The 139,937-nt window shown below is 47.6% G+C and overlaps 5 protein-coding genes across 10 annotated transcripts; 4 read left to right on the forward strand and 1 right to left on the reverse strand.

Moving 5' to 3' along the window:
• The first annotated feature begins 2,393 nt into the window (after positions 1-2,393).
• ATP13A3 (ATPase 13A3) lies at positions 2,394-57,496 on the forward strand. 6 transcript variants are annotated; one of them, XM_059855449.1, is made up of 34 exons: positions 2,394-2,540; positions 3,703-3,756; positions 22,063-22,156; positions 23,931-24,104; positions 24,645-24,815; positions 25,125-25,195; positions 28,722-28,802; positions 29,520-29,589; positions 30,441-30,575; positions 31,366-31,438; positions 32,206-32,337; positions 33,347-33,526; positions 34,822-34,979; positions 35,620-35,808; positions 36,705-36,766; positions 37,362-37,512; positions 37,601-37,717; positions 38,737-38,754; positions 38,846-38,999; positions 39,084-39,204; positions 40,372-40,496; positions 41,407-41,585; positions 42,035-42,157; positions 42,241-42,320; positions 43,000-43,042; positions 43,140-43,249; positions 44,006-44,102; positions 44,990-45,062; positions 45,857-46,034; positions 46,697-46,884; positions 47,341-47,429; positions 47,626-47,706; positions 51,394-51,483; positions 52,927-57,496. In XM_059855449.1, the coding sequence occupies exons 2-34, from the start codon at positions 3,719-3,721 to the stop codon at positions 53,122-53,124; spliced, it is 3,843 nt and encodes a 1,280-aa protein (XP_059711432.1). In that variant the 5' UTR covers positions 2,394-2,540; positions 3,703-3,718; the 3' UTR covers positions 53,125-57,496. The 6 variants fall into 6 exon arrangements, with proteins under 6 accessions (XP_059711432.1, XP_059711437.1, XP_059711433.1 ...); XM_059855450.1 differs by having other exon boundaries at positions 2,468-2,580; XM_059855451.1 differs by lacking the exon at positions 2,394-2,540 and adding an exon at positions 3,137-3,289.
• A 154-nt stretch (positions 57,497-57,650) lies between these two features.
• Positions 57,651-63,908, forward strand: GP5 (glycoprotein V platelet). Its single transcript, XM_059855455.1, has 2 exons — positions 57,651-58,209; positions 61,229-63,908. The coding sequence occupies exon 2, from the start codon at positions 61,255-61,257 to the stop codon at positions 63,175-63,177; it is 1,923 nt and encodes a 640-aa protein (XP_059711438.1). The 5' UTR covers positions 57,651-58,209; positions 61,229-61,254; the 3' UTR covers positions 63,178-63,908.
• A 7,273-nt stretch (positions 63,909-71,181) lies between these two features.
• Positions 71,182-80,071, forward strand: LRRC15 (leucine rich repeat containing 15). Its single transcript, XM_059855989.1, has 5 exons — positions 71,182-71,372; positions 72,942-74,683; positions 76,030-76,075; positions 77,227-77,369; positions 78,237-80,071. Exons 2-5 carry the CDS (start codon positions 72,947-72,949, stop codon positions 79,860-79,862), a joined length of 3,552 nt encoding a protein of 1,183 aa, XP_059711972.1. The 5' UTR covers positions 71,182-71,372; positions 72,942-72,946; the 3' UTR covers positions 79,863-80,071.
• Positions 80,072-80,133: 62 nt separating this feature from the next.
• Positions 80,134-86,494, forward strand: LOC132331730 (uncharacterized). The gene is made up of 2 exons (XM_059855456.1): positions 80,134-81,866; positions 83,354-86,494. The coding sequence occupies exons 1-2, from the start codon at positions 81,817-81,819 to the stop codon at positions 85,944-85,946; spliced, it is 2,643 nt and encodes an 880-aa protein (XP_059711439.1). The 5' UTR covers positions 80,134-81,816; the 3' UTR covers positions 85,947-86,494.
• A 26,664-nt stretch (positions 86,495-113,158) lies between these two features.
• Positions 113,159-117,449, reverse strand: HES1 (hes family bHLH transcription factor 1). Its single transcript, XM_059855457.1, has 4 exons — positions 117,226-117,449; positions 117,046-117,141; positions 116,877-116,964; positions 113,159-116,154 (listed from the first exon to the last, which is right to left on the reverse strand). The coding sequence occupies exons 1-4, from the start codon at positions 117,331-117,333 to the stop codon at positions 115,670-115,672; spliced, it is 777 nt and encodes a 258-aa protein (XP_059711440.1). The 5' UTR covers positions 117,334-117,449; the 3' UTR covers positions 113,159-115,669.
• Positions 117,450-139,937: the final 22,488 nt, after the last annotated feature.

The raw sequence follows: 139,937 nt of genomic DNA on the forward strand, positions 1-139,937 counted from the left end.
GAATGCTGTGATTTCTGCCTAGAAATAACTTGTGATGGCCTATGAGCCCTCTCTTCCCTAGGGAAGCTGCAGCCAGGAATGCTGCAGGAGAGTTGAGGTTGCCAGGCACTTCCAGCAGTACAAACCAGAGTGATGCCAAGAGAGCTGGAAAGCCGGGAGTGTGCCAACCACAAAATTAATCTCTGAGTTAATAAAAGCCTGCATGGTTTGAGGTTTGTGAAGCAATAAACGAGTTCAAATTTGCCAGTGACTGAAAAAGAAAAGCAATTAGGTGTTAAGGGAAACCTTCTAATGGGGATAAAGATATTACATTAGAATATACAATGGGTTGAAAAATGTGATGAGAAATTAATCTTTAATTGAAAATTACTAAAGGAATTTTGATGAAGAACATAGAAATGTATATATCAAAGCAAACCTTTTAACTCCTTTTACTAATAGGGAATGATAGAATAAGAGCTTCTGTTTAATAGCACTAATAATTTCATAATATTTTTCCTCTGAGTCATATGATAGGCTCTTCTTACCAGTCAGTACTTCATAAAAAAAAAAAAAAAATCCTTGGCTTCTCCTCATCATAGTAGTTTCTAGGTCTGTATGACCTATAAAGCTATTTCTACTAATGTGTTTTACCTCTGTGTTTCCAACACCCAGGCAGAAGGGTACCCATTCCAATCTCCCCACATTCCTATGACTCTGCTGGAGACACTGCTAGCAAGTTTGCAAGGCTAAAAGAGGTTATGAGAAAAAGTGAGCCTGAGGAAATATCTCAGTGTGGTCCAAATGGAACCTGGAGGAGTCCTTCATCAAGGTGTTGTTAGGTGACTCAAATGTGCATAATTTCAATGGCATCAAAGGAGGCTTTTCTGGTTTTAAAACAAAACATCTTGCTCAAAAGGAAAGAATAGGCAACAATAAAAACATATATAGATGGAAATTTTGCAAGCTGATAGCAATGGGTAGTTTAGCAGTTTGAAAAAGGGGTAACTAGCTAGGGAAATCCAATAAAATATATTAGCCATTGATCACCAGTGGCATTTCCTTGAGGCACAAACAAAACCCTAGCAATGATTTAGGTTGGATGTTGGACAACAAAAATTGCAGTTCAATGAAAAGATCCTGAAATTACTCAGTAAATTTTCTGTTCTGTGTTTAAAAAATTGACAGATTAGTGTCACCATTTTGGAAGTATTTCACATGGTCTTTCACGTGTAACCAGAGTGAATGAAAACCACTGGTTCGTACCCATCTTTAAAACTTTCATGCAAAAGTATTTTAAGAATTGCCTGAGAGGATCACCAAACTCTTAGTACTGATTTCTCAGTGAATACTGTATCACTGAATTTCCAGAGAACCAGGGGAAGTAACTGCTGAGTTACACAAAACCCAGTCACTGGTGTGTCCCGGGTGAGCAGGGACAGAAGCTTGGCCAGGCTGACCCCAGCCTTGGCAGGAGCAGCGAGGTGTGCAGTCAGCAGAGAATCAGTGACAGTAGAGTCGGCACATTAACAGAAAATAGATGTTTTTAGGGTTCTTTCGAGTAGAGGAAGGCGTCCATCTGATTTGAGTCAGAGCAGCTCAGTGTTATGTGTGGGTGGCTGCCAGAAGGGGCAGTTTTCTCATTTTGTTTTCCTCTCATTCCCTTAAACAGTGGTCACATGAGTGAATCAACTCACCGGGCCAACAAAAAACTGTCTTTTCTTTCCATCACTGTCAGAATTCCCTGCTGGATTCCCATGCTGGGCTGACTCAGCCCAGAGCTGTGGGGTCACTGGAGCTGTCACAGGAAGCCCAGAGCGGTGCTGGGGTGATGTGATGTTCTGCCAGATGGATGTAACCCCTGTTCAGTCACTGCTGGGGTTGCATGCAATGAAATTAACAGTCAATGTCTCCCTTCATCTGCAATGGAGAAGAACTACTGGAAAAAATTGCATGTGAAAAGAAAAAAAGATTCTATTGTGGCTTACAAATCATCTAGTTTGCAGTGCCCTTCAAATTGAGCAGTTGACAGAAGCAGGGATGGGTTATTAAAAGCAGGTGTGCACAGGACAACAGGAAAGATCCCTGATCACTTCTGTCAGGCTGAGAGGAGGACCCACTTTGTCCTGCCCCACACAGCCCCTCATAGCCATGTCCCCCCACAGTCATGTCCCCTCACAGTCATGTCCCCCCATCCATGTCCCCCACCCATCTCCCCACGTGCTGCCCCGCCCAGCCCCGCCCCTGCCCCGCCCAGCCCCGCCCCTGCCCCGCCCTGCCCCTCCCGTCGAAGCCCCGCCCCTCCGGCCCCGCCCCCGGCCCCGCGCGACACCCGCTCTTCCGGCGCCGAGCGGCGCTGGCGCGTGCCGCGCCGCCGTCACTTCCGCGCCCTCCCCGCCCCGCCCCGCTTAGCGCGCCCGGCGCGTGCAGCCGGTTGGCGGCCGATCCGCTCGCGCCTCGCGAGGCAGCCGCGCGCGGCGGGCGGGGTGGGGGGGGGAGCGCCGGTCCCGCGCCGGTCCCGCGCCCGCCCCGCCGGCGATGGGGCTGCGCTGAGGCCGCCGGTGAGTGGGGCCGCGGGCACGGCACGGCCCGGCCCGGCAGGTGAGGGAGGGTCCGCGGGCCTCCGGTAGCGCTCGCAATCTCCGCAGCGCCGTGCGCGGCACGGCCGCCGGCAGCGCCCTTCAGCCGCGCCGGCCGCTCCTCCGCCCGCGGCAGCCCCCGCGGGGCGGCCCGGCGCGGGCGCGGGGGTTGTGGCGGGGCCGGTGCCGTGGAGCGGGTCCCGGGGCTGGGGCGCGCGTGGCCGGGAGCGCGGACGCCCGGCGTGTCGCGGCCGCCGGTGTCCGGACACGTGCTGCGGCGGCCCAGAGGCCAGGCCGCCCCCCGCCTTGCCCAGGGGCCAACCCGGGCTGTCGGGGCCCCCTCGGCAGCTCGGACAGCTCTCCCGTGCCGCTTCCTCCGTCCTCTCAGCCCGGGCCGCAGTTGTGCCGGCGGTCCCGGTTACCGAAGAGCGCGCGTTCCGCCGCCTGGGCACACGTCAGCGTGTTCTGCAGTGGCGGGGTCGGTGGGGAGTGCTGATGATCGTGTACCAAAGAGAAACTTTCGCAGCCCGGGATGAGGACTCAGTGCGTCTCATCCTTTTTCCAGCACATGAGTCAGTGCGATCTGCTGCTGCTGACAAAGGTTACGGAGCGCTTTTCCATCAGCGGAGCCATGGAGCCGGGGATCTCGCACAGCGAGCACCTCTGACAGCCACTGCGTCATCCCTAAGAGGAGGCCTGTTTATGCCTGTTCAGGGGTAAACAGCTACTAGGTGAATTAAGCACTGAGAACCTTAACAGAATTGATGTTGAAGGTGAAGATAAACTTGAGTATCTACAGTACTGGCTCTAAAAGCTTGCTCTGGCTTACCTGCTGGGATCAGTGTATCCCTGCAGGTGCTGTAGTTGGAAGAGACTTTTGGAGCCCTTCAGGAAGCTGAGATAGCATAGCCTCCAGCAGTGGGAGATGGTTGACTCTCAACTGTTCTAACATGAGTGCTGATATTGTCTGGCCACGCTGTCTGCTTCCTCCTCTGAGGTTGCTGAGTTAGAATTCGTTAATGTGTTTTCTTTGCGGTATGCACTCACTGCAATTGCATGGTGTTTTCTTTGCAGGGGCAATCAAGATTATGTTTCATTTAATCTATTCATTATTCTGACTGTTTTTTTGTTTTTTTTGTTGTAGGTGACTCAGCTGTTGTATGTATGAGATTTGTCCACCCACTGGCTCTTCAGACAGGTTAGCAATATTTTTCAGCCATCAGTTCCATCATGTTTGAAAGATTTCCTACTTTTACCTTTTCTTAACATTTTGTACACTGTTACATCCTGTAGAATATTGATTTTCTTGTGAGAAATAGTTTTTTTGTCATTATTTAAATTTACTCTGTGTTGTAAGTGTGGTCCTCATAAACTTAATGTCCCTGTGTCAGTGTCATGAGTGACAGCAGTGGATCTTTATTACACCTGTACTGAAGAAATGTTTGTCTCGGTATTTGGCATGACACTGATGGCTACGTTCTGCTGCTTTTGTTAGCTGCTTTTTCTTGTTGGCTAGTTACAAGTACAGTTTCACAAAGTTTAAAGAAAATATACTGTGTAAACTTTGAACTGAAAAATTGACTTGGAAATTGATTGGTACTGATCTAACCCTCCTGACTTCTAAGAAGCGTATCATTAGCATGATTTAGTGAAATAAAAATGTCATCTCTTGTTGGTGTAGTCACCTGTGGGAAAGAACACTGGCTTCTGGCTACATCGAGTGTTCCAGTGTGAGCACCTAGGTCAGCTGTGAAAAACTGATATGCTCCAAAGTTATCAGTTTTTAAAGTGCTTCAGAAAATGAGCAAGAGAGATCTTTTTGTTAACTGGTTTTGGCCAAGGCTGACTGTCTATGAAACCAGGAGGTATAAGCAGTGAAAGGGGTCTGAGCAGTTCTGCAGACTGTAGCAGAGCTGCTGGACAGCAGCTGCTGCTTTCCCAAATACCTCCCAGGAGCAGTGGGGCTGTTCCAAGCTCTGCTTGGTGTCTTCCTGTAGTGCTGTCTAGACTTTGAGCTTGTTTTGCTCTCCCCACCTAATTTTTTGTTAGTTATCTTCTAGGATCAGGCATCTGTTCCTGTATTTGTTTTTCATTTCTTGCTAGTCTGTGGAGGACCTCATGGCATTGGTAGGCAGTAATTCATCCCTAACCTGAGAGAAGGGAGTGAAAAGTCCCAGCTGCCTGGTCAGGAAGCTTGCAGTGCCTCCAGGGGAGCGTGGGGGCTGCCTAGCAGGAAGGGAAGTTGCATCATGATGTCTGAGTGATTGAGAAACTTTGTGATTCAGTCCTCTTCTGCTCCTTTGCCATGTGACAGGCATGGCACATTAGACAAGCTATTTTGCTGTGTTCATAAGAAATTATTTAAAAAGAAGGAAATAAATGTCTTTGTTGATGTAGAACCCTAAGATTATATTTTCTCATTTGCCTTGAGGTGGTACTGTCCTACTGTTTTCTGTGGGGAGTATAAAACAGCCAACAGGATGTGGATTTTTGGTGGGATGAAGACAAATTCCATTTATTCTGTGGAAGTAAAATACCTTTGTATTGTTAAAGCCAGGTCCTAGTGGAGTGTCCAGGTCATAGAGGAAATCAGTAGTAGAACTGGGAACTGACATGGAAAGGTCAGGTTTTCATCAAGCATTTTGACTATTGCACCCTTGTTCCTTTTTCTGGAAACATTCAGATAGCGTTTGCTTTATTTTTGTAAACAACAGAAATCTGCAGCAGGGGGTAATGCTAAAATGTTTCCCTTTCACTGTTATACAATGAGCTAAAAATAGTTTTCATTCATAAAAAAGCTGCTTCCTCTGTTAAATAATCTGCATAGCAGAGAACAAAAGTTCATTTTACAGTAAACTGTAGCTGTATTATAGCTCCAAGTCTCACACCTTTATTCCTGATTGAAATAAAATGGTAAACTTTAATTTTTAGTTGCTGAAAAGCAGTCTTAAATAAAAAAGGATGGGTGATTCACAATTTCTGATCAGGAGCTATGGATGTGATTTGCACAAAGAGCTGAAGTTCTGAGTCTTGCAGCTCCTTTTCTAAAATGTGTAGTTTCTGCACCATCTTCATGGAGCGCTGTGCAGGGGTTGGGATTGGGAAGGGGTCTCCCTGGCTGTGGAATCTTGCTGATTGCTCTGAAGTGGTGCAGTGTCAATCACATTCATAATTCTATCAAACTTAGCAGAATTAGCTGCATTTGCATTTTTTCATTGTGTGTTTTTAGTTTGATAGAATTTGGCCCTTTTTTTTCATAGTTCTGCTTTATTAGAATTGTGGCATTGCATTGTTCATCTTGAAACAGCTCTTTGGATGTGGTAGTAGAACTTGTAGCAAGTCCATTACTTTTTAGTTGGATTGAGATTTTTTATGTGGTATTTAGGACTAAAAGATCATCCTTCAAAATCAAAATACACAACTCTCTTTTTTTGACCTTTAGCAAATTTATATGGCAGTGATATTTTCAGTTTAGAGGGTGCATGCAGTAACAAAAATGGCAGCTCCTTCAGATTTTATTCTAGCTAGAAGATGTCAAAATTAAAGGTGATAAATGTCAATGGCTGTGAAATTACAGCTGATTCTTTTAAAGGATAGGAGAACAGTGTAATGAGAAGGCTTTTGAGAAACAGTAGTAAGAGCAGCTTAACTGGCTTGGGATGCAAGAAGAAAATACATGTAAAGTGTGAAATTGACAGATATCAAAAAGGCTGCAGTGCAAATGGAATGACAAGTAGCAAGAGACAAAAGTCTGAAGCTACCTGTAAAAGTATCTTGGTAGTAGTAGGAAGATTGGGAAATGCTAACTTGATTTGGTGGGGAGAGCACGTCTGCAGGGGATGCAGAACATCTGAAGGTCTTAGTGCCTATTTTGCTTCTCTTTCACATAGTGTCATGCAGGTGCTTAATCTTATGAATATTTTTGACAAGGTAATGCTTTATACTTCAGCATACTTCCACTAGATGTTTATGTGTCAACTGGCCCTGATAAGTTGCACTGTACAATTCTTAAAACTGCTCAAAAATATTATCTAGAACTACTCAGAAGTACTAGGAGGCTGGCAAAGGATGAGTCTCCAGACAGTTACAGAGGAGAAGAGCTGAGGAAGATGAGTTACAGTCTGACAGTTCAGTTTGTCCCAGTTTTACCCATCAGTTGAGATTAATAAACAAACATTCTGTTTTCAAGTACTTGGAAGATACAGCAGCATGAACTGATTTGTGGGAAAAGTAATTGTGTCTGAAGTCTTGATACCTTTTTACTGCAGAGCAGAGGCTCAGTGGCTATAGCAGGAGCAGTGGAGGTTTAGTCTCCTGAATTGATTGATTTAAAAAGGTTTTCCTCATTTTAATGGCCTCATAAGTAAATGGAGGCATGATCTGGGGGTAGATGATCCTATCTGGAGAACTGTAATTAACAACTTGGTGTTCAAATAAGAAGTTATGTTGAAGGATTCTGTCCTGAGTCCTGGCCTTTAATGAAAATATTAGTCAGCTGGCTGATTAAATGTGCTTATTAAATTCTCAGGGATTGTGTTGGAGGACATGATGAGAGTTCAAAATAACCTGAAAAAATCACACAACATTCGACAGGGACAAATGCAGGTACTGCTCTTAGGCAGGAATTGCCAGCTGTTGAAATGGAGGGTGAAGAATAACTGGTTAGCTACTAGAAAAAGGACCTGGGGGTGTACTGGATCACAAGTTGAACATGAGTCAGTGTCATGCTGTTTTGCAGAAAAGGCAAATATCTTACTGGGATGTTTAAACAGGAGTATTGTCTGAGAGTCATAAAGTTTGAATCCATTGGCTTTATTTGCTGTTGATGTACAGTCTGTGCAGACAGCATCTGTTTTGGGTGCCAAGATTCAAGAAGAATTTGGACCACTTGGAAGGAGTTCAAAGTAGAGAAATGAGAGTAATCAGAGTTTGAGGAAACAACTTCATAAACGTGGAAGAAAATCCAAGTTATTTTGGCAAGAGATGAGGAGTTTAGGGGGAATGTAAGAGATTTGAAGTATTTAAAAGATTTGTAAGAAGGAAATGCTATTTTCAGTGGCCATGATGGGCAGGTTGAAGTGGGATTAACTTTCATCACAGAAAACACCAATTAAGTTTTCAACATTTCTCACAGTTAACGTAGAACTTTAAAACGTCTTACTTGTGGCCATGAAGAACAAGTTTGTATGTTTAGAAGGAATGGTATATGGTTTAGGTTGGAGAATAGACTAAACTCACAGTTAATGTCTCTTTCATCTCATTTTATAAGATTCTAGTTTTAGTTAATGTTGAGTTTGAGCCAGTGAGGGAGAAATAGACAAGATTCCTTTTGTCAATCTCTTGGTCGTATCATGTGGGTGTAGATCTTGTACAGGTTCAAATGGTTAGAGCTGTGCTGCTTGTATTGGTTTGGAAACATAGGGTGTTTGGGATTACTTTCTTCCCTTGGATGCTGCCTCCTGTGAATGGAGTGGGATTTCTTGTGCTGTCAGGATGTTCTAGACCTCCGTGGTGGAGCTGCTGCATGTTAGCAAAGTCTGTGTGAGTTAACCCTAGCAGAGCACTGATGAATTTCCATTCATTTTAGTAGTCTTGGTAGCTTTCAGATTACTGCTTCATCTTCAGGTGATAGTATTATAATGTTTCTCATCCATAGTTACATCTTATAATGTTTCTCATCCATAGTTACAAAGGTCCTCCTTTGGCTTTGAGGATCTTTTTGCAGTTCCCATACTGTGGTAAATCCACCACTGCAGGGATCCTCACTAAGTGAGGATGGACCTATTGCAAATGGGAAGGTCCAACTGGGAGTATAGCCATGCTATTTTATATATCATTGTTTTTATGCACTGTTATCATTGCTTTTGATTGTCTGCAGTAGACTGCGTGGCGAAACAAAGGATCCAGTTAATCCTTCATTTCAGCAATTGATTGTAATGTAACTGCAATGAGTGAAAACACTTCAGTTAATCCTGTGCATTTTGCTGCCATAGCACGTCTCCAAATCATTGAAGAAAAGTACAGTTACCCTCAAGAACTCTGTAGTTAAGATCTGCTATGGTGTTTCACATCAACAATAAAAAGAGCTTACTTTCTGGAGGCTGCATTTAGTGCAGCAGCAGACAGATAGCAGTAGCTGAAAGGTCAATAACAGGGATAATGGTTGGCCTCTGGTGGGGAGATTGTACAGTTGAGTTGCATTACCCGCCTGACTTTACCTTTACCCTGTAATATACCCTGTAATAATATTTATTGAACTGTTTAACTTTTGGGTGCAGGTTAATTTCCTAAAAAGTCCTACTACTGTTGGCTGGAGATTTTTTTTTCTCTGAGCAGAGGGATAATTTTTCTTACCTCCGTTTCTCAAACAGGGGATCTATTTTTATCATACAGGCATGGAAGGTTCTTAACATATCTGCTCTTGTCACTAAGTTGTGAAAGCTGGATCCAACGTCCAGTGAATTCAAAGGGTTGTTCCACTGGCTTGAGTGGTCTTTGGCTGAGGGTGCTGCTGTCTGAAAGTGGTGCCTCTGTCACTAGAGCAGTACTCCAGATCTGACAAGCCAGCAAAAAGTTCTTTTCAGACCAACTGGTAATTCAAATGGAAACATAAAAGGGCTGTCAAATGTGCAGTCTTGCAGACTGCATTCTTTAGATTAACCCTATCTTCAGTTCATCCATTTGGTGAGGACCACAAAACCTTAAGTAGTGCTTTGAGAGAGAGTCTTGACATTATTTTCCTGCATCATACCCATGCTTTATTGCTAGAGGCAGCCTACTGAGCCTTAATACTGGCAATATTGAAGGCTTGTGTTGGGGGTAATGGTGTTGAGTCCAATTCAGACAGCCAGACTTTAAATGCCAGCAGTGTATGGATGAAACACAGCTTCTGCTGTCTTACAGTTGTACTGTTGTGATGGCCTTCAACTGCTTGGGTGAGATCAACCTGTGGTGAAGGGCATGTGTCTGGAGCAGAGGCAGATGTAATGTGTCTGAGTGAACTGGAGCACTTGGAAAACCATTGTTGTGCAGTCTAAATTGGTTGAAAGTCTACTTGTGCTCCTAACTTCTTAATTTTCCTTAGTTCATCTACCAATTTTAATTTTTGTTAGAAATATAATTTGCATTTTTTATGAACTCGTCTTCTCCAGCAGAAATAACTTTAGTAATGAACAGGCAAAAAAAAGAACACACAAATTTCCCCACACAAATTGCATGCCTTTGTAGGGTGAGAGCACAATGGAAAATAACTTATGGTCTTGTCAGCCTGACAGAGTCCATACTCAGTAGTGTGCAGATGGAGTTATCCTCATAGCACTCTTCATTCTGCCACCCTTTCCATTACCCAGCAAAATCCCTTCCCCAGAACAATACAGGTTTTTTTAAGTAGGGAGACTGTTGGCATGATTGCATTCTGAGCATGTATTATGGAGGGCTTTTCTGCCCTAAGCTGGTACTGGTATGCTGGTAGTATTTGTAACCCCAGTTCTTATCCTGTGGTCATTTCAGGAGTGACTATCTGGTGTGTAAGTAGTGGCTGTCTCTGCTGGAGATGCTGTTCCACATAAGTTCATGGCTGGACCAGGTCATAGAAGCCCTTGGCTCTCTGTTTTCAGAGCAGAGTATTTTGAATTAGTGCAGTCTGCACCTTGCATTTGGAACAAAAGTATAGTCTCAGTTTCCTGCTTGCTGTCATCCTCTGCTGGCATAAATGTCTGTGAAGAAATAGTATCTGAAATGGCAGAATTGTCTGTGTAGCTGAAGTCTGATAACACTTGTATGTACCATTGGTGGGTGTGGTGGCAGAACTCATGCATCCTTATAGTCAAGTCAGTATTGCTGGTTGATGAGGTACTGTCAACAGAACAATGTATTGGGTTGAGAATATTTTGGTGTGCACTCTCAGAAAATACTTTTTTTGGCCTAGCTTAATGGAAGTAGTTAACTTTTTGTAAAGCTAGTTTATTTTGGAGGCTAATTTTTGGTAGTGCAGACATTGTGCTATATGCAGACGGTTTGCTAAGTTTGGTGGGCAGTATTTTATGGTGAATCATCTGTGTGGTGTTTTGCTCTATCCTCCCATCTTACCTTTGCTGGATTTCTGAAGAGTGTGTTTTATATCTGTGTGTCCCTTTATCAGAGAACATCCTCATTCTTTGGTTACTAATTTTGATTTTAGCTAGGTTAGTGTTTTTCCATTTTGAAAGTGTGGTAGTATATACAGCTATGAAAAAGAGCTTGGTACCTATAACATCAGCCTGAAAGAAAGTAAAAACATAGTAACTGGTGGTTGATTCCTTTCCTAATGTCCCATAGAAAGGAGGTATGTTCAGAGCTTCAGTCTTTTTCAAACATTTTTGATTATTTTGCTTATATTCAGATGAAATAGTTTGGCAATTTACTTTTCTGAATGCTGTAGGCAAAGAGAAACCAGAGTGCGTGTTCATAAAGCTAATAGATTGAGGGTCAAAATAAGGGCAAAATGAATCCTCTGTGAATTCAGGAGTTCTTTGCAGGATGATGGCAAGCTTAAAATGTGCCACAAAATAATTTTTAAAACCCAGGAAAATTCCACTTAGTAATAAATAAGATGATAGGGTATTTGGCTCATGAAACTCTTGAACTACAAGTTCCTGGGACTGGAGATTGTGCACTGGGGAGCATCATTATGTCACTGTCTCATTGGCTGCAGGGGAAATGCACATTTGATCTGACCTTTCTGGCCCATTGTTTTGTTGCTCTATTAGCCCTTCTGTTCTTCCATGCTGCTGATACAAAGAGTATGGAGTTAAAGCTACTTGGGCATTTAGTATAAGTGAAATTGTGGCAGTCCTCAGTGGTACTTCAGTAAGCTGACCTCAGTTTTCACCTAACATTTATGAAAAAGCAAGGCTGAAGGGGGAAAGCTGGGTCGAGCATCTGAACTAGAGCTATCTGGGAAGAGGCTACTTCTGAATGTTTGGCTAGACAGTGGTGATATTTCAGTTAGTGAGGTCAGTGCTTGAGGAAAAAGCACTCCTTGATACACTTCACATACTTGAAACATTTCAGTCTTGCTTTTAAGGCAACTTTCCTCCTCAGGGGGGAGAAGATGGATACAGTTACACCTCTTAATACTGTTATAAAATTTTTCATAGCTAGGAAAGAAAGAAAAGTTCTAAAAAAGGTATTTCCATCAGAGATAAAAATGTTGCTCTAGACAAGATATGTTAAGGCAGAATTTCTCCTTTAAGGTAGGTGCGCAGGATAAAAGTTAACTATAAATGGACTGATAAGCAAAAGCTATTACTTATGGGAGAAGCAAGAGTCAAGACATTTACTGATGATCATTAGGACTGAGAAGATTGCAGCAGTTGAAGGGATATCCCTTGTCAGATTTTTGCAGTCTGTTGCCATTACACAGGAGGTGTCTCCCGCTGCCGATGCTGTGGAAGTCATTCCCAAGGGGCACAGAAGTGCTGAATAGTGTCATTTAAACAGAGCTGTTTAAGGCAATGAGGAAATGTAGTAGGATGTGGGGAGTTAATTTAATTTCATGGATTGTAGAAGCCCTTCTCTGAAATACAACTGTTTACTAAATCTCTGAAGCTCTTCTGGGTTTGTAGGACTGTTGTGAATGACTGGGACATAGTAGCTAGGTGGATGTGGGCCAGGGTTTACAATACAGGCATGGAGGCATGGAGTTAAATGTTAAAGTCCTGCACATCTGTTCTCTTCTTGTCTTTGTCAAACTTCTTTTCACGGAAACAGAGACTGCAACTTTTCCCCCTTGATTTTTTTGTCTTGCCTCATATGGTAGTCCTGAGCGTAAATTAATCAATTTCAGGAGTTAAGCTGTCAGGTTCTATAAATTTCTATGCATAAAAAATTGTCCTGTAATGCAGTTCAATCTTGGAATGGAACTTGTTTGGAGATTTTTGTGTTAATTATTTCAGTTACTGTAATTTGAGATCAAAACAAATTGTCATATGTGACATCTTAAATTGAATCTGTACAGTCTTTTAACATTAATATTTGATGTTGTTATATGATATTTAGAGTTTTAACAGTTTCTGTCATGCACAGTATTTCTATTAATTGACAAGATTGCACACAAGAGTTTTTTCCTTGAAGTGTTTCTGATCTAAGTAAAGTGAATGTACTTCATACATACTTCAAACTTTGTGTCAATTTATTATGACTATTTTAAACAATTGTGCATTCAGTAATCAGTAGAACCCCCTGGTTTAATGTATAGATTTTCTTATAGAATACATTTTTAGAAATTAGTACAATTTGGTGTATAATTAGTACAGTCTGTTATTCAGGAATACACTCTTGTGTTGTGTACTTTTAGTAGTTACATAGTTGAACTTTAGAATATCTGAGTTTTGCATTTTGACTTCAGGAAACTGAAGAAATACTGCTGCTTTGTCTGAGAATGCTTTGCTGAAAGCAGTGAAAGGTATTAAGTCATGATTAGGATGGGAAAGGAAGATGTGAAAGCCAATTGCTTGCTTACGATGAGTGTGACTGCTGTAGTCTTAGCTGTATGCCACAATATGTGCTGCTGAGGAAATAAAAGTTTAAATGTCTAAACTTTAGAGGAAAGTTCATCTCTTGTGATTAGTCTAGTTGTGCTTGATGATCTCCTTGCAGACAAAGAGAAATTTGATTCAAATGTTCTTATGTTAACCTCAGAAATATTTTCCAAGAATTTAAAAGGAAGAGGAAAAAAAGTCATTGCCTCCTTTTATTGAGCATCCATACTACAAAAGCAAATATATCCCAGGAAGCAGATACTCTACATTGCACAATAAGGCGGCAGCCACACAGGAAAGGTTGGGCTCTTGGCACAGCCCCTAAGGGGAAATGCTTCCTTGAAAGGACCCATTGTTGCTGGGTCTGGGTCTTCAGACTCCCAGTTCTTCACTAGAATGGCTGCAGGTCTCTTGGTGCTGGGATGGGGTATCTTTGCCATCCCCATTATCCAGCCAGAATAGTCTTGGTTATTTAATCACATAGAAGGGCTGAGCGAAGTTCACACCTCATGTGAGAAAAAAAACGTTTCTTTGGAAGCAGCCTCAGTGCTCAGCTTGAGAGCTCATGCTGGGTGTAATGGCGCCATGCCTTACCCAAGATATTTGGAACAGTTTAACTTTCTCTTCCAAGAACAAACAAAACATAGTCTGTGAATTCTAACCCAAATGTCTGGTATACTCTTCCAAGAGACAAATGAGCTAATAAGCATCCAAAATAAATGGATGCTCTGTTGGATTCCCTGACTGTGGGACTGGTCTTCTTTCTCTCATGTCAGTTAGGTAAGAGATCCAGAAGTCTGAAAATAAATGGGTAAAGACTGTCTCTGTGAGCCTGAGAGTGGGAACAAGCTTTGGGTGATTGTGATTTTTGGTGCTTGGTTTCCAGTTGAAAATTTTCATTAATATGAATTGCTGCTGCTTGAAGTAAGATAAATGAGATGGCGGGAAGGTTAGGTGGTAAAATGCTTGACTAATTGTCCTTGAGATGACCAACAGCTTTCCTAAATTCTCTTCCAACATATCTTCAACTTCTTCATTGCTGCTGTATTAATAACAAATTTCTAAGTGGTCTGAAAATAATGATCTGAAGACTAGTTAGAAAGTAAGTTTTGAGTGTAGTATTGGCTATAGTACTTCATTATCATAATGGATTGACATACTGAATTTATTGTTAGATGTAGAATTATCTTTCCTTAATGTAGCCTGTACTCTATTATAAACATTGCAATTGCTCTTACAGCCTGCAAAAAGTATACTTTACAAAGAATACACTCTACAAATGTAAATACAATTTTGGTTTGGTGATTGTTGGATACAATGGTCTTCCTTAAGCCTAAACACAGAAACAAAAGCTTGTATTATAACAGAAAGCCTAAGATGGGAAGTGATAAAATAGGTATTGAGTGGAGGGCTTTGTTAAAATTTAGCTCGTGTACTTGTAAAATTTCCATGTATTCATTAAACTATTATGTCATTCTTATTGTTAGAGCTTGGTTAGTTGACTGAAGTGTTAAGCTTTGTTTGTAGTACAAATTATAACCTTAACTCCTTTCAAAATGCAGTTGAAGGATTTTTGATCCTCCACAGTTATTTTAGTTTGTGTGTCTTACCCGAGCATCTGTTGTACATTATGTGGATAAGTTAGTGTTTAAGGGTTCAGCTGCAAGGTACTGGAGAGCTGTAAATACATCAGCTCCCATTTCTGTAAGGTGCATTTCTTCTGTGAGGCTGCCTCTCAAGTAGAGATCTTTTGTGTTTGTAAACCTCATGTTTGTAAAAATACAGATATGTTCAAATAATACTGAAAGCTTTACAAGTGCATTATGTGTGTAAGCTCATGGTAATGCATGTTGAAGCAAAAGTCACAACCTTTTGGTTTTTAAAGTCACAAAAATGTAATAGCCCCAGGCCTTTGAGTGACATGGATTTTATGTTTTAGGGACAGGCAAAGAGGCTCTCTCATGTGGGGTCAGGCTTGCCAGGTGGTGTGGGACGTCTCTGGCATTGTGCTGCTGCTCAGACATGGATCCTTCCAAGTCCAGGGTGTAGCAAAATCCATCTGGCACACACCATGGCTCTGGTCCTGGCTACCTGCTACAGTGAGGCAGAATCAGAGGAGCAAGAATCCAAAGTGCAGGCATACCTGTGTACAGAAGCTCCTTGGAGACTGAGAATCCAAAAAGAACAACTGAGAAACCCTTTCCTAAAGGGTGTACAGAGACTAATGATGAATCCTGATTACAGACTGTTTGGTGATAAGAGGCCATGGGGTGCATTTTAGCAGAACTTTCTTATAGTTGTTTGAGTAGATTTCAAGATTTTAAATTGCAAATGTATTAAAGTGGTCCTTCTTTCATTCTCAGTGGCTGCAGATTCTGCCTGTCTTGTTTCAAAAGCTGCCAGTCGAGAAATTTTAGGAAATAATACATTATTTTTATAGATGCTAAAGTAGGATATCTTATGTAAAAGACAAGGACTGGAAAGTAAATACAGGACTTATGTCCAAGACACTGTGGGCAGAAATGTTGATTCCATCCCTTGCAAGCTGGAAATATTGTGTCCAAATTTGCTTTTTGGGGGATTGATTTTTAGCATGTGCAGCATATTATGAAATATGTTTTGAGAAGAACGTGCTTGTAAGCATTTTATAATCTTTTTTCTTAGCCTTGTGTCAAGGAAAATATTTCCTCGTGTCAAGGAAAATGAACTGCCATCCCTTTCTCATAATGATCAGCTGTTGCCCGGGCTGAGTTTTCACCTTTCCTAAGAAGTCAGATGTATTTTCAAGTGGAATATTTTCTAAGAAGATACATTCATTCCTCTTCCTGGTCCATTACAGCTCTTCCAGTTTGAGTGTTTATTCAGTTTTAATTTCATTGCTGCCAGTATGGCAGAGATTGAGCATTAGCTGATGTTTTGTGTATGTGTAGCAATTCTTTTACCTTCATTTTGGGCCCATTGCATGAATCCTAAAAACTTTCACTATAAAGTTTGGAAAAAATGGACTGTTTGGTAAATAATCTCAGTGTGTGTGAATCTCATGGTACCGTTACATGAATAAGCCCTGGTGGTAGACATTGCCTTTGTAAGGTCTATTCCCTTGTAGGGTTGATTTCTTCTTGGGGTAAAGAAGAAATCTTCTTTTCCCCAAGAAAGAGGTTGATTTCTTTCTTGGGGTAAATTGTTGAAAGTATGGCTCTAAAGTGTAGAAATTCTGAATTTCTGAGTGACTAATAAATGTTTGGCTTTCAAGTTGTTAAAAAACCCCCTTTTTCCCTGTGTTTTGGCAGCTAGTTGGGCTACAGTTGAAGATGATGACTTTCAAGGTGTTTTTTATTCAGAAATATGAAAAGCTTTTCATGACATTGAGCTATTTAGAAACTTAATTTTTAATAACAGAGGTGTAAGGTGGCTCTTAGTGGAAGATGTACTTGTTGTAAATAAGTTCTGTAAGAGGAGTTTTAGTCCTTTAGTAGCCTGTTTGGACCCAGGAGAGCCCGGTGAGTCACTAGGCCAGTAGCTCAGATGTCAGGAATAGGAATTGTGTTCAATTGTTTTCTAGACAGGTCAGTCAGGTTTTTTTGTTATTAATTTTCTTCCTATATTAGTTTACTTTGTTTGATTTATTTATTGAGAGTAATTACATAGGGTGCTGAGGAAGATTTACTTGTATTAATCTTTGCACAGAGGTGAATTGGAAGTTTGGCCTCTCTTATATGTCTCTTGTTTTTCTGTCTGCCTTGCTACGTCTCTTGGTTTGCCTTTTGTGTTGTTACCAAAGCAGAGCTGGTTGAGCCTTGCCTTGTACAGAAAAGTACCTTGTTTCTGTGATGTTCAGGTAATGACAAAGTTCAGTTTCTTAGCTTTACAGCACTCGGTCTCTAAAGGTGGTCTGATCTGGTGTGTGTGATTGCTTCATTATGCTGTGTGATAAACTGCAAAATGCTGAGAGTGAGAAATGCGTGCATTTCTGACCTGCTGCCTTTAGCTCCTCTAAATGAATGTTGTTGTCTTCACTCATAAGCGCTGTAAATACAAGGAAGGGTTTGGTCAGAAGCATAGATGCTTTTAGCTGGGCAGATAGTATCAGGGCTTGTGCATAGCCCTTCGAGTGTCTGCAGGCTCCCGGGGAGGCATTTGTTGTTTGAATAGAAGGAGCTGGACCGGGCGGCTGATGCCTGGAAGCGCAGCCTCCGCGCCAGCCCGGCCGCAGTCTTGCAATTGTTCGGCCACTCTGGAGGGAAGAGGGAAAAAAAAAAGGCATTCCAAGCAGTGCCAAATTTTCTTTGATATGTTAATCTTTTGATAACAGTTTGAAAAGCCCTTGGAGACTTTTTTTAGATTTTAGACAAAATAGTTCATTTGTCAGGACTTCCCTTGTAGATAGGGTCTCCGTTATTAAGAACTGCCTTCCTAACTCATGGTAACAAAAGCAAGTGCAGAGGACAGCTGCTGGACTGCTCGTTGGTAAGAGAAACTATTAGTTATCACAGGACTTTATACAAAAATCTGAGAAGAATAAAGTAGGGAGTCTTTAAGATACAAATGTGTAAATTTACTCACATATTTTAAGCAGACAGATGATGAGAGCACAAGCAAAATTAATAACTCGATAATTTTTTATGTGTGTCCATACATGGGTTTTATTAAAAACTTCAGCTTTAAAAATGTTTTTTAATCTGAGAAATCTGGGGTTTAAATTACTTCATGGTTGCAGGAGATATCAAAAGTTTCTTCTTTTGGAGCTGTAATTTGTCCAGACTTTAAAAATTTTCTCTTGAAGCTATGAAACTGCCACTTATATTGAAAAACTGGAAGAATAAACAGATGGCAACAACGTGTGTATTATTTAGTTTTTAAGGATTGTGGAAATGGGACAAATGTTGAAGGCAACAGAGGGAAGATTTTCTTTACTTCCCACTCCAAAAATCAAACTCGAAGGGTAAAATTTGCACTGAAGTAGTTTACTAATTATGCCAGCTGTTAGAAAACTGACTTGAGATAAGCCTGTAGTCCTTTGAAAGTGTGGCTTGCAGAAATCTTCAGGTGTATTGATGGAGACTTGCTCTGGTGCTTTTAGAACAATTTCCTTAATAAATACTCCATAACTTCACTTGCACCTCTTACACTGTTGCTACAAATGTTTGTTGCTTTCAAATATTTTGGTGCAATTGCTTGGTGTCCTGGTTTAGTCAGGATAGATGAACAAATATGGAGTGGTGTAGTAATTGAGAAAAAGTGCAGCATTTTCTTCATTGTGAGGGATGCATGTAGTTTTAAGCTCTGTACACTGCTGTAATTTCTTTAGTGATCCAATTTGTGATTTATTTTAGCTCCAAAATAAGTATCTTATTCAGACTTAAGTATCAGCTTAAGTCTAAGGCTGCAGGTGCTGCTGTCCTGCTCACAGCTGCACACTCTTCAGGACAGAAACACATTGGAAATGCTGTTCAACTTAATTTTTATATACTGTGTTTTGCAGAGTTGCAGATTTACTGTTTAAACTTGTGACTCAGATGTGTGCTTTTAGAAGCCCTTAGCGTTCAGACACTGTTCAGCTGATCTCTAGACCATTTGTTAAATTTATACCTACATTGTTACAAAATGTTGCAAGAGATTTCATTCTCTTAATCTCAGTGGCAAGCTGCCTTTTCTTTTACTGGCCTTTTTGATATTTCCTACTACTCTGACTCTAGAATATGCTTAGCTATACAATAGCAATGCAAAAAGTAAAAATTATGAGTGGAGTGATAGTAACTTTCAGCATTTCCATTGGTTATAAGTCTTCTTCTTGAAAAGGTTGCTATTTTTAATTTGTTAAAAGGGGCAGAGGATTTCTCTGGCTATTCACTCCTAGGCCAGAGAGAGGCTGAGTGGCAGCCTGTAATGTGCATCAGAGGCACATTATATTTGGATATTCCCATGTTCATATTGCTTATTGCAAGTGGATTTCTACTTCACTTCAAGTACTAGTAAAATGTCATTCTTTCTTACTTGGTCTGGAAAGACCAAGGTTTGTATTTAAATCTTTAATTAAAGGTTTAAAGTAGTGAAATGTTTAATTTCCGGTCATATTATAGAAGGAAGGAAATAAAACTCAAATGCAGATTGCTAAAGTCTCTTCTGAATTGGTAAGGTTTTTTCAGTCTGACCCAGCAGCCTGAAGTCACCCAAAGAGGCAGCACCATGTGGTGGTGTTCAGCCCCAGCTTTCAGCGGGGCAGTGGGACACAAACAAAGAACTTACCCATTTGAACTCGTGGTGACATGCTTGGGCTGATGGTGTGCCAGAAGAGATATGATAGGAGGGAGAGTGCATTTCTTTTTTGTGGAATAGGAATCATTTTCATCACCCATCAATGAAGAAAATAGTTCTATAATGCTTTTTAAGTTTAGAGATTTGAATTGGACTTAAATATGGAAAGTTACCAGTGGTATGTGCCATGTTGAGAATGTCTGTTAGTTGAAGGTTGTTCAGTAAACGATTCTGTATAAAATAATGCAGATGGAGCTAATGATGTGAGTCAGAAATAGCCTTCTAATTCTCCTCATGTATTCCCTGTCTCATTCTACCCAGCTGTTCAAAGAGCTTACTGAATCACAGGAATTATTGCTAGTGCTGAGATTTCCTTTCATACTTCTTCAGACCCACAACTTGATGTTCCTTCCCATTGCCTAAATGAAGGCAATTGCACTTCTCTCTCACACTCCCATGGTGTCCCGTAAGGTCCCATATTGGCCTAATGGAAATCTCAGTTGAGATCTGGAAGCTATTTGCATTTAATTTTCTGCCTGGTGCTTTCCTGTATCAAGCTCCTTCTTGATATGTCCATCAAGGTTGGAGAGTTGCCTACAGGACCCTTTTTGATCTTACTGTACATCATAGTGGGGAAGTGTGTGTTTGTTTAAGAGCAGACTAGCTCAAGTATGATTAATCTAATAATTCTTTCCTGGACCTGTGAACTTTATTAGGAGTATAATTCTGTAAATATACAGAATATTTCATGACTTCTTGGTTGAAAATGTGATTTGTATGGTGTACATAAAGTTGTTTGATGTAATTAATTCAGAGATTATCCCCAGGAGCTTTCTTAGTAGTCCTGTGTAGATTTAGGACAGATTTTAACTGGTTCTATGTGTTATCTATGTCTTTCACAGGATAGAAAGCTCCTTAGTAAGAAAAGTGGCAATTTAAATGAAAGTGTGGTTTAGAACTTTAATGACTTGTGTGGCTTAATTTCCAAATAAATCTGCAGTAAAATTATTGTATAGCAATAAAAAATTGTCAGCTTAACATGTCAAGGGAAGTGTGAGCTGATGTTCCAATCAAAGGAGGCAGTTGTTGGCAAGTTTCCTCCATTCAGAGCAAAATGCCAACTGTATCAATTTATGAAGTACTGAGCTTCTTCTCACCTGAGACTCAGCTTTGTGCTGTGATGCAGTTCTCTCCTTTGAGTGTGTGTTTCTTCTACTAGGACCTTATTCAGCAGTGGAATAGATTTCTGAGGAGGTCCAATTTTGGGTAGCAAAAGAAATCTTTCCTGTTGGGTTCCTGCTTCATTTATTGGGTTAAGGAGATGGTAGGTGGCAGAAAACACGTGTGGATATGATGCTGTAGATAAGCTGCAGGAGATGGGAGGAGGGACCCTTTGAAGCTGGCATTGCTGGTGAATGTAAGTGCATGGATCCAGGAGCTGGCTTTGAGAAGATCTGACTTGTAGTCTGGTGATTTGGTTTGTGAAAATGTTGGGGCAGAGAAGTTGGTAGTGATTGTACTTACTAACGTTACTTATTAATAATAACATGTACTTATTAATAATAACAGCCTGGAAAAGGACAATTAGAGTAGCTGCTTGTGCTGTGACTTAATACTTGAGGAGTGGTTATAAGCTGTGGTAGAAGTGGTGTATTCTGGGAGATTTATGTATGTGCAGTAAATAAAATTGAAAGCTGTACCATGTCAGTGCAGAGAATTATAGTTAATCTGTGTCTTGGCAGGTGAGCACTGGTTATTTAGTGATTTTAATTGTGGTAGTTTTTTGTTCCTGTGCATTAATTATAAATTGTATACAATTAACATGTACAGGGGTGCCCAAATAAAGGTTAGATGCAGTTTTAATTTCAAAAAATTTGGCAGTTTGACATGGTACTTTTGATTTTTCTTGTTAATGCAATGAGGAAAATTCTGATAAGCCTCACTGTATTTAGCCTTAGTTTGTAGCTCTCCCCTTTTGGAGTTGGGATCTGTGTGCACTACCTTCACCTTGTACACAGTGCCATATTTTTTCCATGCCTTTTCTTATTCAGGAAAATTGTGATCATAATCTGTCCTCAAAGCACCTCTCAAGATTAGCAACTGTGAGAGATTTTGATGCAAATTGAATAGAAGAGGAATTGGAAAGAAGGGGAAAGACTGACCAAAAAGCATGTCTTGATTTAGAAATAATGAACTGGGGACTAAATGTTTTTGAGCAAGTATTTGTTCTGCTCAGATGAGAAGTGTAGATCTCAGGGGTACTGTGTGTTTCCTCTTGAAGGACAGCCTGACTTTGAAAGCATCTGATTTGAGCTATTACATACAGAGGGATACAAATGTGTAATATTAACCTACTTCTTTTAATCTTTTGGTTTTTTACAGGATTAATTTACATTTCCAGCATGAAGCTTGTAGAACATACTAAAATCTGCTTGCTGCATGTAAAATGTAGCCAAGCTAAATTGGTACAAGCTTCTTCCTCTTTTAAAGCCTGGTGTTTATGCAGGATTTCACTTGTATTCATCTGATGTTCAGTCATAAAACTTTTATAGACCTTCTTGGATAGTTACTTCTAGAAACTAGTAACAGTGCAAATTGAAGTTAAATATTAATATTTGGTCGGTGTTGTGCTTTATATATGTACTTACCGAAAGTAACTTGAAACAACGGTAAACTTAGATATAAAATCAGTAATGTTGTTTCCATTTTTAATTCTTGTCTTGTTGAAGGTCTTCCATATCTCAAGTCGAGAAGTTCCATATCATACTAAACATGGAGAAAGAAGAAAAGAAATATGTCAATAAAGCAGAGGAAGATGAGATGGTAATGAATTATGTTAATATTTTTTTTTATACAATGGAAGAAACACATTTTCAGGGTTTTCTGCTTAAAGGGGGCAGTACATTGGGAAGTGGATTGTCTCTGTTTAAATCAATTTAGCAATTTTATAAGATTATCCTTGGCAATATTATTTGGTATTAAGAAATTAGTCTTGGGAGAGGAAAGGTTTTTGTTAGGGTCAGTAGTCCAATAGATAATACATTTTGGTGCTTAACATTTCTACTTTTACACATGAAAATGGAAACCAGGTGAGTTGTGTTTTGGTTTTTCTGCTATTACTAATATTTTATTGTTCTTTGGTTGTTCTTTGGTTTGGTTTGAAGAAACTTTGGAGTTTCTTCTCTCCAAATCTTGGAGATTTTTTGTTGTATTTTAAAACAGGTTAATGCTTTATAATGTGATTCAAAGCAGTAAGCTTTGATGGGAAAGTACTAGCAGCTAGTCTTTCAATTTCTAGCCCACTTGGGGTTCATAGAGATTTTTCTAGTCCATTTGGTATATATAGGGATTTTTGTTTCCAAAAATAATAGGTTTCTGTGAACTGAAGTTCTTGTTCTGTCCTTGTCCACCCTGCTAGGAAAAGTAGTTCTTCACTAAACAGCTCTAATATAGAAAGTAAGCAAATGCATCTTAGAACAGGAGGTTCTTATGGCCTGATCACTGAAGTTAATATTTTTTGAGGAAATAATTTTATTTTCTCTTAAAAAGAAGCATTAATTTCTCTCACCATCTTTCACTCTCCTATTTTTATTGCTGAAGAGTGTTTTTGAACTAAGAGAGAATGGGCTTTATATTTCTGCTTTTTGTCATCAGCAAAGGTGGCAAACCAAACTTTTGAAAAGCCTTTTCTTAGGAAAGGAGTTTAAACAATTCCTAACGCTGTTTAATGAAAAGTAAAAAAAAAAAAAATCCAAGAAGTTCATGTCAGTATGAACAATGGGTGGGACTCAATGAGAAACTTCATTACCCTTTTACAGCAGGAAATATAACCTAATGATGTAATGTGAAACTCAGGAATGTAACACAGTGTCCAGTAAATCACTAAATTATTTTCTGTTCCTGGCTGTCATCAAGTTAACTTGGTGCTTGCACACTGAAAACATGGGGTTTTTTCATGGGAGAAGGATTTTTCTAACTGATGCAAGTTACAGAACCTTAGAGTGTGGAGTTTGTAAAGTAGCATTTCTTGTTAAATGGCAGGCAAACTAAGCAAAATTCTCTACTAGAAAGTGATGTTTGATATATTTAGGGACTTTTTTAGAGTGTATAAAATTCAGCCTGCAGTAGTAATTCAAAACTGTGAATGCTAGCTAATTAAATGCTATGTCATAAAATCAGCATTTGACAAAACCACACACTTTTGCTCTTAAGTGTTCAGCTGACTTGTGCTGTGTCATGGTCAAAAATGTTGTTGTTCACTGAGAGTTAAGGCAGGTTGTGTTGCCACCTCAGTCCTTAGGGAGTAGTGCAGAGAGGAGACAGTTGTGCAACAAAATGTTTTACACAGTGTGGATGATCTGCCTCTGTCAGGCTTCTATTGATGTTTATATTTCTGACTAAGCAGAACAGTTCCTTTTTGCTTCCACTCCACCATGTATTAAGTGTTCCAAATCTTTCCTTCCCCCACAAAAGAAAAAAGAGGAAATGGCTTTGAAATTTGATTTGCTTTAAATACTGCACATTATGAAAAATTAATGTTGGCATCCTAGGCACAGTAATTAAGAGAGTCATCGTTACTTGTTTTACTGCCATGCAGGAGATCTATGGCTATGATCTGTGTCGCTGGAAGTTGGTGCTAGTTACTGTGGGAGTGATCTGTTCTGGTGGCTTTCTTCTCCTCCTCCTCTACTGGATGCCCCAGTGGCGTGTGAAAGCAACGTGCAGAAGGACTTCTCTGAAGGACTGTCAGGTGGTTCTGCTGAGAACGACTGTAAGTGTGCAGGGGATGTGCTTCTCCCTGTTTGCAGTTCCTTCTGTGTGCTGGAGTACACCAGTCCCTGCCTTGCAGTGTAGACATGACTGTGCTTTACAGCAGTGCAGAACGGTGCTCCTGGGCACTGGCTGTGTGTAGCTGTGTGCCTCTGTGGGAAGGCTGACAGCTGTTTGCAGTGGGCAGAGTGAGTAATCTGTCTTTCAGTTTAAGAATCAAATACAGGAATGCTGTTGCCATCAGCAGTTACAGGACAAATACCTTGCTCCTATAAGCTGAAACATGGTTTCCCCTCCCTCATTCAGCAAAGATGTTTTTTTGTTGAAGTGAGGTGTAACTGCTGACCCAAGTGCAAAAATGTGCTTTTAGAATTGGGGAAAGAAAATTATTCTTAAGGTAGCTGTTATTAGCATGGAGATATGTTCTGTAGTTCTGTATGGGCTCTACTAATCTATGATCTGTGACTTTGCTACAGCTGTTGTAGTAAAATGCTGTTCAAATGCTCTTTCAGCTAACTCATTTTCCCCCCCTCTTTCTAAGGATGAATTCAAGATATGGTTTTGTGCAAAGGTTCGCATTATGCCTTCCTTGGGAGCCAATCCTTTACAGAATCCTAACCCTATCGTGCACAAGGTTTCAAATGGCCATGCTGTTCATTTCTCTGAATCTGCTGCAGAAGAGAATAAAAACGATTCGAGAAAACATTTGCCTGTAAGTAAACTTGCAATTCTATGCTGGCTGATTCTCAGGTACTACTGAGAATAAACACACACAGTACAGTACAGTACATGTGAGCTGCTACTTTTGTTTGAAAGGCTAACTCGGTTTTGAACAAACATCTCCTCAATAACCTGTTACTGAAAATTGTGGAAAGTTTGAAAGATTATGTTGAAAGAAAAGTACTCATTTCTCAGTGAAGCTTTTCTAAATTCAGTTTCTATCACCTCTCAGAATAAAGTCAGTCAGAAGAGAGGTGTTAAGTGGTACCAGTTTGACATCTATGTTTTCTTGCCCTTACAGATTCGTTACTTCACACATCACAGTGTGAAGTATTTTTGGAATGATTCAGTTCAAAGTTTTGATGTTGTACGGTAAGAATACTTTTTCTTATGTGTTGTGCTTCAAACTGTGTTTAAGAAAAAATAAAATAGCATGCCTAAGAACATGCTGAAAATTTGTGTTATTTTCTGTCCAGCTGTTTTAGCTCATAGAGTGTTTGTTTGAACCATAGTGAGGGCAGGGAGATTTTAACTCAGTGCGAATTTGGAAGGAAGGTGTTTGTTTAATCTGCCTTTATCAAGTGTGATTTGTGTAGGGTGACAGGCTGCATGCTTCTGCAGGCTTTTTTGCCTGTTCTTGGAGTGTTACTTCAGAACCAAAGCACCTGTTCATAGACAGTAGTACTTCTATAAACACGAAAAGGCTTTTCTTATGATGAAATAACTTAGGTTTTTTGTGTTGCTGAGCTAGACCCAAAAGGAGTATCTAGGAAGAAGAGGAATTCACCAAATACCTTTTTTGCTCATGTTTATGTGTGTCTATTTCTACGTTTTAGTGCAGTTGAGCTGGATCTGATGCATCTTTTGTTACTCTTTAGTAACAAAACCAGGTCTATTGCACTGATAAAAAAATGTCTTTTAGTGGGCAGTACTAGCTTGTGATGCACTGTATTTTCTTTTATCCAGCAACACTGTTGCATGATGTTAGGGTTGAAGAAGAAAGTTTTTCTTTCTGCGATAAGGCTGTCTCATAGTGCCACAAGTTAAATGAGCACAGGCTTCTCCATTTTTGGCAACTACCCATTAAAACAATAAATTCAGATCACAAATAAAATCTATTTTAAGCTTGAATTAGTAGTGTTCACTGCATTGGACCATCATGTGGAGATGGTTTTTTTTACCAAAAAGGTGCGTGCAAATAATATGGAAAGTTATCGGCAATGAAAACAGTTTTAAGAAATTGCTGTAACACAAGCAATTGCAGAACTGAGCAGTCCTCATCTGGGAGGGTAGAAATGTTTCAGTTCTCAGGAGTAAGTAATTAAAAGTTTTGTATGTGTTTTTTTGTGTTAAGTCTCCCATGACATAGAGTTGTGCCGGTAGTGACACTCATCATTTTGCATTTCAGGCTCCTGTTTTCATGCCTATAGTGCTCCTAATTTAAACTGTTCAAAGGGAATAGTTCCCACAGATGAGATTAAGAAACTGTACTTGTATGTTAAGAACAGGTATTGGAAAAAAAATCATATGATTCCATGTGTTTAGGAAAAAATGTTGTTCCTTAGCATTAAAGCAGTGACTTGAAACTTGGCATTTGTGGCTATTTGACTGTGCCTTTTGATGTTCTTGTGATAACTCAGCCAATTTATAAGCACTGGAAAAATCTCAGATATGCCTGTGAAGTTATGGGAGCATTTATTCAATCACATTCTTGCTGATAAGCCAAACTTTCCTTTGTTTGATGTATCAGCCATGACTGAGCCTGGCCACTTGTTTAGTCCGGTACAGTAGCTGAGCTGGACATGATCATTTAGCTATTGAATAATAAAGAGGAGAAAGAAGTGGATCTGAGACATACTGGATACTGTTAGAGCATTAAGTCACTTTTCCACAAGGTCAGATAAAAATGCCAGTTTGTTACAACTTTCCTCCAAAGGGTATGGTTGTCTAGTGAAGTAACTAGATACCATGTGCAAAACAATATCTGAGCTTGTGAATGATAAATATTCTGAAAAGAAGTCTTGAAAAATTTGTCCTTCTCTAAGATACGTCTTCTTATTCTGCTCTTCAGTTTATACCTATAAACCAAACATTGATATTATTATGGTAGAGAATCAAATTAATATTGATAGAGACAGTCTGTGAGACAGAGGTCTTTATAGTAAAACCCTTAAAGCAGGCAGCACGTTTGTTGCTGTGATCTGAGCACAAGCCTGCATCATGAAGAGCATTCTCCTTGGGCTGCCAGTTGCACCAGCACTCAGAACAGTTTGATCACATCACAGCACAACACAGAAGGGCGGCAAATTAAGATTTGTGGGGCAACTAATTCAGTTATGAGAGCTTGAGTTTCATATCATTGTTCTCTTTATATTACCATAATATTAGGATCACTGTTTTAAACACAGGAAATGCAAGTGTAATTGTTCTTGGACTAAGTCAGACTTGGTCACATAGCCAAAGAGGATGCAACTCTGACCTTGGATGTCTGTTTTGTTTTAGCTACTGTCAACTGAATTTCTGAGTGGGTTGATGAGTGCTTTATATAATAAACTCTGCACACAGGGATTTTAATGCCCTGGGAATTCAGTCTGTAGCAGTAGTGTAAAAAGCAGAGAACATTGTGCTAGAAGCTCTGTCCTTGCATGGACATAGCACATATAGGTATGCATATTTGCATATAGAGCACTTACCTTTAAGGACCCTCCTTAAATCCACTGTTACATTTCTTTTCCTACAGGAAAAGAAAAGTTGTTCATGGTAGAGTGGGAGGAAAAACACAGCTATTAACAGAGTTTTGTGTATTTTTAAATTTAAAATAGTATTTTTAAAATCCTTGGACTTAAAAAGGTTTAGAGAAACCTGGTAAACCTAGGGCCAGGTCAACACATAATTTTCATCTTCTGTTCATGTACAAGCAGTTGGTGGAAACGTGATCCTAGGCTTTGCAGTAGTGAGGATATTTAAAGCTTTCCCTGTGTTCTAGAGAATGGAAGTAATTGTTATAAAATATGCACAATAAAGAGTTGAATTTTTTCTTTTTTTCTACTGGGACAACTCTGAATCCTTTTTGACAGATAACAGATATCCAGTATAAAAAACATGTGTGTGGAATAATGCTGGTTTGGTCATGATGTCTGTGAAGGCCTTTTGGAAGGTGATGATATTTTCCTGTGTATCCAAAGTGTGTCCATGAGAAAATGCCTGGCTGTTGGGCAGCATGCATCTGATTTACTGCATTTGGTAGTCAACACAATCTCATAGCTGTAAACATAACAGTGTTTTAGATGTTTCTGCATATCTGTCGATTTCCTAAAGCACAGCAATGGCTTTCACAGCATATGGAAAAGTCCTGTGAAAATGAATATTTCGTTGATAAGAAAGAACTGGAAATGTAGGATGCATTTTTCCTAGTAATGGATAACTCTGTGATAGTAAGATGCTGTAAAATAGCTGTGGTATAGATTTATTTAATAAATTGATTATTAATTATTTCTGAAAAACTTCCATTACTACTTAGAGTCAAACAAAGATAATTTGAAGAAATGTTAATTCACATTGATTTCGTATAACATTTTATAAAATTGCTCACTTTTTAGGAGCCTTTGAATACTGGTTATGCTAGTATTCTGCTTCATTTTTTAAGTGCCTCCATTTTGATTGGAATAGGAATTACTATCCTACAGAGTAACATATGTCAACAAGGAGATTCCTTTTAATGTGTCACTGGTATCTGCAGTTGTGACAAAACCATCTAAGAACACATTTGTCCATAGATTTTGTTGTTTTATAAAATGGTGTATACCTCTTGGCAAAGACCAAGCTCTTTTGAGTCACTGAAGACTTAATTTTAAATATCAGATTTCTTAAATAATTCATTGACTTTTCCTTTATTTAGAGGTCTAGATGAATCTACCTTCTGCTCTGCAATTCATAATGAACACAGCACAGGACTGACAAAGGGAATGCATGATTACAGGTAATATTGCAGTGCTATTTAAAGGAAGAGTTGTTGATGTTTCATTACCTGTGCTCAGAGTGTTAAAAAGCCCAGAAGACAACTGAGTGATCTGTGTCTGATTTTTTTTTAAAGTGAGACCTTCATACAAGTTGAAATATGGAAGCATCTGCTTGCTTATCAATTCATCTTCTGGCAGTCTGTGTCTAAAAGAAAAGCCTTTCCCCTCAGATGATTTTAAGGGCTTTTTCATGTCACTGTCATTTAATCAGCTCTGATCCCATCAGAGCTTGGTTTCTTGCTCCCTCTTTCATGATTTGCCTTTTTTTTCATCCTGAGAATAACACTAAGATACAGGACCTTGAAAACGTTGTTTTACTGCAGGGTAAGAGTTAACACTGGTTTAATCTTAAGCTAATGAGAATCACATACTGGATTTCAGAATGACATATTTAATAACATTGGGCTCATACACAGTTCACAGAGAAATCTTGTTATGAAAGAATCTAAAAAATATGCTACAGTTTAAATTGAAGTATAAAATAATTATCTTCGTATTGGAACATCTCACTAGGTAACTGTTTTCTGAAAAGCACTTTTTGAAACTATGATAAATAAGAAGAGAGTCACAGATTTGGGGACATGTTATAGTTTATCAGATTAGTGGGATTACTTTGACATCAATAAGACTCCTAAAAAAAATCTTAACTTTTTTTGTATTTTTCTTTTTTAATGCAGAAAAGCATTCTATGGAGTAAATGAAATTGCTGTGAAAGTGCCTTCCATTTTTAAGCTTCTGGTTAAGGAGGTAAAATTTTTTCTTTAACAAATTAAAGAAAAAAGGTATATAATTGAAAGTTGTTTCAAGTGCAATGACTATTGACTGTTGGAAACCTTCCCTTAGAGCCCAACATTCGAAAACAAAATGGCATAGACAATTTTTTTCAGCTCTCCAGCTCTCCTTAGAGCTAAAGATCAAAGAGGCCTCAGCTATAAGCTCTCCAGAGTTCACAGCCTGATGCCTTAGTAAGGACATTAGAAAACATATTAGAATTCTTTGAAAGGGTCAGCATCTTACTTATTTTTTGTAGTTAATTTAAAGCATAAAATGACTTCTGTTCTCCATGAGGAGGCCAGGGATTATATATTACAACATATTTATTTTAACGAACAAATGAAATGTAGTATTGTTGGATTTGTTCTGTTTTCCTTGTATCATGTGGATTTGGATAACTGGTTTGTTATCTTGTGTTATAATAATGTGCAGTAGAACTTGTGAACAAAGAAACTCTCCAGCCTGATCTAACAGAGTAAGAACTTGAGGTATCAGGGCATTTATTAAGAATAAATAGGAAATAACATCCAAATTTGTTTAAGAATTACAACTTAAGGTGCATCAAATATTGCCATTACCTTGTTTTGAGGTGTAGGGGAAAATGCATGCAGTCTTTGAATTCTGTATTTGTTATTATTTGAGTGAGAACTGTGCTTTTGAGGGGCTGGGAAGGTAGTGAAAAAAAGGATCATTTTGGCAAATCAGAAAGTACGTATAAAGAACTGAAATTGTCTTTTCCCTGGAGGAGGATGATTTCAGCTTTGTTCTGATGAAGAACCCATGTGACCTTTTGGTGTAACTTGAATGTTCTGTCACTCTTCTAGGTTCTCAACCCTTTTTACATTTTCCAGTTGTTCAGTGTGATATTGTGGATCACTGATGAGTATCACTACTATGCATTAGCAATTGTGATTATGTCTGTAATATCCATTGTTAGCTCACTCTACACCATTAGAAAGGTAAGTTCAAAGAAAATGGATGCATCTTTTTTGGTTTTTTACTCATTGCCTTATTTTGTTATGAAATTGCCTACAAATCTTTAAGAATTTTTCAGAGTTAGACAGATAGAATATTGTTATGCATTTTCCCTCTCTGAGCTGAAAGAATTTGGATTTATAGTTTTCTTTGAGACCTTTGCAGCCTTTCTACGCTGATGAATCAATAGGTTGGCCTCAGGCAGCAGAAACACTCCCTTGCTTAAATAAAACCCGGACACAAGTTTATGTACCTAGTTTTATTGACAGTAGTGATTCCATCTTGCGTTGTTTCCTTGTTTGAAAAGGCCCTGCTGAACTGAGCACCACTGAAGCATGTGGATTGTTAAACTGGTGATTCAGTTTGCTCTGTAGACTTAGCTGATGGGAATCAAAGTAGTAGTTATCCTTAAATTGCAATCTTTGAATTCAGACCAGAGACAAAAAACCTCCAGACAACTTCTACCTTAATTCAAGTTCATACAACTACTGCAGCTGTTACTTTTGTATGTTAATGACCAAATGATTTTATAAGGTTTTACAGGACAGTGTATGCTTGCTTTCAGAATGCTGTTAAAATAGGAGCCTGTAGGGTTTGATGCACTCAAACTTTATTTGCCCATAAGTTTTCTAAACTATGCTCAAGAGAATGTTTTGAGTAGGGTTTTGTTGTTAAAAAATGTTAGTTGAGAATCTCATCACTTGTTCTGTAGAATGTGCATTTAAAAGAAGACAAGCTGTGCTTTTGAATAATGAATTTTTCTCCTCTTTGCAGCAATATGTTATGTTACATGACATGGTAGCAGCTCACAGCATTGTAAGGGTTTCTGTCTGCAGAGGAAACCAAGGTAAATTTCACAGGTGGCTTGGAAGGTTTAAGTTGCTCATGAAGTGTGAGTGTAAAGTGGGTCTGCATCTGTTCTTTCTTTAATCAGCTTGAAATGCTTGCATTCCTTAGCAAAATTGCCTGGGAAAAGAAGTTCAAAGTGGAATTTAGATAGTGTAATGTGTTCAGGGTTAACCTTCTAGATGGAATTTTCAGTGAGTATCAGGTTTGTTCTAGATTAGGTGCTTGTTCTATTGCTGTTTCTCATTTTCTACCATTCCACTCTGTAACTGTCGTTCTGGTTTCTTTCCTGACTTAAAGATGTGCATGTGTTGGGTCTTCATTACAATTTATTACCCAACAAGGGCTGCAGGATGATTTCTGAACTTCCCCTCATTTGGATATCACAGCAGTTAAAGGTGTGGTATCCAAAAGGTGTGATGCATGATACTGTTTTTAAGACATACATTGGTGTTGGGTTCATGTCTTTATACTGAAGTTACACTGCAGCTAATCATTAATATCTTTTGTATAATCTCAATTCCTTTCATTTGTCGTGATGCACTCTATCCATGTGCTCTGGAGTTTAATCTGTGGTGGAATTGGGGTTTATCAATGGCCTTTTCTTTATATTTTTAAAATCTCTTCATGCTATTAATGAAATGAAGTACACCTTCTTTTGTTAATTGTCATACTTGTCACCACCTGGATCTTGAGTGTGAGGATCTTTATCAGGTTTTATAGGTGGTGGCTATTTTCAAGTAAACTTGTTTGTGTTCTAAAATTCAGAAATAGAAGAAATCCTTTCCACCGACCTCGTGCCTGGAGATACCATGTTGATTCCATCCAATGGGACAATTATGCCGTGTGATGCAGTGCTGCTCAGTGGTACTTGCATTGTAAATGAAAGTATGCTAACAGGTAAAGTAAATTTGATACACAGTGCTGCAGGGCTAAAAGTATCAGCTTATACCTGTGTGCATGGTTACTTGCAGTATGTTTTAGCAGAAGTGGATATATTTGTTTTGTTTGAAATGTGGATGTTCTTACAATTAGGCATGTTCTGAAGTACTTAGGTACTCGTGTCCTGCTTATCTGCAACAGCCACCTAATACTGCTTGGAAACTCCAAAAATGAGTGATTGTTTCTTGTTAAAAAAATTTCTTCTTGATAGTTTGTCTTCCTGCCTCTTAGCTTGATGTTCTCAGTGCAGATGGAGTTCAGAAGCTTGTTTCTTCAGAAAATTTGTGCCCAAACTTTTTAGCTTCTTCCAGAAAGGAAGGTAGTGAGTAGAATGTTCTACTGTATTTAAAACCACAAATTATTATCTCAAGTTGTACCTGCATATGGTGAAATGAGGTGTCTGATGTATTTAAAGGACAGCTCCAGTGACTAGGATGGACTTTCTGTTATTCCTAAGATAATCTGTCCAAATTGACAGCCTTTAGAAAATTTTAGTTCAGAGATTGTGTGTTCTATCATGTTCAGTTTTTCTGAATATATTTGATCCTATTGCTACTGGTAGCAACTGATAAAAATTGATTGTTCCCCTAGCTTGAGTGCACTTGGTCACCAAAGGAGCTGAGAAGAATTTTCTTCAGCTCCTAGTTTTTCTGAGTAAAGATGGGGATGATGCTTTTCAGCAAGAGAAGGAAGCTTGTCCTGTTTTTTATTTTAATGAACTGTATTTTATATCACAAACTGTGATTTGAAGTAAGGGTTACAGAAGCTCTATAAGGAAGTTAAAGGAGTATAACGACTTAAATAGCATTTGGGTAAGGTGAGAGACTACCTAATATGCTGAAAGGAAGATGACTTCCATGTCTGCCTGTGCTGGTGAAGTGAGATTATATTATTCTACTTGTAGTTGTGAATGAAAAAAAATGTCTGTTCTTCTCTGATCTTGCTTAGAGACTTTCTTTCCTTTAAGGTGAAAGTGTTCCTGTCACAAAGATTAATCTGCCAAACCCTTCAGAATATCCAAAAGCAGTGGGAGATGAGATCTACAGTCCCGAGGTGCACAAGCGGCACACGCTGTTCTGTGGGACCAATGTCATCCAGACCCGCTTCTACACGGGGGAGTTGGTCAAAGCTCTGGTAGTGAGGACAGGTATTGATTGTTACATATATCCCTTGTTAATGTACTACTCCTTCTTGTTGGTTTGTGTCAACTAGCTGATACTGCTAAACTTGGTAAAGGAATGTACCCCAAATAGCCTGATAAAAGTCTTAAAACAACGATAAAACTAGATGATGGTCTGAAGATTAGTAGTTGGCAAGGAAAAAAGTCTTCAGCATCAATTTAAAACTTATTTGAATGTGTTTTCATGTCTTTTAGAGGTTTTTTTGCAGTGTGTTGGTTGAGCTGCATGTGCCTCTTGGAAAAGGATTGAGTGGATAATGGGGAACAGCTGATTTTAGCAGAGTCATTCACAATGCCAAATGTTTTTCTTTACCTATAGTTATTTCAAATGTTACAGAACATTTACTTAAAAAATTAGTTTGATCTAGTGACAGAAATGCTAATTCGTATGTTAGAGATCTGGTGTTAAATAATAATCTATGAAAACCAATTGCATATACAGCAGGGTGAGCCCAAACAGCAACAGAAATGAACTGCTGAAGGCAAGGCCCTGAGCAAGGGCTCAGCCTTTGCTGTGGTGGCTTGCACACTGAAAAGCTGACAGGGAACTGTCACTAATTCCAGAAGACCTGGCATTGACATTGAGGTTGTAGTAATAGACTTTGAAATCTAAGCAGATGAAAAATGTTTTGGGCACACACAATTGGGCAATGATGTTGGCCTATTTTAAATGTCGAGGCAAAAGTTCAAGGAGGGCCTTGGGATATCTGTTGGTTGTTCAAGTGTAAGACCTTTAGAAGGATAGTGTTCTAGTATAATTGTCAAAATGCCATCAGGAGGTGCCTTTCTCAGAAGATGACTCCCCACACTGCAGTTTTTTCTGAACCTTTCATTCTGGCTCTCAAGGGAACTTAAGCAGACCTGCCATTTAAGTATTTGATGTTGGACTCGGAATATCTTAATTTTCTTTCTGCAAGGACATGCTTAATTAGACAATAAATATACCCACTAGCTCTGCACTGTGAGGGACAAAATGCAGTACAACAAACTCTGCCAGGCCAAACCATGTGAGGATTTGCTGCTGCTGCAGAGGAGGGGTTTGTTTGCATCAGCTGCAGGTCCTTGCCATAGGAGAGAAGCCCTTAGTATGATGTGCACATGTAAGCACCTTAATTACAGTATTGCAAAACATCTGCTGTGGATATTGAGAAACAGTTGTTAATGAAATTAGTAGCTTAAGGGTTTTATTGAGGTTTTTAATGTATTTTAATAGCTTTGTTCTTGTTTGTATTTTTAATAACTTACTCCTTTTTTCTTTCTAGGCTTTAGTACTGCTAAAGGACAGCTTGTTCGTTCCATACTGTATCCAAAGCCAACTGATTTTAAGCTCTACAGAGATGCCTATTTGTTTCTCCTGTCTCTGGTGGTGGTAGCAGGCCTTGGATTTTTTTACACAATTGTCAATAGCATCTTAAATGAGGTATGTTTTCATTTCTGGTCCAGAACTGCCTTACTTTAGAAAAAGGGTGGCCATGACTTCCATCACACTTCAGATGATGTGAAACTATTTGATTTAAAGTGAAAATTTTTTGCTGTATTTTATATCAATGAAATGAGACAAGGTTACTGAGACTAAAATTCAGCACAGAAGCAGAATTTGAATATCTTACAGAGAAATTTGAGTTTACCTTGGTTTCTCTTGATCCAATTACTAGATTTTTATCTTTGTTATATGTAAGATTACCATCTGACTTATAGTTGGAAGAAATAGGATACAGCCCATCTAAACATGCTGCAGGCAAAAAAATCCTTATCAAGGAATTTAAATTTTTTTGTTTGGTTTTTTTGTTCCCCCCTCTCAAAAATTTTGCATTATTCAGCTAATGTTTTAAAGTAATACATAGCCTGGGAGAAAAAAGCACATTTGAAGTTATGATTTGTGGATAATTTAGGACTGGATTATTGTGGTTGCTGATGGTGGGTGAAGATTGTGCTAAAATTCTGGGCAATCCAGAACACACTGTACTGGGGAAAACAATGTGTGGGTTTTGCTCTTGGTAGCACATCAGTGAATCTGTAGGCAGTGAGTTCTTGCTCATTGACTCTGACCTCTCTTGCAGGTTCCAGCTCGTACCATCATCATCGAGTCTCTTGACATTATCACTATCACGGTGCCTCCAGCACTCCCTGCTGCTATGACTGCTGGCATCGTTTATGCACAAAGAAGGTTGAAAAAAATTGGCATCTTCTGCATCAGCCCACAAAGGATAAATATTTGTGGCCAGCTGAATCTTGTGTGTTTTGATAAGGTTAGGTGAATTTTGAAACCTTGCTACCTGAAGGAGCATTGTCTTAGAAAAGGGAGTTTGTTTGAGATAAAAAGGGAAAACTCATTATTTCATGTACGTTAGATGATTTGTGATCTGTTAGCTTCCAGGTATTCAGTGTTTACCATCTGTCAATTCTCCTAATTTAATCTGCTCTAAAAAGTAGTTGTAATTGAGCTGCTTTCTTATCTGAAGACTCCCAAGTCCCACCTTACTACTGGCCCCTCAGAAATGTGAGAGTTGAGGGATTACTAAGAACTTTATTTAGCACATAAGCTTCTGAAAAGCTCAGGTGTGAAGTCAGCCTTTTTCTCATTTTCATTCATTTCAATGAAAAGCTGAGTGAGTGCATTTTGTTATTATTTGTTAACCAAACATGAATGAAAGACAGTAATGCTGCTAGCCAGATTTCTTTGCATTTGGCTGTTTTCCAAATAAGATTTATTTTCCTCCTTAGATTTTATCTCAATTAATAAGTATAATACTAACTGTATTATTTCAACTGTAAGTACATTTCAGTTATTGCTTTAACTATATAAGATAGTACTAATGGTTTAGTACCCATTTTCCATTGTCCCCAGTCCCTGAATATTGAGATGGTGTGCTATCATCTTTGGATTGTAAGGGTCTGTTTCATTTGTCCTGTCTCCAGTGAGGAGCATGACTGCTTTGAACGTTTTTGAAAGTTATTTAACAGGTTTGGAACTTAATTACTAGCAAAAAGCAAGGGAGATAGTGTATTTTCTGTCCTGAAGTCTTGATTTGTATGTGAAAATAAAAGAAAATTTGCTTAAATAGCTGTTTATTTTTGCTTTGCTGGAATATGATTTGTTTCTGGAGGCTTTTTCTTCATGCCATGCCCTTGGTCTCTTTTGCAGACTGGCACACTTACTGAGGATGGCTTGGATCTTTGGGGAATTCAGCGGGTGGAAAATGCTCGGTAAGGATGAGCTCGGGGCTGATAGCAAGCAGGATACTCATGTTGTACTGTAACAGCTTCAGCAGAAGAGAATAGAAAATTCAGTGTGAGCTCATATATGTTTACATTTCTGTAATGCACTGTAGGAATGCCACTTAAACTGTGGTTTAGGTCTAGTGGAAGTTACAACTCCACAGTGAAGCTGAAGCAGAATTTTATTTGTTAGAGTCTGAGACCTCATCACAGTCATACTGCAGAACTGTTGCAGGTACTGTTGCATATTTCTTTAATCCTGTCCTCCTAAGCGATGATGTTTCAGGCTGCTAAAAGGAATTAGCTCAGCTAATTAAGGTAAGTACAAAGTGATAGGAGGGCTTTGTATGAGAGATCAAACTAGGCAAGGAAGGAATGAACACTGAGTGTTTGAAGGAAGAAAAAGTTGTGATAGTTTCTGAAGATTCCAGCCCAGACTCTTAATTTGTTTTCTGTGATGTGTGAAAACACAAGTGAAGGGACTTGTGCAGTTAATTTTCTTCTGTTAATCTAAACAAACCTTTTGAAGTGGCTCATAATAAATAATTATAGTGCTAAGTATATTATTACTTCATTGTTTCAGTTTCCTTTTGCCGGAAGAGAGGGCTTGCAGTGAGAGCTTGCTGAAGTCAGAGTTTGTTGCTTGCATGGCAACTTGTCATTCCCTTACAAAAATTGAAGGGGTACTTTCTGGGGATCCACTTGATTTAAAGATGTTTGAAGCAATAGGATGGGTAAGTGCCTTTTCTCCCTGAATATTGCATTATGAGCAAGTCAAAGTTAATGAATGTATAAATTAGTTGATTTTTTTTTTTAACACAGATTTTAGAAGAAGCAACTGAAGAGGAAACAGCCCTTCATAATCGAATCATGCCAACAGTGGTTCGACCTTCAAAACAACTTTCCCCAGAATCCAAGCAAGCAACCGATCAAGAAATGGTATAAAAACTCTAAACAATTGATAGGAATTAAAGAAACACATTTTACTGTATTGTAAAATTGAAATTGGATCGGAACTGTGAGGGCTTTGATGGCAAAAAATACAACTAACATGTTTAAACCATTGTTGAAGGTAGTGATTCAGTATGTGCACTTTTCAAGGTGAGCAAAGTCAGTGTCAGCATTATTGCCTTTACTGGTTGGTTAAGAAGTACAGTAATGCTTTTTGAGCTTATGTCTTTTACTATTGGTATGTTACCAAATTCTTATGTTTTAATGAAATGTTTAGGTGTGCTCACCTTGCAGTTTCAGTTGAAACAATAATTTGTTAATGTCACTGTGTGGCATGGAATTCTTGCCACTCTGGTACCTTACAGATAATATTAAGTGCTGAGTATAAAAACAAAATGTATTTGGCACATGGAAAAGTTTCTTCTAGCTGTATTTTGAAGTATTTTTAAATATTTCACAAAGGGAAATTTTAAGCATGTGAGTTAATTATCCAGGTTATCACAGAGTAGGCTAGTGGGAGGATATAACAAGTCAGTACATTTGTATGAGTTATATTGTGTAGTAGATAGAACTGTCTTTCTTTTGTTCAGAGCTCAGTGTACATGCATAGTAATTTCTGTGCAGTAGTTGACATCTGAACATTCTTGCAACTTAGTACATTATTTTTTGGAGGGATATACTTAATAATAATGTGGCCTCATTCTGAAACACCATAGTACTTTAGTCATTTACAAAGGGTAAACATACAGTTTGGACTTGAAAGGTCTTGGAAATTCTAATCAAGAAATCAAGCTCTGCAGTTCTACTGTGTCTCACTTAAAGTAAAGGATACTAAACAGATGCAGTATATTTATATTCAGCTTTTATGAAATCCATTAAAAATACAATATGACTTGATATGAAGAATACTGTGCAGTTTCATTTACTGATTTGTGTTGAAATAGTTTGTAGCTGAAGAAATACTCAAAATTGGTATTTAGAGTGACTGTATATTTTTTGTTTTTCAGGAGTTGTTTGAGCTGTCGGTAAGTATACTTTTTCATTTGGCACATTCCTATTTTTCTGAAGATGCATGTGGATGTAACCCTTTTGTTCCTTCCTTCCTGTCTGACACAGACTGGGTATGAAATTGGAATTGTGCGCCAGTTTCCATTTTCCTCAGTGCTGCAGCGCATGTGTGTGATAGCCAGGGTTCTAGGGGAAAAGAGAATGGATGCTTACATGAAAGGTGCCCCAGAAGTGATTGCCAGCTTGTGTAAGCAGGAAACAGGTAAAGGAGCAAATTTTTTTTATTTCTTCCATAGCTCAGCTGAAATATGAATATTTTAGTAATTCAGAACTTGATCTTTTAAAGTTCCTGTTGACTTTGAGCGTGTCCTGGAAGAATACACTAAGCAGGGCTTCCGAGTTATTGCTCTTGCTCACAGAAAACTGGAGTCTAAGCTTACGTGGCACAAAGTCCAGACTATTAGCAGGTAAGACTGACTTTACTTTTTTAATAAGTAAGAGACTTTAAAAGCTGCATGCTTTGAATTAATATGTAATGTGTATTTTTGTTTAAATCAATTACCCATCTTATTTAGCCTTTTTCTGTCTTGGCATACATAGTTCTGTACATCCTTTAGTGGTGCCCTGGACACACAAGATAAGGAAGTTTTTTTCTGCAATGAAGTGAATTCAGAGGATGAGCTTTAAGCTGGAATATTATTTTCATGATGTCTGATTTACATTATTGTGGCAGAAAACCTCATCTGATTTCTTTACTTGCACATACTTATATCATCTATGTTTATTAAGGATAATAGCAAGTAATGGAAATCCTCCTATGCATGTTTGATGCAGTTTCTTTGTCTCCTAAAGGCAGCATGTCCATTTTCTCATTGCAGAGGTTTGAAAGGTAGAAAGGTTTCTTCCTTCAAAGAGTAGTACCTCCTGTGAATTATTTTTCAGCTGAGCCTAGTTTTGTGGATAATGTCATCTTTCCCACAGTGCTTGAATGTGTAGCACAGCTATGAAAATGCCAGCTTTGACTGTGTTCTTTTGTACCAGCCCTGTGTGCAAGATGAACATTTGGCAAAGCAGAGAAATGAGTTTTCCAGTTTCAGCTGTGAAAGTCTACAATAGCAGTAGAATACCCAAGACCTGTAAATACACTGAATTTTAATGTAAACCAATGGGAATTCGTTTCTCTGCCTAATTAGCTAGTGCCTATTAATCTTACATGCCTTTGTAACAATGTGGTAGCTGTTATGTTAAGGTTCAGCTAAATTAGAAAATAGAGATGTGCACTCTAAACATATCTTAATATTTGGCCTGTGAATGCAGTTAGTTTCAGAGCAGATTTTCTACCTATAACCTATTTGAGACTGTAATTTCCTTTAGAAAGCATTCTCATGGAAGAAACTGAAAATTGTGCTTGAGAGGAAACAACATTTTCTCCCACTGATTTTCAAATAAAACAAGGGAAATAAGTATAAATTGTTGTGATGATTTCTTTCACATCACTTTTTATAAAGCAAATTACTTCATGGTTAAAAATACACATTCCTCATTACTTTGATAAGCAGAAAGTCAGGCTTTTAAAGCTGCATCTAATAATTGTAAATCTTAAAATCTTCTCTTCCTTGTCTCTTTTTCATCAGAGATGCTATTGAAAGCAACATGGATTTTATGGGGTTAATTATAATGCAAAACAAGTTAAAGCAAGAAACCCCTGCTGTACTTGAAGATTTGCATAAAGCCAACATTCGCACTGTCATGGTTACAGGTTAGCATGTAAACATTGATACTCAAAGATCCATCTCTTTCTTGTTTTAATTATGTGTATGAAGTCAAATAATAGTGTCAGTGCGTTTACACTGTGTTTATAGCAACAGGGAAGTTTAGAAACTTGTAAAAATATTCAGACTCCACTTTTTTTTTTTTTTTTGGTGCAAGTTGCTTTGGTGAGTCAGAGAAACCAGAAAAGGCTTCAGTTCCACTTTGTAGTTTCTTCTCCCTAGCTCCAGGTATAAGCTACTTGATACTGAATTGGAGAATAAAAACCCTCAAAAGTCTTCCAAATCAGACTAAGTGGAAGGCCTAGTCTAATTTTATGGCTGAACTTGCTTTGAGCCAGGAGGTTGGACTGGATGTCCTGAGGTTCCCTACCATTTTGATTTATACTATGAAAAGTCACTTTGTATTGGACTTTTTCTGGGAGAATGACTTAGGTCCTTATAAGCATTCTAGATGTCTGTGCTCAGTGTTTTTTATACAATATGTGTTTCCTTTTTAAATCACAGGTGTTGTGGTTTTGGAATGTTTTGCTAGGCTAACAATACTCATGCAAACAAGCTCTGTGTTTGCATGTTCTGTGAGTGTAAAAAGCAGTATTTTAAATGGCTGCCTGTTTTCTGCCTGGTTTTCCATATACACTAAGATTTGGTCAATAAGACATCTTTATAGCTCCAAGCAGCAGACAAAATTTGTAGAGGAGGGGGTTTACCTGGGTGTTTGAGTGTTGTCTGTAGGCTTGGTTTGCTCTGAGGTTGGCATTGGTATGTGGGGCAGTCCTCATAGTTCTGTACAGGCTTTGTTAGCTTTTCTCTTAGAATAGCAACATATGATCTTGAATAGCAACATATGATCTTGATGCTTTTCTGACTGAAACCCTTTTAAATGCAATTGTTTAACAGGGGATAACATGCTAACTGCTATCTCTGTGGCCAGAGACTGTGGAATGATTCTACCTCAGGATAAGGTCATTATTGCTGAAGCACTACCTCCAAAGGATGGGCAGGCTGCCAGGATCAACTGGCATTATGCAGATACCCTCGCAAAATGCACTAGTTCTTCACCAGCCATAAACTCAGAGGTAATATGACCATATTATGTATTTATATTAGTGTAAGCTGTTAGTTTTACTGTTCTTTTTATGTTATTCCATTAAATAGTAAATCTGCTGTTAAGTGTCAGTTCAGCATTGATATACTGGTTAACTTTCAGATGTTCAAATACCAAAGACTAGTAAAGCAGCTGGGGGAGGTAGTTTTTCAACTGTGATATGACATTTGACATTTCACTTGACAGGGTTTTTTTCCCAGCATTTCAATCTGTCAAAACTTCTCTAGCTGCTTGTAGTTGAAACATTAAACTACATTTTCTTAGTAATATGTATGTGGTTTTATTGTTTGAGGGTTTTTTTTCAAATGACCTTCTTATAAACTTAGTCATCTCTAGGAATACCCCTCTGAGTATTAACTTGAAATGGCAAGGAATCTGTGTAAATCCATTACAGCTAGAGTATTAAACTACTTTTGATAGGATATTCCAGTTAAATTGGTCCATGAAAGCCTTGAGGATCTCCAGATGACAAAATACCATTTTGCAATGAATGGGAAGTCATTTGCAGTGATTTTGGAGCATTTTCAGGACCTGGTACCCAAGGTGAGCATTTTACTTGAGTATGGGCACTTTCAGTGGTGAAGAGCCTTTGCCCTGTGAGTATTAAGAACTCTCCTGTCTTGCAGCTCGTGCTACATGGCACCGTGTTTGCTCGCATGGCACCTGATCAGAAAACTCAGCTGGTGGAAGCTTTACAAAATGTAGAGTAAGTATTTGCTTAAGCATAGAGTGCAAGGGGGTTGAATGTGTTTGGTGTGATAGGAGACAAAAATTATGCATGCTGCTAGCTGTTTTGCCTAAAGAAAAATGCTGGGCTGAGAGAACACCTTGTTTGATAGATCAGCCTATTAGCTGATCTAATAGAAGGAGAGTAGTACCATCTGCTGGCTAGTTGGGAAAGTTTCAGACTTTTCCTAAAGTTTTAAATGAAGAATATGTGCATAAACTGACTAACGTATTTTATAAATGCAGTTGCTTGGTTTATGAAACAAACCCATCAAATGTCTTCTGTGTATTACAGAAGTATTATCAGGATGACTTCTGTTTACACTGGTCAATATGTGGCAGTTGGTGTCAGGCCTTGCAGCTTTACAAAATACCACAGAAGTGTCATTGCCTAGAGCAAAGATTCTTTAGACCCCATTGGATGATAAAGAACTAATTAACCATTATTGCTTTGACTGACCTGTCATTGTCGTGTTGCTTTTCTGTCTACTTCCTTATATGTATAACAGCAACAGTAATTGATTTCAGCATTAATGATCACTCATGGTTATGCAAACCCTGAATAACTCAAAGTAATATAGAAGTAATTAATGAAATAAGCTAAATGTACCATGGTTGGAGAATGGTCCAGGATGCTGATATCTGTTTGCTTTTTATAGTTACTATGTGGGCATGTGTGGAGATGGAGCAAATGACTGTGGGGTAAGTGTATTTGTATTTTCTATACAGAACCATTCAGTTAAATTGTACAGCTGAAGGCAAGTTCTAAAAATGGTCTCTATTTAATGTTACCTGGCAGGCACTGAAGAGGGCACATGGTGGTATATCTCTGTCTGAACTCGAGGCTTCTGTGGCATCACCATTCACTTCCAGGACACCCAGTATTTCCTGTGTGCCAAAGCTGATCAGGTAATGCCACTGACTGTGGACTTAAATGTGTCTGTGTAACTCGTTTTGCCTGCTCTGTTTTAGTATATATTTGATGCTGCAGGCAACCAGTGTGAATTATTTTGTTGTAAAATCCTTTGTCCATGTAAAGTTAATTTTTCAAAGCATGATCAAGACTTCTACACGTTAGTCTTTAATTTTGTCTTAGTCACCTTGCTAGTTTCCATAAAGGCTGTTTGTAATTGCAAGCAGTAAAAATCTTCAGATAATTGTTCAGCACCGTACAGAGTAGAAGACAAATTTTCTAAATAGGGTTTGACCAATTTTTTGACTCTAGAATTGGAAATTAGGTAATGATTTTGGATAAAGGTCAGCCAAAGAAGAATCTAGGGGTCTGTGGAGAACTAATGAAGTAATGCATTATCAGAAACATTTCTGAAGTCAGCAGCTCTGTGGCTGACCATGTTTATTCAGTCCATGCAGGAAACTAATGCTTCATAGATGCTTGTGTAAAAAGACATTTAAAAACCTCTGTTGGAAAACCGCATGAAGTCCAAAGAGGACTGAAGTTAGGTGGTGGCTGAGTTCAGAAGACATACCTACAATTTGATATTGGGGAAAGTGTACCATTCTGACTCCTGTTTTTCTCATGTCTGTAGCCTAATGTCCCTCAAAAGGTTTGCTGGTGTGTTTAATTGCAGCTAACGTTTTGGTAGGCAGAACTTAACTGCTTGCACAGAAAGCTTTGTAGTTACATGATTGCATCTGTTTTGACAGGGAAGGCCGTGCTGCTTTAGTTACTTCCTTCTGTGTGTTCAAGTTCATGGCATTATACAGCATCATCCAGTACATCACTGTTACTTTGCTGTATTCTGTAAGTATTCTGTCAGTACCTGTGCAGTGTCAGCATAATTCAGAGATTTGAAAGTTGATAGGTATTTAATGCAAATTATTGCCAGTCTCTTTGAGTACAACATATGCATTCAAAAATACATTTAGTCTGAAAGTGTTGTTGGTGTTTTGGGGTTTTTTTCATATTAACTGTACAAAATATATGGTAGTATCTGTTTAGAAAAGGCAATAACCAGTGGCTGAGAAAAGAAAGTCTCTACAGTAGGAAGACCAAATAAGCATATATACAAAGCAAAAATACAGGTTTCAATTATTTAAAAACTTTCAGCATTTTGAAATAGCCTAATTTATTTTAATGGGTAATGCATACATTTTATGTTAGAATTTAAAGAAACTGGAATTACTGATTTGGGTGTGGGGGGGGGAAGCAAAATAGAATGTTTCCTGTTAATATGATTGCTTTCACAATAGTGGTATGTGATAGAAATCCTGTATTTTAATTTGTATTCTGAGCAAGTTAAAGGTGCAGAGTATTAAAGGACTTCTGAGATCGACATTTTCATAGCTGTATGAGTACATAGTAAGGCTATGGTGATTAAAGAGCTGTAGGCCTAAGCTGTTGTTGCATTGGTATGTAAGATTCAATAATATAATTTTGATTACAAACAAAATTCAATTACAAATAGCTTGTCCATCCTGAAAAGAAAATTGTTTCATACTGTGATACATCAGGAATTGTTCTGTGAATTGTAGAGTATTCAGGACTCCTGCAGGTAAAGGAGGCCAGTTTGACAGGACACTGTCTTGTTCATAGAGGGAAGTTCAAAGAATTAATGCCATAAAAGTGTCAGTATAAATTTTCTGTCGTGTGAAGAAATTACCAATGTTTCACTTGTTGTTTCTCTCCAGATCCTGAGCAATTTGGGAGATTTCCAGTTTCTCTTCATTGATTTGGCAATCATTTTGGTGGTTGTCTTCACTAGTAAGTACTCTGTACTGAATTACCATTGTGGCTTCTGTGAACCACTTTTTGCTTTGTCAGATTTTCTTTAATATCTAATTACATGTGGTTTTGAGAAAACACTGTGACATACAGTGAAGATGTTCTGACTATTACATCTATGCATTAAGAAACCCAAACCACACTGTGTACTGAATAAGATTCATCTGAAATTTGTGAAATGTCCTAAAACAAGAAGAAGGTTGTGGGCTTGATCCTGGGGAACTAAGTCTTCACAGTACAGGAAGCCAGTTTTGGAATCAAAACAGGAGTTATTGCAATATCATCTTGTTTTGATTCCTTGCATCCTTACTTTGAACTTCTGTCTGCAAAATGTTACACTCAAAGTATTGCCTGGTGAACCAGTCAATTTCACATACAGGCCTAGCATTCAATTCACTGGCTAACAGTAGAATTCCACTTTCAAATTTAATAAAAACATCTTAATTGAAGCAATGGCAGTCCAAAAGTCAGGAGGCAAGCTGTAAGTCCTTGTGCCAGACAAAGGGAATTTGGCCAGACACTACTAATCCGTAAGTCTGATGGCTGCTAGTGTCCCCTGCTATGCTGTGCTGCTGGGGAACCAGCCTGTAGAAGGCACTGTGGTGTTGTTCTAGGATTCTATGGTTTTTTCAAAGTGGTTTCACATTTGCAGTTCTGGACTAAATTTTAAAGTGATGTCATGAGCAAGCCATTCTAATCCCACAGAATGTGAACAGGATAACTCTTGAAAACCATAATGATGCAATGTGTCATTTGTTTTTGTTCTTCTGCAGTGAGTCTGAACCCTGCTTGGACAGAGCTTGTTGCACAAAGGCCTCCATCAGGTCTTATCTCAGGTCCACTTCTGTGTTCCGTGTTGTCTCAGATCATCATCTGCCTTGCTTTCCAAACCTTGGGGTTCTTTTGGGTCAAACAGCAGTCCTGGTACGAGCCTTGGACACCAGACTCTGAGTAAGTGTTTCAGTGGCTCTCTGCAGGATACAGTAGTGGTTGGAAAGCTATAGGCAATAATGCTCTCTTCTTTCTTGACCGGCCCCTGTGGGGACTTTGAAAATAAAGCTTCTGTATTGCAGCTTGTTAGTCTGCTGATTTTCTGTGAAAAAATATATGGGAGCTACCCACTGGCTGAAAAACAAAACTGGGTCAGAGTCAGATGGCTTGGTTGAATGACTCTTCAGCTTTGAGACAGTTGAGGTAGAAATTTGAAATTTATGGTTCAGATCTATTCTATCTCTTTCATATTATAAAGCTTTGCTTTGCTGTTAGAGTTACAGTAAATCAAATTCATATTTTTGAAAATAAAGAGGTGTTTTAATTTTTTTTTTCGATTGCAGTATTTTCTTACCTGTCTCTGAAGTCTGTCTACAATGATGGTTTTTAAACAGTTTATGTAGAAAATTTACAAACTGGCAGCATAAAAGAACTTGAAGCTCTGAATTCACAAAAATTGCCACCTCCCTGCCACAGTTTTGAGTTATTTCTTACTACCTGTAATATGTTCTCAAGTTTAGGCTTTTTTACTACTGTAGCAATTTGTTCTGTCATTATTTTTGTAAATAAGTGGCCCTATTTGCCTCTTCTCCATAACTCTGTTCAATGTTTTTGTGTTGTAGTGCATGTAATGTGTTGGATGCCCAGAACACCAGCTCTGCACACCATGGGAACGAGACTATTCATGATGAACATTACATTAAAAATTATGAAAACACAACTTTGTTTTTTATATCCAGTTTTCAGTACCTCATAGTGGCAATTGTCTTTTCTAAAGGAAAGCCCTTTAGACAACCATGCTACAAAAATTGTAAGTCCTTTCATAGTATATACTGCATATTAGTACTTAGTATATTCCAAATAAAATTCCCAAGTGACTGTGCACTTGTTGACAATTCTGTTGTGCCACTTCAGAAGCAATAGTGTTGCTAGCAGATCATAATGGAGTTATCCTCTCATAATCACAGCTAGAAATAAGGAAATACTAAACTGTATGGAGAAATGTATGTTAATAATTGTTGCTTAATTTGTAGACATGTTAAGTATATTTCAACTTCCCAAATGAGCCAGTGAGAAGGAGTCAGGCCTTCTCTCTCTTTATGGCTATCAGCACAACTAGTATTGCCCCAATTTGCCTGGAGGGGATTTAGGGGGAGAAGAGAGAGGTTGTTTCCAGGCAGTAATGAACTTGTGATACATATTAAAGCTGTCTAAAACTTTTGATTGTGAGATGGTCTAATTAAAATATTTTTTTCTTCTTTTACAGTTCTGTTTGTTTTATCTGTTATAGTTCTTTATGTCTTCATATTTTTCGTCATGTTGCATCCTGTTGAACCTATTGACGCATTTCTTGAGGTGAGAGTCAGCAGATCTCAGGTGTGTCAGCTTCCTCAGGGAACTGATGGGCTGCCTTTGGGGCAAGCATGAGCCCTGCAGAGCTTTAGCTTCACATCACTGGGTGGGGAAGGGAGAATTTATGATGCTGAGTCTGTTTTGGATGTGTGTTTACTTCTCATGTGTGTTTCTAACCTCTGGCAACTTGTTTCCACAGCTTGTGTGTGTGCCACCAGAGTGGCGCCTAAGAATTGTCATCATTGTTATTCTAAATGCACTTGTATCCGTGCTGACAGAGGTAAGAAATCCACATGGAAAAATGCTTCTCTTTTATGTGCTTCTTTTTGCAGGGTGCATGTTTGTCCCTTATTTAGATCACTCTTCACAGCATGCCAATATGAGTGGCTGCTGTTTTCTTGTTAAGTGTGTATTTCTACAAATGTCCTTGTAAGCTAGATTTAAGGTGTCAGGACTTTCTGTGTCTAAAGTGTAACTTTAAAATCTTTTTTATTAAAAAATTGGGGCAGGAGGAAGTTAAAAAACTTAATAATTCAACTATTTCATATTAAAATACTCCATTTTTATTTTCTGTGTTACTTCAGAATAACAACATACAAGAGGACTATCTAAAATCCTTAGGTGGAGCCCCCCTTCCTTCATTTGGATCATACACATAGCTTATTGTTCAGAATTATGCAGGTCTGTGTAATGCAGGTCTGTCTGATATGATCAAAGTCCAGAAGTAGAGATGTTCATGCAAATTTGCTTTTGCCATCACTGAGCTTGTCTGAAGTCAGTCACTCTGGATGTTGACCTCTTCTGCTATAATTCCAGAGTTAATGTATGCAGAAACATGCCCTACCTTTCATCCAGGTGCCTTGTTTTTGTTTCCAAGGATCAGAGTTGGACAGATAAATCTTCCAGAAGAAGTTTGGATTCACAGTCAGTTATTTATTCCTGTGGTTAGTTTTTCTCCCTGTTAACTGACGTGTGATTTCCAACCTGAATATGTTTGGGTTTTGGTTGCAATCATGAGTCACTTTTTTCCTGCAAGATGAAAAGGTTTTCCAGCATTATCTAGCACACACTACAATTATCTCTTTTTACTGTGTAACATTTTCTACAGCTTCTAATCAGTATTTCCATTACAATGTGAGGGATTGCTGTCAATGTAACCAGCATAATACTTCCTTGGATCATGTAATTTTGGTCTTCAAAGAGTACTACAGCATTAATATTCTGTCCAATTGACATGTTTTTTCCCTTTATTAGTGACCTAGTAAAAATTAACTCAAACAAAGGGGTTTTTTAGATACTTAAATCAAAGTTACCAAGATTTTAGAATGTTTTTCCAAATAGAATTTGCAAAATATGCTCTTATGTTGCTGCCTATTGGAACATGGTTGTGTGTTTTCACAAGGCAACAACTTTTCCAAAATGTGTCAGTAGTTACTAATTTTCTTGGCCTCTTGTCTTGTTGTTAACAAGTTTATCCACTATTAAAGCTCCTGTGCCTTTCTTACATTGTCCTGTATGTACTCTAGCTCTTCCTCTGATGATTTTTCTTTATGGCTTTGAATTATTTTGTTTTTTTGTATTAGTGAATGCTTAGTAGTTTGGGGTTTTTTTAGCTTTCTTTTATTTGTGAAAAGTCAAATTTTATGTATTTTGCTGTCTTTACCTCTGAAACAAAACAGTTATTCTGAAGCATCAGAATGATGGCTTTTTTGGTCTTCTGATAAAATTAAAACAAACCTCCTAGACAGAAATATGTTTTCCAATTAAATTTTCAGTCCAGTGATAAAGATTACTGAGGGAAATACTTTTACCATCTGCTTGAAAATTCCTTTGTTTTGCAGGTGATCTTGTAACTTTTATAGAATCTGGTGTTGTTTCTGTTCTGGATATGTAAGGGCTCCAGAACAGAAGTCTGTACAGTGTGCCAATCCATGTATCAGCATGTGGCTCTTGAGGACACGTGCTGATACATGGATTGGTTTAAATACATGTTCACCAAGTTCTACTTCTGGGCCTTGTTGGTTGTCACATCAGCCTGAAAACTTGTGAATTTCTACTAAACATCACCTAAGCACCATAATTACCTGCAGACTGTGTCCTTTCACCCAGTATTTCAAACCTCACACCAGTCTTTTTCCTATGGATGTTTGAGTTAGCATCTTTGTACACTTCAGTCATTTAACTTTCATTACCAAAACTGCAGGGGTGATTTGACACATTTCTTCTAAACAGCCCTATTTATCTTGTTGCCTGTACTTTGGTAATAAAATAGAAGTAGCTACTTCTTAGCAGTAATTGTGTGGACTGTTAGGCTCTGTCTTAAACCAAGTTTGTCCCACTTTGTAAGTGTAAGTTGAATGCTTTGTTATGGCAGAGGAGTTGTTTTACTGTTCAGCAGGTGTCCCAACAGATCTGTTGTGTAGCAATCCTCAAATCCCAAACCTTGTTTTACAATATACACTTCACCTTCCATAACTGGTGCCCACCTCTTGAACTGCATTTGCCCAATTCCAGCAGTGTTACTCTACACTCTCTAAAGCTGTGTCTTGTGGTGCCAGCTCCTTGGGTCCAGTGTGTTGTGTAGAAATCCCAGGCTATTTCTTTCCTTCACTCCTCATTGGAGACAATGAGTATACCTCATTGTCTTTCTCTCCTTGTGTGCCTGGCTGGATTTTCTGCTCCCTCCACTTTTCACTACAGACCTGTGCCACAGGTCACATTCTGAGTATCTGGGAGAGGCCACTGGTGGCAGCTCCTTCCATCTTTTAACAAGGTACCCTGTAATTCACCTAGAGTTTGTTCTGCTGAGAGCTATCCCTCAGGAATGCCTCTTTAAGTATCTCACAATTATGAGATATGTGAGAAATGGGATCTTCCTTAGTCACCCTTGCCAGGGTGACACTTTTTTGTCACCCTATTGATCATATGTAGTTTTGTCATTGCTTCAACAACAGGAATAGTTTCTGACTGTGGTTGTTTTCTTTTTGTTTTCTGAAATGCCCTGAAAAGCTTTTGCTCCTTCCATGTGGGTGCCAGACTAGGATCACAAAGCATGCAAATTCTTTCTACCCTATGATAGAAAATAGTGCACAACAAAGGCAGATCCTAGCAGCTGTTCTTCTCACCCCTGATGCCTGGTATAGACATGCTTAAACCAGACTGGCTTCAAAAATGAACATCTAACAAGCTGAAGATTTGTTGGCCGATGCTTTATAAAAGCACTGTCAAATTGTGGTATATTATAAAATCATAAGCATTAAAAAAATCTATTACAAAAGTCTGACTAATCAGCTCCCCATTTTCAATGGCAGCAGTTAGTCAGATGTTGGAAATGGAATCTGTCCAAGGATCAGAGTTGGAGGCTCGAGGCTATGGAAAGAACAGGTTCACACCTGTGTTGTCAGATTTGCTCAAAGCTCCTGAGTCCGCCCATGCAGCTGTATGAGGATAACCAGATGTGCTCAACATACTATTCAAATTCTGCCCTCTTTTAAAAACATGGAATTACACATACCAAATTCCTTTATTCCTGCTGGTGGCCCAGCTTTGCCACCCCACTACTACTTTTCTGAGAATGTCACTAGTTTAAAATAGACTGTGTAAAAAGAAAAGCTCCAAGATGGTTTATGGGGAAACTGCTCTCACTGCACTCATGTCTTCATGTGGTGCTTCACAGGTTTTTAGAGTATTGAAACATGTGTGTTTATGTTTTTTACCCATAGAGATGGATGCAGATTTGGTCATTGTTGCTGTTGATTTTAGAGTACATGTTCATATTCCTAAATTTTGTGTGGGCACTTTAAGAATGGAAATGTTTATCACAAAAGTAGCATAAGCTCTCTGTTTTGCTTACCACTGAATTAGTTATGGCTAACCCACTGTTTCAGGTTTTATTTGTAATGTGCACACTAACAACAATTGATCATTAGTTTCTTTAACTCTTCCCACTCACTGTAATGTCTCACAGAATGTCCTCCTTGATATGATCCTTTGGAAGGTTGTGTTCAATCGAGACAAACAAGGAGACTCTCGCCTCACCATACCCCAGCCGCCTCAGGTTGGAGACGAGTATTTTGCTGTCCTCATTTGAGTGCATGTGGATTAATTTGGTTTTGTCTCTTATCTATAAGTGTCTGTTGCCTTATCTTTAGCTTAAGTCTGCTTAAATTAGATTTCTGTAATTGGAATGTTAAAAGCAAAGGCTTCTGTGTTTATATTTTTTTTGTATTGGCACTTAAAGAGTTTAGTGTGTGTGCAAGAACTGTGAAACAACCATTGCTTTAAGACTTTTCTCACTTCATTTTTAGTTTCCACATTAGCAAATTTTTTTGGTGCCACAAGTTAGTACGCTAGGACTGGGAACATCTTGATTTGCTTAGAAGCAATTAACATAAATTAATTTGGTTTAGAGCTCTGGGTCTCTTTCTGAGAGCAGTAATTTTCAGCATGTACAAATGACACAAAACAAGATGGCAAATGAAAATACACGATTACTGCTTCAGATGGTTTAGGACACTGAAAGGTTTTTCAGGTGACCATAAATTTTGGTGTCGTCTGCCCCTCTGCTGTTAATACATAAGGAAATCTATGTGAATCCCATAAAAAACAGCTTTACTTTAAGCCTGTTGGCTTATTACTTTTGGCTGATTATACATTTGTGCTTGCTAGAATTATAGTGGTTTATTTTTCAGCACTAAATTTTATTAAATATATTCACTTCAGATTTACATTTGTCCTTTTGAGGCTGTTGTAGAACAAATTGTTTTGTGGTCAGTGAAGAATGGAAACTGTGCTCAAGGCTCACATTTGCTTCAGTTCACCATTGATAGACATTTAGAGCATGATGAAAACTATAGAATATATTGCCATTAAAATGTCAGCCCTGCAGACTGTGCTCTCTTGAGACATGAGAGGGATTCAGTCTCAAGAATGAGGAATGTTGTTTCTCCTCCCCAGCTAATTTAATTACATACCTTTAAGACTGGGAGAGAAAACATAGGAAGGAAGTCTTAAGTTTAATAATTTGTGTCCTTTTTATTGTCTATTAATACCTGCAGTATTTAGATTTCACATGCCAGCAAGTTAAATTCTGCTACTTTTGTCTGCCTTCAGTTGAACAATTCACAACTTTAAAAGTGTTTTGGGATTTTAGGAATTTGCTTTTTCTAGACAAGGCTTTTATTCTCCAACAGTAAAATAATTTATTGTTCCCTGTTCTATCTGTGATTATTGAAATGATTATAAAATAGGCATAAAAACTGTTGGTGGTCTTAGATGTTACAACAATGTGAAATACTTTGTTTTTTCTTAATGTTTTTTGAATGTCATTACTACCATAGTATAGAAGAGATGACACAACAGAAGAGTTTCTGTACCACAGGTCCAATCCAATGTGATAATGAAATAGTAAATTAAAGAGTGAAATAAGTTTTTCTTGTAGTAATTTCCTGTATTGTTACTGTTATGGTAATCCAGTTTTCAAATTTGTTCACTTCTGCAGGAGGCTGGGGATCGCTGTGGAGTCTGTTTCCTTTCTTCCCTGTTTGGTTGTAGAGAGAAGACACCAAAAGCCAAGTATATGCACCTAGCTCAGGAACTGCTGGTTGATCCAGAATGGCCACCAAAACCCAGGACAACAACAGAAGCAAAAGTACCGTCCCAAGAAAATGGTTCATATCAAATCATCACTGTAACGTAGCAGTGGATCTTGGTGGCATGTATCTTTAGTAGTATTCAGAAGAATGTAATTTTAAGGCTTTATTTGAAACTGCAGTGTGCTAAATGTCAAATTCTAATGCAGATATTTCCAACTGTTTTGTCTCTCTGAATACAAAATTCAGAGCCAGGTGTCCTATGGCTATACATTTTAAAAATGTAAGTTACCTTAGGCAGAACAAAAATGATTGTGTATCCTTCCACCTTCTTTCAGATTTCATTGTTCCTAAATGAGATGCATTTGAAGGTTTAAACTGCAGGGCAGTTAAAACAGGTTCACATTATTTGCCTGGAGTATCTTAATAGTTGTTCTAATTTGCTTATATGGGCATGTGTTCATGTAAACCCTATGATGTGATGGTTTCATGCCTGTACTAGAGGTGCATAATAACCTTGTCATGATTTGGCGTTTTTTTGTGTCTGTTTTTTTGGTTGATTGGGGTTATTTTGTTTGTTTAGTTGGTTTTTATTTGACTGATGAAAAGTTTTGTGCCTCAGAACGGTTCTAAAGTTTGTGTGTGTACCTCTGAAGTTTGTCCTTATTAGTAAGGAATGTTTCCAGGTGTAATGTTTGGGTTCTAAGTTCAATTCTTTAGTCTGCCACAGCAGGAATTGGGAATGCTGTAGAAGCAATATGCTCTATCCTTAAGAAATAAGCACATTGCTTTCATGTGGATTCTTGACTTCTCTTCTAGCTAACCACAGGGAAGGCTTAGGTGGCCTCCATGGGAGGAGCCATTTGGCTGCATTCTTGAATTTTTGGAGAAAGAAGGATGGAGAATCTAAACACTTTCTTCTGTGTCATGTCTTATTACATTTAGCTATGCATTTCTCCATAGACCTTGCTTTTTCCAGCAGAAGGGTTGGATTATCCCTTTGTGGACCATGTTTTATTTGTACATCTAATAGTAATTTTCCTGTATACCTTGAAGTAGTAAGGCCAGAGTTACTGCTGCAAGGGATATGGGAGTGGGAGAGAGGTATTGTCACATGCCCACGTGTGGGGTTTGTGCCCGTGAAGAGCACAGGCATTTCAGAGAGTCTGCCTGTGTCTTAAGTGCTACATGTAGCTGCACAAAACAAAATTAAGAGAAAATTGAGCTACAGTCTGTCTTGCTGCAGAACTGTAAGGCTTATGCAGATTTTATTTATTTTAAAAAAATGAAAAAAATAAAAGCTTGTATCACCACTAATGCTGCTTCAGCACTAGGGGTAGCCATACATCATTTTGCCATGAGGCAGTATCAGAACACAAGACCACTAGAAAAATAGGTCTACAGAGAAGTAGAGGCAGACAGCACTTTGACTTGCAAGGCTTAAAACTTTTTTGTTGGTTTGTTTTTTTTTTTTTAACTACAAATTACTTATCTCAAAACCATTGTCAACTTTGTAAATGTTTGGAAAAGTCTTCCTTAGTGTCTTTGGGAAGATGATAAATATTGAGTCTTGATCAGTCTGTTTTTGACCAGGGGCAACTAACTGGTCCAGACACCTCCAAGCTTTGGGAGGAGATCTGGGATCTGAAGAAGTCATGATTCTGTAGAGATCCTTTAGAGAAGGAAGTGGGATCCTTTAGAGTAGTTGTGGAATGAGGGCCCCAGATGCACTGGCTGGCTGGGATTGTTTTGAAGTGTGTATATTCTGATGGTGGAATTGGAGGTTTTGATGTTAGGGATTTTTTCTTTCTTTTTTTTTCCTGTTTTTTTCCTTTCCTTTTTTTTTTTTTCCTTTTTTCCCTGTGTCGTCTTGTTTTGTTTTCTTCTTTTAAATTCCTGTGGAGACAATTCCATTCCAGCCTTGTTTTAATAAGCAGAATTTTTTAGATCAGGCCTAATTCCCTTGTGCTGTTCTGTAAGACAGGATGGACAGTGTGCCCTGCTGCTCATAGAATCAGTAAGGTTGGAAAAGACCTTCAAAATCATCAACAATTAACCATGTTAATGTCAATCATGTTGTGGTTTCTGCAGTGTTGAATATACTGTGCCAACAGGGAATTCAAAAGTGGTGCTAAATGGTTTGGAAGACCTTTTCCTAGAACTTGGTTGTTGAAGTTACTGCTCCTCCTAAATAGTATGCATATGGGTGTACTATCTTCCAGTCCAGCTGTCAACTCTTTTCCTGATTTCTGTTGTTGTTGTTGTTTGTTTTTGAGGAGTGGAGCAGGGGGAAAGGGGGAAGTGGTTTTCTTAACATTCATTCAACAGAGCAATGTTCTTATTATCCTGGCTTCATAAGGTCATAAACATGAACAACATTGGTGGCTTTTAAAGGGTCTGCAAACATTGGATACATTAATTAGTCATGAACCTGAGTCAGTTGGCTAATTTCTGCCGATGTTGATTTTACAAAATCTTTGTAGCATGGAATAACCGATGAAGAATAATTCTTAGCTGCGTAAGTAGTATTCAAATCTAAACAAAAATAATATTTTAGTTGAAAAATATTGTGAAGCTATGCATCTTGGACCTGGAGCTGTGACTTATCCTTAAACGCATAAGCTTCTGCTTTCCATTTCATTGACCATTTTAGATTTGCTGTTTCATGAGGACTGAAAGGAAATATTTGTGTCTTTCCCTTTTATATGCTTTTGCTTAATACTTTCCTAGACTGATAATTTCTCTCGGCTTGTTTGGTTTCTGAAGCTAGTTTTTCAATCTTATTCTAGTTTATTAGACTTACCTAGAAAGTGAGGAGGAAAACAGCTCATTAAGGTGGGCTTGTCTTCAGAGAACATTTTGGGGAACTCTTACTAAAACAGAAATTGCCAAGTGTCTCCACTTAACTGAGTGACTAATGGCTCAGGAGCGTAGTAAACTTGAATGTTTTGCAAATGGGAGCTTGTTTCCTCCAGGTCTGTGTTCAGGGTTGGTAAATGTTCCTGAGGTTGCATGCTTGAGCTCTGATGCTTAGTCAAGAATAATAAATCAGCTTTTCTGAGAATCCATCTTGTTATTGCAAGTTCAGCCACAAAATAAGCTTTTGCATTTTCTGCAATTATTGGGATTTATGCCTTCCTGCCCAAGAGCTGAATTTGACCACCTATAATTTTTCTCATTTTGAGCAGTTAAGTTTCTCTGGTTTTCAGAAATGCAGCAAACTAGATCTGCACTAGTGTATTCAGTTTCTGTTTTGAACTAAGATGAAATTCATTTTGTAGTGAAAAAAAATCTCTTTCAGTGTTCATCTTGGAAATCTAAATTTGGGTGAACAGACCAAGTTAGTGAGCTCCACTAGATACTGGGTAGACATTTTCTTCCTGCTGTATATTTTGGCCTTATGTGAGGAGTTTGATTTATTATTAAATTATTTGTGTACGCAGACTTCAATCTGTACGTATTTTATTTTGATGTATTAGGATTTGTAAATATTACTGATTTTTAAATATTATTTATGCACATACTTAAAGGACTGGTCTATCCAGAAAAGCAGTTGCTAAATAATAAATGTTACTTTTTAGAAATAAATTACAAGATCATGAAATTGTATATCCCTCAGGGTTATTTTTAAAGTTTTTTTCCTTCCTTTCCCTTCAGATTCAATTAGCAGGAACTCTAGTTTCATGTACTATAGAACTAAATCTACTGTAAAAAGAAAATGCTGCAAATAATGCTTGAATAGAAGCGGCTGAAAAAACCCACAGAACTGACTGTCCATATTCATCTTAACTTTAAATTGGAAACTCTTACTGTTGCACTTTTTAAAAAGTTGTTGGTTTTTTAATTCTATTTATTTTTTTCTTTCTTCATGAAGGTTGTGCTGAACAGTCATCCCAAATTGGGTAAATAATCCTGTACTGTATATGTGTATATGCAGTATAATACTAAGCAGATGTGGAGTCCTTTTTATGCTGCAAATTTTTAATGCTTATGTTGGTCATCACAAAATGAGAGAGCTCAAGTCCTGTAGGATTTCTCCCATGAAATTCTGAATTGTAAACTTAGGGTTTTGTATGTCTAAGGGAAAGCTGTGGGTTTTTTGACAATTTTTAGAGTCTTGAATATGTTGATTTTATATACAGTAAAGCTTCAGGTTTTTAAAACTATTTTCAACAAACTGCAGCTTGTTTAATAATTATGTGAACCAGAAACTACTTAGTTTGTCATTAATTCCTCGAGCCTAACACAGATTAAAACATTCATCATTACAGCACTCTCTAGAAGCTCAGCTTCCTTTTATTTTTAAATCTGAAATGATACTACATCTTTGTATTTAAAATATGTATTGCTGCTCTAGAATGGTACCGTTGTCAAGAGGCATACATAAATAACTGTACAATAGAATTGTAAATAGACTTGTAAATCATTTTTGTGACTGAAGCTCTTTGAAAATAAAATTAAAATGAATGGATATTTTAACTCTTCTCATTAGTTTTCATGAAATTGTTTTAATTTTTCTTTATAGAATTAGATGCAAAGCTTGTATAAGAACACAGGCTTACTCCCTCTGATGTCATGGATATGTTGTTCAGTGCCTCCGTATTTCTGCAGATGGGGGTGGGAGGGGTGCCTGCTGTGTTAGTGTTCTGGAGGGGAATCACACTGACTGCAGCTTTTCCTGGTGGATTGGGAGAGCCATTCTAAAGCCTTTTACATGTGATAGGAGCTTGTTTCCACCTCTGGTTATTCAGATGTTCCTTCTGTTTGGACATGTGGGAGGCACGATCTGAGCTGTCACCATTGTCACAGTCATATTCAGAAAAATCATGTGGAAATGAAGACATCTCTTCTGTCCTGTGGCTCACCTTCCATTGAAACAGTCATTGGCAGAGCCCATTGTTTTAAACTTGAAGACAAGATACTTAAAATACCTTTTTTACTTAATAACAAAAACATAATCTTTCAATTTCAAGCTTCTATTTTTACAACTTAGCTTTTCTCTCTCAGAATCTTACAGGTTTTAGGTTTTGTTGGCCTGCCACTCCGGAAGACTTGGAGGAAACACAGAAACTAAATGTGTCAACTTTGGAATGCTTAGCCAAAGCATTAAGTAAAAAGTCCCTTCATTCCTTACTGAAATTGCTTTGACTCCAGTCCTGCAAGAAATTAAAAGTCAGAGCAGCTTTGTGAAGGTAGGAGCACTTGGTTTAAAGTGGATGTGTTCACTCCTTCAAAACCTAATTTAGCAGACTGGTGACAAATCTGAAATTTCTGATCCCATCTCACATTGAAATGTAGATTTCTGACTTCACTCAGATTTGCTTTGGGTTGGCTGAAGCCAATACTCACTCCCATGTCACTGCCAAAGAAGCTACAAGTGGGTTTTCTGCTGTTGGGTGTGTGACTTAAAACTTTCTCCTGTTATGTGAGTGGCTTCAAGCCCTACTTTTGGAGTTGCTTACAACCTGTGGAAGTTGGTTGCTTGAACAATTATAAGCAAAAATCTGCTCTGAAGCTTCAAATATTGTTTGTCCTTTGGCCTGGCTCAGTAACTGGGCAAATACGGGTGAAAGTGTTATCTAGAGGATGCCTTTTGCTGTTTTACTTCCCATTTAAAGTGCAGTGTCATGGTGAAGCCTGATTGCCTGCTCTGTTCCTAGTAAGTTCCTTTAAAAAGCAGATAAGTTTCTAAGGTACAGCTCAAAATTTCTTTGTCATGCTTGTATGAGTTTAGGAACTTGCAAGACAGTAAAAGAGGTAAGCACCACTGTAATCAATATATGTGCTCAGTGTTCTGTAAGTTCAAAACTGATTTGAGACTTCTGATAGAGTAACAGTATTAATGTATTGCCTCTGGCATCCTTTTGTAGTCTTGAGAAATATTTTGGGGGCGGGGGGGGAAGGGGGGCTGAAAGGGAAAGAGGCTGTAGGCCAGACCTTGGTAAATGACCAGCCAGGCTGGTGCCTTTTCTGGAATGCCAGGTGTCTCATGTGAGGGTTTGAGAGAATTTTAAGGCATGGGAATGTATCATTATCTTTATTGTGGGTATTACTGTATTCTGTACTGTTAAAATCTTCAAATGTTTTTTTTTTTTGAATACAGTTAGCAGCTCTAGATGTTTGAGATCCATAGGCTTTTCCAGTTCTTATGGCAGCACTTATAGCCTTCATATCTTGCAAAGAATTTAAACCATTTAAACCATTTTGCTGTTTGTCAAAACTAGTGCTTTCTAGCATTTCTGAGCATCTGCTTGTCTTCTTGTATACTCTCTTATCTTTTGCTGTAAGACCAGGAAAACAGTCATCACGAACCTACAGTCTAGTGTTAGTCTGTTTCTGATTCTACAGAGTGATCTGTAGTCATACCTTCCAAGGGACCTGCATTTGCAGTTTCTAGCATAAAAAATTGGGGGTTTTTCCATCCATTTGATTCAAGTCAGGGCTTGAAACAGAAATTTCTTAATGTGTTTCTGGATGAAGGGTTCTGCTCGTGGGGATATGTAGGATCAGGGACAGGCTGAGTTACAAATTCATTGAGGTAAAAGCATCAGTGGCTTATGACAGTTTTGGGCTAGGGAGGATTACTAGGAGGGTGAGATTCTCTGAAAGATTCTTGTTTGACATGTGAAAGACCTTTAGAAGAGTGGAATCTCGTGCTATTTTTTGGTGATGCCTATGTCTCATTCAATAAGTTGTGAAAAGCCCACTGAGACCTTGTTTTGTGGCACCATGTTGCCGGTTGTTGATAGCCCTAAATACCATATCCTTCCCTTCCTGAGGGAGAGTTAGACATTTTACCAGACTTCAGTACTCTGAAGCTGAATAAAACTTAATTTTTTTTTAAAGCACTCCCTTTTGCTCTTCTGGCTTATTTTTAAATGCAGTAGCTGGTTTGGACATGCAGCTGTTTTGGGTCCATTGTGGTATGTTCTTGTCAGCAGTTCAGGTGCCTGAGAAGCTCTGCTGTCCTTCCTGATTTCTCTTTCAGTGAAGGGGGTTGAACCCAGCAGTCTGTCTGTGGGATTGCCCCTGAAAAGAGTATGTGGGGATGGAGCCTTCCTCTCCCTCCATGTTCCTGGTGCAGAGGACTGACGTGACAGCTATCCCAATTACATCTGTGGAAATTTTGTAGCATTCCACTGCTCCCAGCTGCTGCTTATTCTGCTGCTCAGCCAGTGCTTGACATCCTGGTTTCTGATACGCTTGGACTTGTTGATTTCATTGAGGAGGTATTTCTAGACTGTGGGTTTCTGTTTGACTTGCTCTTTTAAATATTATCATTTATACCTACAATGATTGCTTTCCTGTTTGTTTGGAAATGTATGCAACTTTCCAACTCTGTGGCGTGTTTCATGCAGATGTACCTTTATTGCTACAACTTCCCATCTAATTTCGTGCACTTCTTTCCTCTCATTTTACTGTACTTCTAATACCACTGCTGATAGCTTGGTATTGTGTCAAGCTGTTGAAATGAGGCTTGGTGGTTATCAGAGGCTCACTACTGTCTTGTGCTGTATGGGGTCTTCTGTGTTATTTCAGGCTGTGTCAGAAATAGCCTGTTTCTTCTTGTGTGTTCCTGGGCTGTTCCAAGAAGCCATCACTTGAAAATGCTGAGACAGGATTTAACTGGACACTGCTGTTTTGCTTTTCACCACTTAAAGTACAGGACAACCTTTTTACCTCCATTGTCTATTTTTGCAGGCTAAACTTTATTTTTAAACCTCAGATAACTTACAGTGAAAAACACAGTGAGTGCAGGACCTTTGATAATTTTTGAAAATATTTTTGACATGTCATTTAGTATAAAATACTAAACCTTGTCTAGTGGAAGATGTCCCTGTCAGATGGAAAAAGATGATCCTTTCAACCCAAACCCTTCTGTGATTCTGTAATGCTTTTCTGTTCAAATAAATATGTCTTTTGACTACTTAAGTGTTTCATCATGATTTTTGTATGCTTTTATTAAAGTTAATTGGTACAAATACAAACAAGGAATACTTGATTTACAAAAGTTAATTTATCTGTACTTCTCAGTGTAAGCTGAGCACTTCAGAAATATTGGCAGTCAACAATAAAAGAGATTTTGAAGTTTGCTTTCAAGGCAAGGGAAATTTTGCAGACATTTGCAGGTTTATGATATAATCACACATCTTTGTGAGCTGCTAAGTTGCCTATTATGAAATCCTGATTCTCTCTTATCTCTTGTAACAGCTAATGTTTCTGGCACTTCAACAAGGATGTTGGTGTTTCGTTTGTCAGTGATGATCAAGCTTTTCTTCCAGTTGGATGCATCCATTTGTCCTGAGAAGTGTGACTGCTCTTCAAAAAATGCAATTTATTGCTCTGGCCCCCACATAAAAGACCTGGAATTGTTAAATCTGCCTTGCAACATGACAGAAATTCACATAACAAACGCTAACATATCGTACTTGCAGGATGTTTTTGCTAGGATGGCGGAACTGCAGCATCTCATCCTGTCTTCAAACAACATCGCTCTGGTTTCACCAACAGCTTTTAAAGGCTTGGGAAGGCTAAAAGTCCTCAAACTGCTAGATAATAAGCTGGTTGAACTTCCCCCAGAAGTATTTGATGACATGGTACAGCTTCAGCAATTGATCCTTGAAAGTAACAGGTTGAAATCTATTGAGGAAAATCTGTTTGATAAACTGGCTAGTTTGCAGGAGCTTTACTTGAACAAAAACCACCTAACAGCAATTCCCAGTGGCATGATGAAGAAACTTGCCAAACTCAGAATACTGAACTTGTCAAGAAATTACTTAGCAGCACTGCCTAGAAATATATTTAGTGCATTAGCCAGGCTCGAGAGGCTGATGCTGTATATTAATAGGCTGTCTTCAATAGAGTCTGGTGTGTTTGATAGCCTAAAGGAGCTGCAGGAGCTTTTCCTGCATTCCAATAATATCCATTCCATTGCCCCTGACGCATTTCATTGTCTTCGTAAACTAAGAACGCTGACACTCTCCAGAAACAGGCTTCAGGTTTTGCCTTCTGGGCTTTTTTTGCACTTGCATGACCTGTCTAAACTGACCTTGTACAGGAACCCACTGAAGTCTCTTCCAGAAGTACTGTTTGGAGAGATGAGGCATCTTGGTAGCCTATGGCTGTATCACACAAAGCTCTCAACAATACCAGATTTTGTGTTCAGTAACTTGACAAATTTAGAGCTTCTTGTGCTGAGTTTTAACCCAGAGCTTACGGTTCTTCCTAGGAATGTATTCAGTGGCCTGAATGAACTGCGGGGCCTTTCTCTCCATACAAGTAATATTTCCAGTTTGCCAGAGGGAGTCTTTCTGAGCCTTCAGAAACTGCAGAACATTTCCCTCTTTGATACAAGGCTTGAGGTTCTTCCTAGAAACCTCTTTCATAATCTCAAGCACCTCCAGAAAGTTTACCTGAATAGTACTAACCTGCAGTCTCTTCCTGCAGACTTTTTTACTGCTTTACCTGAGCTGGAAGAAGTTGTCCTTGACGACAACCCTTGGAAATGTGATTGCCAAATTCTTGGTTTTCGAGAATGGCTCCAAAAGAGCACAGCAATAGTTAAAAATGTGCCATCTCTGATGTGCCACAGCCCAATGGCACTGCAGAATATTTCTCTTGTGTCTCTAAGCATCGATGACCCAGAGTGCCTGCCAACCACAGCTATGACCTATCAGATATGCAGCTCAACTTATTCCCAAACTTTGACATCTCCTGTGACAGAGCACTTCACACCATCTCAGGAGACTGCTGTAACAGTGCTGTCTGACATGGAAATCACCAGCACACCTATGTCAATTCCTCCTGCAACTCCAGGTTTTACCTCCTCTCATGTTGAAGATGTTGGACAACCTGGGCTACATTTCTCAGATGTTCCAGTCCAAACTTCTCCCAGCATCATAGCACGAACCAGCAGTGTTAGAGGGACAGATTTAACTACTCTTGTCTGGTGGAATGAGTTTCCAGCCCACAGCAGTGCTAAACCCTATTTTAATTTTACTTATTGCCAGCTATTCTTGTGTGTTCACTGTTTGATTTTAACACTCCAGACTGTAGTCATTGTGCTCAGTCTATATGTGATGGGTAACACCAGGCAACTCTTGCTCTCCAGAAATATTCCTGCTCAGCCTGTTGTTCTGAGAAGAATATTAAGAAGATAGAGAAATCTAGCCCAAGAAAGAACTGGAAGTATTGCTTTGGATGCTTTTTTGAACATTTGAGCAGTTAATACTCTGATGTGGATTACAGGTCTTCATAGCAAAGACCATAAGGACCTTGTCTTTATAACATAATGGAAATGAGTTTTATGCACCTTGCATCATTTGCCAAGAGTGTGTGTAATCACTGTAAATTGCTACAGCACTTAGTGCATGAGCCCAGAGTGCAAGATGGAAGTACTGTGGTCACCTCTACATGTGTGCTGTGGGTTTCCTGCCTTGGAGTGCTGCCCTGTCCTCTGCCAGAGGCTGCTGCCTGCTGAGTGTTCACTGCTCAGATGGAGTGCCATCAATGGAGGAACTCTCTGTGCTTTAGAGATCGCCCAAAGAACTTCAATAATATTATTTCCTCTGCTGCCTGCAATCTTTTGTCTCCTTACTGAGAAAAAAAATGGTGGTTTGGGGAGGAGATGCTGGGAAGGACCTTTAAACAATGGGGATGTGTGCAGAATGGTGTGGTGCAAGTGTCTTAACTTCTGCTTTCTGTCCTCAGTCCCTTTCCAGGATGTGGCACAAGGAAGGGATACCAATTAAAGCTAACAGCAGAGGAAGATCTTGATGTATTTTATTGTTTGATTGGAGGTTTTCTGGAAAATTTGTAAAGTTCCTACAATTCTGAATTTTAAGTAAACACTTTCATCCTTAAACTTTGGCCAGTGGTCTGAAAAAACAAGGTGTTCCTGGCTGCATGATGCAGGGAATCTTGAAACCAGAGTACCAGGCAGATGCCCAGGACTGAGGAGGGGCTCCACTGGGAGGAACTGGTTTGAGAGCTGATCTTGACTGAGCTGGGAGAGAAAAGAATGGTCTCTCCAGGGCTTGGCTAGCAAAACAGCAGCATGCAGCTGAGGGGCAGGGAGTCTGCCTGAACTGAGGGCCACAAAGTGTCACCTCCATTTTGAAGTAGGCTGGGGAACATACACAACCTTATCAGAAGACATTTTCAGTCTCACTATTTTTTACCTTATTACATCCTGCTATTCCCTGACCTCCAGTCCTTTCAAGTGTTGATGTGCAAAGGCAACTACTAGGCAGTAGTGTGGATTTTGGTCTTTATACTAACATTTTATGAATATTTTGAATTGTATGAATATTTTAGTTCATGGGTAGACTGGTGGCTGTCAGACTGCCTGTGCTTTAGTAGCTCTTGGATTTAACTATCATCTTTTATCCACATTATGGGACTTAGTTTGCTCTTAAAAGCTCTGATGTGCTTAAAAACCTCTGGGTGTGAATCCCTGGCTTCTTGGGCCAGAGAGCCTCTACTCTAGGAGTCATTTTGTAACCTTAGTGACTTTCTCACTATGAGGGACTTTCCTGGATGGCCTTTAAATGCATAACAGACTTGAGGTGAAGAAAACTCGCATTTCCTACAGGTTGGTTATAGTTGGTTCCCTGCTGTGTGTTACTCTAGGCAGTGAGAATAAACTGTGACTTCTTTTTTTCAGGGTGCTCTCCTGCTGAGCCTAAATTCCTCTTTGAAAAGAGAGAATGTGCTTCTATAGTGTTAAATAATCATTGTCTTGCTGGTGAGATTTAACAAAATTTAGCAAACCTGGCTAAATGGGAGTTAGAGCTATCTCTAAAGAAGCAGAAATGCAAGTCACTGCAAGTGGTGCAAAGCAAGCTGTGACTGGAATCATAAACATGCTCCAGAATATTTACTGCACTATAATTGAGAGAAGCACAAAACCAACAGTGAGCTTTCTCAGTGGTGGTTCTGGGTGGTTGGATGTAGTATTTAAGAAGAGAGAGTTGTTGCAAATTTAGGTTCTTGGTTGGACAGCTGTAATAACCACTCAGTGCTGTGCTAGCCCCAGTGCTGTCGCACAGTGCCACGCAGGCAGCTGCTCGCAGCAGGCAGGTCAGGATAATCAGGACTAGTGAGGAAACTGGCTTTGACTTCTACAAACCAGGCTGGGGATCGTTGCCTCAGTGAAGGAAGTGTGCTCCTGCATGCACAGTGTCTGATTTCTGAGGAAAAGCACCTGTTTGCCCATGGTATGGGTAAGACACCTTGCTGTCCAACCTGAGGGCAGCAGGGCAGCACCAGCTGCCGCCTTTCTGAGCCCTCCTCTGGCTGCCCTGGCCCTGCAGAGCAAACAGCTGGGCCCCCACGCTGCTCCTTGGCTCCTGCTGCAGTCCCTGAGCTCCGGATCTGGCACGTGGGGGCTCTGGCACAGAGCTGTGTACAGTCAAGTGCTAGGACAGGATGATTCCTCTTCCCAGGATGATTCCTCTTCACATGGTGTCATCGGGCTTTCCCCACGCTTGAGCCAGACGGGGGAAGTGAAGTCATCAGACAACAAAAGGCTGGAGCAATGAGTGAGTGCCTGGGGCTGTTTACTAACTTTCCTCTGAGGTGTACTGTTTTGAGCTGCCTCTGATTCATTGTTTCTTGCCCAGTGGAGCTCAGCCCTTCCTGAAAAACTCCCTGGCCTGAGAAATCCAAGGATATCCTTGTGCATACCCCATTTCTGTTTTCCTGGAGAAGGGACAGTTGTCCAGGTCAGCACGATGCAGCTGTGGCAGGAGGAAGGCAGCAGGCTGGTCCCTCAAAGCACTGTTCCCTTGTGTGCAAGGATTTTCTCAGTCCCTGCAGCCCATGCTTGCATCATCTACTGCCCAGCCTTTGCCACCAGGCTGGAAGGGAAGACAGTAGGCTGGAGGTAAGAAACTGGAGGAACCTATCCCTGATCCAGTGGGTCCCTGATATTGGGGAAGAGGTGAATGCAAAGCACATCTGCATACAGTGGCTGAAGGGGTTGGTTCTGCTCTCTTGGCTCCTGAGGGGGGTGCAGAGTCATGGTTAACAGTCCTGCACGATATCCAGACCTCCAGGACCTGCTTCCAAGACCACATGCTGCCTGGGAATGCTTTGGTACCTCACCACCAGGCCGGCTGTGCCAGCCCAGTCAGAGCTCACTCTGTCCCTTCAAATGCTTGCTGCTGTAGCAATTGCTCCTGTTCACTCTGTTGAGGAAATCCTGGAGCAGTGGGAGCTCTGACCTACCCTGTGCCAAGCCATGGGACTATTCATTGTGTTTCCAGCTTGATGTCACCACAAATGTCTTTCTCCTTTGCTTGCTGGGATTTGAATCTAGAGAGTCCCCAAAGCACAAGTTGCTGAGGGCACAATTGAACGAACTGCTGCCACAAACACTGGCAGCTCTGCCTGTTTCACAGCCACTGCAGCAAGCATTTCCAAGCCACCAGCACACACATCCTTTCCTGGTGTCCCTGGTGTCCTGATCCTTTCCATCCCACCACCTCTGCCTCCTGAGACCAGGAACTGCAGGAGGACCCTTGTCACTGCTTGCAGAGGGCAGTGAGCTTGGGCAGCTGCCTGTGAATGCAGTTCAGTCCTCCAATGCACAGCAGCAAGATCAGAGCCTGCACTTCAGATCTTCCCTGTCCTGATGTCAAAGAGACGTAGGGGGATGGCAGATGTGCTTGGAGCAGGCCCCCAGCTGTGCTCTGTGGTTCAGGAGTGCATGGAGCTGCTGGCTGCGAGGCAGGAGCCATGGGAGCCTCTGCCTGACATTATGGAGCATTGGCTGTGTCTCCTCTAGGCCTCCAACCGGCAGGGCTTGCCTAGGGCTGCTGATTTGGCAGCCCTGTTATCAGAGCATTTCCTAGGGATGTCAGAAGAGCTGGGAGGAGACGCAGCCCAAGGCACGTTCCCAATGGACAAGGCTGTGAGAGTTTACAGACTCTCGGGAGTAGAAGGCCTGAAGCTCGTGCTTTGTCCCAGCTAGGGAGTGGCAAACTAGGGAGGTGTTATGCCTCCATTTTTGTAGCCAAAATCTGGGTTTATATCCACCTGTGGGCATTAGTGGGTGGATATGCCCTGGTATAGTCTCTTATTTGGGCCAAGGCGGGTGAGTCCCAGTTCACTACAGGCTGGGAGCTTCTGTTCCAGCACCATCCACTACTGGGCTCAGCAATTGCTGCTGTAGGACTGGCATGCCAGACTTCCAGCTGTGCCTTTGTGTCTCTGTGTATGGAGAAAGCTCAGGGCAGAGAGCCAGCGATGGCTGGCAGCAGCTCTGCAGTCTGCTGTTCACTGCTCTGCTGGCTTCTCCTGGGAAGAAATGAGGCCCCCTTTCCCCTTCGTGTGTTGGGGAGAGGTCCCCGGGGCACTTTGTGGTGCCAGAGGTAGCTTTACAGAGATGGAGCTGATCCAGGGAACATTTCTCAGTGCATCAGCCCCATGCCATCGCCTCCCGCTCCAGCTGGTCCTTCCCCCCTGTCCCAGCAGTCGGACAAGCTCCTTCCGCTTCGGATTAGCCCTGCGGGCGGAGCTGGCCGCGGCCCCGCATTCCTTCCAGCCTAGCGCTGCGCCGAGCCGGGGCCAAGCCCTGCTGCTGCTGCTGCTATGGCTCGGGCCGGGGCTGAGCCTGGAGGAGACGGTTCTGCTGCTGGGGCTAACCCCACTGGAGCCTGAGATGCTAAATGCCGTTTTCCTTGAGCTCCAGGAGGGTTGTGGTGGGCCTGGGGCTGGTGCTTGGATGGAGGTCAGCCTAATGGCCATGCCTGCTCACCAAAGCTGCTGCTGCTCCCTCCCAGAGTTTCCCCTTCCCAGGGAAGGCAGGGCATGTCCCCGTCCCTTGGGGCAGATGATGGCATGAGCTGTGAGGCAACCCTGGCCCTGCATTCCACAAGGAGGCTGGGAAAATGTCACTAGGGCTGGATCACTGGGCCTGTGGAGGAGCTCTCTCATTTGGGCTCCTCAAAGGACTGGAGTGGGCCCGTGGTGAGGCAGGGGCTGCTGGTGCTTCTCTAAGGGTGGAGGTGGCCCCAGCACCCAGTCCCTGAGGGACTAATGTCCCTTCCTTCACCCCTCAGCTGTGGTGTGAGCCTGTGGGTCCTGCTGCAGGGCTCAGGCCCAGAGGTGTTCCCCTGTGCTGGAACACAGGCAGGACTCCCTCTGTGGCCCCAGCCCAGCCCTCCACCCTCCTCCTCCACTTCAGCAATGCTTGGCCTGGTGCCTGGGACCAGCTGGTCTCTGTGTGCACCGGGGGCCACCGGGCTGGGGGGATTACAGCAGGGTGGGCACTTTGCAGCAGCACGGGGTAACTGGGGGGGTCCCAGCACTGCCCTGCAGGCCATGGGGAGGGCTCACCCTGCCCAGGGTGCCAGTTCAGGCAGGAGTGGAGGTGTGCAGGAACAGGGGCTGAGGGGGGAGCAGCGTCTGCATGGCGTGGGTGAGCATACTCAGCTGCTTGGCAGATCAACAATGTGCTCTCCCAGCCAAGCCCACAAGCTGCTAATTTTAGCGATTACATGAGTTTTTCCATGCAGTCTCGAGTCCCTTGGTGATTCAGAGCCACTCAGCTTTGCTGCATCCGCCACCCTGGCCGTGGGGATGTGCTGGAGATGTGCCAACATGGACAGACAGACACGGGACTGTCCTGCTGTCCTGTAGCAAGGCAGGCAGCTCCAGCAATAAGTGACACTGCTGTTCTGGGGCTCCATCATCTCCTTGAAGATGCAGGGATACAGCAGTGATTCCACACTGTCCAGGGCTTGGTCAGGGGGCTGGTGCAGCTGGAGGTGGGAAAGGTCCCCAGGCAATGCTGAATGTGGGGCTTTCCTGCAGCATGGACCCACTCTATCCAGCACCGTGTGAGTTCCTGGCTATGTGGAACAGCCTCTCCCTGCAAAATGCTCATCTCACCCTCAATCACATCCGTTTGCTGTCTCAGGAGCTGCCTCTCCCCTCCAAATGTGTGGGGTGGGTCCATGCTGCTGTCCCGAGCTCTCACACCCTCTGTTCCTCTCCCTTGTAAGTAGCCTGGGGCAACCCCCCATGTGCTCACCTCTGGGAGTGGCTGCAGAAGTTGCTCACGGGTGTGTGCCATTTGTTACTCAGCCCTGCTTTATTTTTAGCGATGTCTTGAAAACAATAATCTTTTCTGGCCAGAAGCCAGAGGCAGTTTCCTGAGGCCTGGGTAGAGGCAGGGAGGTTTTTGTCAGGGCTGTTACCTGGACTGCTCTGAAATTTTGCATTGTGGTAGGGACCATAATCTGATACCCACCCCCCACTTGGGGCAGGGTGTTTGAGGTACCCATCACTGCATCCCTGTCTGCCCTGGGGCAGCACTGCTTGGAAGGAGGTGACTCTGACATTCCTGGGATGAGCTGGGCTTGGGGCAATGGTTTATCGGAAGTGCTGAGGTTTGGTTTCTGTGCTGCCTGGCTGAAAAGCTGTGAGCTTCTGGATGAGTCAGAGCAGGCAGAAGCCCAGCAGCACTGGCAGTGGGCAGACAGAGCCATGATAAGGCTGTGATAAGGCTGTGAGAGCTCAGCTCTTGTGTCAGGGCTGCAGGGAGCAGGCAGCTCCCAAGCCCAGTGCCTGACCTCCAGCTGCAGTGCTGTCACAGAAGTGGGGAGACTGTTTTGGGAAGTGTGGTTCTGGGAAACTGTTGTGTCACTAGAGTGTGAACTAGAGTACTTGGTGGGTGATGTTTTCAAAATGCCTATTCTTTGTGCCCAAATGCCTGGGTATTGCCCCACAGCAGGCAGGAAGCGTGGCCAGGGGCTGTTTCACCCACTTTCCAGCCAGAGGGGTCTGTGGCCATCCAGCATGTCCTATGGCAGATGGCCTCTCATGCAATGTGACATCATGGTGGCTGTGTCCTCCAGCTGAGGTCCCACTCCCTGCCACGTTCCCACGATCCCTGTCTCCTTCCTTTGAGACTGTCTGGGAACTCTGCTCTCCATCCCTGCAGTTTGCTGTTTGTCCTGGTCTGGTCCCCTCTCTGAACAGGGCAGCTGTCCCTTCCACTGCCCTGCAGGCTCCCAGCCCTCACAGCATGACACATTTCCTCCCTTCCCCAGCAGCAGCCCCATGCTGTTCCCATCCTGAGCAGCTCCTCGGTGCCACCGGAACCTCAGCAGAGGTTGCTGCAACGGCAGAAGCATCGGTGGGGTGGGGATTAGAGGCAGGCAGGGAAGTTCCAGCTGCCCCGTGCTGACCAAGGGACTGCAGTGTCTCTCCAGGAAGCCCAAAGGGGCCACATGCACTGACTCTCCTCACCTCCTTCCTCCCGAATATCCATTCCCGGCAGCTGCTGGACCGGGACTGCCCGGAGGAGGTGGGCCAGGTGGGGAGACCTGGGCTGGGTGATGGGACCCAAGGGCACCCCAGTGCACCCCTCTGTACTGGAGGAGCAGGGGAGGGCTGGCAGCAGGTGCCCCTGAACAAGCTGATGGATACTTTCCAAACACCCCTGGGTACCAGGCTCCATCACCTCTGTGTCAGGACTGCTGAGGGGGCAGAGCAGGGGCAGCCACTTGTGCTGCTCTGGGGTTCCAGGGATGCCTGCAGTGCGGGTTCCTCAGCACCAAGGGGTTCCTCATGGCTTGGGGGCAATGCTCTGGCTTACTGAGGGCTCTCTGAAGCAACCTGGTCCATGGCTGGCACCCACACAGCTGCTGACCCTGGCACAGTTCTTGCTTCCTGGCAGTGCTGGTTGTGGTGCCCACAGGACAGAGCCTGGAGTGGGTGCTCATGGGTTTGTGGCCCCTTGGCATCTGTGGCTGTGGGGGGAATGAGAGCTGTGGCCTGGGCAGGGGCAGTGTGCCAGGGGTCTGCCTGCACTGGTGGCCCTAGGCTGGGGCACAGCCCGAGGTCCTGACACTTACAGGAGCCATAGATGGGGAAACAAGAGCTGTGCCTGTGCCAAGGAAGTGCCATGGACCAGCCCTGATATGGACTCATGCCAGGGAAGGACAGGGTTTTGTGCCCAGGGGTCCGGCTTTGCTTGTCTGCCCCCATGGGTCAGTGGCTGTGTCCCACTGGGGACCAGGGGGACTCTGAGGGCCAAGCCACTGCCTGGGCACTGGCTGACCTGAGCAGCATGTTCACAGGGCCCTCTGCTTGTCTTCTTACAAGAGCACTGGGGTTCAGGAGGGGAAAACCCAAAGCTGATCCTTGAAATGCTTGCTCTGCTGAGGAAATAGGAGTTGGAAGCAGCTCTGCTCCAGCGCTTTCCCTAACCCCGCCACTGCCCCTGTGCTGATTCATTGATTTGGACGGGTTATATACTGGGAGGGGAAGAATGAACCACACTCTGCTCTCCTGCCAGCACGGAGCTGTGCTCGCTCGGTGCTCGTGGCTGCAGGACACTCGGGTAAGTCTCCTTCTCCTGCTGCCCTTCTGAGTGGACACAGATTCCAGGGACTGCCAGGGCAGCTCTGAGGGATGGTGGTGGAGTGGTGGGATCTGCACATTTAGCACTTTTTCATTTGATGGAGATGTTTATCTTGCAAGGGTACTCCGAAAAAGTGAGACCACTTAGATGCTGTGGGAGCTGAAAAAGTTACATAGGCAATGTATCCCAGACAATGATCAACAGAGAAAATGAAAGGGGGCAAAGAAATATTTTGGAGGGGCTGATGTTAGGAGCAGTGGGATGCTGAGGGGCTGAGCAGCAGAGAATGTTCTGCCTCTTGGTCTGTAAGTTTTTTATCCCCAGAAGAAAAAGAGATATCAATTGTTTCCAGCTGCCTTTCCTGAAGGTTACTGCAGTGTGTGTGCTCTCAGTGCTGCCTTACCAGGGAGTGACATCAGCAGGGCTTTTGATGTGCTGAGCTTTTGGGGAAGTTTATAAATGTCTTGCTATAAACATAGCTGTTCTTGGATGCAGATTGTTTCCATATGGGAAACATAAACCATGCTGGCTTGTGGAGGGCTCCTCCCTCCTTGCCTGAGAGCAAGAGTGTTCCCTGAGGGGAGGGCAGGGAGGAGGGCAGGGGCTGTGCCCCAATACCTTGGGTGCCAGCTGGGGCACCTGTGGCCAGACCCCTGTGCTGCCTGAGTCGCCTGTCTGGCTGAGCAGTGCTCAGAGCAGGAGCTGCAGGTTTTCTCCCTCCCTTGTGCCACATGAAGTGTTAATGGGGGGCTGCTCCATGCCAGCCTGGCATAAGGCTGCTGCTTTAATCTAGGGAGGGAGGAAGCTCACAGGTCAGAGGAGAGAGGAGAGGGTGTCCATGGTATCTGTGCTCAGGGGTAATGGAGAGCTTTGCTGGGCACCACCCCTGGGACCAGCCTGCGTGCACGTGCCCACATCAGACACTCCACTCATGGCAGAAACAGGCCAGGCTGAGACCTCCTGCTAGGGATGGGGGAACAGGGCCAGCCTGTACCCAGCCTGTGCTGGGGAGCTGGCAAGGGTCCTGTTCACCCACACTCCTGCAGGACTGGGGCTTAAGCATCCCTAGGCACTGCTCTTGGATTTGCAACAGGAGCTCAGAGGGTGCTGGGGGCACTGGGGCAATGCTGGGACCCACTGCAGGTGCCACGAGCCAGCTCTGGTGAAGGTCTGGGCTCTTTGGTGGTGCTGGGAGGCCAGTGCTGCTGGCAGCAGCTTGCCACACTGTAAAACAGGAAACCACACTCCTGGCTGCCAGAAGAGCCCAGAGAGCTGGGACGCCAGGGATGCCACTAATAGCTGTGGTATGGCAGCCAGGCACTGTGGCCTCCAGCTCTGTCTTGCTCTGAGCTTCTGCCAGGGCTGACTCAAGCCTTGCCTGCCCCAAGCCTTCCTTGTCTGCCCTTTTCTGCCTCGTTGCCATTCTGGGAGCAGGATGGCCACAGCCTTGGTGCCTTTTCCAGGGGTAAAGCAGCACCCATCCCTTGCAGTGGCTCTGGGAGCTGGGAACCCCCAGGGTTCAACCCCCCTTCTTTGTTTTTTCTGCAGGCCCAATGGAGCAGGGAGGCTGGCAGCAGTGGCTGCTGCTGCTGGTGGGCATCCAGCTGGCCAGCAGCCAGTGCCCAGAGCAGTGCCAGTGTGTCCGCAGTGCCCAGGTGGAGTGCTTTGGTGCCGACATCAGCACGGTCCCCAGCCCCATCCCTGCCAATGCCATGACCCTGCAGATCATCAACACGCGCATCGCCGAGCTGGGCGACGCCGCCTTCGGCAACGCCTCCCTGCTGATCGGGCTGCGCGTTGAGAAGAACCTCCTGTCACGCATCAGCCCCGGGGCCTTCCAGAACCTGCCCGACCTGCGCTACCTCAGCCTGGCCAGCAACAAGCTGCAGGAGCTCCCTGTGCAGGTCTTTGAGCCTCTGGACAAGCTGGAGTCTCTGCTCCTCTCCAGCAACCAGATCCTCCAGGTCGAGCCTTCCCACTTCGCCCATCTGAGCAACCTCAAGGAGCTGCAGCTGCACGGGAACAACCTGAAGGAGCTGCAGGAGGGGGTGTTTGACCAGCTGACCAGCCTCACCAAGCTCAACCTGGCCAGGAACAACATTGACCGCCTGCCGCCTCGAGCCTTCGAGCGGCTGGCGCGGCTGCAGGTGCTGCGGCTCTACGAGAACCGGCTCCGGCACATCCCGGTGGGCACCTTTGATGGGCTGCCGGAGCTGCAGGAGCTGGGGCTGCACCAGAACCAGCTGGAGACTCTGTCCCCGGAGCTCTTTGTGCACAACACCAACCTGCAGAAGCTCTACCTGTCCAACAACTTCCTCACCACTCTGCCGAGCGGCGTCTTCTTGCCCCTGCACGCTCTCGCCAAGATCACCCTGCACGTCAACCGCCTGCGGGACATCTCCCCCAGTGCCTTTGGGCCCACGCCCAACCTGCAAGAGCTCTGGCTTTACGAGAATGAGCTTTCCACCCTCCCTACTGCCGTCTTCAGCAACCTGACCCAGCTGCAGCTCCTGGTTCTCAGCAAGAACCGGCTGCGGTCGGTGCCACCGGGGGCTTTCCAGGGCTTGGGGGAGCTGCTGGAGCTGTCGCTGCACTCCAATGCCCTGCGCCGCCTGGATGCCCGGGCACTGGAGGGGATGCCCAAGCTGCAGAACATCTCTCTGCACCACAACCAGCTGCAGGCACTGCCACGGGGCCTCTTCAGGGCCACCCCTGGGCTGCGGCACCTGCAGCTGCACTCCAATGCCCTGGAGTACCTGCCTGCCGGCATCTTCTCCCCACTGACTGCCCTGCGAGAGGTGAGGCTGCACAACAACTCCTGGCGCTGTGACAAGGGCATCCTGCCCCTGCAGGGCTGGCTGGAGGAGAACCCTCTCAAGGTGGGTGAGATGCCCCCACTGTGTGCCCAGCCTCCCGCCCTGCAGGGCATCCCCATCGCCGGGCTGCCACAGGACCAGTTCATCGACCCCCAGCCCCCCACTGCTGCTTCTCATCCCAGCACCCTGCTCCCTGCTGACACCTCTGAGGCAGCATCAGATGATGCCTCAGCAGCAGAAGATGCCTCAATGGAGCCCGCCACAGGGCTGCCAGCCTCTCCACAGGAGGATGAGGAGGAGAAGAAGGAGGAAGAGAGGGGGCAGTGGGGGCTGACACGCCTGCAGGGTGGGGTGGTGGTAGCAGTCATTGTGCTGGTGTGTGTGGCCCTACTAGCTGCTCTGGTGGCACTGGTGGTCTATGGCTGTAGGAAGAAGAGCCACGTCGTGCTCATGAGGATGAAAGCTCCAAATGAAGCCTGAGTATCTGGCAGACCCTGAGGGCAGAGGTGCCTGTGGGGTCAAAGGACATGACAGTGGCTCTGCACCAGCTGCCCTTGCTGACTGGGATGGGACAACATCACCGTGTGCGCTGTGTGTACCACTGTCCTGCTCTGCTTTGCCCTGGCCCTGCTCTGCAGCAGGTCCTCCCCACTGAGTGACCTCCCATGGCTGCCCACCGTCCCCAGCCCTTCCTGCCTCCAGTACAGGCTCTGTGCTCATTCCCTGCCCGGGTCCAGCAGCTGAGGTGTGGGATGCAGAGAGGGACCCCTCGAGCCAGGAGCCACAGCCTGGCCATGATGGTGCTTTACCCCAGATAACAGGACTTCCCCATCCTTCGCCCTGCCTCATTCCCTGCTGCGCTGCTGCCCTCATGCTGCCTGCTGCCCTCAGCCCTGCCCAGCCCCTCTTCCCCACCTTCTGCCCCCTCCATGCCTGCCCCCTTGCCCTTGCCTGGGCAGGCAGTGTGAGCCATCATGCTGGGCCAGGAGCCCCTTTGCCCCAGGGGAGCTGCATGTCTTCTGCTGCTCTGTCACTCACCGGTGCCTGGGCAGGGCTCCCCGCAGGGCTCCAGGCTGGCACACCCTGAGTGTCTCAGCTGCGTCCCAGTTGCCCTCCCTGCCTGCAGGCAGGGCAGGCCAGAGCACAGCCCTCTCCTGCTCCTGGCATCTGCCGTCTTCCCTTGTGCTCCTCCAGCCAGGAGAGCCATGGGACAGTGTGCTGGCATTGGGGATGGGCAGGAGCAGCCCCCCAGCCCTCACTGCATGCTGGTGCTGACCCTGCTGTGGCTGTGCCCCTGCCTACAGCACCCTGCCTCAGCCCCACAGGGTGCCAGGGGGTTGCACTGTGAGGGTAGACGAGTGGGACAATGGGTATGAAGTGTCTGCAGCGGCTGGGAGAAGCTCCTGTGCTCGTGTTCCTGGACTGCTGGAGCGTGTTGGGGCTGCTTCTACTCCACCCCATTCCTGGTCCTCATTTCCTTAACACCCTTCACCAGCTAGTGAGCAACCTGGTCCTGTTCTGCTTTCATCTTCTTACTCTCCTGAGTGCCCTCCTGTGTGTGCCCAGTGCCCCTGCTTGATGGCAGCCCTTGGCCAGGGGGGATGCTAGCAGCACAGAGTGCTGGCTGCTCTGCAGTTTGCAAATGGGTGCCATGCCAAGCCCCTGTATCCAGCTGCCTTCTCCAGCTGTAGCACAACCTTGATTTTGAGCGATTGAGCTCACCTCCATGTGTGCTGCAGTGGCACCAGGCTGCCTGAGGACTGCTGCTGTGGGACAAGGTGCTTATTTGGTGTTCCCCCTGCAGTGCTGGCTGCTCACAGCACCTCAGCAGCCAGTGCTGGTACAAGCAGTTCCACGCTGGTGCATGTGAGGGGTCACCCCTCTGGGCCGAGTCCTGCATGGTAACAGGAGACTCATGACTGTGTCACGGGGCTGTTGGGTGCTGATGTGTGACCTTCTCATTAAAGTGCCACTGTCCACAAGTGCCAAGAGGTGTTTATTCGCTCCTTTATGGTGGGCAGCAGGGGAATGGCCCAGCAGGGACAGGGGCTGCACTTGATTTCCACTCCTCAGAGATTTTTACAGTGTTGAGGAAAAGCCTGTACGAGTTGGTGAGGCTGGGAGAGGGTTGTGGGCTGTGTTTGCAGAACCCTTGCTGGTCCCTGGGCTCCAGCTTGGGATGATGGACCAAGGAGGGCTAAGCACACAACAGCAGTGGGTGGGCTTTTGGAGAGTAAGCTGAGACCTCAGCAAGCTTCTTGATGGAGACACTGACTGTCTCCTGCACAGTCCTCTGCTGGGGTGGTGGGTAGCTTGCTTGGCTCCCTTCAGAGCTGGCTGCCACAGAATTGTGTCAGCTGTGTTTTTCCATGTGTCACCATCTGCTCCATGAGACTGACTGAGTGCAGTGAAGTATCCCTCCTCCTGCCCCTGGGGGTGTCTCCCATGGCTGCTGCCAGTCCAGCCTGTGTCAACACCGGCCCTTGCAATGCAGCTTTTATGGTAGTGTGGGCTGCTCCTCCAGGCAGGCTGAAACTCCTAGGGAGTTCAGCTGATCCATGGATCCTCTGCCATCCCACTGCTGGCTGGGATGCAAAACCCCTGGTGACCACCATGATGGTCCCACAGTGGTCCCCTCACCAATGAATCATAAGGTTGGAAAAGACCTCTAACCTCATGTACAGCCTTCATCTGCCTTGATAAGCTGCACCTGGTCACTTCTCTCATGGCAGAGATATTTTGAGCACCATTTCCCAGTGAGATTTAATAAAGTTCTGAGGCTCTCTTAGGGGGCTTCTGGAAGCAAGTATGCTGACCTTGGTGTGGGACTGGAGCCACCTATGACAGCAGCACCCTGCCACCATTCCTGCCCCAGTGGATGTCCAGGGCCAGAACCCCACTTCCTTGCCAGGATGCTCACAGGCAGCTGCCTCTGGCCTCACCTCCAGTGCCCCGGAGGCCGGGTTATTTTTCAGAGTGCTCCAAGGACACGGGTTGTTGTTGCAGATAACATTGAGGGCAGCTCCGCCCCAGCAGGAACAGCTTGTCCCTGGCTTGCCTGGCTTCCCATCCGCCCCAGAAAACACTGTCCCATCCCAGCAAGCAGCATCCCTGCACATCTGCCACAGGTTTGGTGACCGTCCCCGTGATGCTACACTTGGTAAGTGATGCCCACACTGCTTGGGTAGTCTGGGGGCCTGGGATGGGTGGGAGCCACTGTTGGCTCTGTGAGCACAAGCAAGAGGGAGGAAAGGAAATGCCAAGCCCAGTGTAAGTCCAGGGGAGCTCCACTGATGTGGGGTGTCTGTAGGTGGGCCTTGCTCTGGGGTGGGAAGTATCCCCCATCACGAGGCAGCACTGGCATGTATCCCAACTAGGGAGGGACTGGCAGAAGTCTAGGAGCCACTGCCTCCAAAAGAGCTTCTGTGGGCTGGGAATAGGCATTTGGTCAGGCTGAATATCCCTCCAGCAGGTTGATGCTGCTCTGATTCCCTCTGGGAAAAGAAGTACCTGACAGAAAACTAGAAATACACATGGTGGACCACACAGCTATTGCCACTGAGCTCAGAGCAGCCCTGCAGGGCTGTCCCCATCACCCAGTGAGTGCAGCACAGCCCTGTGTTTCACAGATTCTCCTGCCCTAAAACCTGGCTTTGTGCCTGTGGAGACATCTGATGATGGTACAGGTTTCCCTGAAGACCTCCACGGACCCACACAGGTCCCACCTCAGCAGCTGCTCTGCAGGATGTGGCTGCTCACCACCTTTGGTGAGGCTGTCACAGGGTGGGCTGGGGCACAGAATAAAAACCCTGGGCAGACAGCTGGGCGGGAAGTGCTCCCCATTCCTGCACGGGGAGTACTGGGGAGGTGCTGGCAGCAGGGGCTGGAGGGATCCCCATGGCCAGGGCAGCTGCCTATGCTGGTGGTGTCTCAGAGGTTGATCCTGCTGCATTTCTGGCTGCAGAAGCCCTTTCCTCAGCAGTGCCTGCCTGTGGGTGCACAGGGTAAGGCTTGGTTCCTTCTCCAGTGCAGGCTGCTGATCTACGTGCTGCTGGGGCTGGGGTCCCTGCTGGTGGGGGCACAATCCCCATCCTGCCCCCCAGCCTGCCAGTGCTATGACACCTCCAAAGTCTTCTGCTCAAACGAAAGGGTACGAGAGATCCCGGAGGGCCTGCCAGGAAGTGCCACCCACCTCTTCTTTGTGGAGACAGCCCTGAGCAGCATCCGCAGCGGGGACTTGGGCTCCAGCACTATGCTCACCAAGCTGGTCTTCATCAATAACAACATCCAGGAGCTGCAGGCTGGTGCCTTTCAGGGACTGTCCAGCCTCACTGAGCTGGAGGTGTCAGGCAACTCCTTGTCAGCTGTCAGCCCTGGGATGCTGGCAGGGCTGACCAGCCTCAGCAAGCTCTCCCTCAGTGCCAACGCCATCCGCACCCTGCAGCCGGGGCTCTTCACTGCCTCTTGCCGCCTGCAGGACCTGAGCTTGTCAGGGAACAAGATCGAGGCACTGCCCCCTGGCATCTTCCACCCACTCCGGCGGCTCCGGGCCCTGGACCTGTCACAGAATGCTCTGCCTGAGCTGCCGGATGGGCTGCTGGCCCCACTTGTCGCCCTTCGTGTCCTCAAGCTCAGTGACAACCTGCTGGCACGGGTGCCTCCTGGTGCTTTCAGGGCACTTGGCCAGCTAACTGAGCTCCACCTGGATGGCAACCGGCTGGAGGAGCTGCCCTCGGGCATCTTCTCCAGGCTGGGGGCGCTGCGGCGGCTGCATTTGCAGCACAATGCCCTGGGCAGCCTGGCCCCTGACATCTTCACGGGTCTCCTCAACCTCACTGTCCTCAGCCTGGAGGGCAACAACTTGGCCACCGTGCCTGCCATCCTGTTCACTGGCACCCCTGGCCTCCTCCACCTCTCGCTGGCTCGCAACCAGCTGGAGACACTGCCCCAGGAGCTCTTTGCTAACCTGTCAGTGCTGGAAACACTGGAGCTCTCACACAATGCCATAGATCACCTGTCCACTGGGGCTTTCCAGGGTCTGGAAGGGCTGAGAGAGCTCCGGCTGAGCCACAACAACCTCTCCAGACTGCCGGCGGGGCTGCTGGCTGGGCTGCCCCTCCTCGCCGCCCTGGTGCTGGACCACAACCGCCTGGCCCACCTGCCCCCGGGGCTCTTCGATGCCAACGATGAACTGGTGCGTGTGGGTCTGGCTGACAACCCCTGGTTCTGTGACTGTCACCTCTCCTACCTCCTGCACTGGCTCCAGAGCTTTGCTGAGCCCCTCATCCACGGCCAAGCCTTCTGTGCCAATCCAGCTGCTCTCCAGGGCCAGTCCCTGCTGAAGGTCTCTCGCGGGCAGCTGCCGTGCCCGGGAGCAGATGATGTCCCCCCGGAGGAGGGCTGGGACACAGATGTTCCGGGGCAGTGCACCTACACCAACCCCGAGGGCACGGTAAGCGTGGCCTGCAATGTCACACGGTGCCAGCAGCTGAGCCTGCGCCTCCCTCCTCCCGGGCAGGAGCCGGGCTTGGGGCCAGCCTACCGGTGGGCCTGGGTGCTGCGCTCCCGCTGCGGCACGCTGCAGGTCAGCGTCCTTGTCACAGCACAGAGAGGGAACGAGGTCACTCAACCAGGTCTGCCCGAGGTGCCCTAGAGCTTGGGCAGGCGTTTGCTTCTGCTCCGGCAACCTCTGAATCAGCCTGGGAAACAAACAGCTCTCCGTCTCGCTCTGCTACCGCTTTTCCCCAGCTGTCCCCGAGCTCTCCACAACAGCTGGTCTGGGGCTATTTATCCTCTCAGCTATGTGTTTCCTGTGTATTTCAAATATAATTAAAATTTGCCTATTATTTCTGTGCTACTAGTTCCCATGGCAGAGAGAGGAATCATTCTGTTCCCCCCACCACTGTCTGTGTGTCTGGGAGAGACATTGAAGATCCCTGTGGTACCTTGGGATCTTGTCAGGAGTTGTGCATGGTGGGGCAGAGTGCAGGTGCCTGGTGGTGAGTAGGTGCCACTCTGGCATTCTCATGGTGTGCTCGTGTCTGCCTGTTGCAGCCACCTACCCTTGGCACTGCAGAGGGAAGAGAGGCTCAGCTGCAGCCTGGCAAAACCTGAGGACACGGATTTGTGTTGTCCAAGGGAGGTGTGGGTGAGTGCTGCTGGTTACCCAGCAAGGGCCATGAGCTGCCTGGCTGCAGGGTGAGCTCCAGCCCAGGTGAGCACAGGCAGGTCCCACCCCTACCCTGTCAGGGCTTGGTCTGCAGCCCTGCAGCCTGAAAATGGAAAGTGGCAAGTTTCACATAAATGGGAGGAAGAACTTTGCTGTGAGGGTGAGTGGAACAGGTTACCCAGTGAGGTTGTAGAGTCTCCTTCTCTGAATATACTAAAAAGCCATCTGAACAGAGCCATGGGTACCCAGGGAGCCCTACTTCAACAGGAGGCTGGACTAGATGACTTCCAGTGGTCCCTTCCAACTTCTCCCGTCCTGGGATTCTGACTCTGACCTGTGGAGACTTGGCACAAAGTCCCAGCAGTGCTGCCCACCCGGGGAGTGACAGGTAAGGCGTGCACTCCCCTGGGAGGGCGAGCGTGGGTGTAGGAAGGGCACAAGTGTCTGTGTGTGTCCGTGTGAGAGTGTCCCTGTGTCTGTGCGCGTCAGGGCGGGCCTGTCCGTGTGTGTCTTCCCGTGCCCCTGAGTGTCTCCGAGTGTCCCTGAGTGTCCGTGAGTGTCCCCGTGTCTGTCTGTCCGTGCCTGGCGGTGCGGCGGTGCTGCGGCACCATCTCGTGGCCATCGGGACCGGTCTCCGCGGGCAGAGCCGGCGGTGGGGAGCCCCGGGGTGGGGACATGGATGGATACGACGCTGACGTTGGAAAGGGGTAAGGCTGTTGAAAATATGCAGAAGTTTGTTTATAAATTTGGCAAGAAAAGTGCAATGAAACCCAGCAAGCAGAAGCTGAGCTTTTATAGAAGCAGCTGAAAATGGAAGAAACTTAAATGCAGCCATTGCAATTACCCATTGGGAAGCAATGGATATCCTGGCAGTTTGCCTCAAAATGAGCATCCCACAGGATGCCCTGCGCTAGCCAGGAGCTCTGGGTGTCACCATGGGAGGGTCTTCGGCTTGCACTGGGGTGCAGCACACAACTGTTGAACCACAAATGTTTCCCTGTTTATAAGCATTAATAAAATGGCTTCGAAACTGCACTTTTAGCTACATAAGGCAAATGCTGAGGAATGAAACAGCTGTCTGCTGTGTCAATGGGGGGAGTGTTTGTGAAACTGGTGAGTTACCCTGCTGGAGATAGGGGTCCACAGAGACCATGGCTGTAAACAGGCTGGCCTGGAGATCTTCAGCTTTCCCTGGATGTGACGAGTCAAGTGGTGACAGCAGATAACGCCTGGGAGTACGTGACTGCGTCCCCTCCAAGGGGTTTCTGCTGTGGCCTCCTGCACTTCGGGCACAGCTCCCCTGCCGGCTCCCCGGCCGTCCCTTATCTCCGCACACAGACTTGTGTCCTGACCTCACGTGAAACTGAGCCTCGTGCCTGGGACGTGGATAAAGAGCTGGCCAGGTGATGAGACTCCCATCCGGTGTCCTCACTCCTCCATGGTATGGCTCGCCCCGGTGGCTGAACTCGTTTTCAAGTGCTCAGCCAAGTAAGTGATGCAAAATGCTTCTTTTGTGCTCTTTAAAATGTGCTGGGAGGGGCGGTGTGGAGGGCTGTCGGTGTTTCCTTGCAGCAAGGAGCAGGGGAGGCTTCAGTGCCATGAGAAAGGACCATCTCTCCATGACTCTGTCTGGCTGGAGTGTGGGACAAACATGAGACCACAGTAAATGTTTTAAAAGGGTTTTGTGGTTCAAAACTGTCTATTTTCGTCCCTACACCCTCAGATGTTTCCACATTTCACCCACTGCACTGCCCCTGCAGCAGAAGTGAAGCAGGCACTTCTCCAGCCCAGCCCCAGCTCTTCCACCTGGGTCCCTGGGGAGAGGATGGGCAGGGTTCAGCAGTGCCTTCTGCCCGGGGAGCCCTGGGGGGCGGCCTGCACAACCAATGTCACCTCCCATCCATTTCTCTTCAAACCCAGTGGCTTTCAGTCTCCTGTATTTGCTGTTGTCTCAACATTCTTTAAAAAAATAACTTTTCATAGCAGATTTACCCTCCCAGAATAAACTCTTTTTGCATGGTCAGCTTTGATTGTCACCCAAGAAGAAACTCATACCTCTCTTCCCTGCTCCCACCCAGGGCTGTGAATTAAAAGTTGGAAATATGGTCCCAGTGAGGTGCTCATGGCAGTTAAACCCAGTTGATGTGTTAGGTGAGTGTTTCCAAACGTTTCCATGGAAGAAGTGGGCTCTGCTAGTAGGTGTGCATCAGCGATTTCACTTCCTACCTGCAAGGTCAGAGCCCCAAATGTTAGGTGTTAAATAGTTCATCTGTGGACATTCCAAGATTTTAATGAGCCTTGCTGTAAAGCTTGGTTGCTGTTCTCAGGTTAACTATTTCTGTCTGCCAGAGCTGCATGACCAAGGCCAAAATATGGTACAATTAGCAAGAATCCTGAAAAAGAGGTGCTTGGAAACCATGTTTTAAATCAGCCCCCTGAACTGGGAGAAGCAGCAATGAAATAGCAAGTCTACCCAGCACAGTATGGAAATTCTAAGAACACAAGGTTCTCTGGTCTTGGCTGGCTCCTGGGAGCCCTGCTGATCCCTCATTAGCAAGTGCAGGGCAGACTGCTTCTGTTGCTGCATGAATGGGCTGTTGCCCTGCTGACTAATTGGGGCAGCACTAATGGCAGCAGCACTTTGCCTTCTTCACCCAGGCAGACTGAGCCTGCAGTTCAAACATGTGAGAAGGGCCAGAGAACAGACTGTCCAGCCCTTGTCCCTCCTGGAGCATCTCCCAGTGCAAGCCATGAGCTGGCTTGCCTTCCCTCTCCATCCCTTGGTACCAGCAGCAGTGAACTCGTGTAAAGGCAGTGCATGTTTGCTTGTCCAGTCTCTCTTTCTCATGAAATGACCCATGGTATGTGAATAGAAGAGTCCTGAGAGCTGAACAACAGTGTGATAACACAGTTCATGAGCTGTGGACAGAGATTTATTATTCTTCATAACTGATTTTTGAAACTTTTTTTCCCAGGACAATGTACCAGCATTTCCTTTTCCTTTTCCTCCTGTCCTTCAATCCCCATAAATGCCAAGATCAAATCCTGGGTGAAGATCAATATGAAATGCCCAAAGACTACCAGGAGGTCTACAGAGGGACAAAAAATGATGTCAAAGAGATCCCAAAGATTGCAAAACCCTTTGTTTCTGAGATGATCTTTGTGCAAACCAGCATCACTTCTATAAGTAAAGGTGCCTTCAGGTACATGCCCAACCTGATCAAGATTTTGTTCATTGGCAACAAGATCAAGACTGTTGAACCTGGAGCCTTTGATAATTTGGACAAGTTGAGGGACTTGGACATCTCTGGTGCCTCATTAGAAAAACTGTCTGTGGGCACTTTCCAAAACCTCCCAAGTTTACAGAGGCTGGAGCTGAGAGAGAGCCAGCTCAGATCCATCCCCAAAGGCCTGTTTGATGGGCTGGAAAGTTTGGGAGAGCTCTCCCTGCACGTCAATGCAATCTCTTCTCTTCCAGAAGGCATTTTTGATTCTCTTGTCAATCTAACTTTTTTGGACCTGTCTAGAAATAGGATCACAGCTCTTCCTGTGAATGCCTTTAGCAAACTCACCCAGCTGCAAGTCCTCCGGCTGTATGAGAATGAGTTGCAGGACCTCCCAGAGGGACTGCTAGACAGTCAGCTGGAGCTGCAGGAGCTCAGCCTCCAGAGGAACAGGCTCAGGGCACTGCCACCCATGCTTCTGAGGAGCCTGCCTCACCTGGAGAAACTCCTCTTGGACAACAACCTCATCAGGGTTCTCCCACCTCAGGGCTTTTTTGGTTTAAACAAACTGAAGTTGCTGACTCTGGGCTCAAACCGTATTATGGAGCTCCCCTGCTGCCTTTTTGACACCATGCCACACTTGCAGGAGCTGGATCTGGGCAGGAACAGTTTGGCCACACTTCCAGAGGGCATCTTTGTCAACCTCACATCCCTTGGCAAACTCATCCTGTCCCACAACCAGCTATCAGCCCTGCCAAGAGGGGTCTTCACTGGGCTCAGCAAGCTCTTGGACCTCCAGCTGGACACAAATCAGCTCTCTGCTCTGGATGAAGAGGTCTTTGCTTCTCTCCCAAATCTGAAAACCCTCAACCTTCGAAAGAACCAGCTGGAGAGTGTTCCCCAAGGGCTCCTAGACCCTCTGAAGAAGCTCAGCTCGGTGTATCTGAGTGGTAACCCGTGGAGATGTGACTGCAACCTCTGCTACCTGCACCGCTGGATCCTGGGCAACAGGGAGAAGGTCAAATTGTCCACCCAAGTCTTCTGCAAGAGCCCACCCCACCTAGCAGGGCAAGAAATAACACTGCTGAGGGACGAACACCTGATTTGCCCAGGTACTCTGCCATTTAACTCCATACCATCACAAAGGATATCAACATTTCTATCACGTGGAGCTGTGTCCACAGCAGCACCAACCATGCTGTCATTGGCATCCTTTCCCATCAGGACACTGCCAACCACTCTTTCACCTGTGGTCACTTCTGCTGTGTTGCCAACCGTGCCAATGGAGGCTGCCTTCACCACTCTGTCCCCAGCCAAGCCATCAGAGGTCTTTGTCACCATCCCACCACCAGCTGTGCTGCAGAAGGCCTTCAGCACCAGCCCAACAACACCCAATAAGCCCAAGAACTCCACCACCACACCATCAACAACCAGTGTGCCAAAGTCCTCCATCACCACCCCATTACCAACTGTGCTACCAAAAGCCTTCATCACCACCTCATCATCAGCTGTGCTGCCAGACACCTCCATCACCACCTCATCACCAGCTGTGCTGCCAAAGGCCTCCACTGCCACACCACCATCATCAGCTGAGATGCCCAAGGCTTCCATCACCACCCCATCACCAGCTGTTTTAACTTCAGCAATCGTAAGGCTACAGACTCCAGGGGCCACCCACCCAGAACCTGTGTCACCCACTCCAGCTTCTGCCACCACACAGGTGCCAACAAGCTCACTGGCAGGCACCACCAGACAGGAGCCTCCTGCTCTCTCAGTGCCCAGGGAGAGGCCAGCCACCATCCCACAGGGAGCACCCATAAGCCCCCTTGTCTCACCTTCCTCCGTGGCCCTCTGGCCATTCCCCAGGACTGCTGCTCTGGGCACAGCCCCGCTGGCCTCGCGTTCACCATCACACCATGCTCCTGCACCAGGCAGGGAATGGGGCTGTTCCACCGCCTGTGACTTGTCCACAGCGGGTGCCCAGCCCACCCCCACTGCTCCCCTAGAGACTCCTGCCCTGGCAGGCACTGTCCTGCTCCCAACACCTCCCATCCCCACACTATCAGACAGCACCAGCCCCTCTCCAGCCTCCCTTCCCCTGATCCCCAGCAGTCATCGTGCCTGGGGCTTGTCCCTGTGGACCAGCCCATGGCAGTGCCAGGTGTATCTGGCCTTGGGGCTGACCGTGCTGGCAGTGCAGGCTGCCTGCACACTGCTGGGGGGGGTGGTCGCCTTCCTTCTTCACCAGGACACCCGCCACCACCCCGTGCCACCGGTGAGGCTGCTGAACCTTCAGGCTCTGGCTGCTCCGGGGACCCCTGAGCCAGCCCTGGCACCTCCTTGAGCTTTGCTGCCCTGTATGACCTGGGTAGTGCCAGCTGTCCTCCTTTGGGGCTTGCAGCCGTGCTGGCCGCAGCGTGCGCTGTCCCTGGGATGGGGGTCCCGGCACCCAGGCCGATCCCAGTGCAGGGGGTCCCAGCAGCCAGGCTGTTTCGCGATGACTCCTGGCCATGCCGGGAGCTTGCAAGCCCATGCGCGGTGTCCCTCCCTGACGGCCCTTCTGCCAAGCGACACTAGATGGCATCCCGACACAGGCAGTGGCTGCCACCGCCTGAGCGCGGCCACCGGAACGCCGGAGCCTCCGCACCCGCCGGCCGGGACCCCGCGGTCAGGAGCCGTGGAGGGTCAGGAGCCCCCACCCAGATCTCCTCCCATCCCTGGAAGGTGCTCGCAGTCCTTGGAGGAAGATATCACAAGGCTTCCTGCCCCGCACCGTGTCTTGTTCCCTGTGCCACGTTACAGGACGTGTCAGTGTCTGTACCACCGTCACACGGACCTCTTCCCCTCTCCCTTTCCTCCTCCCTGATATTAAAGCTTCCTCTGCATGTCTGATGGGCTGGTGAGAAGACTATTTTCATCCTGGGGCTTTTCTTGCCCTGACCTGCTGTGGGATATTCCTGTTGCTTGCTGGAGTGTGGGGCCCCCAGTCAGGGCTGGGGTAGGAGCAGGGCTGACCCTCCACAGGCAGTGGCACTGTGAGACAATGGATAAGCTTTTCTTCCCACTCTTAAATCTCGTGTCCTCCAAAACCCCTTTGTGGTGCTGCCTGCCCAGCCCCTCTGGAAGACTGATATTTCAGTATGGCTGGCCGTGTGCTTCTTTACCATAACCTCACCCGGTGCTGAGCCCTGGCTGCAGGATGGGAACAGCTCTCTTGGGAAACTTGGCAGGAAGGGTTGATGAGAGCCTTCACCTCCACAGTCATGGGCTTCTGCCAGGCCTAGAGAAGTGCCAAACTTAAACAAAAGTGCCTGTTCCTCTGTGGTTTCTGCCTTCACCAAAAGTGTTGAAACCTTTCCTGGGAAGCTTTATTCCAGAAGAATTTGAGCTGATGAACACAGGGGTTTTTCCCTTGATTTGGGTCTCTAGGTAGCATTTTTTTTGCTCTAGGTTCAGTGTTGATTTTGCCCTGTGCAAGGTAAGCTGCTCCCAAACTTGACCACAGTTTCTGCACGGTTGCAGGTGTCTGTCTCCAACTCCTTGCCATTCCTGCTGGTACCTGCTCCATTTTGTCCTGCCTTTGGGTGGCCTTCCCCAGTTGTGTGGCATAGGGGCTACCTGGCTTGGAGGTGTCCCAGGGAAATGGTCCCTGAAAAGTAATAGTCTGGACATGTGTTTCACAAGGAAAAGTGGGAAAGCAACTCAGAAACCTCCTGGCCAGTGAGCCCTGAGTACCCCAGTTCCCCTGCAAGAGAAGGCCAGAGAGGGGGAAGGGGCTTTGTGCTGGAGTGCATGCCTGCAGCTATGCATTAGGGACCTGAATATACATCCTTGCTAAGAACCTGTGCAGTGTTACAGGCCCTTCAGCTACTCCTTGAAGTGCTGCTGACGGCTGTGAAATACGCGAGGCGAGCGGGGCAGCACATCTGGGCGGGATGGAGCGAGCGGCCCCGGGGCCAGGGCTGGCACAGCAGGTAATGAGATACAGATGAGGGGGAGGGAGTGTTTTTTCTGGCAATCCAGATGGACTCGGCTTAATACTTGATTTAGTGGGTTTGAAAGCGGGGCCTGGCTGCTGGGGAGCGGACCCCGAGCACTTCCCGAGGTGATGAGGGGGGGGGTCTCTGCTGGCTTTTCAGATATTTAATGGCCCAGCGCAGTCTAAACAGGGAAGTACTTCGGGGTGAGATTAGCACAACATAATCACATCTTAAAAGGTCTTCAGAGACACAAGGCACGTCCGCTCTCATATTAATTACTGGTTATTAATAAAGCTGGGGTCAGGCACGAGGTGTTGGCTCTGGAGCGTGCTGGTTCCCTCTTTGCAGGGTGGTGCTGTATCCAAAAGCAGCACAAAGCCCTGCAGCCTCCACCTGTGCCCATCCGGCTCTGGAAGCCAAATGGCCAACATTCCTACAGCTGCTTTTAAAACTAATTTGCCCCATAATACCCCGAAAGGGCCATATCTTTCTAAGTGCCCTGAACACCTCTAAGTGCTTCAGAGTGCTGTAAAATAATAACAGCCAAGGGTGTTCTCAGCACGGGAATTTGCTGCTATGATCGATTTGTAATTTGCAATGAAAATACAGTGTGCGTGTTCCCGAGGCCAGGCTGGTGCAGCTGGCTCTCAGGCAACACTTGGCTCCCTCCACCACTTTAGGGCCAGTCCTTGGAGGGTTACGGCTGGGCTGGAGGAATTAGCAGCTGTTCTCATTTGCCCCTCTTGGGGCCAACAGTGTACTCCAGGAGGGAAGGAGCTCAGAGGGATGCAGGGTGTCCTGGGGTGATGTGCCTGAGCAGCCTGTGGGGCAGCACCCTGGGGTTTGCTGCTTGCTGAGAAGAGCAGCCAGAGAGCCCATGGAGATGGAGCAGAGCAGGGGGAGCTGCACCAGGGAGATCAGTGTTTGCTGCTCCAGGGCTACAGCTCGCTGCAATGAAGGTGCGTGGCTGGGGCAGGGCTGTGGAGTGCAGGGTCCCCAGCACACCCTGTCCACTCTGTGGAAGGTCCTCAGCACACCCTCTCCACTCTGTGGAAGGTCTCTAGCACAGCTCTCCACTCTGTGGATTGCAGGGTCCCCTGCACATTCTCTCTACTCTGCTGTGGGCAGCCCAGGCAACCCTTTGCAGCGTGTCACTGAACTGGGTAGTGGCTGATAGTTTTCAATCTCAGAATTTCTCTGGTTTCCCTGAACTCAGGTAAGATTTTAGCATTCACAGCACCATGTGCTGAGGACTGCCCAGGATTGCCCATGCACTGAATGAGACATCTCCTCACTTTCCTCTTCCTCTCCTTGGTGCTCCTTGCGCAGGATGCCCCTGGTTCTCGCTTTGGAAATAAAAAAGTTGAGCATCCCTGTGTGGCTTCTCCATGCTGCTCCTGACACTCTACACCTCTTCCCAGTTGCTGTGACTGCCTCAGTCCCTCACAGCCTCAGGTGACCAACTGTTAGAAGCAGAGACAGGACACCATGCATGTGTGTCCTTGAGCAGTGCTGGGACCAGGGGTCTCCAGCATGGCCTGGGAGTCCTGCAGCTGCTGCTGGCTCTCTTCCTGCCCTTTTCAGGTGAGACGTGGTTCCTACAGCACTGTCACTCATGCTGCAGCACTGCCTGTAGCCCTCTGCTTGTCACCCCTGCTGGAAGCCACCCATGCTGCAGGTGTGGTGGCCTGTCCCTGCCACCTGCCTCAGTTCCCTTTCCTGTCCCTGGGGCACCCCATGGGCAGAAAGGGGACTCACAAGCAAAACTCTTTATTGTGGCTCATGGGAAGGGAGGCAATGAACACCTGCATGAGGGGATTTGCACAATAACCCGCACAAGGAGCAAGCCTGGGCCTCTGGTGGGCAAGTCTCACTGCTGGCTTGTCACGAGAACCTGTCCCAGCTCGTGGCCACGCTGCCACAGCCTCTTCCCTGCATGCCTGCCTTTTGTGCTGGTGCCAGACATGTGCCAAGCTGTGCTGGAGCAGTGTCTCAAAAGCTGCTGGTGTGGTTTGAGAGGCATGGGGAGCTGGAGGCTGACTTCTCTGTGTGCTGTGGGCACAGCAAGAAGGACCTGGTTTGACACCTGTTCCTGTAGGAGCAGGGAGATGCTGGCAATGCCACTGGAGAGGTGGAATGGGCAACATAGGTCCTGCAGGTTGAGGACACGAACTCAGGCAGCTCCCTGGCAGAGGGGACAGCTGCTGGGATCAGTCTCAGGTCCGGCTGCACAGGCATGTGCAGCACTCATCCATCCCCTATTGCAGCCAGCAGAGATGGCCTGTGGGCTGGCAGTCATTGCTTAGTGTGATGCTGTGCCTCCTTGATGCTGGTGATGGTTTTGAACACCAGCACCACTCCTCTGTGTGTCCTCTGGATGGTTTGTCCCCCTCTCCATCCTTCCCATTCAGCTTCCCTCTCCACACCCAGTCACAGTACCTATCCAGCCATGTCAGGCTGCCTCTTGCAAGGAGCGCTGTGAGACACATGGGGCAAGAGCTGAACTGGGACATTCCTGCATTTGCTTTGCCCTTGGCATCTCACAGCCCTACTGCAGCAGGGGCCTGGCTTCCCCAGGGGCAGATGGAGCAGCAAGAGGACACACAGATTAGGGATGAGGCTCTGGCAGGTGGGGGGCTGACACCCCCCGGCATTCTCATCCTGTCTGCCTCCTGCCTTGGGGTGTCCAGGCTTTTATCCAGAGTTTGGGCAGGGCATGAGAGCAAGGGCAAGAAAAACAAGCTGGTGCATCCTCCCTTGGGCAGTGAGAGAGCCTGGAGGGGCGGAAGTTCCTGTTTGTTTAAGGTGCAAACAAGTGCTGTTAATCTGCTGCCTGTTTGTATTTCTTTAGAGCCCCTGAGTGTGGGGGGAGCGGAGATGGGGTCTCCCCTTTGTGCGGGGGCAGGGTCAGGCTATTGGAAGTGGAGGTGAGAAAACACAGAGGGGCAGCTGGAACCTGCTTTGGGAGGGAAAGATTTTTTTCGGCTATTTATGATAATTAGTGGGAAATGTTCCTCAAGCGTTTCAGATGATTCTGTAATGAAGTTGGGTCGAATGTTTCCGCTTTGTTCCCCTGGAACCATTAAAAATCCCCCTTCTTTGGCTGCCTTAATGCAATGCTGAAAAGGCACAATGGCATAAAAGTGGCTCTGGGCAGGGCGGCACGCCTCCCACCCCGCCAGATAGAGCCCTTCAGAGCCCAGATTTTCTGGGTTATAAACCCCAGCACTTGTAATGTTCATGCAGGAGCTGCTGTGGATCCTGTGCCCAGGGCTCCTTCATATCCCTAATGCCGGTCAGAGCACACCACTGAGCTTGGTGTGCTCAAGGGGAGCAATGGCCAGCACAAACACAGCAGAGTGACAAAGGGCAGGAGCAGCCAGAGATGCCATCACTCCACTGTTACAGAGAAGCTGCTTTCTGCCCGTGGTTGTGGTGGGAATTTGCTGGGGTGAAACGTTGCGCTGGGAGAGGACCAGTCTTCATTCAGGGCAAAATGGGGGGTCCAGCCCAAAGAAAAATCCTTCTGATTCTAGGCCAGATCCTGCCCTGCCTGCTGGGCCAGGCAGCACCCAGGCATCAGAGCAGAGCAAGGGGCCTGAAATCCAGCCAGGACCCTCCAGGTGAATCATTAGCAGTCTGCAAGAGCTGGCTCAGTCTCCTCTTGCTTTTAGCAGTGGAAGGCTTTTCCAGCATATGTGATGAAAAGAAAATCCACCTGCCTGATCTCACACATCTATCAGCACTATTTCCCCAGGGAGGATGTGTAAAGCTAATGGGAGCTCTCCTGCTAGAGCTGTGATAAAAAGAGAAAATGGCAAGAGCTTTTAGTATACTGGTGGGGGCTGAATGTGATGGATTTTGGCCTCCCCATCAATATTCTCATGTGGACTCAGTTGAGTTCAGTGTCCTAGGCTGAGCACGGGGCTGCAGCAGGCAGGGGGGAGCTGCTCCACTTTTGGCTGGGCAAGGGCAGCTGGGGAGTGCTTGGGCACCCCGTGTGGGCACCCGGCATTGGCACAGTCCTGCAGCTCTGCGGGGCAGGAGGGAGCCCTGCCTGCTGGCCAGGCACCTTCCCTCCCCAGTCACTGGAAGTGATTGCTAACTGGGACCACATCTCCCTTAATGCCCAGCCCCTGCCCTGTGGCTGGAGCCAACTAAGCCAACAACCCACTAAGGTACTAAATCATCCAGTTGTGGAGAGTGGTTAAGGACTACCAGCACACCTCCCCAGGAGCTGCCTCATCCCTCTGCTTTGCCTGCCCCTGCCATAATCAAGCAGTCGTATCAGTCCCTTCACTCCTTTCAATGGGGGAAAATTTGCAAACAAATTCCTGCCAGCAGGACTTTTGAGCTCTCCTGCATGGTGAGATAAAGATACCTGTCACCTCTGCCCTGTCCCCAACACCAGCTCCTGCTGGGAGCACGGCTGGGGAGCTCCATGCTCTCCACAGGGCTGGTGACTCCAGGCAGTGTGGGAACAGGCTGGGAGGGCTCTCAGGAAGAGCAGAAGGGCTTTAGTTTTCCTTGAGATAATGCATGGCCCACAGTGATGAGGTGACACAATGAGCCCTGCTGTGAATTAGCTGGATCCTTACCTCGGGTTTCTGTTACAGCAGGTCCTGAAGTACCACTTGAACATGATGCCTTTGCCAGTTCCCATGTCTGTACCACCAACCTTTTTTGTGGAAAAATCTCAAGATGCACAGTAAAGTTTCTGTGGGAGCTGAGGTAGATGTACTGGCACTGAGATGAGTATTTGGATGGTGTATGTCTGCAGGCAAGGGTAACGGGTCCTGGGCTAATTGCAGTGCGTTGGGTCTGAGATGGGGATTTCAGTGCAGGTTGCTGCCTGCACCATGCTTTAAGGCTCCACACACAAATGGCTCTCTTGGCACAGTTTGCAGTGGGAAACCAGCTCTCTTGGTGTATAGGAGTGATGATATGAAGCCTTATGGAATGTGGCAAGCCCGTGACTTCCTGAGCACACCGCAGCTGCGGCCAAGGCTCTGGCAAGCGTGTTTGACAGAGCAGGTAGCTCTGGTACCACCCTGCCAGCACATCTCCACCCCCTCCCCCCGTCCCCCCGCCAGGCCCGGCGATTGCTTTCCGATGAATTATTTACATAAGTTCTCAGCAGCGGCTGCAGACAAAGCCTCAGGTACGGAGCAGCAGCGTGCTCCTGACCTTTCCCACCGCCGGACAAACGGAGGCAGCAGCACGAGGCGGGCGCACAAAGGCGCTGCGCCGGCCGGAGCGCTGACCCCGCTGTGCCACAGCTACCTGCTGCTCGGCCACAATGGCCCCGCGGCCCCTGCCGGCCTGCCGGGCCCATGAAAAAGGGCCCGAGATAATAATGAGCCTGACTACCACTGCTCTCTTCAGAGAACTGAGTCAACTCCTTGGGAAGAAAGGGAAAAGAAAAAAAAAAAAGAAGCGGAGGAAAAAAAAAAAGAAAAACCCCTCTTGGATAATAAAGAAGTAACAAATGAAGACTGAAAGCCTATAGAAGGCGTCTTAACCCAGTGAAGAAAAAAAATGTCAACATCTGTGGAGCTGTCTGCAAAAACAGACCAAACCCCTAATGAATACCCTCTAGAAAAGACATTCACTCGAGGAAAGGCAAAAGGCTACATTTTTCTATGGAGGTATAAAGATTTTGATGAATCTGCCCTTTCCCTTTCCAGTGCAGTTGAACCAAGCACTAATGTTCATCTTCAGCTGTATTAAAGAGTGTGGAGGGGGGCAGAGGGGGGAAGAGTCTTGATCTGAAAGCTTATGGGGAGGGTGGATTTAGGGAGCCTGGATAGATGTCTGAGCACTAAAGCAAGGAAGAAAAGCAACAGGCATTAGAGAAAATACTGTTTAACAAGAGTTTCCTTAGTCAACCCATTTGAGCAGAGATTGGTGCGCCATAAACGTAATCCTCTTAGTGCTGACTTAAACGTGTTTGTACAAAACAGGGAAATATAATATGAATGTAATAGTCTCGTTTGCTAAAATGCTTAATAAAAAGACAAAAGTCCTTTATTTTGATCTTCAGATCCGGTGTGGGCTTGGGGCACAGCAGATGTTTTCTCAGAAATCTGTTTGAAAAAAAGAGAAAGAAATAGAGAATATGGTTGTGTCCTGGCTGGCTGTGTCACACGGCACCTCAGCAGCTTCCTGGGTTGGTCTCTGGAGAAGGCAGCCCTTGCCTGAGGAGCCCGCAGGCTCTCCAGAGTGCAGGGGGAACCACTGGGGGTTGAACCTAAAAACACGTGGTGGGGGGCGCTTGGTAAGGCAGGTTTCAGGTGAGGGCACACAGGCAATTTTCTTTGCTGTGCCCAGAAACTTTGTTGGGGGAAACAGGGCTAAGGAGTCCCCAACTGGAAATGCTGCAGAAAAAGTCAGACTCAGACCCACCCAGAGCTGTTGTGGAGGGACCATAACAGTTGTCCTCAGGTGCATCCCACCTTGTGCTACGGATGCAGCAGGAAAACCAATGGCTGGAGTTATTGTAATCACCATCCCAACATCTACATTAATCACAGATGAATTTGAAAGACATGAACAAAATGTTGCATGTTTTTTCTCCTTTTTTTTTTTTTTTTTTTTTTTTTTTGTTCTGCAGAATAATCACAGAAAATACCAAACTAAAATGGCAATGTTTGGGTTTGACTTTTCTTGATAAACATCTATTTAACATTAGCCAGAACAACTGTACAGCATCAACACTAACTGAAAGCCAGAAAGCAGTAACATATTGTGTTTTCCTCAGTGTTTCCCACACAGATAGCATCTTGCCCCAGGAAATCATGGTTCCCTCTTGGGCCAGCCTGGGTGGGTGCTGCTGGTTGGTGCTTGGTGGCTTACAGAATGTGGGTCAAATCTTGAACTAATGCCAGGGTTTGTGCCACAGGTTTTGATCATGCCACGATGCCCATCTGATGCCTGGAGATGAAGGCGAGGAGGGGGGGGTGAGATGGGGACAGGGCTGCTTGCTTTCTGCTGCAGCAAATGTCAGCACAAACTAGGTAAAACTTGTTTCCTGAGGAAAATTTCCACTCTAATAAGAAAAGAAATGCCCTGTCTATTTTGGAAGCACATCAGATGTTTTCTGGTATGGTCCACAATATGTACAGCGAATGCAAGGCATTTTCTGTGGAGAGCAGATATTTTCCACAATAACAACATATTTTTGTTTTTAAAAAAATCATCCATTCTCCCAATTAAGAAGAAAGAAAAGAAGGCTTTGAAAGCAGACAGTTTCTGACTGCCAGGGTTCTGTGCTTGGGCACTGCAGCAGTGAGCAGGGATGGAGCACAGCCATGGAGAGGAGCCTGGGAGTGGGAGGGTCGGGTGGGTTGGTACCTGGGCCTGGCTCCTGTTAGTGGGTATGTGCAGAGGTTTGATGCCATGGGGTTCAGGTCCCTAGCATCAACCATCACCCCCTCTGTCACTTGTCACCAGGTGGGGAATATGACAGGTTCTGTGTGTCTCACCAGGCACCTGCTTTTGGGAAGTTCTGCCAGGGCCGCCAAGACAGGTGGCAGCTCCAGGGAGAAATCAGGCTAGTGGGACCATGCCTATAGTGCAGTTCATCCAGGTCTGTGCAGCCAGATGTGATGGCTGGTAAGCTCTGGTGCTGGTCTTGAAAAATCAGTCCTGGTTTAGGTGTGAACTGGTGAAAAAAGACTAAAACCAACCAACCTGCTGCCTGCAGAGCATGGATAAATTTTTGATAATGGGAAAATAGGAAATGTGTTAATTGTTATGGTCCACTATCACTTTTTTTTTTTTTTTTTTTTTTTTTGAGGCTGCTTCTGTGACTAAGGGAAAATTAAACATAGGTGGCTTTTCCACAGGGCAAGGAAGTTCTTGGTCCTCAGGGCTGCTGCTTCGGGCAACAGTGCCCTTGCTCTGCTCCAGGCAGCAAACTCTATGCATCACATGTTCCCAGGTGCCACGGGAGGCAGAGGAAGTGCTGGAGCAAGGCAGAGCAAAGTCCATCAAAACAGCCAAGGAGCCAGCAGTCACTTGCTGTTTCCCTGTCACCCCTTGCACCCGGGTCTGAAGTTGCCAGGCGGAGGACAGGGTGTGCAGCCCCATGTCCGGGAGTAGCGGGGACGAGCCCGGCCAGTCGGGGCTGGGGCAGATAAATGCAAAGGACTGAAAAGCCCAGCAGCCCAGGGGGCAGGGGCGGCATAGCCTTGGTGCCGCCCCCTGCTTCCTCCCACGTCTGCTTTGTTTCTCTCTCTATTATCCCGCTGGTGACAGCAGAGCCTCCAAACCCTACTCTGTTTCCTTCCGGCACACCTGGTTCCCGAGTCTCATGTTCTAAAGGCACATCTCTTCACCAGCAACGTCGTTACTGTAACGGGAACAACGCAGTTTACAGCCCAATAAACCCCGGGTCCTTCTGTGCAGGCTCCCCTTACGTGATGCTAATGCTTACAAGATGTGCGGCACAGCGGGACGGCCCCGGGAGCCAACGCCCAGCGAACGGCCTGTTTTACATGTTTTACATGGCTCTGCAGCCGCAGCCTTTGCTAATTAATCCCAGGGACGAGCCTGCTGCTCTCGGCAGCCCCGCGGCCGCCGGGCGCCAGCGCCCATCGCGGCTCCGGCCCCGGAGCGCCCGGCTCTGTCCCGCCCGGGGCGCTGTCCCCGGCCGAGCCCACCCTCGGTCCCCGCTGTCGCCCGCAGCTCGGGGGTCCTGGGGATGTTGATAGCCGAGCGCCGGCCGCGGCTCGGCGGGATGCCCGGGCGCCGGGGGAAGCGCGGCATTGTCTCGCAGCGGCGTTGTGATCACACACTGCGTCTAACGTGATTTACATCCCATATTCGACCTCTGGCGACTTCAAAGCCTGGGCAAGAGGGGGATTAAGTGGAGGAGCTGGGGCCAGGGGAGCTAGGGAATGGGGGCCTGGCTCACCTTTGAGCTCCCGTCATCCCCTCCCCGGTGGACCCGGGATAATCATCTCCCTTTGTGCAGACGGGGAAAGCCGAGGTGCAAACACAGGAACCTTGTCAATATTGGTTTTTGAGAAGACTTTTTTCTATTCTCCCATGTCTGGAGTTTTTGTATCCAAATCCCTCTGGGGCTTCCCAGTCTTCCCCTGGGAAATAGTGATCCCAGGGGTCCCTGCTAACACCAGCCATTGATTGAAATTTCACACCCACCTGTTTGCACACAAGATTTAATTTGGTTGATTCTTCATGCCCTTTTCCTGCTTAATCGTCAACCTATTGACCTTAATATTAAAAGGGGCTAAGGGCGAGGGAGAGAGAGACTACATTTCTGTAAAGGAACAAAAGCTGCCAGAGAATAAAGTAGGCACAGCCAGCCCTGAGCTAATGAGTCCCCACCGCACGCAGAAGCAGGAAGCCCTGTGTGCTGCCCTTGGCTGGAGCCGTGCTCCTGTGTGACAGGACACGTCTCACTGACTGTCCCTTTCCTCGCTGCCCTTTACAGGACCCACAAGTTTAATGTCATGAAGGATGGGAGACCATGCTGGCTGAGCCTGGGCACCTACCAGCCTGCTGGGGCTGCTTTTCCCCCTGCACTGGTGTAGGGTTGCACATGTGCATTCTGCACATTGCAGAATGCGTCTTGCTGAAATGTTTCCTGTTCAGTGGAAGATGCCATAGGATGGAGGAAACTTGGCTCCAGCAATGCAGCAAAAAGAGCAGCAGTGGACACAGGTCAGGAGTATCCTGCACACCTGCAGAGTGTGCTGGTCCGTGCCTTATCTGGGTGCTGTGGTATGACTCCAAAACACACATCAAAGCAGCCTAGTGCCACAGCCTGCCCCCGGGGATAATGCTGCCCTCAGGGCAATGGTGCACTCAAGCCCTGCTCCAGACCCGGCCCTTCGAGCTGGGGCTTGACCAGTAGCCCAGCTGTGCACCCTGTGCCTGGCACCAGGCAGGCTGTGGGGCAGGGCTGCCCTGGCCTGTGAATGAAACAGTGCATGGCTCGCTCAGCCCCCGGGCTGGCGGTCACCGGAGCAGCCCTGCAGCACGTGTCTGTCACAGTGCAGTGGCCAGGCAGCCTCCCTGCTCTCTGGAGGTCAGGCTGCTCCCACGCTTGCTCTTCCTCAGAGCACAGGCAGGGGAAGGGCAGGATAAAAGACTCTGGGAGCCCATAGAAGTTGGAGTGAGGGAAACAGCCTTTCACAGCTTGGTGGAAGCAGGGTGGGACTGTCCCTTCCCGCTGGCTGGACTGACAGGATGCACAGAGACCCGTGGGATGCTGGGCTGTGCTGGGAATCTGGGGGCAGCAGGAGGGACTGGGTAAAGGCAGGACACAGCCCCACATGTGGTGTGTGCACACCCATGGGGACTGGCACGCAGCTGCTCCTTGCCAGAGGCATGTGTCCAGGCCAGAGGTGGGACCCCAAGCAGCAACTTTGGATGGGGAATATCAGCCAGCCCAGACCCTGGAGGGCTCTGACCACCTTCCACACATCCCCCTCTTTCATGGGGTAGAGTTTTTGGAGGTTTCTGCGCTTGCAGATAATCTGCCTGCTGGAAAACCAAAAAGGAAAAGGAGGACTATTTTTTACCCGGCTCTGCCTTGGCTGACATGAAACCGGAGCTGTGTGGGAGCGGGCGAGCGTGTGGCTGTGCTCACACGTGTGTGTGGTGAGCTGCCTGTCCCAGCCCTGGCTGGGGCCGTGCTGGGGGAGCGTGTGGGTGCAGATGCATGTGCGCCTTCCCCTGGGGACTGCCTTGGGCTGCAGAGTGCGGTCGTGTTTATTTAATATCTGACGTCCCTTCTGTCTTCAGCGCTGACATCCATTAATGAGTGTCTGAGCACTCATTGCTCAGACAATGAGCAATGGAGCCCAGATGTTCCCTGGCGGTGGCCTCCCTTCCTTCACCAGTGTTATGTGGGTGATAAAAAAATCCAAGGGGGATTTTTTGACCAATGTTGTTCCAGGGCCATTCCAGGAGCACGTGGGGGGGCTTGCGGGTCAGTTAATGCAGTGCGGATGCCCACACACAGGCAGCTCCTGGCCCAGCCCCTCTGAACCAGGAGCTGGGCACAAGCAGCATGGGTGTCAGGGAGCAGGGGCTGTGCAAAGTGCAGGAGGTGAAAGCAACTGGCAGATGGGCTGATCTCCAGAGCCTTCCCGAGCACCTCCCTGCCCCAACTGCAGCAAAGGGCTTTTGCCAGCTGTGCCCGGCTGCCACGCTGCTGGCATGCTCCCCTGTCAACCAGAGATTAACACTGCAGCCTGTCATTTCAGAAATACCCTCACCCGTGAAACAAGAGACAGACATGGCCTTATCAGAGAGCCACAGCGCTGCTGGGGCCCACACACACCCAGCTGAGCACCGCGCTGTGGCTCTGAGGCTGCACAGGCACTCTGGGTGCCCCTAGGATTTGTCCTGTAGAGGTGGAGCAGGGTCAGTGGAATACTCCTGACTGAACTGTGAGGGTGAAATGGCTGGGCTGGGCACAGGAAGGCAGCGTGCCCTCTGTGTTTTCTGCCATCAGTAGGACATGCTACCAAGGAAGATGCTCAGGCAGCATGTGGGGGGTAGCCTGACTTCTTGCTCTGGCAGGGGCTTAGTATGCACCCAGTGCTAATGATTGGACATTATTCTTCAGTTGGGGAAGAATAATTAGAACAAATGGTACTAGAGACTAATGTGTGGGATGGTGTTATTTTTAGAAATTATGTCTGTCGTGGTGGCATCACTTCCTAAAGGGACGCGCGTGACAGGGAGCATAACCAGCAGATCGGCCTGACCAGCAAATAACCCCTTGCACGGTTTCCATATTGCCTTTTTAAACAGGAAGGGAACATGATACAAACGCTATGCGAATTATGATCTGAAAAGTTTTCCTGGCAGGTTGTCACATGAGTTGTTAGTGTCATTCTTTGACATGCACACTCAAAGCTTTTCTGCACCAGTGCCTTAACCCTCTCACCCCTCGAGAGGGCTGCCAGGTTGGAGCTTTTCTTCCCTGCCTTTTGGATCTTGCCCTTTTCTTAGGTACTCTGAGATGTGATTTCACACCAATTCCTGAGCAAGAGCTCCCCATCTGCTTAATCTTGGGCGCAGCTTGAGGGGCTGGTGAGCCAGGGCAGGCAGGGAGACATGATGCTCATCCTGGGGCTGCCAGGCTGGGAAGTGGCCAAATAATTCCTCCCGTGCATCACCACTGCCCTACCCCAGAGCATTGTCAGACCCTGAAACATTGCCCAGCCCAGGCCAGGAGCATGTGGGGGCCCACTTGAGAAAGCAGGGCTGTGTGTGTGGGCGGAGGTCCCTGCCTGCGCGTGTCCTCATCTCCTTCTGGGCTGCCTTGGCCGCAGCTCTGCTCAGAGCCCAGCTGCACTCTGGCCAGGGAACATCCGCTGTGGAAACCTGGGAGGAGCTGACAATCCCCAAAGATTGGCTGCACACCCAGCCAAGCAAGAGCTGCTGGCTTCCAGCCTAATTCATTGCAAATGTGCTTCCATGTGGTTCCAATCTGGAGCCACTGCTCCCCCCGTGCTGCCCCCCAGGGTTCGGCAGGGGCCGGGAGCAGCCCAGCGCTGGCCCGGGCACACAGCAGCCTCCTTGGCTCCCTGGCCCCAGGATGTGTCCCCCAGCCAGTTCCCTCCTGGGCGTCACAGGGAACCTCCACCAGGGTGTGAGAGAAGTTCACAGAAAATTCCTTCTGGGGACACAATGTCCGGAATGGTCCTCACTAGTCTGCACCCTGTGGAGGGACTAACATCACTCCTTTGCTCTGAGCCCAGCCCCAGGCATCATCTTCCCACCAGGATTTGATGTTCATCTGCCAAAGGGCTTTTGGCAAGCGGCACTAGGCTGGCAGCCAGCAGTGCCCAGCATCCTGATTTAGCCTTCTCTTCACCCTCCCCAGCTGTCCTTCTGCCGTTCATTGCTGTGGCTGCCCCCTCGCTGTCCTTGGGCACAGGTGGGCTCTGCAGGCACATACCCCTGTCCTGCCAAGGCTTGGGGCAGTACAGAGATAAGCTGGGCCCTGCTGGCTGCTGCCAGAGCTGACCCCTGTCCCTGCTCTATCCTGGCTCTGCTGTGCTGTGCTCATCAGCCCTTGGCAGTGCTGGGGACACGGCGTCACCCTGTGCACCCCTCTCACGATGGCTGCAGCAGAGATATACCCGAGCAGCAATGGGCTCCTGAGCCCCCCTGCTCCTGCAGTTCCTTGCTGTACTTTGTTTTCCCCAGAAATGTCTCCAACAGGAGCAGGGAAGCTCTCTCAGCCTCTCAGCACAGGTGTTGTGGGGACTCAGGACCAGGGAGATCCCAGCAGACACCCTGGTGCACAGTCCCAGCACCAGCATTGCCAGGCAGTTCTTCTTGTCCCACACATGCACCTGGTTTAACATCTCAAACTAATACAGACAACATATATTCACTTCAGATCTTCTCCCTGAGGGTCCCTCCTTATCTTCTGGGGTCCTTGCCTAGTCCGTCAATGCCCCTTCAGTGCTGCCAAGAAACTTTAAGCTCAATTTAAAATGACCTAAACACCCTCTCCCCACAAGCTTGTGCATTTGAAAGGAGATTGCATCAAAGCTTCAAAATAGTCAGTAAAAAAAATTGCTCATTAATCAAAGCTGTGGGCCCTCTCCTCTTTTGTGTTTATTGCAGAACTAAAAATGCCTGGCACAAGGCTAACCCTCAGAGCATTGAAATAAAATGGCATAAAATGAGTTCAGCTCTCCTCAGGTTTCAGGAGAAGACGGGTGAAGCATGTGGGGGAGTGAGCAGGGCGGGGGCCAGCACCTGGAATAACATTTTTGGTGTTGGTGCAGGAGCGGAAAAGGAAATGAGCAGTCAAAGAGCTGGGAGCAGCACAGTGGTGGCCGGGCAGGCTGGCCTGTGATGGTCCTTGCATCACCCCTCACCAAACTGAGAGACCCTGCAGGCAGTGCTGTGCTGCCTCAGGGTGGCTGCACTGCTGCCAGGGCAGCCTGCAGTGCCCAGGGCACTGCCAGGAGTCACCTGGAAATGTTGCTGTGTTAGGGGACATGAGGAGATGGGGTCATTCTGCCTCCAGCCATCGGGGTGGGTCCAGGGGCCAATAGAGGGGAAATGTCCCTGCCAGTGCTTTTGGGCCCTGGGAAATGAGCATCTCAGCTGAAATAGAGCAGCAGCAGGGAGGACTGGGGAGGCTGTAGGATAGGGGTGATCACTGCCAAGGTTTTTGCTGCTTGCTGTCACAGCAAGGCAATACTGGCATGGGCTTGGGTAGACCTTGCAGAGCACAGGGTACATGGGAAGCTCCAAATCTACAAGGCTGGATGCCCTCCCTCCACAAAAAGCCAAGCTAATCTCTTCGATGGGACTCAGGGCTGCCATCAGCCTTGCAGGGGCAGTGTTGGGGTCTGCACTGGGGCAGTGGGCGAGAGCAGATGCCTGATGGCCTGAGAGGTGTTCAGCCCTTGCTACTCTGGAGTGCTGCTGTGCTGGAGTGCTGCTGCCCTGGTGCAACCAGGCGTTGTGCTTGTCTTTTTAAGATCAGAAAGGTTTTTGGGCTGACACTAGCTCTGGTACACAGAGGAAAGTGTACAGCAGGGTAATTAAAGTGTAAGAGTGAGGCTGGGTTTGCCTTTAATGGCTTGCAGCTGCAAATATTTTTGTCTTCCCAAGTCCACTTGTAAGCTGTCTAGCTGTATTTCTCATCCTGGCCAATTAGATTCCCATGTGTGCTGCAGAAGTGGAAATATAGAAAGTGAATAATCCTCCAATTCTTCTCTTTGCTGCAGAGGCCTTTGAACCTCTGGCTGCCGGGGCTCCCTTCCACCCCAGCCCCATCACCACTCTGGCCACCCCTCTCCACACCAGTCCTGGCTCCCCTCTTTGCAATCAAACTTCAGCAAATCTGCTTTGGGCATCACCATGATTCATCTTCAAGCTTTTCTGATCAAAGCTACAGGCTGTTTCTCCTCCCTCCCCACCCCCTTTTTGCCAAGCTTTACAGCAATTTTCCCTTTTGGATGCTGGTTTTCTGCCAAAAGTTCCACTCTAAAATCAAAAGGGGCAGTCCATTAATACCGGGCAGCTGTAACAAGTACACTATTGTGTTGTCTCTTCCAAGGTACCCAGGATCTTTAATAAACTGTGGGGTGTAGAGAGCTGGTTGCCTGCAAGAAAGGGGAGACAAAGGAGGAGGAAGAGGGAGCTGGCAGAAACCGCGGTACCATAAAATGCAGGCCAGAGGTGCGGAGCCCACGGCGTGCTTGGTGCTGCGCGGTGGTGGGAACAGTGAAGGAGGCACTCGGCAGTCTCCCGGCTCTCTTCCAGCACCAGGATCAGGTATCGGTCGGGAAACGCTGCTCACTTTGATCTCTGTGGGCTGACCAGGCTCTGTGCCAGCACCCATGCTGTGGAAACAGGCTGCCTGCCCTGGCTGCCCTGTGCTGGGAGCCACGGCTGCTGGGGCAGCTCACTCCAGGGCACCCACGCACCAGCTGGGAGGCTGGTAGGGAGCTTTGGTAAGTGCAACGGGGTGTAAACCTGAAACAGACCCTCGCTCAGTCAGGTTTGGGTCTCTGGGAAACATCCATGTTATTCTCAGCCCAGCTGGAGGTCTCCAAGATCTTCCCTGTCTGGTTCCCCACGGGGGACTTCAGCCAGCACCCAGTGGGGTCACATGCAAACTGCCTTGTCCAGTCAGGAGGTGTGAATGATGACCCTCAAGCTCACAGCAGCCATAGCCAAACTCCTGGAGACAGGTGGGTAGAGCAAACCCCAGACAGGACTGCCACAGCAGCACCCCTTTCTGCAGATCCCTGGAGATCCTGCCCTCTGCTCCTGTGGGGTGTGGGGAACCCCCTAGGGCAGGGGGGCTGAGGGCCAGGAGGCAGGTTTCTGCACCAGTGTTTGGGAGCAGCAGGGCAGAGGGGCTGACCCTGTGGGCTCACCACTGCAAGTCAAGGTGAGGCCGGGCTGGGAGCAGATGGGACCTGCTCTGTTGGTGAAAGAGCGTTTCTGCTATTTATGCTAAGCGGTGGGAATGCTTCTCAAGCATTTCGGATGGCTCTGTAATGAGGCCGGCCTAAATATGCCAGCATTGTTTGTGCTGGACAATTAAAAGCTCCCCCTTGCCACATGAACGGTGTCTCTGGTGGCGGAAGGGCCCGGGAAGGCGCGGGTGAGGGCAGCCACAAAGCCCGCCTTTTGTTCCGTGCTCCTTTGAACCCGCTCAAAGCCCCCGTTTCAAGGGGTGGCTTTTGTTTCCTTTTCAGCGGGCCTGAACCCAGAGCCGCCTGTTGTTTAGCAACACAGAAATGTGACCTTAATTGACTCTGCTCTCGGGTGCACTGTGTAAATCACTTCTGGCACCCAGGGGAGTGCGTGACGTGCCCCTCTCCCTTCCCAGCCCCAGTACGCCCGGGGAGCATCCTCCCTGCGGCCACTCCTGGTCCCTGGCAGAGCGGACCCCAGCTCTGCACATCATCCCCCCATCGCAAGCTGGCAGAGGAGAGGGATGGGAAATGGGGCTGGGAATACTCCTGTCTCCATGGCAAAGGGCTTCCCATTTTCACGGGAGAGCTGATAAAACTGTGACCCCCTGTTCTTCAAACTCTCTTTGCAAACCAGTGCCTCCTGCTTGTGTTTACGGTCCAGCTGGGCTGGCAATCCTCTTCACCTACCTTCCCTGGGACTCACCGGATTAAAGCTTATTGCAAGATAAATTAAAAGATGATGATGAAGAAAATGATTAAGCGATGAAAAGGTAACAACTCCTCCTGTGAACCTCTGACACACACTTAGCCAGACGACTTATTTGTAGGATACCAGGGGGCTGATACATTAACAGATATAATTTGCGGTCTCCCGAGGAGAGGTTAAGGACTGGGAGCACGGCTCCCTGGGAGCTGCCCTGTCTCTCCACCTCGCCTGCCCTGGCCTTAATCAAGCGATCATCTCAGCCCGTGCTTTGCTGGCCCCCTCTCTTCTTTCAATGGGGGAAAATTTGCAGACAAATTCCTGCCAGCGGGACGTGTGAGCTCTCCTGCGTGGTGGGATAAAGATACCTGTCACCTCCACCCGGCCCCGCCGCCGGCTCACGCTGGGAGCGTCGTTCAAGGAGCACCATGCTGATACCCTTATTTGATTACGCCTCTTCATGCCTTCCTCTGAGCGGGAAGAGCTATTCAACAGCGGTACTGCTGCGCTCCCAGCATGGGCTGGCCCTGCTGCTGGCCTTTTGTTAGCCTCACTGGCAGCACGCCGGGCATCAGGGCTGCACACAGGGTCCCCATGCCACCACCAGGGCCAGGGCTCTTCCCAGTGCTTTGCAACAAGGCCTTGGTCAGGCTGTTGGTTTTTAACTAGAAAAATTGCAAAAATGAGGGGATAATAGGACTTAAATAGAAATATGAATGGCTCCATGAGATAAGGGCTCTGTTCCTCCTGCTTCACTGTGCTTTTGGCATGATGGAGATGGGGCTGCCCAGTACCTGTTATCTGCGTCCACTGGGAGATTCCAGGGGCACATTATCAGGATCTGCTCTGGGTGCTGCTTGTTGCTGGGTGATCCAGCTCCTCTGTGGCCTCAGGAGCTTTTGGTCAGGTTTGTGAGCTCTCAGAGAGGGGATTAATTGTCCCTCTGCTCAGGAGTTGCAAGATCAGCACCTGGAGATCCCCTGGGCACCAAGAGCTGCAATCTCAACGGAAACACCATTTTGCAGATTCTCTGGCCAGAAATACGCTCCCCATGTCACCCTACCCACTCTTCCTGGACAGTGCTACATGTTCTCTGCTGTGTCCCAAGGACCAGCAGTGACCACCTCACCAGATGAGATGTGCCCTCTGTAGCCCAAGCAGAGGGGACCCAATGCTGTCCCAGCTCTGAGCCTTTCTGCCATCCCCAAAAGTTTCTTGTAGCTTTTGTTAAGGTAAAACATGTTGTTTTAGGTGACACTGAGGTGTGAGTTCCCAGCCAGCCCCACAGCAGCCTGGGGAGGGCAGACTGTGTTCCTGCCTCTCCTTCTGGAGTTAATCATTGGACTGCTGGAAATGTGGAGCAATTGGCCCTTGTTTTGCCTTTCCCTGCTAGATTAAAGAGCTCTTAAGTACCTGGTTCATTATTTCTGCCAGGATACTTTTGAACCAAGGTCCTTGTGACTGTAATCAAGCCACCTCTTGATCTTCTTCCTGATAAACTCAGTAGGCTGAGTGTCCTGTCTGCCTCCATCGGAAACGTCCTCAGTCCTCGTCTCGCTCTCCTGGAGTTTCTCTGCAGGCTCTCCAGCCTGGGTACAGCCTGCTTTGGCAATAGCTTCAAGTGTGTCAGGATTGGACCTGTTGGTGCAAAGTCACTCTCCTGTGTCAGCTCCTCCAAAACAACCCTTAAGTCTTGCTAAGCCAGCGGTGGAAGGAACAAACAAAGAAAAGGCTGCACAAACCTCCCTGACCACACAGCTGCAAATGCCCCCACAAAGCCTGAAGACTTTGGGGATCTGCCCCTTTTCCCCTTCCCCACACCAAAGTTTACTCAGCATAATCCCCCCTAAAATCTCCCTTCAGTGAGTTCTGCTCTGCTGGGCAGGAGAAAGGCTCTGCTGTGATGAGCATGGTTGGGGCTCAGCATCTCAGGAAGTGAGGGGCCTCTGCAAGCTGTCAGGGAGGGAACCAGTGAAGGCCAGCCCTTACACAGGTATCACATCCACCCCATCATCCTCAACCCCAGCTCCAGGCTCTCAGAGAGCTCCAATGGCTCTGGTGCCAATTGCTGCCTGTTTCTTCACCTTAGAAGCTGATGGGCCTACACACGGCTGGCTGGAGAGTGGTGACCTGGGTGGCCAGTGCAGCAAGGATGACATCTGGGACCTTGGATACAAGGTGTCACCTGCAGGAGCCCAGTCCCTTGAGCTGCAAGCAGCACCAGTGGTCTTTGGCAGCTTCACAGTCATTGTGCAAAGAAGTGCCAAATGGGCCAAATCACCATTGTGTTTGTAGAGATAAAATGACAGTCTGGTACTTAATTAAAGTAATCTTCGGTATCTTTTGACTGAAATACCCTGCAATACATGTTGCAGGTGTGATGCAGACTGGGGCAATTCCTGCCCTGCAGGGAGCATCTCCCAGTCCCTGGTGCTGAGTCCCTGGTGCTGCCACCCTGTGCACACTTACTGCCCTGGCCGAAAAGTGGCATTTGCAGGACTCAGGTCACTGCTCCCCAGCAAAGGAGCTTTCGAGCGAGCACCAGCAGCATGTCCTGCCACCGGCACCTCCTGAAAGGGACCTTCCGCTGCAGCCCCAGCCCTTTGTCCACAGGGATAATTGGAGGGAGAAGTGAAATGGGGCTGTAATGAATTCTGCAGCTATTCAACAGGGCCGAGAGGCAGAAAGCTCCCTGCTCCTGACAAAGTGCTGAGGCTGCTACTTCCATTCTGTGTCCAGAGGGGAGGTCTCTGGAGGGCAACTCACTATTGAGCAGGCTCTGGGGTTGAAACAACACCCAGTATCTGAAGTTTTACTCTTTCTGTGCAAATGTGCTCTGACATGGCTGTGCACAGGGTCCTTCCCTGCTTGGGGCTTGGCAGGGCTGCAGCTGTTGGTACTTCCCAACACACACAGTGAGGTGACAGGGTGTCCCCATCACTGTGTTCTGTTGACACCAGCCTCAGCTCTGCTGCCCTTCTCCCCAGGCTGCCCTCATGGGCTCTGCCTGGCCAAGTATTCATTCACTCATCTCTGGGGTCCCATGCAAAACTTCCTCAGCCACAGTGACCCCAGAGACCAATACCTGTGCCACCCCAGCACCCAGCAGCACACATACAGCTCCCCCAGACCCCTGCCGGGGACTAGATTGCCCCCTTCCTATATTTTTGGGTGGGATGGAGCAGCTCTGGAGGGAGTACCCAGTTTGGGGGTGGATGGAAAATCTGTGCTCCTCTTTCCAGGCATCCTGAGGCTGTGCAGGGCTGGAGGGCGAAGTGTCTGTGTGGTCCCTCCCGCGCAGGCAGAGCCCCGCCGAGGGCAGCTCTCTCCCACACGCTCCCGCCGGTAGCTGGCCGTCTCCAGACATCTTGCATCGCTTTGCTCAGCCCTGCCGCAGCTGCAGCCGAGCTCCTGCTGGGCTCTCACACTCCGGGTGGGGCTGCCCTTTCTCCAAAGCCTCCTGGCAATATCCGGCTGGAGGCAGGGACACTGTCAGGAGCAGTCCCCTGCGATGCTGGGCCGGCTCTGACGCAGAACCTGGGTCCGTGGTGCCTGAGCCCTTGGGGAAAGCTTTCTGTCAGTTTGCCTGGGCTGCAGAGGGATTGGTGGCAGAAGATCTGGAAACCTGTGCAGGGGTTGGCCTCCTGCTCATGAAGCCTGGAGGGGATGAGGGAGTGCCCAGCTGCCTCCCTGGTGCAGACAGACAGCGAGCCTGTGTCACAGGGCAGTCCCCACGGATGCTGGCAATGCCCTTGCCCTGAGGTGCATTGCCCTATTTTACATCCAGATGCTTTTGAAGCAAATGCATAAGTAACCCCCTTCTTCTTCTTGCCCATTGGGATGACACAGTTTCAGACCTTGGAAGGGGTTTTAGCTCTTTTGTCTGTGGCCCAGTAAACCAGGTGAGCATGCAATCAGCACACTGCTGGCATTTACAGCCATCACAAATTTCTGCATCAGTGCCATAAACAAGTGGGAGGGGAAACCCAGAGTACAGAACCCTGAAGAGCAAGAGAAGACAAACAGGACTATGTTCCAAGGTTTAGATGAGGTTGCAGGCATCCCTAGGACCCAGTACTGTTCTTCCCAGTACATGGTGCTCTCGTAACACCTTTGCTCAGTGGAACTTACCAGGCCATCTCAAGCTCCAAGGAAAGCCCTCCTGACCTTCCTGGGAAATTACTCCAGCAAGCAATAAACTGGCTCGTGTTTACTTTGAGAGGGGTGTCTCGTTGGGCTTTAACACAAGAGGGACAGCTCTGAGCTGTGAAATGTGGCTGACACCACAGCCATGGCTGGAGCAACTCGCAACCACCAGCATATGTGTGGGACCAGTTGGGCCCGAGCCTCCCCTGTGAAAGATGGGAGGCCATGGATAGTCCATTCTGTCAGACGTTTTCCTGTCCTTTTTCACATGGGTGATGGTTAACCAGCTGCAATGACAGCACGCTTCTCCAGACTGGCAAACACTGAGTGAGTGAAAAGAGAGCCCTTCACCCCATGCAAGATCTGCAGTGGGGGTGAGGATGAGGGAAGAGGGAGTGATGACTGTGCCGTGGGCTGACCCAGCCTGGGAGGAGCTTCCCAAGAGGTTCTCTGTGACCCTTGTGCTCACCGTGCTCACCGTGACACTGGCTGAGCAAGCACAATGCAGCTCTCAGCCATGCCCCTCTCCCCTTTGCCTGGTTTGGGGCTCTCATCCCACAGCCCTCATCCATTACTTCAGCCGTGGGGGGCCATGGTGGTCCAGCTCCTCATCTCTTTGAGGAGACACGACCCCACTCAGCCTGTGCCCAGCACCAGACCCACTCTCAAACCCGAAGAGGCAGCACTGCAGGCAGGGGCTGCCCGCCCACAGGCTCTGCCTGCAGCCTGCCCGCACGCAGCTGAGCCCAGCGGGGAAGGCAGGGAGCGCCAGCCCCGGCTGTGAGCACAAACATCTGCTTGGAGTCTGCTCAGAAACACCAGCCCAGGCTGTTCAGCTGCCAGCCTCTGTTTTGAAGCACAATAAAAGCTGAAGGGTGGCTGAAAGGAAATGCCCCGTGGGAAGTGCAAAGCTCTGTTCTGTGGGACACAGCAGCACTGATCCCACAGTGAGGAGCGAGGCTTGGCTGCAGGGAGCAAGGAAGTATCCATCAGGCCTGTCGGAGTCTGCTGTGAGACCCTTGTGCAGCTGATGACCAGTCAGAGTCCCCCAGATGCAGAGCTAGGGATAAGTGCTCTGATTTCCCTGTCCATTCAACATGCAGGGGACTGGTTTGGTTGGAAATACTGCTTACTGGAAGGATTTGTCCTGATGCATCATTATCCCAAAGCTACCCCTTCCAGGCTCATCATCTCCTCCAGCACTCACTGTGATGCAGCCCTGAGGGATGTCCTGGCTCCTCTTCCTCAGCCATGCAGGTCTGCAGTATTGCCTTGCATTTACATGTTGCTGTTGAAGGCCTGAGTGCAATGGACCATTTGCTCTCCCCTGCCATAAACAGGATTCGTGTCACTGCTGGAACAAAGGCAGGTTGTCTCCCAGGTCTGGACATCAGCCTCTTACTGATGGAGGCAGGAATGAGGCTCAGGCTGATACTAGAGATGCAAAAAAGCCAAATGTTTCCCAAGCCTGGAAGGTGTTGGTCTAGCTTTATACCTGTCAGCTTTATACCACCAGTGAGGATGCTGCTGGGGCCCAGTACCACTTCCCCTGTTTGGCAGATGCCCCATGTGTGTCAGCACTGCCAAATGAGATGGGGTTTTATCTGTACCTGGGGTGCAGCAGGGCTGTGAGGGCCAGAGCCAGGCAAGATACATAACTGAGGTTCAGCATGCGTCTGTATCCCTCTCTTGCTACAAACACTGTCCAGATTTCCAGCGTCAGAGGGAGAAACACCAGCCAGATTGTTTTATGGTTTCAAGAACTCATAATGTCTTCCAGAGAACAGAGGTACAGCCCATCTTCTGCAGTGGAACAAGCTGTGGGAGCCTCCAGTCATTGCTGACAGCCCTCTTTTAAAGGGATATTCCTGTCTGAGCATTGAGGAGCCACTCTGGGGGTCACATTCCCACCACCCTGCACTTTCACTGCTGGGACCAAAGCCCCTTTGCAGTGGGTGGCTCCAGTGAGCCAGTGGGTGCCCCTTTTGACTCCCTGCACATCCCACACTCACACAGACAAGTTTCTTTCCCTGATTCAACTCCATGTTTACCATAACAGAGTCCAGACCTCTGGTTCCTAATTTAATCGTGGTGCAGTGACATAACGACCGGTCAAGCTGTGTGTTCCCAGCTTGAACACAGGGATTACTGAACACAGTAATCCCTGCAGTTTTATAAACTCACAGCCTGTGCAGTATGTGCCTCTTGGTCCAATGGTGTGATTTAGTCTGGGGTCTTCTTGCTCTTCTCTGGGTCCTGCAGAGTCTCTGGGTGACCAGCTCCCTCGCTGCTGGGCTGTGCCACAGGCCCCTATGTCCTTTGTTAGGCAAACAACTGGTGCCAGTTCACAGTCTGTTCTGCAGCTCCAGCCATTTCCCCCTGCCCAGGGAACAACCTGCAGCTTGCACACCAAGGTACCTGCATTAAGGATATTCCTCAACACTTTCAGCGAGAAAAAGCTGACAGAACAACAGAAAAAAAAAGGTCACCATTGGAAAGGCTCTTCTGAGGCACCCCTGTGCACCCATATCCAGAGCATTGTGTGCCATCCCAGCCCCGAACAGGGAGCAACCTCCTCCTGGCACAGCCTGTGACATGTGCCCCTTGCAGGGCAGGCACGATTGCTGTTGGTCCTGGTACTGGCACAGCTGGGTGGTGTGAGGGGAGCCAACAGCCCAGGAATGGTGTGTGACCTCACCTGGGGAGAAGAACCCAGCAGAGGCCCCACTCCAGGTGCAATTTTAGGAATGAGTTTTGTCGAGGTGGTATGCAACAGCAGGCTGGGTCACACAGGCTGTGTCTCCCAGCAGGGCTGGGAGGACACGGAGAGAGACGTGGCTCTGCAGTCAGTCACAGGGTGACCCAGCCCTGGCTCCCAGCCCCGGCTCACAGCCCATGAGCCACCTCATGTCTCAGTCCTGCAGTGAGGCTGAATCCCAGCCTCTGTTCTAGCAGCACTGCCCGAGCCACGCTGTTGTGCTGGCAGGCTCATTACAGCAGGTCTGCTTTTAATTAAGCAGGATGCTGCTTTTGTACAGCTGAACCCCTCGGGAGTTTGGGTACAGAGCCTTCACCCCTGCGGCTCCTGCTGCTCACCCCCGTGTGCAGGGCAGCAGGCAGGGGGAGCCGGGCCAGGGGCTTTGGGAGCGTGTGCTGGGGCAGTGCGCCCCAGCCACACAGGATGTTGGCTGTGTCCCCAGGGTGACAGGGCATGGTGCAGTCTGTACCATGCCCTGTGGCGGGTGTTTGCTCACTTGGGGCCAGAAGGCAAAGCCCAGGGCTCTTATCACGCCAGGCAGATAAGGGTTAATGCCCCAGCAGTTGTGCTGAGCTGGCTTTATTGGCAATAAACCCCTTCTGGGAGCAGCTTCCTAATCATTACAGATTGCAGGTAGCCCTACCTCCAAGGCTGTCCTTCAGCAACAGCACCTCTGCCCTGCTGCCCCTGCCCTCCCCTTGGCAAACACACCAGGAGCAGGCCCCCTCCAACCCACACCCCTTCAGTGCCACACAGCCCCCTCACAACCCTCACTATGGCACTGGCACAAGGGACATGTGCCCCCAGCCGGCTGCCAGTGCTCAGTGTGGATGTTCATGCAGGGCTGAGCAGGGAAACAGTCCAGAGGCTACGGCCTGTGTGGATCATATCGCTGTCCTTGGATACCTGAAGGACACTGGAATGGGGAGCTGGTACCCCTGGGGCACAGCTCTTCTTGGGCAGAGATGTCAGAAATCACTCCTGCTGCAGAGGCTGGGAAGGGGATAAGATTGTCCCAGCCGTTCCCAGCACCAGCTGATCGCATGGCCACAAATGTTTAATAAATGGGAGTGGAGTCATTTGTGTGGGCTGATCCCCCCAGGAAGTCTGTGCTCCACAAAACAAACTGGGCTTTTGTTTGACTTGTTTTAAGTTAAACACGTCACCCCTGTAAATCACAGGTCCCCTTCCCTGCCCCAGGGGCAGCGGCAGAGCGAAGGGGGCTGCTGGCCTAGAGGCGCTGGTGCAAGCCAGAGCCATGCGCTGGCAAGTCTGGTCCCACCACCGGGCTGTGTGTCCCAACTGGAAGCCCTGGGGCTGGAGCATCTCAGCCCTCGCAGCACACGGCCACCCCAAGCTGCTCACACGCCCTGTTGCACGCAGCCCCCAGGCAGGTTTGCAGTGCGGCTCCCGGGGGACTCTTGTCCTGGCTCCCCCAAATCCCAGCCCAGCTGCCAGGCTGCTTTTTCACCACCCCACGCTCCCTGCGGGCCGGACGCCTGGATGCCGGCCCAAGGTCAGCCGTCGGCTGCGGGCCCTTGGCAGCAGCGCGGCCGATGGCTGTGGACAGCCGGCCGGGGGCTGTGCCGCCGAAGGGCCGGGTCCCGGCCGCGGCGTGCGGGCGGCGTGCGGCCGCGGCTGCCGGCCCCGCCGCCTGCCAGCGGGGGCCGGGCGCGCTCGTGTGCGGCGGCAGCGGCGCGCTCCCTCCCGCGCTCCCCACACCGCTGGCAGCCCGCCACCGCGCCGGGGGTTCGCTCCTTTCTCACGACCTCTCAGGTTCCTGAGCTCATCTGGGAGCTATTCATTTCCTGCCAGAAAACAGCCTTGCCTGCTAAAAAAACCACCTTGGCCGCAGAGCGGCCCAGGGCTTGGTACGAGGGCTCTCCCGGCTTAAATCATAAAGCTCCGGCTGTCTGGCTGGAATCAAAGGCAGGGCGGGCGTGGGGGGGCGCGGGGGCCTGTGCCATATGGTAGCACTTAAGAGCCAAGGAGGAAGCAAGGAGGGGCTTTTGCACCGCTCACGAGGAGTGTGGGAAAAGTTAATTGACTTTAATGACAGGTTTCCCGGGACGGCAGCAGCAGCAGATGGAAGGGAGCTACGGGGATGCGAGGGGCAGCCGGGGCTGTAAGCTCCGTGGTGGGTGGGAGGCAAGGCAGGGTGCTGGGAAGGCAGGAAAAGCCCCCTGTACATGGACCCCCGTGCAGGTGCACTGCAGGCAGAGATTGGAGCACTGCTCCTTCCAGCTCAGCACCCTTGGGTCTGCAAATGCACCCAAAGGATTGTGGCAAAGTGCTGACCAACCCAAGAATGGTCATGAGAGAGAAAGACCTGCCTCCAGCCCTTCCCAGGATCCTCTCCACTGGCAGACAGAGCTCAGCAAGGTGCCCGGGGAAGCCAACAGGAGCTGCATCCCATCTGGCAGCATTAAGTCCAGTCCCTTTTCCTACCTGTCCTGAACAGTCCCCGTGCAGGGTCATAGCTCAGCCTGTACCTTCCGTGACACTTCTCCCTTACTCTTTCCTGCTCATCCCACAGCATCAGTTTAAAGGCATTTGCTGCACCTGAAGGAGAATTCCCACACACAATGATCCACAGACCCACAGCCTGCATTTGTCATCCCAATTTGTCATGGACTCAGTGAACTGGCACCAAGAGCACGGCTCTTGGGAATTGCTCTGATCCCCTTAAAGCTCAAAAACTCAAGCAGATCTCTCATGTCAACAGGCTGTGGGATAGAGTAAACAGAGAAAGCTTTGGAGAAACCGGCCCAAGCATGCCGTATCTGCTTTATACTAGGCTATTTAAACTCCATTAGCAAATAGGTTCATCTTGTCTTTCACTCTGGGATCTGCTGTATGTTCTCCATTAGCCTACAGCAGAGTCTCTCTTTTCTAATGTGCTTTCCAAACCAACTGCTTCAGCAGAAAAGGAAGACTCTGCTCATATGGAACAGCATTCACTCTTATAGGTGATGCATGACTTGTCTACATCAGCTCCACACAAGCCATCCAGCAACAGGAGTTGGTCTGATGCAATTCTGAGACAGGTCCTGTGAGCACTTTTCTGAACACAAGGTGGGCTCACTCCTACCCCCTGAACCTCCAGTGCAGAAAGGTGACACTCTGGCTGTTGAAAGGGAAAGAAAGCTCAGCCACTGCCTATCCCAGGCACATACCAACCCTCTTCCCAGGATGCATTTTCAGATCAGGTGAATATGTTTCTTTACCAGGAGCAAAGCTGGGGAGTCAAACCCCAGCAGGTTTAATCCATCTGGTCTCACTCTCCCCAGCTTTCTTTTCCCCAGCACCTGGATACAGTCAAGCACCTGGCTGATCCCGACAAAATCCAACAGGCTTTTGCAGCAGGATTTGGACAGAAACCCCAGTGGATCCTGGCACATCTTAAAGCTGTCCGCTCTGAGTTAGGACTTGTTAAGAAGGGCCATGCAAGCTGTAACCTGAGACTGCTGCTTGCCACTATCTATGGCTTGCATCTTGCCTGGAAACGGGGCATCCTCAAGTCACAGGGGTCAGCTGCAGCTCTTGATTACAGAGTCCTTGCAGCCCCACATCACTCCCTCGACCACGTGTTTTCCATATAACAGCAGAGGAAATGCCCAACTCTATCAAAACCACATGCAAAGCATTAATCACCAAGCAGAGCTTGGCTGCTGCTCAGGGTTGGGAACAGCTCTATGCTTTTAAGTCCAGGTGGAGGTGGTGCCCAGCGCCTGCTGCAGCCCATCAGCCAGGAGACAGGAGTACTCGTGTCAGGCTTGCCCTGCGGAGAGCCACTGCTTTTGTAACTCGAGAAGCTGGCAGGCACCGCTCTCTCAATCAACTGACTGGAGTCACTTGCAATTTACACAACAACCTGGGAAGCAGGCTCCTCCGGGTTCAGGGCAGCAGGCTCACCCGGGCAGCTCCATGTCTTGCTTTACCACACCAACTCCATCAGCCCGAGGTGCCAGAACAGAGCAGAGGTGAGTCCCACAGCACATTCACCAGCTCTGCAAATACAAGCTCCTTTTAACAAGTCTGATTAATTGAGCTGCTCCCAAAGAAGCAGTAATTACATCTGCCCCAGGGCAGGGAGAGGGGCCAGGTGATTTCACAAGACAGAGGGGACAGAGGGTCTGAGAGACAGCTCCAGCCTGGCAAACAGGACAAGGCAGCCTGGAGCAGCAAGATCCACAGGCAGCCAGGAACTGGGGTCCCTCCTATGCACACATGCCAGAGCTCAAATTTTCTCCAAAGGCCTTCCAAAATGGAAGGGAAACTTTTATTTTAAGAGCATTCAAAAAAAAAAAAAAAAAAAAACCCAAAAAAAAAAACCCCAACCAAAAACAAACCCCCAGTCTTTGGTGTCACATAAGGAAAGGGAGGAAAGGAAGAAAAAAAGATCTCGTGTAAAACACGAAACACTGTCAAGGGACTGCTATGGTACAAAGGCACAATCCAATATGAACATATAATCTATGTACAGCCGTGCCAGCAGCACGGGGTGCATTGCCAAGTCCAGTCCGGTGCCCACCACCCTCACCAGGGTCTCCAGACTGAGTCGGCCGTGCCAGGTGGTGGGCCTGGCGGTGAGGCAGCAGTGGCAGCTGTGGGTGGGCCGCCATACAGAGGCAGCACAGCTCCACCAGGAGCAAAGGCAGTGCTGGGGATGAGGAAGGCGAACTGCCCATCAGAGGCTGGCAGCAGCTGGAAGCCACCATACACCTTGGCAGCATCGGCACCCGGCTTGCAGGGCATGCCCGGGAGTGGCCCCACGCCCCCACCTGGAGGAACCAGGGGTGGCCCAAAGGCTGCGGCTGGTGGCAACGGGGGCGGCGGGGGGGGCGCAGGGTAGTTCATGGTGTTGATCTGGGTCATGCAGCTGGCCAGGTGGCCCAGGAGCCGGGTGCGCACCTCAGTGTTGACACCCTCGCAGGTGGAGAGGAACCGCGTCACCTCGTTCATGCACTCGCTGAAGCCGGCTCGGTACTTGCCCAGGACTGTGGGGTCTGTGCTCAGGGCAGCTGTGGGAGGAGACAGGCACACAGCAGTCAGCAGGCTCCACAGGGAAGAGAGGTGCACAGCCTAGCAGCATTGCATCCTACAACCCCTCTGAGCTAGGAATCCAGATGGAGAAAGCAGCCCCTCTGGCAGTATGTCTTGTGTTCCCAAGCACCAAGATTTCAGACAGAGCACAGCCCCTCTGCTACCAAGTCCACCAGCACCAGGGACCCAGGTGGGGAACAGGTAAGTCCCAAGAACCTCATTATGTCCCATATACCAGACACCCAGGTTGGAAACACAGGTCCTCCAGTGGCTCTTGTGCCTCTCACACCCCCAAAACGGACTCACGTGCAGGGCACAGCTCTGCTAACAGAGGGTACGCAAGCTGGGACTGCAGCCCTCCATGTGCCCTCCAGTACCAGAAATGCACAAACAACACAGTGACCTTCCTAGCATCTCCTTATTGGGGATACTATCACAAAACATTATGACCCTCACCACCCCCCAGTAGCAGGGATGGAGCACGGTGTCCCCCATGAAAACAGGATTCAGGTGTGGAGCCACTGGCACCAAGAACACAGGTACAGAACACACGACCCTTCCCTCCACCGCTCCCCGGGGATGCAGAGCCTGGTGATCCTGCTATCCCCTCTACCGAGCAGGAAGGCCGAGTGTATGATGCCCCCGGATTGCAGGCAGTGCCACTCCAGCGCCCTCTCTCCGGTTCCCCCTCGGGACTCACCAGTCATCTGGGCTCGCTGGAGGCTCCGCAGGTGCTTGACGGTCATCTCCAGAATGTCGGCTTTCTCCAGCTTGGAATGCCGGGAGCTCTGCGGGAACAGGCGGGGCTCAGACCGGCCCGGCAGAGCCGTTTGCCCCCGCACCCCCCGCCCCGACCCCCCTGCGCTTACATCCTTCTTCAGCGCGTCTAGGATGAGCGTCTTCAGCTGCCCTAGGCTCTCGTTGATGCGCGCCCGCCGCCGCTTTTCCATGATGGGCTTGGAGGACTACAAGAGAGGCGACAGTCAGCGTCCGGCACGGCTCCGCACGGCGCTGCCCGTTCCGTCCCATCCCGTCCCGGCCGCCCTTACCTTGCGATGCTCCGCCGCCGTCTTCGGCTTGTCGGGCGTCGCATTGACGCTGGCGGGGGTGGCGGCCACCGGCGAGGCGCTGCTCTTCTCCATCAGGTCGGCCGGCATGGTGCGCGGCCGGGAAGAGGCGCACCGCGGCAGTGGGGGCCGGGCCGTGCCGGGCCGTGCTGTGAGGGAGCGCTCGGGGCGGCGGCGGCAGGGCCGGCGGGGCGCGGGTGCCGCGCGCCCTTGGCCGCCCCTACTTATATAGCGCGCGCCGCACGCGCGCGGCTCGTGTGAAACGTCCCCCGCCGCCGTTCCCACACTCGCGCCCAGCCAATGGGCGCCGCCCGCACGCGGCCCCGCTCGTGGACGGCGCCCGCCCATTGGCTGCGCGCCGCGCGGCGGCCGCCGGCCAATGGCGCGGGGCGGGCGGCCGCGGTTTAACCCCTTGGGCACCGCCCGCGGCGGGGGGGGGCGCGGGGAGTGCCGCGCTAATTACCGGGTTAATTGGCGCCCGTGGCAGGCGCGGCCCCGCCCGCTCCCCTCGGGGACCGTCGGCCCCGGGGCGGGCTGCGCTGTGGGGGGCCGCGGCCCTCCGGGGTGATGGCCGGGACGCGGCGGGCCGGGCCCAGCTGTGGTGGCCGGAGCGCAGCTACTGTGTGCGGGGGCTGCGGCGAACCGCGGGGCGCGCTGCGGCGGCTGCGACCTCCTACGGTGCCCGCAGCATTGCTGCGGTCGCCCAGATCTCCCCAGGGCAACCCGAGTCTCCCCACAGCAGACCCGGTCACCCCCCGGTCGCCCAGGTGTCCCCACGCCCGCCCGGGCAATGCCACGCGGTGCTGCCCCTGCCCCCGCAGGTGTGCCCGGGGCTGGGCAGGGCCGGTGCCCGGAGCAGCGCGGGGCACGGGGCAGGTGTGCGGTGCCACACTCGGGCCCGAGGGCGGTGGCCGCCGCGGGTTCTGCTGCCCGGCTCGGACGCGGTGGTGCGTGCGCTGACATTGGGGACACAGGCGAAACCGCGGGGAGGGAGGTGCCTGTCCCCCGCGCCTGGCCCAGCCGCCCTGCTGCCACCTCCGGCTGGTTTGGACAGTTTGTGGGTTACTTTAAAAAAAGGCAAAAAAAAAAAAAAAAAAAAGTATTTTGCCTGGGGACTTGAATCCTTTTTTTCTCCCCTCCGCTTGACTGACTTTCTCACACTCCTATTCCCATAGTCTGCCAGCTAGGCCTGAGTCATCCTGCCAAGAACTAGACCTGGCCTATTCAAAAATGTGCTCACTCGCTCTTTCTCTGTCTCTCTCTCTCTCTTTTTTTTTTTTTTTTTTTTTTTTTTTGAGTATACACAGTAATGTTCTTCCACCTCCTCTTGTACCTGATCTGCACCTGTACAGGGCCAATCCCACACGTATCACCCGATCTTGCCTTTTCAGAGACCGTGAGAAAAATAAAGTTCAAGAAAGAAGAGACATGTTTGCAGATCTCACCGGTGCAAAGCCCTGGTCCCTGCAGAGGCTTGCCTGCTGAGCCTTCAGAGTTTAAAAAAAGAAAAATAAATAAAAGGGAGAGTGTCATGTTTAAAACTGCGGAAAAGTACAAATCCAGGCTTTCTTTTAGCTCCTTGATGGAGCCACAAGCCCTTTGAGTTAAAAAAAAAAAAAAAAAAAAAAAAAAAAAAAAAAAAAAAAGCAGCCTTCAGCGTGCAAGGTTTAACTTCAGATGAACAATATTTGACATAAGTTTCAATTATCTAGGCAGCTGGACAAACTCGAGTGAGGAAAAGACCGAGACTGCACTGGGAAGTCAGTGCCGAAAAGCACTTTCACACTCATCTTCATGGGGAAATCGGAGACAACACATTAGTGTGAAAACTGCAGTCAGTTTTTGGAGAGCTGAGAAACTCTCCGCTGGATCAATATTTCTTCTAGTGCTGATATTTGCATGTATTGGTGGGGAAGAAAGTTATGACAATTACTGAGCCGGTGTTCCCTGTCCCTCCTGCGGGGATTTGCAAAGGGCTGAGGAAACCCGGCGCTGGGCAGCCCGGTCCCTCCCGGCCGGAGTGAGAACAGGCTGCAATTATGTCTGTGTTTGTGGCAGCCCAGGAGCTGCAAACCGCCTGTAATTGCCGGCAACAGGTCGGTGTCTCTGTGGGACGAGAGCGGGGCAGGCAGAAAGAACAGGCTGTCATTAGGGGTTGCCAGCCCTCGCCCACACCTGGGAATGGCCTGGCAGCAGCTCCCCTTGCTGAGCTCGCTCCCTGCCCGCTGCAGAGCCTGCAGGGTGCCTGTTCCTTCTGGGGTGTGCGAGAGCCGGGCTGCGGGGACTGCGCCTCCAAAAGCGTCTGCTTCGGCAGAGCCTTCTCAGGTGCACCAGTGAGTGCTGCCCGGGCAGCGGGACAGCGACACTGGTGTGCCCCTGCTGCACATCTCCTGCTCCGCCTGCTGCTGCCAAATGCCTTCATGTGCAAGGGTTGTGATCTCCAAGCGGAAGCACGTATACTTGTGAATTCCCCGGGGATCAGGAGAGGAAGGGGAGGATTTGCATGGAAGGATGTCTCTGGAAGTGAAATGGCTGAGGCCAAGTTTAGGCTGGAAGGCGGTGGTGAGGAAGTTTTTAACTGCTGAGGGGATCTGGAACAGATCCCCTGGGCATCTCTAGCCCTGCCTTCTCTTGTGAAAGAGGTGTCAAGGTGGGGGGTGAAACCCTGAGATGAGGGACTGCCCCAGGGGCTGGGATGTCCCTTGTCCCACAGTCCTCCCAAAATGTTTTTGCTTTGCTCGGGCAGTCATCTTGGATTACAATTTGGGAATTGTCCAAAACAGTTTTGGGAAGAACCTTTAGACAATGCATTAGGACTTTACTGACTGGCAGAACATCTTGGAGGAAAAATGTGTTGGCAAGAAAATTTAGAGTAGTCCTGGGCACGGGCCCAGGGGTAGGAAGGAATAAAATAGGATGCTGCTGCTGGTGCAGCACACAGGAGGTGAGGAGGTGGCAGGGTTGGCTGTGCCTGCTCTCTGGTCCTTTAGGAAGCAGCCAAGATGAGCAAAATGTGCTTCTAGAGATCCAAGTGTTTTAATATCCAAAGCTTGAAGGATCCTAGGAAATACAAAAAATAGAAACCAAGTTGCTTATAAGAACTGGGTTGCAAGCTGGATCCCAGGGATTGCATAGCAAGCCTTTCCTCTTTGGGTCACAGGCTGAAAACCTAGCCTGGCCACAGCTCAAAGCTGTCACCACCCTGAAGGCTGGAAAACAAGTGCTGAGTCCCAGGGACATGTCCCTGGCACAGGTGTCTCCTCTGGACAGCCCTGCACACATGCCTCTGCTCGTAGTTCCCATCCCAGAAGCTGTTGTGCAATCCATATCCAACCAGCTCCCCAGGGAGGAGTGATCTCAGAAGCTTTGGGTGCAGGTTTCAGGATTTATTTCCCCTCTATAAAAGTTTGCCAGGTCTTTGGGACAAGGTCACTTTCAAACTGACTTCCTGACAAAGCTCCCTAGATGAATCAAAGCTTTCATGGACGTTGCTCCCCTACACACCAGGTCTTTGTGGTAAAGAGGGCAGCTTCTGTGCAGCAGTGTCACTGCCTGGCCCCCTTGATGGCAGGAGCAGCTCATTTTGAGGCAGCAGCCTGGTTTTATTGCAGGTCCTGCCCTGTTGTTCCACTGGGAACCCATTTCCCAAAGACCTGCTGAGAGCCAGAGTCCCAGCTCTGTCAGAGAGGCCTCGGGGTGGGTGCTTGTGTGGCAGCTGCTCCCCAGAAGCTGGCCTCTTTCAGCTGTTCCCTGGCTGCTGCTGCTGGAGAAAGGCTGAAGTGTTTATTCATTTTACTCCTCACAGTGTGAGTCAGGCTGGGTGTGTTTGGGGCAGCTCTTGCCATTCTGCAGTGACACCCCCTTGTGTGGAGAGAGCATCCTGGCCTCCAGAAACTGGTGCCCTTCATTCTGTTGCCCACACAACCAGGAGAATGGTGCACACATCCCTGGGAATGGCGCAGGAAACTGTGGGATGAAGAGGCCAAAGCTTTGCTTGAGTAGCGAAGTGCCAGTCTGAGAAACTCCAGAGTCACTAAGGACAGACAATGAAGAACCATTTTCATCTCCCCAGCCCATCCCAGCCCAGGCTGGAGCATGGCTCTGTGCTGAGAAAGGCTCTGGGACAAGAGCCAGGATACCTGGATCTCTTGCTAAGCTGATTCCTCTTGGCAGGCTCCTATCCTGCTGAACCAAAGAAATGCTGCTGGGGAGCTGGCGGGGAGGGCACTTTGGCAGCTGTGAAATGCCACCCATGTGGATGGGAATTCCCTTCCTGATACCCATGGCGTTACTTCAGAGGTTGCTGGTTTGTCTAGAGCAGCCACAATGTGCTAATAGGCATGAGATGGTGCAGCCCCAGCTTTCCCCTGTGTGCCTTTCCAGAGCCCCAGCTCCAGCCTGGTGTCCTCTGCTGGCAACCAAGGCTGGGTGTTGGCAGGCACTGCAGCTGGGAACAAGCTCTGGGAACATCCCTAAATTTCCTGTGGGGTTTGGACTGGTATCTGGCACTGCTGCTACCAGCCAGAGGCTGTGAGCTGCCTTATACCCTTCTCAGGGATGCTCTTTTCATGCCTGGAGTTCACCAGACCACTGGTTTGTAGTCTGCTGACCATGACAGGGCAGTCCCAACAGCCAGCATCCTTGGCAAGATACAGGAGCTCCAGGCAGAGGGACAGACAGCTGAGCCTGCATCCCTCAGAGAACCAGAAATAAATGCACAGTCACTGCCACGCTCCAGAGGGGAGCAGGAGCATCTCCGCTCTTGTTCACTCCCTCTGTGGTGGGAGGTGTTGGCAGTGAGAGCCAAGTTATTTATTAAGATCCCACTTGTGTTGCTGCCTGAGGCTGTTGGTCTCTGTGCTGGAGCTGTGGTGCTTGCGTGCTTGCAGGAAATGGAAAGACTGCAAGCGATGAAGCAGGAGTACATACATGGAAACACTGTGAGTTTGGCAGTGGGGCTGGAGAGGGCATGAGGGCTCACTGGCACAGATGATGTCTCTGTCCCAAACACTGAGCAGAAGGAACCCTCTTGAGAGCCAGATGAAGGTGGGTGTGCATCAGCTGCACATCCTAGTCCAGTCTCCAGCCGTGTTGCTGCAGCACTAGTGTGCTGAGCCGTCTGTGATCCCTGACATGCTGGGTCTGCAGGAAACCCCGCAGGCTGTTCCAGAACACGGCTTTTAAGTCAGATCAGCCCAGCAGTGCGGTTTGCAGCCCAGCTGTGCACAGCTGTGTCGGCACAGCCAGGGGATGGGAAGACGTGGGCGGGAGTGTGGCGAGGTGGGAGCCTTGCCAGCCGTCCTCAGGGCAGGGAGCCTGTGGCTGGGTGTGTCAGCCTGCCCTTAAATTCCCAGCACACAAGCCCTTTTCTGTGCCCCCTCTGCCCTCTTCCCCTGGCCCTGCTGGTGCCTGCAGCCAGGGGCAGGTGGGAGCCTTGGCATGTGGCTCCCTGGAGACTCGACCTTCACCGACTGCAGACTCATGAATCCCACAGGGCCAGCCCTTGGCCATAGTGTCTGTGCTCTTCTGCAGAGTGATCAATCATATTTTCCAACACAGTTCCTTCTCCTTGGTATTAATCAGTCCAAGAAAGCAGCCTGGACTGATTGCTGCCATTGAGATTTCTGCTAAATTTACCAGCTGATCACCATCTCTTCTCTTCATGCCATGAATTGGCAGCAGGGAGTGTGTTGTGTAAACTTCACATTATCCTCAAAACCCTGGCAACTGCAATGATGCAGCAAGAAAATATTTGGAACCTTTGGGAGGTGCTGCAATAGGCAGCTCTGCCTGGCTCTGGGAAACTCTGCTGAGGGCAGGCAGGCCAGGAGTTGTGTGCCCCACCAAGGGTGGGGACAGAATTCTCAGCCTCCCTGGTCTGACCAGGTCCTGAAGCACTTGGGACACCAGGCATTTCCCCTTGACAAATAGGATTGGTCACAACTTGCCAGCCCTCCCATTTCCACTATTCCTGTATCCATTTCTTCAGGAAAACACGGGATACTTCATGGTGCAGTGCTTTCCTACTGCAGAATGGAGCCTTTGCAGAGCCAGCATCTTTCTTGATATGTAAGTAGATGGACTCTGATAAATCCAGGGTACAATGAATCATTTGCACTTGGTGCCTGATCTCCCTGGTGTTTTTAGTTTTGTTTTAGTTTGGCAGTGCTATGGAGAGAATTAGCCTATCTCGCTAGTATTGAAATGTATACATAATCTGAATCCTGTAAAATCAATATTCATTATTCAAGGTGACAACAGAGCTCAAATTAGTCCTTCAGCTATATCAAGAGTATCAGGATGATCACATGTTATTTGGATTATCGACCTCATGCAGACACATGGCTTCACACACGTGGGCAGGGCGGCAGGGCACGGTGCTAAGGTGCGCGGCCAGGAGGATCCGGGGACGCATCCCGCCCTGCCTCCTGCCTGCGGCAGCCCTGGGGAGCCGCCTCAATTGCGCCAGAGTTCAGCCGTGGCGACAGGTGAGGTGATCGGGGCGGCGTGCCAGGGGGACACAGGGACGGTAGATTTTTGTTTGTTTTTCTGCCCAGGGCAGGCAGTGGGAGGAGGGGATTTGAAATCCTCAGCACACTTTGACAGCAGCTCAGGGTGTGTGCTAGAATGGAGTGGTTTCTCCCTTATTTTTCTTTTCCTGCTTGCTGATGTGTAGCCAAAGCTCTCCATTAGCGCTTTGGCCGTTGACAGGTGTTAGCAAGGGGTGGGATTTTTGGAAAACTCCTGTGCATTTTCCATTTGCTTTGTCTGGTGCGCGGCTGCACATGTGCCAGTCCAGAGCTGTGTGCGTGCCCTGGTGCCAGAGATCATGCTGGAGAATCATCCTCATATGGGCTAATATGAAATCTCTTGTGAGCTAGTCAAGAATTGATGTGTTGCTAATTGCTGTAATAGAAAATATTATCCTTTAGAGGATGTCGTTGTTTTATAAACAAGGGGGTAATTTACAGTTCAATTGCTTAAATCATACGTTAATTGCTATGTGTAATGAATAAATACATTTGCAAGTACATTTAATTTGCACAGATTCCAGAAGTCTAGACATTAAGAGGCAGGTCATTATTTGATAAGTAATCTGGAATGTCGTATGAAATGACATTTATTTTCACATGATGAAATATACTGAAATGAGATTTTGAGATCCTTGTCCTTCCTTCCCTGCAGTGAAGGAAGGACAAGGATCTCAAAATCCCTGTTGTCATCGGCTGCCTCAGAAATGTGTCCAGGCTGCCTGGGAACACAGGGGAAGGCAGGAATCCTCCAGGAGCGACACAGAATAGAATAGCAAACTTAGCTTTATGAAGATGCAAGTTTTTAATATTACAGAATGTAAAGAGAGAATATAGAGCCAAAAATGGGGGATGTCTGCAGTAGCCCAGGAGACTTCACATCAGTGCTAACTGATGGCAGGATGGCTGTGGGGCTCTGAAGAGCATAGGGAGTACCTGAGGAGGTGAGCTGGAGTGTTGGTGTTGAAAGGGAGGCATTAGTGCTGCTGCCTGGGCACTGGTGAGAGCTCAACCCAGTGTGAGGATGTAAGCAGAAGCAGCAGCAAATAAACCCAGCAAAGGAGGCCTTTGCAGCCTGTTGCTGGTCACGTGTGCCCCGTGGCTGTTGCTTGCACCACGGGAAGCTGCAGGAATCTGTGCAGGAATCTGTGTCCTCTTCTCCAGGGAGAGAGGAGCCCTCCCTGCTGCTGCCTGCTGCTGAAGCTGGGGCTGGCTGCTGCTGCCCAGAGTAACAGGCCCTGCAAACAGAAGGCACCTGTGCTTCAGTTGCTGATAATGAATAATCTTGGGCTACTGGTGCCCTTTTGCAGGCCCATATCTTTATTGGAGGCTGTTAAAGCCAAACCTCCCAACAGCAATAACATGACTACAAAGCATTCTAAGAATAAAGTACGTGGGAATAAGGGAGATACTGAGATCCCAGCCAATTTCAGTACAATACAAGTCTGAAGTACCTTATAAAGTTAGCAAGTCAAATTTAAATGTATACAAGGCTCAGGAGCATACAGGAAACAGGATTGGCCAAACCTTCGAAGGCCCATCATTGTCTTTCAAAAAGTCCACTGAAGGCTCATGCCATAAAAAAAGGTGTATTCACATGGCTGATACAGTGATAAACCCGGTGGAGAAATGCCAGCAGCCAGAGTGGGCAGGGATGCTCCCTGCAGGGATGCTATGGTGGCCCAGCCCCTTGTTACAGAGTGCTTTGCCCTGCTCTCTCTGTTTCTGCACCACAATAAAAGAGGTTCTTCTGGTGTAAATCTGGGGAGTGTTTGGCAGGTGACTGGCTCCAAGGCAAGAAGTAACCCTTGTCCCTGGCTTTATGACAGATCATCCAGCTTCTGCTATCTTGCTGCTGGAGAGGTAAAAAATTAGCTCTCCTGCCTTGCCCAAGCAGCACCATCTTCATCACACTCCTGAGCAGCACAAGCTGCAGCCAGGAGTGCAGCACATTGTGGTGGCTTCCCTGTCCCCTGTGATATGAACATCCTGGATGCCACAGACAGGAGAGGGCAAGGAAAGAGCTAGGAGAGACTGCTTGTGCTGCATGCCAAGGAGCTTGTCCCTGCTTTCTCTGAGCTGAAGGCACGTGTGGATTAGAAGAGCCTTCTGTAGGCACCTGGAGAACAGTTTGGGAGGCGTTACAATGTGAAAATTATGCCCAAAGGTCCCAAGCCTGCTCCTGTTTAGCTTCCTTGAGTACTGGATTAAGAGCCAAATGTGGTTATGAAATGCCAGAGGCCCAGAGCTCTTTCAGCCTGCCTGAGTGGTGTCAGTGTGGCAAGCTTACATGCCTGATCTTTCCTTCTCCTGTGTGTTATTTGTGTTTAGCAGGCTGTATTCTGCCTTCATCATGTGCCATTGTGTGTTTATACATGTTACACATCCATTTGGAAGCAAGAACCGGTGCCACAGGACTTAGCAACCAGCCACACTCTCTAGCAGAGCTCCCAAGCAAGCTGCATTGCAAACCATCCCAAGACTGCAATAGAATGGCAGAAAAGTCTCAGGAAAATGCCCTGCTACAAAGACATTGGAAAATCAAGGTCATTTCATGGCTTGTTTGTGAGCAGGAAGCAAAACCACCCTGGTTTGGTGCTTCTGAAGAGGCCAGGAGAACTGGGATGCATGTTGCAGGACTTGGTGTGCAGGAATTCATGAACATAAGGCCTTGTCAAAACTAATTTTTAAATAAAATGCAGTGTCCTAGCAAAACACATGCCTGAGACTTAAACCAAAACCAAAGTACAAAATGTGGTGTTTAAAGGCTGGGCTCCATCTCAAGCGAAGAGAAGCCACATGCATTCATCTGAGATCAGATTTTGGCATGATCTGAAGTTGTGCTCATGGAGGCTGCAGTGAGAGCAGAGAGAGGAGGTCTTCATCTCCTCCTACAATTCTGTACACAAGATCAGCCTTTTTGCACTTTCCAAGTGAAAAGGTTTCTGACACCAGCCCTAGGTTCCCCAGGTGTGGGATGGAGCATCCCAGGGCTGCTCAGCTTCTTGCTCCACACTACGTGCAGGCAGCAGTGAGGCCACTTCCACCAGCTCGAAAACCTGGTGCAGACCTGCATCTCTCTCCCCTTGCTGCCCACAGTGGGTTTGGGACTGTGAGCTCCCAGTGACACCACTCTGTAGCAAGTGTCCTGCAAAAGAGCCAGTATTGAGGCTTAACCTTTATTAATTGCGGAGAGGAAGAAATAATGCTGGCAAAATATTGTCAAATACTTCAAATTAATGATTAATTCTAGATGGAGTGATACTGTTTGATGTGGTCTTTGCTGGTTTAAACAGGAGAAGGGTGATTCACTCTAAAGGAATTTATAAAAACACAAGTATTTGCTCATGGACAATAAATACTGGGGCAGATAAAAAGGGGGATGAAGTGTTCAGTGTTGTGATAGCAACTCTGCTTGAGAAAACTTTTGACCTTCTCACATCTTAAATCAATGGGCCCCCCCTCCCTTGCTTTCCTCTGGGCCTGCTCTGGAGGCTGAGGGAATTGGGATACATGGGAGCACACCAGGCTCGCCCTGGGCTGTGTTGCTGGCAGGTCCCCCCTGTTTCCCTCTTGTTCCCACGGGGAAGACAGGGCACCCGCCGGCGCCCGCCGAGGGGCACAGGGCAGCACCCGACAGCAGTTTACACAATCTGTGTACACAGCCTAATCTGTCAATTTGCCTGTTGTAAAAGTAAGTGCATAAACCTGGTGCTGAAGCTGCTGTGGTTTACAGAGCTTCTCAACCTGGGAAGCTGAGATTTATGCTGTCCACTCTTGAGCAAGGCATCCCATCCCATCCCATCCCATCCCATCCCATGCCATCCTGTGCTGTCTCACCCTGTCCCCTCCCAGTGCAGGCAGGCAGGTTGGCCAGGAGGGCTGGCTGCAGGCAGCAGAGAGCCCATGAGCAGCCCAGTGGGAGTGGCAGCAGAGGTGCCGGCAGTGCTGCGCCTGCCCCACGGCGCCTGAGAGCCATCGGGTGGGTACCTGAGGGAGGGAGCTTGCTATCTACCTTTCCCGTGGGAATATGATGCAGCTGAGATAACCTCCAGACCTTGCTGGGACTCTGCCAGTGTCATTAAAGTGTTGACATCTGCTGATTACCCTGACATGATGCTGGTTTTATTGAGACAAGATTAGCCACTCGTACTTTGAAGGGAGGCTGGGCACACACGGTAACTGACTGTTCCCTGTCAGGAAGGGCTTCAGAGCCTTTTCCATTCTGGTCTTTTTTCTTTATGAAAATCTAACTATTTATGCCCTAAAAATAACAGCATGGGAGTGAGGGCACAGAGCAGGCAGAGCAAAGTCCCTGAGCTGGTGTCCAGCCTTGCCATGTCTGTTGTGGGTTAGGCAGCAGTGCAGGGTGGCCCTGGTCACATCACCTGTCGGTGTGGGCCTGATGGAGCAGAGCTGATACCCACAGAGGGGCTGAGCCCCTGCCTGCAGCCATTCCCGCAGCATCGCCTCACAGGCTGTCAACGAGCCTTTCATCACAGCCCCTTCTGACATCAGCCTTTCCAAAACACCTGAGCTCCTTGTGGTCCCTGTGCTCATAACACTTGGAAGTGACAGCAGCTTCTGGTTCCAATTAACCCAGGGGCAGTCTGGGGACTATCTGATTGCACTGCAGTGGAGGGGAGAGGAGAAAGAGCCTTTCTGGGAAGCAGCGATTGAGTGTGTGGGTGAAGAACTTCTGAAAAAAGCAGATGGTTTCTCTCTTTCCTTCCTCCTTCTTTTCCTTGTCTTTTTTTTTTCCCTGAATTCCACTGAACAGACAACCCAACAGCACATTTTTCACCATCAAAGCTTTGCTGAAGGCAATTCTCCACTGCTATTTCATTTTTTTCCTTATGTTCACAGATTGTAAAGCAAACGGCCTCTGGAGAGCAGAGAGGGCAGATCTGTCCCAGGGTGACAGCAGAGGACTGGCCAACATCCTTAGGGCACGACAGGCTCTCCCTGGCAGCTGGCAGCCAGGGGAAGTGAACACACATCTGCCTTGGAATGCTGGGTGACAAGCATGGCACTGCAGCTGGCAGCTGCTGGCTCTGGAATCTGGGACACAGGGATTTGCCAAGGTCCATAACCTCTGCCTTGGACACCTGCACAAGGCTAACAACTGTGAGCAGAAGCTGCAAGCAGCAGGGGAAAGCAAGCACCAGTTTCTGGGCTGGCCCCACTAACTGATGCTCTCCTGGGAGGGGATGCACTCACAGGTCAGCAGAGGCAGGTCCCACCTGGGGCCTTCCTCCCCCAGCCTTCCCACGGTCACACCACAGCCAGAGATCCCAAATATTATGTCTCTGGGAGAAACAGGGAGGGAGGAAGCTGTAATCCTGTGAAATCCCAGCCCACACTGTGCCAGTCCTTTAAATTACACTCACATGCAACATGTTCAATGCCTGTTGAAAGAAAGGTGGTTAAAGGAGAAAATGTAAATGGAAAATAAGCTTGAAGGGCAGATGGGGTTGGAGGGTTCTGTCTTGTTAATCCAAGATCTTTTTTTTTTAAGACACCATTTTTAGACCTGGCAGTGCAGCTGATTGCTCCCTGCTGTGATGCATGGCAGCACTGGTGTGCTGTGGGAAGGTGCTCTTTGGAAAGGAGGAGTGAGGATTCAGCAAGGAGCTGCAGCACAGGGAGGGACATGGCAGCCAGTTGTGCTTGGAGGGCTGGAGGATACTCTGTTGGCTCTGTTCTCCTTCCACCAGTGACTTGGACACAAAAAAAGGGAGTATTTTCTTGCAAAATGTGCTTCCCCAGCCAGGAAAGTGAGATGTGGAGGCCAATGTGGGGCTGGGAGCTCCTGCCCAGTCCTCTGGCATTGGAAGGTGGCTGGACAACATGCTTGCTACACATGCATGGCTGAATTACAGGAAGAAAACATTAGAAGAGAATGGCAAAACTGCTGGCAAGAAAAATGGGACTGAAATGACCACTGGGACCAAGAGGATCCAGAGCAACTCCCAGCTGGAGCAGTCACAGTAAGAAAATAACCTCATTGCTCATTGAAACATGAGCCACATGTGAGAGGGACAGGCCAGCATGGACTGGCAGGGACAGGCATCCCTTGCCCTGTGTCTGCATCACCTCAGTCACCACTGCTCACACAGGAGCACAAGCCTGCTCCTTGCCATAGGCTGGAGGAGGAGGAGGAGGAGGAGGTGCTGGTGAGGAGCAGCCAGCCCCATGGGGTTTATCACTGGTATGTGTTGTGCTTGTCACCTCTGACATCAGCTCTATGCCTTGAAGATGTCCTTTGCCTGAGGAAAACATGCTTCCAGGCTCCAGACCCAGGACAGTGAATGGCAGCGACCCTGGACTAGGATGTGGGTGCACTGAAGGGATGGTGCCACCCCATGCTGTGATGCTGCTGGTAGTGCAGAGCCTAAGCCCTGAGCTGGGCCTGTCCCCATGTCCTGGGGCTCCAGAATTGCTGACCCAAACTGGGCAGATTTTGGGTGAAAGCAGGCTGTTTTTGAAGGTGCTTCAACTCCACTCTCTACGAGTCATAGGGATGCCCAGTGAAAACAGGCCTACTTCTCACTTTCTCCCTGCTGCACCCCAGGAACCATCCAGCCCCCACTGAACTGGGAGTGGGGTCTGTGGAAAGAGGACACCCGTGGGGCTCACTGGCAGCCTGACAGAGCCCAGCAGGGCAGGAGCCAGCCCAGCCAGAGAGCTGCTGGGTTTCACACCCGTCAGGCTGCTGAGCTGCCCGCTCCCTGCGCGCCTGCGAGGGTCAATTACCGCGATTACTTCAAGGAGTCAAACCGGCTGCCGGCAGCGCTGGGGAAAATCTTTGTTTCCCGTTTGGCTTTGTCAAAGGGAAGGAAAGAAGTGCCTGGGCATGCGGCAGGGGGTGAAAGAGCCTCTGCTGCACGAAGGGCAAAAGTCAGAGGGCAGCTGGGTGTTTGCGGGGGAGGAGGCTGCCCTGGGGACAGCCGCCCTGTTCTGCCAGTGCCACCGAGCAGTGCTTGGGGCTTGGGCAGCCTCGAGCACACTTGGTCACTCAGAAAGGGCCTATAAACAGCCCAGTGAGTGTAGAGAGAAGCAAACCAGTTAGTGGTGGAGACAGCCTTTAAAAGTGAATGTGAAACCTTGGCAAGTTAAAAGTAAAGTCACACTAAAAGGAATTTAAAAGTCTGTGGAAGAACATGCAAAAGGTATTAAACCTGAAAATCAATATATTTGCATAAATGCCAGAAGCAGGAAACCAGCCAACAAGCTGGTGCAGGTTGTGAATGATGAACAGAGCACCCAGGGAAGGCAAAGCCTCAGCAGAAAAGCTGAGTGATGGCTTAATGCTCAGACAGTGCCTGTCACCCTTCCTGCAGGGCTGTGCCAGGGGCCTGTCCCACAGCATGGGCCTGCTGGAGATGTCTTCCAACAAAATGAGGGGCTATAGGTGGCACACATGGGGGACGAGGCAATGCCAGCCCAGCTGGTGGTACCCAACTTTTCCTGGCAGCCTAGGGCAGAGGGTGAGGAAGGAAACATGAGCTGCAGCCAGAGGGGCTCAGAGGATCTCACGGGCAATTTGGGAGACCTCATCTATAACAGATCTGGGTCAGTGTAGCACTTAGGGGAGGCTCAGCACCACGTTGCAGGAGGAAGCCGTACCTCACAAATCAGCCAGGTCACCAAGCGTGGGGAACAGAGCAATGTGCTGGTCATGGAGCAGAGACACTTCCAAAATGTTTTGGTTTTTTTGTCTTGGCACCTCTCCAAAAGGCCCGATGCCCAATGGGCTGAAGGGATATTCTCCTTGCATGGAAAAACAACTGGTTAAAAGACTTACAGACAGCAAAAGTAAAGCTGGCTGCTGAGCAGGAGCTCAGAGTATTAAACTTCAGGCTGGTAAAATGGCACATGAAATTCAGTATTGGTAAAAGCAAAGCAACAACCCACAGAGAAGCAGCCCCCAACAGCCATGCAATATGCTGATCCCCTCTTCAGTGGTGTTGGGAAAAAGTCAGGACAGCAAGCATGATGTATGATTAGGGAAAGAAGAGAGAAGAGCTAAATACTTTCTCTTTTGGAGTAGTATGTGCAGTGTTTTTTTCTCAAAAAGGGTGTTAGGGAAATAAAGAAATATGAAGAAAGGCCTTAAGGATGCTTGGGAATAGAGTTTGGAGGCATGGTGAGAAAAGGTCAGGAAGGATCAGATGTCGTGGTCACACAACCTTGGAAAAGCTGAAGGAAGGTCGTAAAGGTCCCAGGAGTCAGAGTAGGAGGTGGAGGGAGACCTGGCATCAAACTGGAACAGTGAAATCATGTTGAGAATATGTCCAAAATAAGGAGGAGGGAGCCTTTGCCTTTATCAGCACTGCTCAGCTGTGAAACCCTTGGCCACAGGCTGTAGTGGCAGCCAAAAGCACGAAGTGGGGAGAGCTGCACCCACTGATGCTGAGTCTGTCTGACACAAGTGCAAGCAGCTGAGACAGAGCTCACTCACACCTGAGCCCCTGGGCTCCCCCCAGTACCTGCTACCTTCACAGCAGGGCCTGGGGCTCCTGCTGCACTGCAAGTTGGCAATTCTTGGCCTGGGAACAGGGTGAAAGGACCAAGATACCAGACCATAAAGCTGAGCTGAGCTCACAGAAGCACTTTCTGAGATGCAAAGGGTCAGGTAGGAAGCTGTGTCTTGGTGTTTTGTTTTCCATGTGCCACACTAGCTTTGAGCTGCCAGCCAGAAATGCTGCCCTGCCCACCACTGCTACCTCCACTTTGCGGCGCCTTCACCCCTCCCTGACTTTTATGAGCAAGGATTGACCAAGATTTCCTCTGCCATATTGACAAATACCTTGAGTCAGAAAGAAAAAGAAGCTGAACCTGTCTCTGCATTGCACACTGGTGCGATGTCATAGGCTCATGCAATCAATGGTTTTGGTTGGAAGTAACCTTGAAGAGGTTCCAACTCCCCTGCCACTGGCAGGGATGCTGCCCACTAGATCAGGTTGCTCACAGCCCCATTCAGCTTGACCTTGGACATTTCCAGAGATAGGGAAGTGTTATGGGTGTCTGGACAGCAGCTGCTGTGTGCACAGCCTGGAGCTCCTGCAAGGAGAGGGATGCACCAGGGCAGCAGGACTCGTCTGTCAGGGCAACACCTGGCCTTTGGCAAAGTGAGTTTTTTTTAGTGCAAAGCCATTTGCTGCCTATCTGGCTGGGTAGCCCTGCTGTGAGCCTGGAGCAGTGGCAAGAGAGTTTAGCACCTTCCACACTGAAATGCAGGCTCCCCAAGGTCCCTTGTGCCCGCAGCGAGCAGCCTGGCCAGCACAGGTGCCCGGCACCCTGCCACCTGCCCAGTGCTGCCACCCCGCACGCGAGGCCGGGGCAGGGGCTGGCCGCCGGCATCGTTCACCCTCCAGGGCGCGGGCCTGGGGTGGGATTTGTGGAGATTATGCCGGAGGAATTACAAAGGAACAGACTTTCCCACAGACGCTTCAATCGCTGCCCTGAGAAAGTGTGTGAGCTGAGGCAGGCCGCCTGCCTCACGGTGCTTTGGGGAGCGCACAGGAACAGCACACACGGTTTTTAATAATTAAGTAACTTTAATTGTCCTGGGAAAGCAGCGCTTGCCTTGGGGCACTCTGCGCAAACTCATAATTAATGTTACCAGGAGAGATTACGGGAAGGAGAACTGAGAAATGATTCACTTTTGCTTTTTAAGCCTCTCCGTGTTAAAGCTGTATTATCCCCTGGTTTAAAGCCTCATTTAGCTGTGAAGAAAGCCAGTGTGCTCAAGGAGGGAGGTGGGGAGAGGCAGGCAAAGCACCCTGACAAATTACAAACAGCCGCGCCAGGCTCCACCACCAGCCCTGGCGGGATGGGAGCCGGCGGCCAGCGCAGCTGGGAGCATCCTGGGTGTGCAGAGCAGCAGCGTGGTGGAGAGCCCAGAGGAGTGAAGGGTGCTCATCACCAGCCCTGCCCGAGGCTGGCATGTGTGTGTAATTCCCACGTGCACCTTCTTGCTTGAGGGCTCCAAAGGCAGCTGCCAGCACAGGAGTTGCCAGACAGTACTGGGACAAAGACTGGTCTCTCCCAGTATCCCCAGTGCACCAGAGGGCTAAATCCTAGGAAGCCTGAATTTGGCAAAGTGAGAGCTCCTCCTTGGGTCTGCTGAGCAGGGGGGGTTCATTCAGCTCAGCAGTAGTGCTGATGCTGAGTCGAGCCCCACGGGGAGCCCTGTGGACAGGCACTGCCGGTGCTGCACAAAGAGGTAGGCAGTGAGGGAGAGATGCAAATCCTTCCCGGGGTGTGCGGCGCCTGGGATCCGTGGTGCTTGCTGGCGCGTTTCACCCACTTTAAAACCAACAACCTATTGGACTGGAGCGCCTCTTTTCTTTCTTTTTTCCTTTTCTGTTTTTTTTTCCCTTCCGCCCAAAGCAAATCATTGGACTCACGCAGGACACAAGGTATTTTACTCTATAGAAATCCTTTTTTCAGGCAACTATGTCAAGAATGTTTTCATACTTTGGGCTGGATGGGAAAAAAAAGGGCTTAATCCCCTGAGATGGTTATTTCTCTGCAAACAGACATGCAAATGCTGGACTTGTCAAACCTTAAAATGTTTTCTTTATTCAGGGAATTACTGCCTGCCTGCTGAGCCCGGGTAATGCTGACAGGCTAAGCCCGGGGCCTTGGCAGCAGAGCATGCAGAGTGTGGGAAAGGGCGGCTGAGGCACGCGCCAGATAAGATCATACAATAAATGATACAGCCCTCCGGAGCACACGGCCACTTTCATATGCAAACAGGCCTCCCTGTACACACACACACACACACACACACACACACACACACACACACACACACACACACTGCCCAGGCAGGAGGCAGCACCTTGCTGCACGCCTGGGCAGACACACCCGCACACGCATGTACACAGCTGCAGGGCCGGCAGGATGCAGGGAGATGCAGGGAGATGGAAGACAGGTTTTGCTCAGCCCAGTGAGCATCCCAGGTGCTGGAGGTGGGGAGATCTGGGGAGATCTTCCCCCTGACCCATGGTCTGGCCAAACACGTTCCCTGATTGTCCTCTCATGCCTCAGTAGTTGCATTTTGGTACTGCTGGTGACCAGGTTCTTGCTGCACCTGGGGCATGGTGGCTTGGAAGCTCTACTGGAGCCCTGTGAGGAAAGGAAAGTCATCATCTGATAACTTGGTTACTTCCTTCCACCTGTGGGGTAAAACCCGGAACTCAAATGGCTTAGAAGATGACAAAGATGATTCAAAATGCACAGGACTTCTAGTTGCATTCTTTTAGCTATTGTGTTGTTTCAGTCCTAAGTGAGGCTTTTTGGTGGGGCATGCCTGGGGCTCTGCAAAGCAGCCACATATTCTGCCCTTTGGCAGGGCTTCATTTCAAAAGAGAAGCAAAGAGCATGACCCCACTGATAGGAGCAGCAGGACTGATGGTGCCATGCTTCTGCTGCCCATGGAGGCAGCGCCAACTTTCCCCCAGGCATCCACAGAGCCCTCACTTGAGCCATTTTTGCTTTCTTTGCAGTGTGCAAACCTGATTCAGCTGGGAGATGGGCGGGCAGGAGGCCGGCGTGAGCCTCCCTCAAGCTCTAAGTGTGGCACCTGCACATTTATTTTAATGACGTGGTGCCTGGCAGAGCTGTGGTCATGGGTCACAGTGCTGGTGGGTCACACAGCCAGCCACAGCTAATGACCCATGTGCTGGGCTGGGAACAATGGCTCTGAGCTACTGAGAGTGCAAAGAGAGCCAAAGCCACCGTGGGAGGGAGCTGCCACAGCAGCAGCATTTGGAGCCAAACTCCCTCAGGGGGTCAAGTGCCACCCCAGAGCAGCGCTGGCACCAGCCCAGGCCCCCATGGGCTGTTGATGGCCACGGTCGTCCTTTCCTGTCCCACCATGGCAGCAGGTCCTGCTCTGACACCACCACCCACTGGTGGTAGGTTCTGCTGGGACATGTTTTGCAGGGTGCATCACTAAATTAATCTCAGCACAGTTCCTCCTAACCCGAGCTTAACTTTTGACATGGTTACAGTTGTATTTTTAGGGCATGCAGGAGCCTGAGTGCGGGGGCAGAAGGCTGCTGAGCACACGAGGGGTGGCAGAATAGGTGGTCGGTGATGGATGGCTGCCCTGTGCTCCTCCAGAGCCCTGCACACTCACAAATCACAGCTCCTCACTCCTCACTGCTCTCAAGGTAGCTGGGGAAGGGGGAGAGCCACGGTGGGGGGGTCCTGGCATCTTACTCCCAGCTTAATACGGTGCATTCACACAGATAATCTGTCAAGGAAAAAATGAGCCAACAAGCTATCTATTCTTGTCTGTGCTATTTTCCCATGTCAGAAACAGGCTGGGCTGAAAAATGTAGGTTTCCCCTTTCATCTTGCCTTTCAGAGCCCCTGAACAAGATGCCTTTCTTTGCCAGCACTCGCTGAGGAGATCTTGCCTCGAAGAGCAGAAAAAGGAGCTTTCTTTTTCTTTCTTTCTTTCTTTTTTTTTTTTTTTTTAATATCTGTGCCCAGGCTGTGCCAGTAGCAGGGATGTAGAGTAGCTTTTATTTTCCTAGGGAAGGGAGGGTGCCGTGCTGATCTCCTCCTTGAGCTCCCACTATTGTTACTGTTTCCACTAAGCTGAACTAGGGGTGACAACAAATACTTCCCTTCCACATTTTATTTTTAACATGAGAAGAAGTGTCTGAGAAGGCAAAAATAACATTTCCCCAGGTGGGAGGCCCCGGTGAGCGAGACACATGTGATAAAATGCTGCTGCATTCTCCCCTCAGCTGTGTGATGCACAAATCCCACACATCAGTGCTGGACACTCAGCAACACCCATCCTTTCATGAGTGCCACCATCCTGCTGTGCCTGTCCCCTCCCTACCCACTGGGTCCAGCAAGGATGCCTGTCCCTGCTAGCCAGGCATGCTCTGGTGCAGCCTCCTCTCCCCCCATCCATGGGGCCACAGGGAGCAGGAGAGGCAGGCAGAGGTTCTGCACACCTCAAGTTTACAAGGTGGTAGCAATCCTTGCCCTCCTCTGGCTGGGCATCTTGGGCTCACATGCCCTTTTCATACAGTTGCTTTGGTCTAATAAAAGCAAGAAATGTGTTTTTATAGGCTTTGTGGTCTGTCTTTCATTAATCACATTTCTTTGCGTTCTTGTTGATTTGTTCTACTCCAGTGACTGGCAGTGGCCACCAGCTCTCCAGCTGTGTAGGCTGTTCTGCTAGTGCTGGGGTGTGTTTGTTGATTTATGGAAGTGGTTTTCAAAAAATAATATTTGAAATGGCCAGGTAACAGCCAAGTGCAGGGAGAGGACATATCAGCAGCACTTGTATAACAGTGATCCAGCTATCTGGTTTCTTGTAAAAGCAAATAGTTTAAAGGGTCTTAGGCTGTTCTGCTTCCTTCACAATTTTGAGAATTTTGAAAATTGTGGTCTTCTTTACTATGATTTCCCTGACCTGGGGATCACACATGGCAAACAAATAAACCCTTTCTGAGACCAAATTAGTGGTACCACTGAAGCCTACATTTTTAATTTTTTTTTTTTTTTAATATATCCTTTTGAAAGTAGAGATGGATGCTCTTCCCTCCTCCCAGTGCAGAAAAATGGAAAGTCAGGCTCTATCCCCAGGACTTGCAGGAGTCTGCCCACTCCAATTATCACTGCTAGAGACTTGGTCCTTACAGCCAACTGTGACACACATTCTTGCTCAACTTATTTTCCCCTCAGCTTTTCTTGGAGGTTTTGTGAAGATGAGCAGAAAGAGGAGACAAAGCTCTGAAAGCAAATGCTTCTTCCCTGGAGGATGCCTAAGCAGCCCCCAGTCACTCAACATGTCTGGTTCCTGCCACCTGTAATGAGGACAGGGGCAGGAGCTCCTGCAGTGAACCCTGCAGAAGAGGTGGCCAAAAGCTCAGGCTGCCATGAGCTGCAGCAGCAGTGCCTGCTGAGCCTCGCTGGTGCCTGAGTGCAGGGCCAGCACCCACTCCCACCACAGAGCTGTCAGAAGGGCCAGGGATGTGCTTCTCCACCAAAATGCTTCTAAGGCAGGGCTGCTGTATGGAACCGCAGGGAAATGGGGATCAGACAGAGCAGGCAGCTAATTGGGAGGAGCAAAAATACATAGGTAAGATAAAAGAGAATGTTTGCATTGTCTGGAATCCTCAGGCCATCCCAGGTTTGCCTCCAGCTGTTTGGTGAAAAGCCCTTTCCAGCCTTTGAGAAGGTCATGGTTAGTCTGGAATCAAACAAAATGAGCAGGCGAAGGCGAGCAGGCAGGAAGGCATGAAACCAGCTCCTTTGACTTTGGGAGGACTGGGAAACTTGTAAATGCAATTGCTTGTGGTGGTGTAGCACTCAGATTGCCACAGCTTTTGCATGACAGTACCAAGACACCCCACCTAAGGCTGGAGCAGCTCCAGGCGCAGGAGAGAAGAACCTGTGGCCTGAATACACAAAACAGGAGTGGAAACCGGCTAGAGAGGACTTTCCCACAGGCTGAGTGGGGCAGAGCTGGAGCTGCCATTGCCCCAGTTAAGGCCATGGCCACCAGCTGCCTTGCCCTGGGGGCAGTCTCAGGGCTCAGCTGTGTAAACCTGTGGGGACCTGGGCAAGAGCTAGATGAGCCCAAGGAAATTTTGGGAGTTCAACATGCAGTGGCAGTGGGAGCCTGGCTGGGCTTTGAGATGTGACAGTAGGACAGAGACATCTGGGCAGCATGATGTCACTGCCAGCTCACTCAAGTCTTTGTCCCTGCTGCCAAGTAAAGTACCTTGGGACGTGGAACACTGCAGTCCTTAAACCTCAGCCTGGGAGTCTCCCTCATGAGAGAGGAAGGGGGAGGCAGGCAAAGGCAAGGTCATCTTCAGCCTCTTCCTTCCTCCCACAAAGTTGGGCAATGGTGGAATGCAGCAGGGACCGTGACGTGCCTGTCCTTGCTTTGGGCTGCCAGAGAAAAGGGACTGAAGCCACAGGTGCTCCATGGGGATGAGCACTGCAGCCTCTGCAGGGTTGGGAAACTGATGTTATCACAAGGGAGGGTTCACCTCAGCAGAGGTGAGGAGCAGTTCCCCCCAGCCCAGCCCCACAGCCACTGCCCCAGGCCCTGTGCCAGCTCTGCGGGATGGAGGCCCCGGGCTGGGAACCACCTGGACTGCTCCAGCCGACGGGGCAATGCCAGTCAAGCACACTGTGAATCACCAGCCCGGCGTACAGCCCGATCCTGCACCTGGCAGGAGCTGGGTACACCTGGGTACACCTCATTTCCTGACACAAGGGCCTTTCCCTGAGCAAGGGCAAGGGCTTGGAACAGTCTCCTGGCTGCAAGGCAGGGCTGGGAGCAAACGGGCAGCTGAGGAGCTGGAAGATACTTGCCTGGGCCTCCTGGGAACCTGCAAAATGTTTCTATGGGCTTGGAAACTCAGACCCTCAGCCTTTGCCCATGTGTGGAATGAGGTTCTGAAGTCAGCACAAATTCAGAAAAAAATACCCAATGCATATGAATAAAAGCTTATGTGAGGGAAAACATTGCCTGCAAAGAGGGCCCAGACCCTGGGCAGCTGCTTCTTCATGGCCGTCCTAGGGCGTATGTGGGAAGACCCTTCCTTTCCCCACCAGGATCTCATCTGACACCTCTCCAGGTGCTCTGTTGGGCTGCCCCAGCGCCCATGGCTGCTCTGGGATTGCCAGTCCTCTGCACCCCCTGCCTGGCTCCCCAGGCAAGCTGGCCAGCCTGCCTGGGAAGCGAGCCTGCTGCTTGGCAGGAACAACTGTGCTGCTCTCCAGGCTCCAGCACTTCCCCTGGGCACCAGCCCTGGCCCATGCAGACCCACCTGTGCCTGGGGAATGCTGAGGGACACCAGGGGTGCCGGGGCAGCGTGGGCAGATGCTGGTGCCGCGGGCAGGGAGCGTGGGCTGCTGGGCACGGCGCCGCGGGCCAGGCAAAGCGGGGCAGACAAAGGGGAGCCAAACCCCCAGGGGAAGGCTTGGATCAGAGCCTGTCCCAGAGTGTTAAGCTGTTCGCACAAAGCTCCTTGAGCCCAGGCTGGCTCTGCCCCCTCCGCTGCCTTCTCCCTCTGCGGGCAGGGCTGGTGCCAACGTCGGAACCTGCTAATCAGTAGCTGCAGCAGCCGCAGCCTCCCTCAGGCCTCCCAGCCTCCCTTCCCTCCC

The sequence above is a fragment of the Haemorhous mexicanus genome, chromosome 10 (genome assembly GCF_027477595.1).
Source record: "Haemorhous mexicanus isolate bHaeMex1 chromosome 10, bHaeMex1.pri, whole genome shotgun sequence".
Taxonomy (NCBI): domain Eukaryota; kingdom Metazoa; phylum Chordata; class Aves; order Passeriformes; family Fringillidae; genus Haemorhous; species Haemorhous mexicanus.

Excerpts from the sequence above, each read along its gene's own strand:
- ATP13A3 (XM_059855449.1), top strand. The coding sequence starts at position 3,719 with ATGTATGAGATTTGTCCACCCACTGGCTCTTCAGACAG. Across the intron at positions 36,767-37,361 it reads CAGCGGGTGGAAAATGCTCG|TTTCCTTTTGCCGGAAGAGA; the intron begins GTAAGGATGAGC and ends TCATTGTTTCAG. Across the intron at positions 51,484-52,926 it reads CCATACCCCAGCCGCCTCAG|GAGGCTGGGGATCGCTGTGG; the intron begins GTTGGAGACGAG and ends TCACTTCTGCAG.
- GP5 (XM_059855455.1), top strand. The coding sequence starts at position 61,255 with ATGTTGGTGTTTCGTTTGTCAGTGATGATCAAGCTTTTCTTCCAGTTG.
- LRRC15 (XM_059855989.1), top strand. The coding sequence starts at position 72,947 with ATGGAGCAGGGAGGCTGGCAGCAGTGGCTGCTGCTGCTGGTGGGCATC. Across the intron at positions 74,684-76,029 it reads GGATGAAAGCTCCAAATGAA|CACCTCAGCAGCCAGTGCTG; the intron begins GCCTGAGTATCT and ends GGCTGCTCACAG. Across the intron at positions 76,076-77,226 it reads GCAGTTCCACGCTGGTGCAT|GGCAGCTCCGCCCCAGCAGG; the intron begins GTGAGGGGTCAC and ends GATAACATTGAG.
- LOC132331730 (XM_059855456.1), top strand. The coding sequence starts at position 81,817 with ATGGTATGGCTCGCCCCGGTGGCTGAACTCGTTTTCAAGTGCTCAGCC. Across the intron at positions 81,867-83,353 it reads GTTTTCAAGTGCTCAGCCAA|GACAATGTACCAGCATTTCC; the intron begins GTAAGTGATGCA and ends TTTTTTTCCCAG.
- HES1 (XM_059855457.1), bottom strand. The coding sequence starts at position 117,333 with ATGCCGGCCGACCTGATGGAGAAGAGCAGCGCCTCGCCGGTGGCCGCC. Across the intron at positions 117,142-117,225 it reads CGGCGGCGGAGCATCGCAAG|TCCTCCAAGCCCATCATGGA; the intron begins GTAAGGGCGGCC and ends CCTCTCTTGTAG. Across the intron at positions 116,155-116,876 it reads CCAGCGAGCCCAGATGACTG|CTGCCCTGAGCACAGACCCC; the intron begins GTGAGTCCCGAG and ends CTCCTCCCACAG.